This window comes from Heloderma suspectum, chromosome 3 (assembly GCF_057233095.1).
Source record: "Heloderma suspectum isolate Gila_16-S chromosome 3, 16-S_ref, whole genome shotgun sequence".
In the NCBI taxonomy this organism is placed as follows: domain Eukaryota; kingdom Metazoa; phylum Chordata; class Lepidosauria; order Squamata; family Helodermatidae; genus Heloderma; species Heloderma suspectum.
Genome location: NC_139460.1, coordinates 166,666,101 through 166,810,279, shown reverse-complemented (window position 1 = coordinate 166,810,279; position 144,179 = coordinate 166,666,101). Strand labels below are relative to the sequence as shown.

At 45.5% G+C, this 144,179-nt stretch overlaps 2 long non-coding RNA genes across 2 annotated transcripts; one reads left to right on the top strand and one right to left on the bottom strand.

The window, feature by feature from the left end:
• Positions 1 to 30,292: 30,292 nt before the first annotated feature.
• On the bottom strand, positions 30,293 to 59,413 carry LOC146350395 (uncharacterized). Its single transcript, XR_014789273.1, has 4 exons — positions 58,979 to 59,413; positions 37,924 to 38,022; positions 34,171 to 34,367; positions 30,293 to 32,147 (listed from the first exon to the last, which is right to left on the bottom strand). It is a non-coding gene; the product is annotated as an uncharacterized LOC146350395 (long non-coding RNA).
• LOC146350394 (uncharacterized) lies at positions 49,979 to 108,148 on the top strand. The gene is made up of 4 exons (XR_014789274.1): positions 49,979 to 50,108; positions 51,537 to 51,669; positions 105,707 to 105,886; positions 107,321 to 108,148. It is a non-coding gene; the product is annotated as an uncharacterized LOC146350394 (long non-coding RNA).
• Positions 108,149 to 144,179: the final 36,031 nt, after the last annotated feature.

Sequence of the window (144,179 nt, the reverse complement as noted above, 5' to 3'; positions counted from 1 at the left end):
GGAAGCATCTCTTATTTGTTGAGCAACCCCTGCCAAACAAATGACATTCACTCCAACCCCCACACCCACCAGGAAATATGTTCGTGAAGTAGGGATGGCAGAGAATTCTGCCATGGATTTCAGTGCATTCGGCCCTCCGAAATCTGTGGCAGAATGGCCTGCCCCCTAAAACAGTGAAAAATAAGGAATGCAAATGGCGGCCACCATAGCCGCCGCCATTTGTGTATGCTGTTTTTTTTTTCTTGGCTTGCCGTGATAGGTTACGTAAAGACTTACGTAGCCTATCACGGCAAAGACCAGGATGTAAATGGCACCCACAGCAGCTGGTCGAAAGACCAGCTGCCACCGCCACAGGACCCGCCGCCAGACCCGCCGCCGGAGCTACCACCGTCCAGAGCATCTGCCCCAGGTAAGCCTCGTCCCAGGGGGAATTCACAGGGGGTGGGGGGGTGGCAGGCCGTTCCGCCACGGATCCCAGGGGGGCCAAATTCCAGTGAATTCAGTCCCCTGGAATCCATGGTGGAACAGAACAACCTGCCCCACCACCCCGCAAAAGCCCTCTGGAATGGAGCCCACCTGGCGGCGGCTCCGGCTTTGGCTCCAGCGGTGGCTCCAGCGGCGGCGGTGGCGGCGGTGGCTCCAGCGGCCGCCGGGCTGTTGCGGGTGCAAATGGCGTCCTGAGTAGAGGACGCCATTTGCGTCCCTATGGTAGCCCGTGATAGGCTACGTAAATATTTACGTAGCCTATGACAGGTAAAGTGGGGACGCAAATGGCATAGGGGATGCCATTTGCATTCCCGTTTTCTCCGTGATAGGCTACATAAATATTTACGTAGCCTATGACAGCTAAAGCGGGAACGCAAATGGCGTAGGGGATGCCATTTGTGTCCCTGCTTTAGCCGTGTAATATTTATGTAGCCTATCACAGGCTACCATAGGGACGCAAATGGCGTCCCTTACTCAGGATGCCATTTGTGTCCACAGCAGCCTGGCAGCGGCTGGAGGCCCCGCTGCGGGTTGGCCTGGCCGGCGGTTCCGCGGCCTGGCCATGGAGAGGAGCTGGCCGGGCAGGATTCCGGGGGGGAGGAACGGATAGCCTCCCCCCCACCACAGATGTCCCTGGACGAAACCAGGTAAGTGTTTCGTACATCCCTACTATTTGTGGTTCCCTTTTTTTTTCGCTGTAATTGCGTACGTAAATATTTACGTAGGATAAAATGGCGAAAAATAGGGAACACAAATGGCGGCCGCCGTAGCCGCCGCCATTTGTGTACGCCTTTTTTCTTTTGTTTTTTGGGGGGGCATGCCATGATAGGCTACGTAAATACTTACGTAGCCTATCACGGCAGCCTGAAAGGACACAAATGGTGGCGGCTATGGCGGCCGCCATTTGCATCCACAGCAGCCCATCCACGGCCGGAAGTCTGGCTGCGGACGGCCCTGGCTGGCTGCTCCGTGGAGCCGCCGCGGAGCAGAGCCAGCTAGGTAAGATTCCGGGGGGGAGGACCGGATCGCCTCTCCCCCATTGAGGATTCCGGGGGGAGGGATGGAGCACCTCCCCCGCCAGCGGATGTCCTGACCGGAACCAGGTAAGGGATTCGTACATCCCTATCATGAAGCAATTTTTACTGGTGTGGAGCACTCGCTCGTGGAGCCTTGCATAGACCAAATCGCAGCAAAGTTGATTCCTTAAAAAAAAAATAAAAATCCAGTACTGCTCCATTCGCTTCTCCTTCCATTGTCATGGAGACATGGTCCCCGCGTTCTCAGTGGTGGCTGGTGGCTCTGATTTCAGTGGGGCTGTGAATCTACTCTGGGTTTCAGTCAGAACTGGCCAGGACTCTAAAGAAGCTATCCAAGGTGCTGATCATATTTTGGGGATAGGGTTTGGCACCTTGGATAGCTCCTTTAGAGTTTTGGCTGGTTCTGACTGAAACTCAGAATGGATTCATAGCCCCACCAAAATCAGAACCACCAGCCTCCCCTGAGTGTTCTTGAGGCCTCCCTCCTGTCCCCAGGGCATGTGTGTGTGTGTGTGTGTATCAATCACATGTATTCAACAAAAGTTTTGGCCAATGTTTTAAAATCCCAGACCAGTGTCTGCCTGACCAGTGTCTTGTCGAACACAAGACCTGAGCTTTCCTGAAAAAGGAGCTTATTGAGTTTGCCCTTCATGAGTTACCTATAAAACAGCCAGTGTGTGTTTTATCAAATGAATGAGCCACACAAACAGCGGCAGTGGCGAGAATATCCCATTCTGTAGCAAAGGTCTAAGAAACTTTCCTTTATGTTCTGCAGTAGGAGCTGCCAATTGCAAGTTCAGGACATCTTCAAGGTGGAAAGATCAATATCTCTCTCAACAGCTATCCTTCTATTTTTAAAAAGGCAGAAAGCAATCAAACACTGCTATCTTCCCTCTGAAGCTTCCAGCACAATGAATCCAGGAGCTTCAGGTGCTGGGGTTGACTTTGGGTTGCTTTCACTTGGTGTTAACTCTGAGCAAAGCCTGGAGATCACTGACAGCTGTTTCAGAGGATATGGGTTACCATCTGGCAAGTCCTTTTAGGACTTTTAGAAAAAGTTAATAGCATGTGTTGGATCTGAATGTCCGGAGCGCAGGTGTAACCCATGCTTAATAGTATTTTCACAGGCACAGCTAAGGCAGAAGGGGGAGGTGTCATCACAGCATACACAGATTGGAGGTGACAAATCAGGACAGGCAGTGGGCAGCGTATGAAAGCAGCACCCCCCTCCTCTCAGAGCCATGCTTCTCAGACTGAGGAGCCAGACCAGAGCCTGAGGCCTCAGAGGACCAGGTGATACTTTATTGGACCCCTTTGTCACCCAACAATTACTAAGGGTGCAATCCTATGCATGTTTAGACATGCTGGCTGGGGAATGGTGGGAGCTGTAGGACTTTTTTTTCTGTTTAAACATGCATAAGATTGTGCCCCAAGTCACTGTTATTATATTGTAGAACTGTTTTAATGGAATTGTACTATCTCAAATATTCATTGCCCCTGAAGGATTCTAATTCAAAATGTGTTGAGCCCATTTTTTTTTTTATTTTAGTGCTTCTTGGGATTTCATCTCTCCCCCCTTTTTCCAGGCATAGGTTAAGCCGTGGAAGTTATTCTTGTGGTGGGAGACATACCTGGAAATACAGTACCAGAAGTAGGAATGGCAGAGAATTCCGCCACGGATTCCAGTGAGGCCGGATTCTAAAGAACCCCTGGAATCCGTGGCAGAACGGCCTCCTGCCCCCCGCCCCTCCCGCAGAATCCCCCCGGGATGGCACTTACCTGGGGTGGATGTGGTGGATTCGGCAGCAGCGGTGGCTCCGGCGGCTGGTCTCCTGGCCGGCCATGGCTGGCCTGCTGCTGCTGCCATTGCCATCCTTGCAGCCGTAATAGGCTATGTAAGAATTTACGTAGCCTATCATGGCTAACCGCCCCCCCAAAAAAACCCCAGCGTACACAAATGGCAGCAGCTAAATATTTATGTAGGCTAGAATGGCGAAAAATAAAGGAACGCAAATAGCGCCCACTACGCTATTTGCGTTCCCCTTTTTTCGCCGTTTTATCTTATGTAAATATTTAAGTAAGATAAATCGGCAAAAAATAGGGAATGAAAATGGCGACTGCCATAGCCGCCACCATTTGCGTATGCTGGGTTTTTTTGGGGGGGCGTTAGTCGTGATAGGCTACATAAATTCTTACGTAGCCTATCACGGCTGCCTGGCTGGATGCAAATGGCGGCCGCTACAGCGGCTGCCATTTGCATCCACAGCAGCCCCTCCGTGGCTGGAAATCCGACTGCGGATGGCCCTGGCCAGCTGCTCTGTGGCCTGGCCGTGGAGCGGAGCCGGCCATCAAGGATTCCGGGGGGGAGGACCGGATTGCCTCCCCCCCCGAGGATTCCGGGGGGAGGGACGGGGCGCCTCCCCCCCACCGCAAAAGATTCTGCAAAAAGGTAAGTGAGTTACATACATCCCTAATCAGAAGATAGTTGTATTAGTGGTTACCTTCCAACTCCCAGCATGCTTCAGTACAATCAGACTGAATTTAGGGCCTGAGCAGTGTGGCATGGCGGAAGTGCCCATACCAGTTGTTCTACGTGTGGTCCACTGATCTCACATTTGTAATGCACTATGGACTGTAGAAATCACAAAGTTAAAGGAGTACTGAAAGAGGATAAGGAGATTGCGGAGGAGCTGAATGAATTCTTTCTGTCTGGCTTGACTGCAGAAGATGTAGGGCAGATACCTGTGCCTGAACTGATATTTTCAGGATGAGAATTTGTTCAACTGAGGCAAATACTGGTGACAAGAGTTGAGGTTCTATACCTTATTGACAAAATGAAAACAAACATTTCACTGGGTTCAGATGGTACCTATCCAAGAATTCTTAAAGAATTCAAATGTAAAAATGCTGATCATATAACATGTCCATAAGATCAGCCTCTGAACCAAAGCACTGGGCAGTAGCCAATGTAACACCAATGTAAAGGGTGGGGGTGGATCCAGGAAATTATAGGTAGGTCAGTTTATGTATTTATTTATATATATATGTGTATGTGTGTGTGTGTGCGCGTATGTATTCATATTCCAAATAAATTGGTCGAAAGCGTTATTAAAGATAACATTATGAAACATATAGAAGGACAGGTGTTGCTGAAAAGTAAGGTAAAAAACAAAGAAGAGGAGTGTAAACAGTGGAGTCCACCAAGGATCTGTACTGGGACCAGAGGTTTTTAATTTGTTCATAAATGATCTGGAGTTAGGAGTGAACAGTGAGGTGGCCAAGGTTGCTGATGACACAAAATTATTTAGGGTCATTAAAACAAAAAGGGACAGCAAATAGTTCTAAAAGGGTATCTCTAAACTAGGGGAATGGTCATTAAAAATGGCAAATGCAGTTCAATGTAAGCAAGTGTATAGTGATGCATATTGGGGCAAAACAATTGTAACTTTGAATTAGGGATTCACGGAAATCCAGGGGTGAGGGGTGGAGTCTGTGGAGATCCACCCACTTGGCCCCCTGGATGCCAGTCCATGGACCCCTGAGTTTGCCCAACTCTGCTCGTGCTGAGTTGGGCAAGCTTGAGGCACCCCGTTGCCCCGCAAGCCACCATTTAATAGGATGGAATGAACCATCCGATGGCTCACCCTGCACACTGAACAGGATCGGGCAGCCAGCAGGAGTCCGGCAAGTGGGGTGCAATCCCTACTTTGCATATATAGTCAGGGGATCCATGTTAGTAGGACTGACCAAAGTCTGAAGGGGCAGGATTGCAGCTTGAGATTGATAGGCATATGGCCCAGGAACGCCTAATTACTTTGAATGAGTTCAAATCTCCAGGGCCAGATGAACTGCACCCTAGAGTAATAAAGGAACTGGCAGAAGAACTCTCAGAGCCACTGTCTATTCTCTTTGAGCAATCATGGAGGATGGGTGACGTGCCAGATGACTGGAGGAGGGCTAATGCTATCCCTATCTTCAAAAAGGGTCAAAAAGGAGGAACCTGGGAAGTACAGACCAGTCAGTCTGACATCAATCCCTGGGAAATTCAGGAGCAGATGATAAAGCAATCCATCTGTAAGCACCTCGAAAAAAATGCAGTGATTACTCGAAGCCAACATGGATTTGTCAAGAACAAATCCTGCCAGATGAATCTGATCTCATTTTTTGATCAGGTAACCTCCCTTGTGGACTGTGGGAATGCTGTAGACATCATATACCTCGACTTCAGCAAAGCTTTCCACAAAGTGCCCCATGATATCCTGATGAGCAAACTAGCTCAAAGTGGGCTAGATGAAACAACGATCTGGTGGATCCACAGTTGGCTACAGAATCGGACTCAAAGAGTGGTTATCAATGGGACCTTCTCAAACTGGGGAGAGGCAATGAGTGGGGTACCACAGGGCTAGGGATATCAGAGAATTCCACCATGGACTGAAATGGGATCGACTTCCCTTCGGTCCGTGCCACAGAATCCTCTGCGGAATGGCACCATGAGGTCCTGCGGAGCCAGCAGTCATGCGGCTTTTTTTTGTCATCCACAAACAGTCACGAAATTTTCGTAAATAAAAACGCAGTGTAGTATATTCCGATAATAAATATGTATGTTTTTTAAAAAAATGTATTGTGCTCACCGCCTTGTTTGTTTGTGGGTATTCTTTTTAAATTGAACTCCTCTGTCTCCATTTACTTTCAGCCAAAACACTTCCTCTTCCTCCAGGACTGGCACGGTCATTTTAAAAGGTTTTTTCTGTCTTTAAAACAGTGTTGCTTTAAACAAATAGTTTATTGCTCAGGCACACCTAAGACAACCGTCTTTTGGGAAGCTACTCGAAAGAGGAAGTGTTTGGGCTGAAAGTAAACGGTGACGGAGGATTTCAATTTTTAAAAAAATACATACATATTTACGAAAAATAGCGATTCTTGCGGAAGTTATGCAGACTCATGGAGACGGCTGGGCACCGGAATTACGGTTGTTGGTACGGATTTATCTTCATAATTTTCGGAGTGGAAAAAAGAGAGTTTTTTGAATGGTGGAATGGAGCACTGGCTGCAAACTGTGGAAGTCATGCAGCACGGAAGGTACACAATTCATACATCCCTATGCAGGGCTCAGTCCTGGGCCCAGTGCTCTTCAACATTTTTATTAATGACTTGGAGGAGGAGGAGGTGCAGGGAATGCTGATCAGATTTGCAGATGACACAAAATTGGGTGGGATAGCTAATACTTTCGAAGACAGAAACAAAATTCAAAGTGATCTTGATAGGCTGGAGCACTGGGCAGAAAATAACAGCATGACATTTAATAGGGATAAATGCCAAGTTCTCCCCTTAGGAAAACAAAACCAAATGCACAGTTACAAGATGGGCGATACTTGGCTCAACAATACTACAAGCGAGAAGGATCTTGGAATTGTTGTAGATCACAAGCTGAATATGAGCCAACAATGTGATGTAGCTGCAAAAAAGGCAAATGCTATTCTGGGCTGCATTATCAGAAGTATAGATTCCAAATCCCAGGAAGTAATAGTTCCCCACTACTCAGCACTGGTTGGGCCTGTACTGTTCTGGAGTACTCTGTCCAGTTCTGTCCACACTTGAAGAAGGATGAAGACAAACCGGAGAGGGTTCAGAGGAGGGCAACAAAGATGGTCAGGGGACTGGAAACAAAGCCCTATGAGGAGAGACGGAAAGAACTGGGTATGTTTAGCCTTGAGAAGAGAAGACTCAAGACTGAGGGGAGATATGATAGCGCTCTTCAAGTACTTGAAAGGTTGTCACAGAGAGGAAGGCCAGGATCTCTTCTCCATCATCCCAGAGTGCAGGACACGGAATAATAGGCTCAAGTTACAGGAAGCCAGATTCTGGCTGAACATCAGGAAAAACTTCCTAACTGTTAGAGCAATATGACAATGGAACCAATTACCTAGGGATGTAGTGGGCTCTCCCACAGTGGAGGCATTCAAGACGAGGCTGGACAGCCATCTGTCAGGGATGCTCTGACTTGGATTCCTGCATTGGGCAGGGGGGTGGACTCGATGGTCTTGTAGGCCCCTTCCAACCCTACTGTTCTATGATTCTATGACCAGGAAAGAGATCTTCTGGTTGTGGTGGAAAGTTCGATGACATCGACCCAATATATTGCTGCTATGAAAAAGGCAAATCCCTTGTTAGGGATTATTGCACAAGTCTATGGTATGACCACACTTGGAACACCATGCCCAGTCCTGGTCACACACACACCCTGACCCTGTCAAGGAAATATCCTGCTGCTATTGTGCTCAAGTCTTGTTTGCGGGCTTCTGATAGGCATCCATTTGGCCATTGTGGGAACAAAAATACTGTACTAGCTAGGTCTTTGGTCTGATGTTCATCTTAGAGATGTCTGTCATGGGGAAATCTGGCCCTCTTGTTACTCGATGGATTTTGGGCTTGGCTCGCATTTGTGAGCCAAGTTGTGGGCTTCCAGCTAGAACCTGCAGATTTCTGCCTCTGCCCCCTGGTAAAAATAACAACGTGCGTATCTTGTCAATGCTGCCACTGCGATGACTCTCCCTGTCTCCCTGCTGGTGCCAGCACTGGCGGGGAGAGCAGGAGAGTTGCACACGGCAGTGGCGATAGTGGTGGCAGCAGGAAGGGAGGACAGTGCCATGCTCCTCTCCCTCCCTGCCACTCCCATGCTGTCACTGTGCACACCTGTCCTGCTTTCCCTGCTGGGCATCAGTAGGGAAAGCAGGAAAGATACACATAGTGGTGGTGGCAGGAAGGGAGGGAAGTGCCACAACTCCCCTCCCTCCCTGCCGCCACTATCCCCACTGCAGTGCACAACTCTCCTGCCCTCCCTGTAGGCAGCAACAGGGAGAGAGGGAGGGTTGTGTGTGGCAGCAGCCATGGCAGAAGTCTGCGAGTTGGCCTGACTCACTGTCAGGAATGAATCTGAGCGTGTAGAGATGTCTGGCAGCTCAGATTTAGAATCAGAATGGGAACAGCCAGAACAGAAGGAGGCACCTCCCTAGTGAGCCCAGATACAGGAAGACTTTCTTCTGAAGACCTTGAGACACAGATGGCCCAGCCTGAATGGCTCCCCCATTCCTCCACCATGAGAATCTAGATTTTGAAGAAGGGGGAGGAAAGCAAGGGGTGTGACTTGAGGGATGCTAGGGTCTGTCACAGAGCAAAGTGGGAAAAGTTTGAGGCAGGACTCAGACGCTCCGCCAGGGTGGCCACTCATGGAAGCCAACATAGGAGGGAGCCACCCGAAGGGAGGGGCATCCTTGGGAAGCAAGTGTGGCTGAGAAGTTCATGCCCAGACTGCTGGCAACTTCTCTAACTTCCACTTCGTCTCCTTTATTGATATTTGCAGATGTGTGGATTAGCTGGTTCATTGCGGCCTGAGAGTTTCCTAGAATCTGCATGTGTAAAGAAGTGAGTCGTTAACTAATAAGGTAGTGTTAGCCTGAAGCCTTGTTTCCTGGAGTGTGTTGATTGCGGAGGGAGAGGATGAAGGAATGTGACACTCACATAGATTGAGTCGGGCCAGCCCACAGGCTGGCAAGTTGGAGACCGGGGGACTGAGCCGTGGAAAGCTCAGCACATTACACCCCCCAGCTGGAATCCTCTGACATCCTTAGTTCATCTCCATGCTGGAGAGTCTATTGTAGGGATAGGATATCTTTTATGCCCCGAGGGCCTCATTGACCATGGGAAGGAATGTCAGGGGCAGTGTGACAACAGTGGGTGGGGCCAACATCCCTCTCCCTGCCAACACCCCCCGCCACTCTCACAGTCTGACCACTCACACACATACTGGGCAGCAAACCGGGGGAGATAGTAATCTTCTCTTTACCGTGCAGGCCAGCCCAGTGGAATGGCCACCTCAAGGCACTGTCAGTGCCTTGAGGTGATAGCTCTCCACTGAGCTGACTTAATTTGATGGGAAAGGCAGGCGGTGAGCAAAGTCAATTGAGCTGCCACCTGAAGGCGCCAGGTCAGGAGCACCCTGAAGCGGCAGCACGATTAGTAGCTGGCTTTGCTCAGTCCTTGACTTTTCTGGTGGGCATTGTAAGTCCAAAATGTCTTTCTCTTTCATTTTTTTCATTTGTTCTGTATCTGGGCAAGTGATTGGCCTTAATTTAACTTAAGGTGCATAATTTAATTCCAGATGCACAATTAACTCCAGGTGCGTAACTCCTTGATTTACCTTGCTTGAAGAGCTCAAATTAGCATCTGATATTATAAGATATCAGAATCTGATATTCTGACAAAATGAAATAGGAGGCTGCCGCTCTGCCATCTTATTAGGCATTGTGCTCCGAGTTGTGGGGTATTTAAAGCCAGCCCATCACCACGATGAGCATGCATGCGCACAGAGACTAGTCTCAAAACTGAGAGGATCCCAGGGAAGCTACAATTCTATTCTGTAGCATACTTAACATAATGATTAATCCAGCCATGCTTTGTCCAGAAGGTTATAATTCTGAAAATCTTTGTGAGAAGATGATGACTCACACAGATCAATATCTTGGCTCTGTGATTTCTGGTAATGCATTTAGGTAAGCAGTGGAAACCACTGCTCCCTTATTAATGTACAGTATAGCTTCTGAGTTGAAGAAGCAATTGATTTCCCCCCCTGTTTAATGTTTGTGCTGATGCAGCATATATGAAAAGTGCAAATTAATTTTTCCTTTGGGGATGCAGAATGAGATTGGCCAACCTAAGGTCTCCACAACAATGGCCACATCACTCCTGTAATGGTCCTGCTCCAGGAATTTCTCCTGGAGATTTGGCCCCTGAAAGAAAACTATCTGGCCTTCGGTGACCTTACTGGATTTTTTTAAATCAAAAATCAAAATTGATCTTTTTCATCAATTTTTTATTTTTTTTAATTAAACAGATTTCCCACAGTTTCATCCATAAGTAAAAGGATGGCAGGGGAAAACACATTGTTAAGTTGTAAGAGGTAGAGGTGACACTAGAATGTACTTTTGCTAAATTGGTCATCCCTATGCTAGAACACCCTTTCCTGCCATTAAGAATTTGATCCAAAACTGACTAGTGGTGAAGACCATTAATGAAGGCTGACCTAGGACTCATTTGGGTGTTGGCAGTTTCCCCATGAATTAACTTTGTTGGTAATATGATTGTTTTTGTGACATATCATATCACTGAGGTCCAGCTCACACTCCTACCAGATGGTGAGATTGAATTCCTTTGGTGAAGGCAGAAGACCTCTTACCACTTCTATATAATGTAGTGTGGGATGTGGTGACATCCATGTGGAGTCATGATCTATGTGGTTCTTCCCCCTCAAAAATGGGGTGAACAGTTGTGTATAGGGATGCATGATAATTTTGTTCCTGTTCGCAAATAGGGATGTCTGAAAGTCACTTATCTTTCGCTGATTATGTTGATGGTGGTGGTGGGGGGAGGCATTCCATCCCTCCCCCCGGAATCCTCGCTGGGGGGGGAGGTGCTCCGTTCCTTCCCCCCCGGAATCCTCCGTGGCTGGCTGTGCTCTGTGGCAGCTCCGTGAAGCAGCCAGCCAGGCCCAGCCAGGCCAGAGCCGTCCGCAGCCAGATTTCTGGCCGTGGAGGGCTCTCGGTAAAAAACAAAACAAAAAACCGTGTACACAAATGGCGGCGGCTACGGCCATTTGCGTTCCTTATCCGTCTTAATCTACATAAATATTTACGTAGACTATGACGGCGAAAATAAAGGGGAACGCAAATAGCGTAGCAGGCGCTATTTGCATCCCTTTTTGATTCACTGTTTTAGCCTACGTAAAGATTTACGTAGGCTAAAATGGTGAATCAAAAAGGGACGCAAATAGTGCCCGCTACGCTATTTGCGTTCCCCTTTATTTTTGCCATCATATTCTACGTAAATATTTACGTAGATTAAGACGGCAAAAATAAGGAACGCATATGGCGGCGGCCATAGCCGCCGCCATTTGTGTACGTGTTTTTTTTTTTTTTAAACCCACCCAACCATGATAGGCTATGTAAAGATTTATGTAGCCTATCACGTCGTTTTTTTTTTTTTAAAAACCTAGCCATGATAGGCTACGTAAATCTTTACGTAGCCTATCATGTCTTTTTTTTTTTTTACAAGCCTGGAAATGGCGGCGGCGGCAGCCGGTCGGAAGACTAGCCGCCGCCGCCCGGACGATCCGCACCAGGTAAGTCTCGTCCCGGGGGGATCCGCGGGGGGGGGCGGGGGGGGCAGGCCGTTCCGCCATGGAGTTCGGGGGGCAGAATGCACAGGCATTCGGCATCACCGAGATCCGTGGCGGAATTCTCTGACATCCCTATTCGCAAATCATGCAGACATGTCTAATTCACAACTACAAACACGAACAGGAACATAATTCTCAGGAAACATGTGCAAATTCCCAAACTTGCATTCATGTTTGAAACTGCACACTTGCAGAAGTATGCATTTCCAAAATGTGTACTTCTGCACATGCACCAATGTGCATCCCCCCCCCCACATCTGCATTTACAAGATTTAACCTATTGGCAGGGGGGAGGCTTAATTTCAATAGAAAAATATGAACATTTTTTTAAATGCTTTTTTTTCAATTGGGAGAAATGCACACTTTTAAGATGCCCATTTTCCCCAATTGAAAATGCACATTTTTCCTGGTAAAAAAGAGAATGTGAACAAGGCAAACAGAGCTTTGAGAAAGAATCCAAACATCACATGTTTGCCTATTCTTAACTGTGCAGATCAAACTGCTGTCATGTTGCATTAGATCAGGGATAGGCAACCTGGTGCCCTCCAGATGTTTTGAACTTCAACTCCCATAATTCCTAACCATTGATAATGCTGGCTGGGGCTTATGGGAGCTGCAGTCCAAAACGTCTGGAGGGTATGAGGTTGCCTACCCTTGCATTAGATTGCCTACTTCCCACCATGTGAATTGGTTCATCGCCTAATATGCATATTAACTAGGCCCTAATAATAATGTGTTAGCCTACTGATAAGAAAGAGCAACTCAAAAGGGGAAGAGGGAGGAGATCATGAGAGTCAAACTTACACGAACCCAGGCCTGTGTGTGGAGCATCTGCATCACATATTGGTGATAGAAGGGGAGCACGTCCACACCTCCCTTAAAAGAGCTGAATTTCTGCCTGATAAGGATATGAATAAGTTACACGTACTGAGACAGCAACTTGCCACCTTCTGGCAAACCCTCAAAATGTAGATTAAATTTTTTATGATTGCCAAGGAGTTATTTCATTCTTGATATTTATTTTAAGATTAGGAGTACCATCAGCATTATTAGGTCGGCCCCATGATGTCTTTTACCATGACAAGGAATTTTCAACAGATAGACAAAGGGAAAGAGAGAGAGAGCCAAGAGGATAAAAGAGACCAGGGTGAAAAATACACAGTGTTTCAACAACAACAACAACAAAAAGTGCCAATTGCTTCTCTGATTTCATAAACTGGATGTGGGAAAGTGACAGTATGGATCAGACAGCTCAGTAATGTCCATTTCAAGTGATCAGTCTTACAATGTGTTTACTTTATTAGGGATGGATGCAACCTTCCTGAAAGGATGGGTGGATATTATTTCTTGATTATTTATTTGTGTAAAGTACTTTTAGCCTGCTTCTCAGCAAAAAGGTTCCTGGAGTGGCTAACATATGATCAGTAAAATAAGACAGCCCCTGCCTGCAGGCTTGAAATCGAAAAAGACACAATGCAGAAGCAAAAAGGTATGGGGAGGGAAAAACAATCAAGTCTATCAGCAGAGCTGGAAAGGCTCTGCTTCCCCTCTAATCTCCCTCAGTACAGCCTGTTGGAATGGTGGTGGTGGTGGTGACAGTTGAGTGAGGACGTTGTGTCTATATTACTGAAATGCACTATATGTAGATTCACTGATGAAGAGCATCCAGAAACTACAGTTGGTTCAGAATGTGGTGGCAAAGCTGTTAATGGAAGCTGCATGCAGGGAGCATTAGGCTCCCTTACTGAAACAGTGGCACCAGCTTTCAGTTTGTTTTTCAGTTTGTTTTGGGGTCCAATTCAAAGTGCTGGTGATGACCTTTAAAGTAATTCATGGTTTGGGACTGGGATACCTGAAGGACCGCCTACCACTGTAGGAGCCCTGCCCATCTTCCTCAGGGGCCCTCTTGCATGTCCCAACATCTCCAGAAGTATGCTAAGTTGGAGACCAGGGAGATTCCCTTTTCAGTAGCCATTCCCAGGCTCTAGAACTCTCTCCCAAGAGATGCTCATCTTGTTCCTCCACTGTGGAATGCCTTCTGCTGGATGACTGAAACCATTCTGTTCAGGAGGGCTTTGAGGCCATTAATGTTTGCGTGGGGTGAGGTTTATTTTTTAAAATTTCCTGCACAGGTCTGTCTTAATTGGCTCCATTGAATTGTTTATACTCCTGCTAGATGCCCAATTGTTTTAACAGATGCTGTGTGTGTGTGTGTGTGACTGCTTTTAGTAATTTTGTTTTATTATATCTAACTTGTTCTTAGCTGTGTTGAGCTTTTTTTTTCTAATGGGAAGGCAGGAAATAAATAGATAAGGGTGGGTATCAGCTGCTGACATCCTCAGACTGCTGGTGGTGCCCCATGATTCTGGCAGGGCACACTGCTGACACCTGCCCTGAGACTGCCTTTACAAGGAATGGCCTGGCCTGGCAAAGTGGGGCACCTGGTCTAAATTCCCCCAATGCCCCTGATGTAATGTCCCTCTGGGGAATTCTGTGAAATGGAAAGGATGACTACACTAGATGCAGCCATGCAGCACTGATTCTGCCTGCTACTGTTTGCCGCCACTGCCAGGTGAACCCATCGGAGACCACCAATGGAGGACAAGGCTCAATGCTAGAACCACCAGAGAGCACTTTGGCCAGGAGCCCCTCAAACGGGACCAGGCCTAGTTATTTTCTGAATGGCTAGTTTCCATGTTACTTGCATCCTAGACTAATTGTTCCCCACCATAATGCTGACCAGCTTGGTATCACGCAAGGAAGCAGGCAGTTGTTTAATAGACAAAAGCCACCCCATTTTATACAATTGATTTACTTCTGCAACCAGTCATTCCTTTTTTCTCTTTCCAGTCTGCAATAACTGTTCATAAACTTGTTCTTTTAATTGGGATATATCCTTTCTCACAGCTGCAAATAGATGATGATGATGTTTGGGAATAGAAAACCATAGATGTTAGTTACATTTCATCCCTAGTTTGCTGTTATTAACAGTGAAAATGTGATGATGGGGATGGTCTATTTAGAGTCTGTAACAAGAGGTAAAAATTAACAAACTTTACTGTAAATAAATGCAATACTGTAAATGAACGCAAAAGGTAAACCACGTAAAAGTCAGTGGTTGGCAGCACAAACAGTTCTGACATGTTTTTGAAATAAGATCTGAGGATGCAACCCTCAGAAAACTCACCTTAATCCTGTATTATATTAATATTTGTAAACTAGAAAATCCCACTTCTGTGTGCCTTTCTGTCCTCACTTCTCTGAAGAACTGTTTGTTGATTGTAGAATGCCTTGTGAAATATGCATGTGCTTCCAAATGGCTGTTCTTATAGATTATCTCAGTGGATGGCATGGCTTTGAACTAAGAGGATGGAAATCTGAGTGCAGAATGTATGTATTCAAGCACACCAGACTGCCTTAATCTAATAAATCCAAGTGTGGGTGCAAAAATGAACAACAAAACAGGATGAAAAGAAGGAAGATTCCTCGGGTTTTTCTGTAAGGCAGAGTCTGATGTCAGTTTCTTTTTTGATAACATAGAGAGAGAGGGTTGGGCTGGCTTCACTTTAATGCCAGAGCTAGTGTGGTGTAGTGACCAGAATTTTCATCTTGGATTAGGGGGAGCTGGATTCAAATCCACTTCCAAAAGTCAAGAGGGCAACACCAATACAATGTGAGATCAGAAGGCTATGCCAATAGATGAACAAGACTTCTGAAGCAAAGTTCTTCTGTATATTCAAGGACCAGTTTATCATATGGAATACTCAACAGGATTTCCTCTAAAATAATCCTATGTATGCATATGTCTCATTTGAAAGTTGGACCAGTTACTATCTCTTATTCTGAGCTAAGGATGGACGAATCAGTCTATTTGGTTCTGTCAGTTTCACACGTATTCCATCATAAATAAGTTCCATGCAGTTTCTGCATCAGTCTGTGATTTTTTTAAAAGTGCATGAAAATTCACATTTATTTTCATATTCAAATTCCTCTAACATTTTATTTATTTATTTATTTATTTATTTCTATAGGACCCAATAGCTGAAGCTCTCTGGGTGGTTCACAAAAATTACATAACATGCACGTTTTGTACACAGTTTTCATTAATATATCTTTTTGTACTCAACTTCCCCTTATATATGCATTTTTTACCACAATATTTTAGCCCAGATCTGCATTGCAAAATGTGTGCACAATCTAAAGGATAACTGCCTTCTCTGGTCTGCATATTCATCTTAAAAGTGTGAATTAGGTCAGTTTGCTTAAAAATGCAGCCCATACAAAATTCTCCCCCCATCCATGTCCTGAGACAGGTCTACAGAAAACTTGGAAGCTAGATGTTCAGAGTGAAATTCAGCTTACACTGATATACATTCCCCATTCCAAAGTGATATCGCTCGCTACTGGGGATCATAATATCCTTGTCAGGAAACAAAAAAGAGAAAGGTGGACCATAGTTGTAGATACTGTGGCTTGATGCAGACTGCTGGACAAACTGAATGTATATGAAAATGTTTGTCTGTTTCATAGAGGACAGCTAGTCCACAACCCAATTAATCCAAAGTATTTGACCTGAGATGAGTTGCAAATAGGGCCACAGTGATTCCAATGGCCTTAACATGACTTCAGTAGAAGACAAAGCTAATCAACATGACCATGTATGAATTGTCATGTGATGTGAAATGCCTATGACAGATTAGCTATCATATACCAAACTTTGACGACTCTTAGTAAACTAATACCATTCAATGTGGGGCCAGTTCTTTGTCTTTTGGTCTGTCTATCTATATTTATCATAGTCAGCAATTTCTGTCACATGCCCAAGAAACAGAACTCAGGATGGAGCTAGGAGCAGGATTAATTCTTAGTGTTCAGGATCACCAAGGTCAGCAGGAGAGCGGATAAAGTTTAGCTGCTACTCCAGTCATGTACCCCAAGGGAATCCCTTTACTTTCTCCCATATAATATTAATTGCTGTGATTCACTTCTATATGGGGATGTACAAGAATTTTGTTTCAGTTCCAATAACAGCCAAACATGCCCTGCTCGCAGCCCAAAATGTGTACGCGATTGCATTTTTCAGAAAAAGCTCACACATTCTCAAGCTTGTGACCTTTTTTTTTTTTGCAAAATGTGTACTTTTTTAGGGGGGGGGTGGAATATGCAGTTTAAACATGCATTTCCCTGAAAGGACACATTTTTATGCTTTAATCAATGGCGGGGGAAGGCAGGGAAAATGCGCACCTGGGTGCGTACTTCAAAAATGCAAATTTTTCCTGTTAGAAAATGCACACTTTTCCTATTTGAAAAAAACAAAAGGAAAAGATGCTCATGTTCAGAAATGAGGACGAGGTGAACTGAGTACTGAGGGCAAAAACAGAGAACTTCTGTTTTCTATTGAGAACAGAGCTTAAATATCATTCACTCGTCCATCCGTACTTCTATAGGGGAAAGTAAAGAACTGACCTGGGGACTCTGTTGTATGTTTAGTTAGAAGTACGTCCTAGTGAATCCAGTGGAGCTTACTCCCAAGCAAGTCTGTATAAGATTGTAGCCAAAGGTAAGTGGGACAGATACCTAGAAAATCCTTCTGGCATTGGCAAGCACGAGTTACTCTGTACCATTTGTGCCAAAGTACAAAGGGACAGATCTGTCTTGGAAGTACAGCAAGCTTGTGATTTGGCCCCTCTGACCAGAATGTCAAAATGGAACTTGCTCTCCAAATATAGGTTTCCATGTGCAGATGTCCTAAACTATAGAAGGTGGTTTCTCATGTAAGAGAACTGCTGTAGCATAATGGCTAAGGGACTGAAAGTACAAGCATATACATACCTACTCAGAAGTAAACCCCATTTCGTTCAATGGACTTATGCCCAGGTAAGTGTATCTAGAACTGCAGTCTGAGATAAAGATCAGAAAGTTCCATTTGAATCTTGCTTCTGCTGTGAGCTCACTAAGTGGCCTTAGGCGCCCCCTCTCCCTCTCTCCCTCCCTCTCTCTCTCAACCTTACAAGGTTATTGTAACAATTGCAACTAGATAATGTATGTGAAGTGCTTTGTATATTTGAAAGTCTTATACAGATATTTTGTTGTTTTTGTTATGATGATAATGATGATTCCTTTGCCATGTAAACTAAACTTTAAATTTTTCCCCCTCAGCCCATAGCACCATCTTTGATTCTGAATGTGGTGGTTGTTCAGAAAATTCTCAGGAGGATTCCATTCAGAAAGATCTAATGTGCTTTTTATTTATTTTTTTTTAAAAAAACTGTTTACATTCATAAAAATAGATTTGTTGACTGATTTTAATGTTGGGACAAATTTTACACAAAAATATCTGACAACATGCCTACAGGCAAACAGAAAAGGTCTTCATCATTTTTCTCCCTCTCTCATAATATTAGAACCCGGAGTCATCCCATGAAGCTGCTGGTGGGAGATTCAGGACAGATAAAAGGAAATACTTCTTCACACAGCACATAGTTAAACTATGGAATTCGCTACAAGGTGTGGTGATGCCCACCCATTTGGATGGCTTTAAAAGGGGGTTATACAAATTCCTGGAGGAGAAGCTATTAATGGCTACTAATTCTGATGGCTATATGCTACCTCCAGTATCAGAGGCAGTGAGCCTATGCATGCCAGTTGCTGGGGAACATGGGCAGGAGGGTGGTGTTGCACTCATGTCCTGCTTGTGGCTTTCCCATAGACAGCTGGTTGGCCACTGTGTGAACAGAATGCTGGACTAGATGGGCCCTTGGTCTGATCCAGCAGGGCCTCTTCTTATGTTCTTACGTTCATGCAATCTCAAAATTTGACAGTGGCAGTGGTGGTGAAAGATGTCAATATCTTCCAGTTGTAGCCCTCTCATGTTTTCCCACCAATTCTACATATTTTTTTATTTCCCCCTAGGGATGTCAGAGAATTTCTCCACGAATCTCGGGGAGGCCGAATGCCAGTACATTTGGCCACCCGAAATTGGTGGAGAAACGGTCTGCCCCCCGCCCCCCCCCAGGACGGGACTTACCTTGTGCGAATGTCCCTGGTGGCGGCGGCTTCAGCGGCGGTTCAGCAGCGGTTCGGCGGCGGCGGCGGCTGCGGCGGCCGGTCTTCCGACCGGCTGCCACCACTGCCATTTCCAAGTAAAAAAAAAAAAAGTGATAGGCTACGTAAAGATTTACGTAGCCTATCACGGCTAGATTTTTAAAAAACACCATGATACGCTATGTAAATGTTTACGTAGCCTATCACGGCTGAGTGGGAAAAAAAACAAAAACCGCATGTATGCACGTTTTTTTGGGTTTTTTTCACTCAGCCGTGATAGGCTACGTAAACATTTACATAGCCTATCACGGCTGACTGCAGGGACGCAAATGGCGGCGGCTACGGCCGCCACCATTTGTGTCCTGGCAGGACAGGATTCGCGGCCAGAGGGACGGAGCGCCTCCCCCCCAGCCAGAATTTCGGGGGGGGAGGGACAGGGCACCTCCCCCCCACCGCGAATCAACTTTCGGGTTCAGGGAAGTGACCTTCGTACATCCCTATTTCCCCCTGAAATCCTTTAAGGAGGCAAAGATAGAATAGCTGCACAATATCTTTTGACTAGTATCTCTGGGAGCTGGCCATCTGGAAGCACCCTTAAAACTTGGCTGGAATTTTGACCTTAGGGTGCAATCCTATGCATTTTTAAACAGAGAAAATGTCCTACAACTCCCAGCATGCCCTGGCCAGCCACAACATTTGGGGAATGCTGGGAGTTTAGGACTGATTTCAGCCTAAATATGCATAGGATTGCACCCTTAGAAATTAAAAAACCTGCTGCAAATATAGAAAAAGAGAAACAAATAAAGTCTGTAATTTTAGATATTACCAAGGTGACTTTTTGCAATAGGAATCCAAACCTAGTGCCCTTGGGGAAAAATAATACTTCTGAGTGATTCTTTCATTGTATTTGACAGCAGTATTTATATAAGAGCTTTGTTTTCATTTTAGTATAGTGATTTTTTTTTGTACTTATGTGGTATAGTAGATACAGTAGGTACATACTATATATATTACAAAACTAGCTATTGCAGTACTTATTGTTATGATAACTGATTTTCTTTTTTGAGATCCATCTATAAATTCCTGTTGCTTTGGCTGCAGTTCTTACATACATGTGTAAATTCAATTAGAATCGAAGGTAATTATGTGCATGCAACTAGGTAGTAATTGTGTGCATGCAACCCTGTTAAACTGCAAGTCAATTTAAGTCAGTTCATGACCTGGGAACATAACTAATTTAGTATATGGTTGGGTGCTGTATGAATGACTTCGGTTTGAATTAAATAGACCAACAATTTTCAGTACAGCACAAGCTTTTGTAGGTTGCAGCATACCTCCTCAGATGCAAAAGCGGAACGGAACTGGCAGCAAGCATTTATGAGGACGTTAATGCAATGTTTACTCTCAACAATCCTCATTTTAAAGGATGGTAACCTATACTACAAATAGAATGGCAACTATAATGAGAAATGATTCTCTCAGTCTTTATAAAGAGAGATGATGAACCCACAGTTCCTATTGTAAGTCCCGGTTACATGCGGGGTGTTTGCGGGGTGGGGGGCATGGAGACTTGTTCTGCTGCTACCTCGAGCCTACTGGATTTGATTGTTTTGAGAGTGCCCACTCTGAGCAATCTTATGGAGTGTCCAGGAAGATTACAGTGCGCACCCACAAGTGTTATTGCATTTCTGATTTGTACATCACCTGGTTATTATAGGTGTATAATAAATAACACATATTATTGTTGCAGTGTCAGATGCATGAATGGCAAATACTTTTTATGAACCTATATTTCATTGCCTCTGATTCAAAGAAAATTGAGCCATAAAGATCTTTTAGATAGCTTGTGAACCAACGTTTGGGATACAAATGGTGGCTTTATCATCTGTTAAAAAAAGTCATTTAATTCAAATATAATTCAGCAGATATTTGAATTATGCTGGGAGGAAAAGGAGTAGCTGCCCAGGCAAATTAAATATTGTATTATTTATCAGTAGCTAACATTTAGTTTTATTGGCCTTAGTTTATTATGATATATAGCACCAGCTGCTGGAGATATTCCAGCAAGGGATAAAGGACATGATCCAGCTCCTGCCCACCATAGCAGAGGCTTTGTGGACTTAAGTAAATTGGGAGACAGACCTCAGGTTTTGACCTAGAGTTCCATGGTTTTAGCCACTTCCTCAGGATGTCCAGCCAACTGAGTAATTTTCAGGATGGGGAGCCAGAATTAAGGAGGAGAGGCTATTTGTTACTTCCTTTGAGAGCTTCTTCCAACTTTCACCAGATAATCTGGAAACTATAGAGTCAGATAGAAGCACCCACTTGTATCTGCCCAGATCCATTTCTTCAATGCAACACATGCACTCAGGGCTTTACTCTGGCAGGACTTATCTTGGCATGTCAGACCTGACAACACCGGTGTAAATCTGGGCCTGAAATTGCGCCTGAGTGGGTAAAGCTAAGAAAGAAAGAAAGAAAGAAAGAAAGAAAGGAAGGAAGGAAGGAAGGAAGGAAGGAAGGAAAGGCCTCTAACTCAACATTATACCTGAAATTATTTGAACAGTTTATTGATGCACAGTGCTCAATGCAAGAACCAAGAATAATGAAATAACAATAAAACAAAACAGGACCAAAAATGAGCTAAATGTATCATAATCAAATGCCGTCTCAGCGTCTCTCCTAGATTTGTTATGGCTTCATCAGCCACTGGGCCACCAAGACCGCTGCATTTCTCATCAGATGTGTGAATCAGTAAAACTCTAGCTCATGATGATCAGGGTTCTTCAAATTCTACCTTGAAGCTCGTTCTGTCTCGTGTCCTTATCAGATTGTGATTTTGGTTTTTTTCTTTTCACATGAAAATACGTGCATATTTTCGTGTGTATTTTTCCAAATGTATGCATCAATTGTGTGCATTTTTGAAATGTACATATTCTTCTGTCACTGATATATACAAATATGCATATTTGTGAGCATTTGTTGTGAGCATTTTCATGCCCATTTTTCAAGTGTATGCATGTTGCCCCAAACTTTTTTTTTTTGGTTCACAAATCACACTGCGAGCTCAGATGTGTACAGACTTTAACCACAGGTTACGTTTGAGTCTGCATTTGAGTCCAGGAGCTGCAAATACAGGTAAATTTGGATAAAAAACAAGCAGAAATGAATTTCTCATACATTCCTATTCCTAATCCCCTTAATTGTTAGTGTCTCACATATGGAGGTTCTTTGTATGTCATTTTTTTATATATCAGCCATGATCTCATGCACACAGCACGTCACAGTGATCCACAGTCAGCTTCTTTATAAACAAAGTGACTCTAGGGTTTGGTCAGTCCAGTGGTTCTTTGGGCATGGCAGGGCCAGATTAACAGCAAGGAGCACCAGCTTGCGGACTGGATCCTCACAGGTGGGCTGCTCTTTCTTAGATTGTACAGAGGAACTGCACAGTCAAGCTGTCTATATGAAGAGAGGCACTGCCAGCTCTCATCTCTGACTGGTGACCAAGGAGGGGCAAGGAAGCCTTGTTTACTTAATGGGAGATGAGGGTGGTGATGGTGAACAATGAATAGGTTAACAGCATGGCCACAATTATGGCACTGTGCAGCGCTGGTTCTTTGCAACACAGTAGACTGGGCCTCTCCCTATGCTCTGTAAGAAGATGTAGCCTTCTGGTCATTCTTTCTCTTTCGTCTCGGACTAGGGGCAGGGATCCAGTGGTGTCTTCCACTGACAGCTGTGCTTCTACATAAAAGTTACCTTTATGCCTAAAATAAGTAACAGTAACCTCTTCTAAAATACTAGCTCACTTGCTCCTTGCGTTGGACTTTTTTTCGGGGGAGGGGGGTCCTGACAAATGTCCCTGCTAGATATGTGGGCATATTGTGCTAGTGGTATAACACAGTGGGGTGCATATTGATTGATCTATGCTTAGATAAACACAAAGGGTTGGATTCAGACTTATTCAGACTTCGAGAAGATGCACTGGAATCAATGGGACTGAAGTTAGTCATTACTAACTTAAATCTCATTAAGAACATAGGAAGAACCCTGCTGGATCAGATCAAAGGCCTATCTAGTCTAGCATTCTGTTCCCACAGTGGTGAAACAGGTTCCTGGGGGAAGCTCACAAGTAGGACATAAGTGCAATGCCGCACCCTCCCACTTGTGTTCCCCGACATACTGCCTCCAATACTGGAGGTAATATAGAGCCATCATGACTAGTAGCCAGTGATAGCCTCCATAATTTTTTTACCATTCACAACTGTTCAGTAGTCTTGTACTCTGTATGAAGGCTTGTTTTTTGTACATCACCTAGAAATTTCTTTAATGTAAGCGATTCATAAATATCACTAAATAAATAAATAAATAAATAAACTTGGTGGCCATTGCTATATCTTGTGAGAGCAAATTCCATGTTTTAACTATGAGCCGCATGAACAAGGCCTTCCATTTATTTGTCCTGATTTCAGTTGTTCTGCTCTAAGTATGACTACATCTGAATGCAATCCATAGTGTTCAAGTTTAGGATGGTTTGAAAAACAGGGAATTGCTTAGAAAAAGCAGGACCATAAATAACTATAAAGTACAATAATTCATACATTGTTTTGATCTGTTTATGCTATTACATTTACAGTGAATAATGAATCTCTATGTTGATATTGAACTGGCCTGCTTAAAGAAAAAATATATTTTTTTGTAGAGCTGATAGACTGTTTTTTAACATCACAGATATAAACTATGTAGATTATCAGTGAAAAATAAGCAGATGTCCCAAGGGGAATCAGATGTCCCTAAAACACTGAAGCTTAGAACAGGTTCAATAACTTTGAAAGTAACCTCTTAGTTGCCCTTGTATTAAGAAACATGGATTTTGTGTTCCATAGCATGTCAGTGAGACAGCATCAGCTAAAAAGGAAGTCATAAAAGTTTGTGCTGTCCATCAAGGGAAGCATAAAACTCTTTATCATTTTGAAAGCTGGAGAGCCTTGTTTTAATCTCTGTGTGGTGATTTTCAGGAAGTCGGAGACCATTTCGAAAGGGTATGTCTTTTTTCCTTGTGTGCGCCAAATGAATTCTGAAAGTCTTAAAAGAATAATGATATCAAACAAGGAGGGCTGGACATAATTAGTGTCGGCACCATCTTCATGGGGTTGGAGATAAATGATCAACTATTGTATGCACTGTCAGCACTGTCTGTTTGATGGAAAGAGGACCAAATCACGGAAGCTGCAATGTCATTATTAATTCACAACAAGCAATGTAAAGAAAGGGTAAGGTACATCTCTGCACTGCATGCCCAAGGCTAAAGTGTTCTCTGAAAAGACGCAGAACCGTATTGTCAGAGCCAGGCTAGGGCTGTGGGCAGTCAAATCTAAATTTAGACTCTGGAATAGTTAGATGTTTGCCGATGCAGGGTATTTATTGGAACATTGCTGGAACTTGAGCAGAGGGTTTGTGCTAAAACTGACAGGAGTGGAATGTACTGTTCTGTAGACCAGGCAGGGACAGGAGGCCAGGCTCCTAGGAATTATACCAGGGGTGACCAATCCAGAGGTTTCATATTGCTTGCCAATCACAGGGAGTTATATTGCAGGCCCAAGAACTCTGAGGCCTGATACTTCACAGGCCTGGGTAGTTCACCATTCATTCATTTTTATTTATATATACAAACATACATACGTACATAACCAATGTGTCCTTTTTATTCCTCTTAATACCCCTTCCCCTTTCTGGAAAAAGCTCTGCTCTCGGCTCTATCACTAGGAGATAAGCCTCGGACCATGGAGTTCAACATGGTTGTAGAATCCAAACACCTTCTGGCATTCACACAGACATGCACAGAAGCAGGTTCCCACTGGGATTTCCTCCCCCTAAGCAGCATGTTAGGAAGTATGTTAGGATGCATCTGTTCACTTCCTACAAAATAACTTTGAAAGGTGTGATTTGGAGTCAGAAAGCAGTGGGGTGGGGTGGGGTGGGGTGGATACCCTTTCTCAACCTGCCATATGATTTGGATAATTAGCATACAGTTTGCATATTGTGCAAAATATATTCCCCGGATTTGGGGAACTGGGAAGAGCAGAGGGTATTTCCAAGTAGCGCCAGAAAGAGTGAAGCGGCTGGGCCAAACCCGAAAGGACACTCAGCTGTGGATGTGTCTGGCGGTGAAAAGAAAATCCGATGCTGTAAAGAACAATATTGTTTAGGAACCTGGAATGTCAGATCAATGAATCAAGGTAAGCTAGAGGTGGTCAAACATGAGATGGCAAGATTGAACATCGACATCTTGGGAATCAGCGAACTAAAATGGACAGGCATGGGCGAATTTAATTCAGGTGACCATCATATCTACTATTGTGGGCAAGAATCCCTTAGAAGAAATGGAGTAGCGCTCATATTCAACAAAAGGGTGGGAAAAGCAGTACTGGGGTACAATCTTAAAAATGATAGAATGATCTCAGTACGAATCCAAGGCAAACCATTCAACATCACAGTAATTCAAGTCTATGCCCCAACCACTGAGGCTGAAGAAGCTGAGGTTGATCGGTTCTATGAAGACCTACAACACCTTCTAGAACTAACACCAAAAAAAGATGTCCTCTTCATCATAGGGGATTGGAATGCTAAAGTAGGAAGTCAAGAAATCACCGGGATAACAGGCAGGCATGGCCTTGGTGTACAAAATGAAGCAGGACAAAAGCTAATAGAGTTTTGCCAAGAGAACACGCTGATCATAGCAAACACTCTTTTCCAACAGCACAAGAGGCGACTCTACACATGGACGTCACCAGATGGTCAATATTGAAATCAGATTGATTATGTCCTTTGCAGCCAAAGATGGAGAAGCTCCATACAGTCAGTCAAAACAAGACCTGGAGCTGACTGTGGCTCAGATCATGAGCTGCTTCTTGCAAAATTTCGGCTTAAATTGAAGAACGTCGGGAAAACCACTAAACCTTTCAGGTATGACCTAAATCATATCCCTGATGAATATACAGTGGAGGTGAGGAATAGATTTCAGGGATTAGACCTGATAGACAGAGTGCCTGAGGAACTATGGACGGAGGTCTGTAACATTGTTCAGGAGGCAGCAACGAAATCCGTCCCAAAGAAAAAGAAATGCAAGAAAGCCAAGTGGCTGTCTGATGAGGCTTTACAAGTAGCTCACGAAATAAGGGAAGTGAAAAGCAAAGGAGAAAGGGGAAGATATACCCAACTGAATGCAGAGTTCCAGAGAATAGCAAGGAGAGACAAGAAGGCCTTCTTAAATGAACAATGCAAAGAAATCGAGGAAAACAACAGAATGGGAAAGACTAGAGATCTCTTCAAGAAAATTGGATGTCTCAAGGGAACGTTTTGTGCAAAGACGGGCATGATAAAGGACAAAGAAGGCAGGGACCTAACAGAAGCAGATGAGATTAAGAAGAGGTGGCAAGAATACACAGAAGAACTATACAGGAAAGATCTGAATGTCCCTGATAGCCATGATAGTGCGGTCACTGAACTTGAGCCAGACATCCTCGAGAGTGAAGTCAAGTGGGCCTTAGGAAGCATTACTAACAACAAAGCTAGCGGAGATGACAGTATTCCAGCCGAGCTATTTAAAATCCTAGAAGATGATGCTGTTAAAGTGCTGCTTTCAATATGCCAACAAATCTGGAACACTCAACAGTGGCCACAAGACTGGAAAAGGTCAGTTTACATTCCAATTCCAAAGAAGGGCAACGCCAAAGAGTGTTCAAACTACTGCACAATTGCGCTCATTTCACATGCCAGCAAGGTGATGCTCAAAATCCTACAAGCTAGGCTTCAGCAGTATGCGAACCGAGAACTACCAGAAGTACAAGCTGGGTTTTGAAGAGGCAGAGGAACTAGAGATCAAATCGCCAACATTCGCTGCATCATGGAGAAAGGAAGAGAATTCCAGAAAAACGTCTATTTCTGCTTCATTGACTACGCTAAAGCCTTTGATTGTGTGGATCACAACAAACTGTGGCAAATTCTTAAAGTGATGGGAGTACCAGACCACCTTACCTGTCTCCTGAGAAACCTGTACGAGGGTCAAGAAGCAACAGTAAGAACCGGACATGGAACAACCGATTGGTTCAAAATTGGGAAAGGAGTACGACAAGGCTGCATATTGTCACCCTGCTTATTTAACTTATATGCAGAGTACATCATGAGAAATGCCGGGTTGGATGAATCAGAGGTCGGAATTAAGATTGCCGGGAGAATTATCAACAACCTCCGATATGCCGACGATACCACCCTAATGGCAGAAAGCGAAGAGGATCTCAAGAGCCTCTTGTTGAGGGTGAAAGAGGAGAGTGCAAAAGCTGGTTTGAAACTCAACATTAAAAAAACTAAGATCATGTCATCTGGCCCTATCACTTCCTGGCATATAGAAGGGGAAGAAATGGAAGCAGTGACAGATTTTACTTTCTTGGGCTCCAAGATCACCGCAGACGGTGACTGTAGCCATGAAATTAAAAGACGCTTGCTCCTTGGGAGGAAAGCTATGGCAAACCTAGACAGCATAGTAAGAAGCACAGACATCACCTTGCCGACAAAGGTCCGTCTAATCAAAGCTATGGTTTTCCCAGTAGTACTGTATGGCTGTGAGAGCTGGACTATAAGGAAGGCTGAGCGCCGAAGAATTGATGCTTTCGAACTGTGGTGCTGGAGAAGACTCTGACGAGTCCCCTGGACTGCAAGGAGGTCAAATCAGTCCATCCTAAAGGAAATCAACCCTGAGTGCTCATTGGAAGGACAGATAATGAAGCTGAAGCTCCAATATTTTGGCCACCTAATGCGAACAGAAAACTCCCTGGAAAAGACCCTGATGCTGGGAAAGACTGAAGGCAAAAGGAGAAGGGGACAGCAGAGGATGAGATGGCTAGATAGCATCACCAATGCAATGAATATGAACTTGAGCACGCTCCGGGAGAGAGCGCAGGACAGGAAGGCCTGGCGTGCTATGGTCCATGGGGTCACGAAGAGTCGGACACGACTGAACGACTGAACAACAACAAAATATGACAACCTGGGTGGAGGGCACACTTGTGTTACAAGTTTTAAGGGGCCTGGATAAACTATGCTTGGGTCCTGTCCATGTAGGTGGGGTGGGGCTGGGGACAACATGCAGCCTATGGGTCAGGACCATTTGTGTGGGCCCCATGGGTTCCAACTGCTGCCACCCTGCTGCTGCTGAAAGCATCACCCTGAAGCAGCAGGCTTCTGTCAGCCCGCCAAACAGGTCTTTGGCAGGCTGCCGGGAGGCCGTGCCACAGCGGAAGAGGGTGTGTGGAGATGACTTCTTTGTTGAACCCTCCTCCCTACTGCAGCAGTTTTCACAGCAGCTACGATGGGGGAGGCATAGGGATGGCGGAGAATTTCTCCACGAATCTCCAGGAGGCCAAATGCCAACGCATTCGGCCCCCTGAAATTGGTGGTGAAATTCTCTGCTGGCCCCCCGCCCGCCCCGGGATGGGACTTACCTCGTGCGAATGTCCCTCTTGGTGGCGGGTCCCGGCAGCGGTTTGGCAGTGTTTCGGCAGGGGCGGCGGCTGGTCTTCTGACCGGCTGCCGCCGCCACCATTGTAAAATGAAAAAGGAAAGTAAAAAAACAACAACACACACCTGTGATAGGCTACGTGATGATTTACGTAGCCTATCATGGCTAGATTTCCAAAGTCAGCCGTGATAGGCTACGTAAATCGTCACGTAGCCTATCACAGGTGACTTTGAAAAAAAAAAAAAGCGCGTACGCAAATGGCGGCGCCCATGGGGCGCCGCCATTTGCGTTCCTTAGTTTGGCATGTCTAGTCTACGTAAAGATTTATGTAGACTATGGCGAAAATAAGGGAACGCTATTTGCGTTGCCCTTATTTTCGCCGTAGTCTATGTAAATCTTTACATAGACTAGACGTGCCAAACTAAGGAACGCAAATGGCAGCGCCCCATGGGCGCCGCCATTTGCGTACGCGCTTTTTTTTTTTCAAAGTCACCCGTGATAGGCTACGTGACGATTTACATAGCCTATCACGGCTGACTTTGGAAATCTAGCCGTGATAGGCTACGTAAGTCATTACATAGCCTATCACGGGTGTGTGTGTGTGTTTTTTTACTTTACTTTTTTTTTTCACGGCCGGGTAGATGGGGCGCTCCTCCCCGGCCTGAATTTTGGCGGCGAGGGATGGGGCGCCTCCCGCCCGGCCTGAATTTTGGCCGGGCGAGGTGGGGCGCCTCCCCCCCCTCGCCTGAACTTCGGGGGGAGAACCAAAATGCCGCCCCCCCACCGCGAAGCAAGCTGCGGGACAAGGTAAGTCCCTTTCGTCCATCCCTAGGGAGGCAAAGTTAACCGCACCCCCATTGCTGAGATTCTCCAGGGAAAGAGAAACCCGTATTTGAACCCTGTATTTGACAAGAAGTTGTGAAGTGCCCAGAAAGTGTCAGCTAGTGGACGGTATAGAAATATAATCAATCAATCAATCAATCAATCAAGCCATTTATCAAGGAGACATCCCTGCACACACTCTTTCCATGGAAAACCACTGTAATCAGGACAAGGTTCAAACCTCCTCCCCATCTCAGTGGTCTTCAGCAGCATCACTGTGATGGGTGGGAGGTTTTAACCTCCTTCCTATCCCAACGATCTCTAGCAGGATTCGTGTGTGTGTAAGTATGTGTGTGATATGTGTGTATATTTATTTACTATGTTTATATCCCACTTTTCTTCTCTCATGGAGTTCGAGGTGGCTACATGTGGTTCCCAGATGTTCTCCCCTCAAAGCACTGACCAGACCCAAACCTGCTTTGCTTCAGCAAGGTGGCTGCCTCATGTGCCTTCAGACTATGCCCTGCATATGTATGTGTGGTGATGTGTGTGCGTGTGACTCCTAGCCACCCACTCAACACCCAATGTGGCTCTCGACCTGAAGGAAGTTTCCTGTTCCTGATGTAGGGATTCCTCAGCAGTCGACCAGTCCATATAGAAAAGGTTCACTGGAGGCTGAACATTTGAAAGACACTGGTCTAAGTGGGTAGGTTGTCGCTGCCATAAAGCCCCAGGCTTTGAGTTCTGAACTTGCAAGTTCCAATCTTTGAGTTTAATATGTAAATGATTGAGGTGTGTGTGTGTGTGTGTGTGTATCAGTATCTGCTCGGCATCGTATCAGTATTTTACAGGAGTGCCAGGTTTTCATTTGCTTTGTCCTAGGCATTGTTTTTTTTTCTTGTGATAAAAGAAACCTGGAAAGAAAATAGAGAAAGAACATTCCAAAATGAGAAGCTTTCTTTTTTGATCTCCTTTGAGCTTAACAATTGTGTTTTGGCAAGGAGTTTATGATGAGTGATTAATAGGTGCATAATTTACTATCCGGTGAGCGCAAATCATGCAAACAAGATGCTTGTGTGGTCTTCAGTACTGATATTTGGAATGGAATTGAATTATATTACAAAGCTGATAAAGGTCAACTTGAGAAAAAAAGAGATTTAGAAGTAATTTTTTATTTCAGTCAGGTTCCCATACTATCTTTCAAATACACTTTTCACCCCAGGCAACCATCTTATTTCACAGTAACTACTGGATTGACAGGGACAAAACACTTCTTTCTCTAACTTATAGAAAACAACTTAAACAGTGTTTCTGCTTTGTGCTTTTTTATTTTGTGGTTGTGCTTCTGAACAGAGCTAAGATACAGAGTTTGGGCCCTCTTCCTGAAGACCAGACAGCCTTAAAGGAGCAGACCTCTGGCTTGGAGCTGAGCACTTTGTTTCTTATGTGTTGCCTGTGCTGGTTAGCAGGTGTTTTTGGGACACCTCTGCACTAGATGAGGCCAGACCCTCAGGGGAATCTAATTCAGGGGGTGCTGTCTCTGGGGATCTGAGTTTGGTAGGGTGTGGTCACTGTTTTGAGGGCCTCCTAACTAACAAGCCCAGAGCCAAAACAGACATTACTTGAACAGAGAATCTAGAGTGGGGGGTAGGGTGGCTTTAACTCTTTCTCCCTACTCTGGGTCCAGTCCAGATTGCGGGGGGGTGGGGGCATGCCTGCAATTTCTGTTGCAAAATAGTGATCCATAAAGCAAATGGATTATACTATTTTGCAGTAGAAATTGCGGCCATGGGGCCCCAGATCCAGATCAGGCCCATAGCAGGACAGCAGGTGTGGGGGAAAGAAAGGTTAAAGCCCCCCCTACCCCTATGCTAGGGGCCTGATCCAGGGCCCCTGCGCCTACTATAGAGTAAAAACGAAGAAAAGACATAGCTGCTAGCTACATCTTTCAAGTCAAGTCTGTTTTGGCCCCCCGTCTCTGGCTCAGGCTTGGTGTCAGGGCCTGGGTCAGGGCTGAGCACCTCCATGGCTTGTGCTGATGGTCCTTCTGATCTGGCTGGCTCCTCCTCCTTGCTGTGAGATTCCTGGCTACAGTCCTGCTCAAGGTTCAGGTCACTACACATGTAAAACACCACCCTTGGACCTTGCTATCCTGTCCGATCGATGTCTTGCCCTGCTCAGCGAAGGACCTGTTCTCTACTTCATGCTGTCTTTGGATGATAACCTGCCTACCCTGCCTTGAATTACATTACCTAGTTTTGAGTTTGGTTGTTGCTTTTGGAATTTGTCACTTGCCTGCTCTGGACCATGTTACTCACCTCTAGCTCCACTGGATGCACAACCAGCACTCCTCTGTCCCTGGGGATCTGACTGTTGGGGACTGACCCTGGACAGGCTCTGACTAGGGCTTAAGATGGAATTAAACCGGCCACCCGCCACTCTACAATGTCAGTACAACACATGATAGGTATTATTACACAATGCACTTTACCACCACCACCAGTCGCAGCCAATAACATTTTACATTGTTCCTTTTACATCATACTCTTCTAGGATACCCGTGTATCTTATGTTTTTATGGGTCCCTTTACAAACTTAGACAACTTTAGGGAGAAATCCATGATTACTTTTATGTTTACAAAGTCTTCATGCTTCATTCTGTTTCAATTCATTTGACACTTCCAGAAGATTTTTTAATTATTATTTCAGTTTCTGCCAGAGTTATGTTTAATCCATTTGTATATGTGGTAGCATTTGTGGGAATCAATGTATGCTATGAATACGGTCGCAAAATTACATTTATTTTAATTTCCTCATTCTGGTTCTCAGCCATGTGTTCTGGCAAATTCTGCTTTGAAGTGGAGAGGCCATATATTTGGGATGCTTCCAGGCGAGGCTTTTAATGTGCAGTTGCGGTGCCTCGTTTACACAATTTTATGGCAGTTCCAGTTCCTAATCCTCCGATGTTTTCCAACTGTTTCTTCTGTCCCTTTTTATTGCAGAAATACTGTTAAGGTAGGAAAGAAAAGAATAAGAGTGCAATCAGTTTGCAGATGTGGATAGGGAAACCTGTGACTGAGGCACAGTAGAAAGAGTTGTCACTGGAAAAGGTGGATTATGTGTTGGAGATTCCTCTCCTTTCTCTAGTGCTGGAGCCAACTAAGAAGCAGAGGAAATTAAAGCTGGGCACAAATGGCCTCTTGGAACTCTCCAATGTATTTGCAGGCAGAGAAACTGAAGGGGAAATTCCACCAAACTTCTGCAGAGGGAGAATTTATTCTCCAACAGTTTCTCACAGGTAGAGTTCACCATTGGCTGGGGTTGTAGCACAGCTTCTTTTTTCTCTCAAGGGTTTTGGGGGGTTTGTGCTTACAGTGGCAACAACAGCAGGTTGGCCCCCACTTGGCATCCTCCAGAATGCCTGATACCTACCATTGTTAGGGGGCTTTGTGATGGAAGGCAGCCACCACACAAAAAATGGTGAAGAAAATTCAGAGAAAATTCTGAAAAGTGGTCTTTTATCTTTGTGGGGTGAGGGGCACAGGGGTAAGAAAAGAAACATCTCAGAACTTTTCTGAGAGATTTGGGTTCAGCTTTACTTGTCATTCTTCAGTGTTCAGCACCTTCCCCAGAGTCTTCCAAACATTACATTTCTGAGGGGGTGATTGTGGATGCATCTTGTCTCTAAAGGAGATGCTTATAATAGCGCTACTTCCCTGAAAGCCCTGTAGCAGGTGTGCGGGGGCAGTGTTGAGCCCATCTCCAAGGAAGAGGTGGAGCAAATGCTGGGCCAAAATCTGTCCCCCAGTTTCCTGATTTTGTTTCCTTTTCCACATGAAGGAGGCTTGCACTTTTCCGCCTCCTTCTCAGGGCAATTTATAATTTATTTTGAATTTTTTTGGTGGTGTTTTTTAGATTATCTAATCACTGTGAGGTGGCTGAATGTGCCGTGCGTATGTTTTTCCTGTTACGCATCTCCCCATTGCTCTGCAGCCTCGGCACTTCCTGATCTGAAAAGCCCTTTTGGAAGAATTACCTCTTTATGTCCCCTGGGCTTTAATTGAAGTGCAGGAAGCCAAGGAGGCTGCAGACTATTGGAGAGATGATTGTACATCAAAAGACACCTTGGTCACCTCATAAGTAAATTAAGCTGAAGAAACCGGAAACCATTCCATGCGTATTCCTAACCCATGAGTCTCTAAACCCAACCCATGAGTTTAATGTGACTTTCTTTACACAAGGAATTCATTTTCTATCAAATTGAATGAGAATGGTCAGAAAAAAACATGGAAGAAATTTTCAGCACAGCGTTAGTGAAAATCAAGCTAGCACATTTTCTAGCCAGGTTATAAAACCGAATAGATGGGAGATCTGACTGAGATTTGGTTATGTAATTGACTAGACTAGAGATCTGGCATTCTCAGGTGAAATCAATGGGACTTATACCTTGATTGTAACCATGTTTACTCAGACGTAAGCCTAGCTGCAATCCTCTTGCCTTGTGCAGCAGCCACTGTTTTTAAAAAACAACTTCTTTTGGCCCTGCTTCAAAAACTGTTAAAACACACACTCTCACACACAGGTGCTAAGATCGCACCAAGAAGCACCTGATTGAAAATATTCAGAGAAGGGTATGTGTGGTGACAAATGAGGGTTGGGGCTCTGCCACAGCCACTGTGTGGATGGAATGGAATATGGTAGATGCACACACCCCAAAATGTGTAAGTCCCTGGGCGTGTGGATGGTCAACTGCAATTCCAGCTGTAGCTTACCATGGAAGAGCAACGGTTGGTAATGTTAGGAGCTCTCTGTTGTAAAGCAACCATGTTTTCATTTGGGATATTTTGTTTTCAAATTGGGAGAAGTCACATTTAGAGATAGTTTTCTGCATTTCTGTGCTGCAAAGATGACTGCATTCTGTTCTTGAATAAATAAAGCATGACTGTAGATCAACATTTCAGAATTCATACATGGCTAAGGTGATTTATAGGAGAAAATCTGGGCTTAAGGGATGTATGAAAGTCACTTACCTTTCCATGGATTATGTTCATGGTGGGGGGGGAGGCATTTCGTCCCTCCCCCCGGAATCCTCGACCGGGGGGGAGGCGATCCGTTCCTCCCCGCCGGAATCCTCCACGGCCGGCTGTGCTCCGCGGCAGCTCCATGGAGCAGCTGGCCAGGCCCAGGCCAGAGCCGTCCGCAGCCAGATTTCTGTCCGCAGAGGGCTCTGGGTAAAAAAACAAAAACAAAAACAACCTGCGTACGCAAATGGCAGTGGCTATGGCTGCCGCCATTTGCGTTCCTTACTTTTCGCCGTCTTAGTCTACGTAAATATTTACGTAGATTATTACGGTGAAAATAAAGGGGAACGCAAATAGCATAGCGGGCGGTATTTGCATCCCTTTTTGAGTCGCCATTTTAGCCTCCGTAAATATTTATGTAGGCTAAAATGGCAAATCAAAAAGGGACGCAAATAGCGCCCGCTATGCTATTTGCATTCCCCTTTATTTTCGCCGCAATAGTCTACGTAAATATTTACGGAGACTAAGATGGCGAAAAATAAGGAATGCAAATGGCGGCGGCCGCAGCCGCCATTTGTGTACGCATTTTTTTTTTAACCCAGCAGTGATAGGCTACGTAAATCTTTACGTAGCCTATCACGTCTGTGTAAAAAAAAACAACAAAAAAACATGACAAGACTGCAAATGGCAGCGGCGGCAGCTGATCAGAAGACCAGCTGCCGCCACTGCTGCCGCCGGAGCCGCCGCCGGAGTTGCTGCCGGAGCCGCCACCGGACCTGCCGCCGGAGCCGCCGCCGGAGCCGCCGCCGCCCGGAACATCCTCCCCAGGTAAGTCTCGTCCCGGGGGGGATCTGCGAGGGGTGGGTGGGGGGTGGCAGGCCATTCCGCCATGGAGTTCGGGGGGCCGAATGCACTGGCATTCGGCCTAAGGATGTACGAAAGTGACTTACCTGTTCGCGGATTATGTTGATGGTGGGGGGGGGAGGCATTCCGTCCCTCCCCCCGGAATCCTGGCTGGCTGGCTCCGCTCCACAGGGATTCTGCAGAGCCACCAGCTGGCTCTGCCAGCCGCTGGACATCTGGCTGCTGGCTAGCAGGGATGCAAATGGCGGCGGCCATAGCTGCCGCCGTTTGCGTCCCTGCAGTCAGCCATGATAGGCTACGTAAATGTTTACATAGCTTATCACGTCTGACTTAAAAAAACCACCAACAACGTGCGTACGCAAATGGTGGCGGCCACGGCCGCCGCCATTTGCGTTCCTTATTTTGGCACGTCTTAGTCTACGTCAAGATTTACGTAGACTAAGATGGCGAAAATAAGGGGAACGCAAATAGCGTAGCGGACGCTACACTATTTGCGTTCCCCTTAGTTTCGCCATCTTAGTCTACGTAAATCTTGACGTAGACTAAGACATGCCAAAATAAGGACCGCAAATGGTGGTGGCCGTAGCCGCTGCCATTTGCGTACACGCGTGTGTGGTTTTTTTAAAAGTCAGACGTGATAGGCTACGTAAACATTTACGTAGCCTATCACTTTTTAAAAAAAAACCTAGCCGTGATAGGCTACGTAAAGATTTACGTAGCCTATCACGTCTTTTTTTTTTTTTTAAACTGGAAATGGTGGCGGTGGCAGCCGGTCGGAAGACCGCCCGCCGCCGAACCGCCACCGGAGCCACCGCCGGAGCCGCTGCCGGAGCCGCTGCCACCCGGAAGATCCACCCCAGGTAAGTCTCGTCCCAGGGGGGCGGGGGGGCCAGGCCGTTCTGCCACCAATTTCGGGGGGCCGAATGCACTGGCATTCGGCCTCCCCGAGATCCGTGGCGGAATTCTCTGACATCCCTAATTCGGCCCCACCGAGATCCGTGGCGGAATTCTCTGACATCCCTACTTAATACTGACTGAGCAGCATTGGAAATGGTGATGAGCTAGAGAGGACGCAGAGAGGAGCCCTCCTGGCTTTGAATATAAGTCTGGTTACCCTGGAGATCATCTCTCCGTTCCCCTATGCAATTTCACAGAACTTCAAATAATTCAGAGCTGGTTCAGCTTCTAAATGAAAGAGGGGAAAAAATCAGAAGCATGAATGAAGGCAGAAGAAGAGATTATTAAAAAAAAATACAAGGCTGCCGCAGACAGTGGGACTTCAGCATGGAGTTTCCCCCACCCCTGTAATAAAGTCATAAACATCTAAACAGAGTCCTGTCTAGGCATTTCTACTCACACATTCCCCATTGTGGGAGGGGAGACATTAATAATGTGCTCATTGGCCCTGCTCCAACTTTTGTGTCCCCACCTCCCTCTATGCATGTAGGTTCACTGTGTGATTTAGAGCCCTGTGTGATCCCAGGGTCCTAAACTGTACAGGAGCCTATGTGCATGGAGCAGGCTCCCAGTTACAGACCCCCCTCATTGCACTGTGGAAGGCATGATGCAACGAAGGGAGTGAGGCTGATGGGGAAGTCATGACTATGAATGCCTGGAAAAGCCTACAGTGTCATTACATGGAGCATTTCCTCACCTTGGCCAGCTAAGAGGTAATCATCTGGGTAATGAGACCAGAGCACATGTTAAATTAAACTAGACATTACAGAGTGGGAGTGGAAATGGTGCTTCTGTGGCAGCCTAGTTTGTGTGTGTGCGTGACATCCAGTGGAGGCTGGTGGGTCCGATGTCAGTGGGCTGTGAATCCATTCTGGCTTTCAGTCAGAACCAGCTAGAACGCTAAAGGAGCTATGCAGTGTGCTGAACCCTATTCCCAAAATGGGTTCAGTAACTTGGATGGCTCCTTTAGAGTTCTGACTGAAACCCAGAGCAGATTCACAGTGCCACTGACACCGAACCCACCAGCCTCTACTGGTACCATCAAGTTCCAAACTCACTCGGGATAGGGCTCATGGGGAAGGATTTGGACTGTCTCGCATTCCTGATGACTTCACCAGAAGCACAAGAGGACCCACAAGAGGCTCATGGTTGGGCTTGGAAATAACCAAGCTATATTCTGACTTCTCGGGAAAATAGCTCAGCTAGCTAAGCCCAATTATGACTTGAGCCTGGGAGGAGTGGGGATGCAGCGTTGTTCATCCCTAATGTGTGACATCATTACACTCTACAGTGGGTATGTGCCCGTGGGCCCACTCCATGTTCTTGGCTGCTGCTTGGAGGGGGAGTGGGGAGGAGAGTAAAATGACATCATTTTGCTGCAATGCTCCTGACGTTTCTAGGCGAAGTGGAGATATGTGGCTACTTCTTCCCTCAGCTGCCATGTGCTCTCTGTAATATGTAGTTTCAGTCTGATGATGGCTTAGGGACCAAAGAGACCTTGGAATGGTGTGGTGGTGGTGGTGGTGGTGATGATGATGATACAAGGGTCTCCCCAACCCCATTGTCATTCCAAGAGCAAGCAAAGAACCTTTATCCAGGTCGGCCTTTAGCATATAAGCTGATCTGTTGCTGAAGGGTTTTTTTTAACTGGTTGCTGCTGTTAATTTCTTGTACTGTTGTGTTTTTAACTGTGTTGTTAATTTTTTGATTTTTATGTTATGTTTTAATTAAGATTAACTTTTTAATCATGTTCTATTATGAGGTGCACTGAATGCCCTTTTTTGGGTGGAAAGGTGGGCAAACAAACAAACAACCAAAACAAGTCAAGGAAGGCAGTATCTACTCCTCTCTGGCAGCCAGGTAAGGGGAGGGGGTGGCAGATGTGTGAATTAGGTTGCAATCCTATGTACACTTGGTGCTATTGAACATAATGAGACTTACCTCTGAGTAAACATGCATAGGATTCCACTGTAAGTGAATCAAAGGAGGGAGTCTGGGAGCAGTTCTTCCATGAATCTCAATCTGAGACAATGAAGAATCCTGGGAGTGGGGATAATCATAGAATCATAGAGTCAGAAAGGCCCTTGGAGATTATCAATCCCCTGCTCAAAGCAATTTGGAAGCAGTTAAAGCATCCCTAACAGATGGCCATCCAGCTCTGCTGAAATACCTCCAGTGAAGGAATGCCCACCACCTTCTGAACCATTGTCACACTGCTTGTACTGTTCAAAAGTTTCTTCTAATGTTTAGCCCAACTCTGCTTCCCTGCTGGTTCCACCTACAGGTTCTAGTCCAGCCCTCTGGAGCAATGGAGAGTAGGGATGTCAGACGATTCCGCCATGGATCACAGTGAGGCCGAATGCCAGTGCATTCAGCCCTCCAAAATCCGTGGCGGAATGAAGCCCCCCCCCACCCCGCGAAAGGCGTGCAAAATGGAGCACTTACCTGGTGCCATTCATGCTGCTTCCCCATTTTTGCCATGATAGGCTACGTAAATACTTATATAGCCTATCACGGCTAACACAGGGACGCCATTTGCATCCCTGTGGAGGCCATGATAGGCTATGTAAATATTTACATAGCCTATCACGGCAAAAAAACAGGAACGCAAATGGCGGCACCTGTAGCTGCCACTATTTGCATCCGCAGGCTCTGCATGCCTGCGAATGCACACGGCCGGCAGCTCTGCGGAGTTGCCGTGGAGCAGAGCTGACTGGGTTAGGATTTCGGGGGGAGATGCGGAGCGCCTCTCCCCCACCGTGAATCACCCCTTTGAAAAGGTAAGTGACTTTCACACATTCCTAATGGAGAGCAAGTCTCCATCTTCTACTTGGCAGCCCTTCAGAAGCTTAGCCCGGAGGTGAATATTATGAATTACCAACATTTATATTAGTGCTGTGCTGAAAATTTCTCCCACTGCTGGAGAATTTCTCCTCCCCTAGGAGAAATTTGGTGAAATGCGAATTTCTGGCGGCACGGCAGTGTGCTGGCGGGTTCGACGGCAGCTCCGGCGGCACAGTGGCGGATTTGGTGATGGCGGGTGCGGTGGCAGTGGCGGATTTGTCGGCGGGTGTGGCAGTAGCGGTGGTGGCGGTGGATTTGTTGGCGGGTGCGGCGGTGGGGGTGCAGGGCGGTGGTGGCAGGGGCGGCGGAAGGTGCTGTGGCGGGGCGGCGGGTGCAGCGGGGTGGCGGCGGCAGGTGCAGCGGCAGCGGCGGCGGTGGGTGCTGCGGGTAGGGATGTACGAAAGTCCCTTACCTGAACCCGAAGCTTGATTTGCGCTGGGGGGGAGGCGCTCCGTCCCTCCCCCCGAAATTCTGGCTGGGGGGGAGGTGCCCCGTACCTCCACCCCAAAATTCTGGCCGGGGGGGAGGCGCCCTGTCCCTCCCCCCCAAATTCTGGCCGGGGGGGAGGTGCCCCGTCCCTCTGGCCACGAATCCTCCTGTCCTGCCGGGATGCAAAGGGCAGCGGCAGTAGCCGCTGCCGCTTGCATCCCTGCAGTCAGCTGTGATAGGCTACGGCAATGTTTATGTAGCCTATCAGGGCTGAGTGAAAAACACACACAACAAAATGCTATTTGCGTTCCCCTTATTTTCGCCGTAGTCTACGTAAATGTTTACGTAGACTACACATGCCAAAATAAGGAACGCAAATGGCGGCGCCCATTGGTGCCGCCATTTGCGTACACTAGGGAAGGCGGATAATTTCTCCCCGAATCTTCAGGGGGCCAAGCGCCAACGCATTTGGCCCCCCGAAATCGGCGGTGAAATTCTCCGCCCCCCCCGGGATGGGACTTACCTTTGGCGAATGTCCCTCCCGGCGGCAGGTCCTGGCGGCGGTTTGTCAGCCTTTGGTCGGGGGCAGGGGCGGCAGCCGGTCTTCCGACCAGCTGCTGCCACTGCCATTGCAAAGTGTAAAAAAACCCAACAACCCCGTGATAGGCTACGTAACGATTAACGTAGCCCATCACGGCTAGATTTCCAAAGTCAGCTGTGATAGGCTACGTAAATCGTTACGTAGCCTATCACGGGTGACTTTGAAAAAAAAAAAGCGCGTACGCAAATGGCGGCGCTCTATGGGCGCCGCCATTTGCGTTCCTTATTTGGTCCCGGTAGTCTATGTAAATCTTTACGTAGACTACCGGGACCAAATAAGAAACGCAAATGGCGGCACCTATAGAACGCCGCCATTTGCGTACGTACTTTTTTTTTTCCCCAAAGTCACCCATGATAGGCTACGTAACGATTTACATAGCCTATCACAGCTGACTTTGGAAATCTAGCCATGATAGCCTACGTTAATCGTTATGTAGCCTATTACGGTTTTTTTTTGTTTTTTGTTTACACTTTGTTTCGCAGCTGGGGAGATGGGGCGCTTCTCCCCGGCCTGAATTTCGGCCAGGCAAGGCGGGATGGCTCCCCCCCCTCGCCTGAACTTCGGGGGGAGAAGCAAAGCTCCTCCCCCCCACTGCAAAGCACCCCTGCGAAAAGGTAAGTGACTTTCGTACATCCCCAGCATACGCACGGTTTCCCCCCCCCACTCAGCCGTGATAGGCTACGTAAACATTTACGTAGCCTATCACGGTGTTTTTAAAAAATCTAGCCGTGATAGGCTACTTAAATCTTTATGTAGCCTATCACGTTTTTTTTTTTTAACTTGGAAATGGCGGTGGCGGTGGCAGCCGGTCGGAAGACCGGCCGCCGCCGCCGCACCGCCCCCGCATCGCCCCTGGAGCCGCCACCGCCAGGGACATTCACACAAGGTAAGTCCTGTCCCGGGGGTGGGGGTGTGGCAGACCGTTTCTCCACCAATTTCGGGGGGCCAAATGCGCTGGCATTCAGCCTCCCTGAGATTCATGGCGAAATTCTCTGACATCCCTAGCTGCGGGGAGGCGGTGGTGGGTGCGGCGGCGGGTGCGGTGGCGGGTGCGGTGGCGGGTGCGGTGGGGCAGCAGGGCGGTGGGTGCAGCGGGTGCTGTGGCGGGGCGGCGGGTGCGGTGGCGGCGGGTCTCCTGGCCGGCCGCGGCCTGGCACAGCGTACGCAAATGGCGGTGGCTACGGTGGCCGCCATTTGCGTTTGCTATTTTTTGCCATTCTGTCCTACGTAAATATTTACGTAGGCTAGAATGGCGAAAAATAGCGAACGCAAATGGTGGCTGCCGTAGCTGCTGCCATTCGCGTCCCTGCTGCCCAGTGGCCGATGTCCAGCTGCGGGCGGAGCTGGCCGGCAGCTCTGCGGAATCTCCGTGCAGTGGAGCTGGCTGGGCAGGGCTCCGGGGAGAGGGATGGAGCGCCTCCCTCCCCATCGAGGATTCCGGGGGGAGGGACAGAGCGCCTCCCCCCCCGCAAAGCAGATCCACAAAACAGTAAGTGACTTTCGTACGTCCCCAAAAGAAAGTCTGATGCTGTAAAGAACAATATTGTTTAGGAACCTGGAATGTCAGATCAATGAATCAAGGTAAGATGGAGGTGGTCAAACATGAGATGGCAAAATTGAACATTGACATCTTGGGAATCAGTGAACTAAAATGGACAGGCATGGGCGAATTTAATTCAGGTGACCATTATATCTACTTCTGTGGGCAAGAATCCCTTAGAAGAAATGGAGTAGCACTCATAGTCAACAAAAGGGTGGGAAAAGCACTACTGGGGTACAATCTCAAAAACAATAGAATGATCTCAGTACAAATCCAAGGCAAACCATTCAACATCACAGTAATTCAAGTCTGTGCCCCAACCACTGATGCTGAAGAAGCTAAGGTTGATCGGTTCTATACATACAACACCTTCTAGAACTAACACCAAAATAAAGATGTCCTCTTCATCATGGGGGGTTGGAATGCTAAAAGAGGAAGTCAAGAAATCACCGGGATAACAGGCAAGCATGGCCTTGGTGTACAAAATGAAGCAGGACAAAGCCTAATAGAGTTTTGCCAAGAGAACACGCTGATCATAGGAAACACTCTTTTCCAACAGCGCAGGAGGTGACTCTACACATGGACATCACCAGATGGTCATGATTGAGATCAGATTGATTATGTACTTTGAAGCCAAAGATGGAGAAGCTCTATACAGTCAGTAAAAACAAGACCTGGAGCAGACTGTGGCTCAGATCATGAGCTTCTTGTTGCAAAATTTTGGCTTAAATTGAACAACGTAGGGAAAACCACTAAACCATTCAGGTATGACCTAAATCATATCCCTTATAAATATACAGTGGGGGTGATGAATAGATTTAAGGGATTAGACCTGATAGACGGAGTGCCTGAGGAACTATGGACAGAGGTCTGTAACATTGCTCAGGAGGCAGCAACTCAATCCATCCCAAAGAAAAAGAAATGCAAAAAAGCCAAATGGCTGTCTGATGAGGCTTTACAAGTAGCTGAGGAAAGAAGGGAAGCGTAAAACAAGGGAGAAAGGGGAAGATAGTGCAGATTTCCAGAGAACAGCAAGGAGAGACAAGAAGGCCTTCTTAAATGAACAATGCAAAGAAATCGAGGAAAACAATAGAATGGGAAAGACTAGCGATCTTTTCAAGAAAATCGGAGATCTCAAGGGAACATCTTGTGCAAAGATGGGCATGATAAAGGAGAAAGAAGGCAGGGACCTAACAGAAGCAGATGAGATTAAAAAGAAGTGGGAAGAATACACAGAACTATACAGGAAAGTTCTTAATGTCCCTGATAGCTATGATAGTGCGGTCACTGAACTTGAGCCGGACATCCTACAGACTGAAGTCAAGTGGGCCTTAGGAAGCATTAATAACAACAAAGCTAGCGGAGATGACAGTATTCCAGCTGAGCTACTTAAAATCCTAAAAGATGATGCTGTTAAAGTGATGCACTCAATATGCCAACAAATTTGGAACACTCAACAATGGCCACAAGACTGGAAAAGGTCAGTTTACATTCCAATTCCAAAGAAGGGCAATGCTAAAGAGTGTTCAAACTACCCCACAATTGCACTCATTTCACATGCCAGCAAGGTTATGCTCAAAATCCTACAAGCTAGGCTTCAGCAGCATGTGAACCGAGAACTACCGGAAGTACAAGCTGGGTTTCGAAGAGGCAGAGGAACTAGAGATCAAATTGCCAACATTCGCTAGATCATGGAGAAAGCAAGAGAATTCCAGAAAAGTGTCTATTTCTGCTTCATTGACTATGCTAAAGCCTTTGATTGTGTGGATCAAGTCCCCTGAACTGCAAGGAGTTCAAATCAGTCAATCCTAAAGGAAATCAACCCTGAGTGCTCATTGGAAGGACAGATACTGAAGGTGAAGCTCAAATATTTTGGCCACCTAATGCGAAGAGAAAACTCCCTGGAAAAGACCCGATGCTGGGAAATATTGAAGGCAAAAGGAGAAGGGGATAGCAGAGGATGAGGTGGCTAGATAGCATCACCGATGCAATGAAAATGAACTTGAGCACACTCCAGGAGAGAGAGGAGAACAGGAAAGCCTGACGTGCTATGGTCCATGGGGTCATGAAGAGTTGGACACGACTTAACGACTGAGCAACAACAAGGACCAGGTGGCACCTCCTTAGAAGGAATAATTTCATTGTCAGAAATGATGGTCCTCAGGTAAGTGAGAGATCAGGAACAGATATTTCCAAAATAATGCCAGATGATTTCTCTAGGAAATAGGATTACAATTGTAAAAACTGGAAGGATAAGGCACCATTGCCCTACACCTCAACCCATGTTCTCCCAAGAGTCTGGGGCAGGGGAAAGGGAAATGGCATTTGTTCTTGAGGATTTTTCCAATTAGGTTGGAGGCCCTGGGATTTTGCTGCATTTGGCAGCAGTCTGTACTGCCCGTTGGGTTGGACTCATCCTACGTTTGTTATTTTCATTAGCTATCTTGCTGCCATGAGGGGGGAAAATGAATCAATCTTTCCTAGCACTGTGACTTATTGACAAGCAATTTCTTCCCAGGCATCTTATCCATCCTAAGATGCATTTTAGGTGTGAGTTTCCTGCTGTCTTGCCTGATTGCCTGTTACTTTGCTTTACTAATCCAGGAGCCATGAAGAGAAGTGGATAAACTGGCATTCTCTTCCTCTATAGTTTTAACATGTTCCAAAAAGAGGAGGAAGGAATTGCATTGCCCTGAGGGACTAAGAAAGCAAACTCCATCATCAGAGTGTCTATTTACATAACTGTTAGTGCTTTAGATTTTTCAATTTTACCTGATGTTATATAAAATATGTTTGTTTGTTTTTTACTGCCAAGCTAACATGAAATGATAAAGAACTAAAATGCTTCCAAAAAATTAAGCCATTAAATTCCTTGTTGTAGGAACTAAACCCCAAAAGTCAGTGAAGCATTTATTTATTTTGCTTCAGTGATCTGAAACAAACAGACAACAATAGAACTAATCTCTTAACTCATGGGCAGAAATACTGGATCACTATTAAGGTAGGTCTATATTACATAGATGCATATAGTAATTTCAGGAATTTGTATTTAAGCAGAAAAGCATGGAAATTATTAAACTGATGTAACTGGATGGGTCTGCTGCATAATACAGATATGTGTTTAGGATGTTTTCTGCCTTCCATAAAGGCATGTTTTAGTCAAAAAGCCAGGGCCTTCTCTGTGGTGGCCCCCACGCTGTGGAATTCCCTCCCTAGGGAACTCCACTATGCCCCCTCTTTAATGAGCTTCTGCCATGCATTAAAAACATGGTTGTTCAGGCAGGCATTTGGGGTGGGCTAGGGTATTTTTAGAAATATGATGTTTTTAATGTAGAATTTTATTGTTTTAAACTGTTTCTATTATTGTACATCACCCAGAGTGGCTGGGTGACCAGCCAGATGGGCGATTAATAAATTTAACAAACAAACAAACAAATAAAATAAAAGATGATTATGCGATTTTTGCAACTAAGTGCCTTGAATCCCCCACCCCAGTTTTTGGTTGCAATATAGACATGCAGGGAGTAGGATGTGGAAGAGGATTTGCACCTGGAGAACAAGAAATTGGTGATTTGACAAATATGGAGGAAAGGGATTTCCCAGCCTGGCTTAGGACCACATGAGGTGTAAAGTTAATTGTGTGATTGCAATTAAGATGTCTAGGGTGTTTTTCCCCCACATTTAAATAACAGATACAGGAGGGGGATAAGAATTGGGACCTTGGCATGCAGGAAGGGGGGTGTTAACTCTTCCCCCACCTCCATGCCATGGTCCTGATGAAAATGGACACCTGTGCCCTAAACCTTTATTTACCCCAGGAGGGAAGCATTGATTGGCTCCCATGGAGCAGGGTATGTGTGGAGGAAAGAGTTAACACTCCTCCCCATCCACCATGGTCCTGGTCCTGAGCACCTCCATGCCTACCATTTATTTGTGTTTAAATCTAGGCAATTGATTGTAATCATGCAATGAATGTCACATCTAGTTGTTCCCTCTTTTCCCATCTCCCTTTAACTACCCAGTGGTGATGCAGTCCTCTGGATGTATCCAGTGACTGCATGCACTTCTACCACACCTGAAAGTGGATGGGAGATGGATATAGTTGGGAAGGGGCACACTGGGCTGGCAGTAAAAGTGCAACCACACTTGGAATACTGCATACAGTTCTGATCACTGCACCTCAAAAAGGATATTGTAGAGTTGGAAAAGGTGCAGGAAAGGGAAACTCAAATGATGGAAGGGCTGGAGCAACTCACCCTTGGGGAAAGGAAGGTTACAACCTCTGGAACTGTTCAGCTTAGGAAAAAGCGACATGTACAAAACTTTGGTGGATGCGGCGGGGCTCCGGAGGACTCCACAGGGCCCCAAGTGGCCCAAATTGCCCCACAATGGACCCCCCTCAGACCAGAGAGTGGGGGATTCATACATCCCTAGCAGTAGGTCCTGACACAATGCTTGTATGCCAGATTTTAATTTCTTTTAGTGATCAGCATTTCATTTATTATATTTCTGTACCACCCCATAGCCAAAGCTCTCTGGACAGTTCACAAAGATTAAAAAAAACACCATTAAAATACATTATGCAAAGTGCAAAAACATTTACATAAAAACATATAAACAAACAGCTCACACACAGACAACACATATCTTTAAAAAAAAAAAAACAATTACGGTGGTATTCTGGATTCTACATTAGTAGACTATAAAGCTGTGATCTTGTGAAAGTTGCCAAGGTAGCAAAGGAAAAGGGCAACACAGTTCCTGAACATTACTGGTATAGAGAACAGTGACGCTGTGCACTTTACACTACAGAACAGCATTCTCCAATCTAGTGCACTCTAGATGTTTTTGACACCAGTTCCCATCAGTCACAGCACCATGCCCAATGTTCAGGGATCCTGGGATTTGCAGTCCAAAAGACCTGAAGGGCACCAGGTTGGGAAAGACTCCTACAGACAGCTGGAAGAAAAGGTTTTATCCTTTGCTGAGCAAGTGGCTTGGCTTGTTTGTGCAAGTCATATGGCTAGAATACAAATGGGGTGATCATTTTGTGCCCCCCCACCATCCCTTTCCCTCTGGGTCCGCTGATGGTCTTTTCACAAGGGCTGGGGTGCCAAGGCTGAAGTGTGGCTTGCCAGAGCTAATGCCATTTTGGCTGCCGCTTATATCACCCTTATTTGGTGATAGACTTTTACAATAGGATTATTGCATCTGATAGCAGCACAGTGGGATAACACCCTCCCACTTGCCAAGTGTAGAAGCCATTCTGTGTGCACTGTAGCTTTGTAAATATAATATTAGGCTGTGAAATCACCTTACTATTTAGGTTCTCTGTTAAGGAACTCTATCTGAACCCGAGTGAAATTTATTTATTTATTATTTTATTTATTAAATTTCTTAATTGCCCATCTGGCCGGTCACCGTAAATGGACAGGAAGTTCTCCTGTGATACATATTCTGTCTTTCAGCATATAGTCAGATGGAGCATATTTTTATTGCTTTATTTTGAATCTTACTCTGCATAATGGAGAACTCCTCTCCCTAATGATACGGAATAATTTATCCCCTGAGGCCCTTTGTGATCACTTTTGAAAATGTGATCTGGTTAGTTTGGGGGGGGGGATCCCATTGTGTTATAACCAGCCTAATTTTAAATTGCTCCATTAAAAATGTGAATTGCTAGTCAAGAGAAACTTCTGAGAAGCTACGTAAGTAATATGGCCACTTCATTCACATGAAAAGAAAGCATATTTACTGATTAAAATGAAAGTTATAATCAACAAATACTCCATAAAGCTAAGTCAAACAGTGGCATCATATGTATAATAAAAAATGTGATTTTGTGGCCTCTCACTCTTTCTCATGGTCTCTAACATGACCACGAAATAGAATTTACCTTAGGCCATGTGTCTGTGTGTGCAGCGCACAGAGGCACATTGCATAAAGTATGTCCATCAGCAATGCTCCTTCTGTATAGGGCAAGCAAGGAGAAAGCCACTCCTGCCACCTCTCTCGCTACATATGGCAGTGCCAAGGACAATCCACAATGGAAGGTTTTTGAGAGCTATGCAATGGTAATAGCACTTAAAGTGATGCTGATTGTGGGGATTGCCTGCTGGGAGGAGTGGGGCAGAGTTGGAGGTCTCCCCAACGTACCTCCCCAACGTACCCCCTCCAATCATATTGGCAGGCTTTCAGACCATATGCCCCCAAAGAGCATACTCCTGCTGCAATTATTCTCCCATTGTAAACATCTGTTTATGTGCATCATTCTGCAATACCAGAATCATGCCCCCTGAAATTCAGTTGTAATAAGTAACTAGCATAATTTGTAATGCTCTGCTAACAAGGTGGTCAGGCACCCCACCCTAAGCACTGATTTGCTTGCATGGCAAGTCTTAGGAGCGGACTGTCAATTCCTAGAATGCTGTTCTTTGCAATACAAGCAATAGTGTCACGTTTTGGAAGAAAGATAAAAAGTCATTTCATGAACAGCTGAATAAGCAGCACATGCCCTTAACCTAGGAGCCAAATTTGATGCATGCTGAAAAGGTAAACATCTGATGACACATGCTAATTTGAAATACAAATGGATTTCACTGGTGATGTGTTGATTAATGTTAATGAAATAACTCTGCGTTGGAATTCATTTTTAACACAGGGTAGAAACTGATTCTAATATCCTGTATTATAGATTGGAGGTGTTGCTATATGCCTTAAAAGTTCTTTCAACTTGGATCCAACTTGGGGCCAAACTAGACTGGATGTTAATTTCGTGAATGTTGTTAACATGCAGGATTGTTTGTTTTTGTTTTAAATGCAAATAGCCTAAAAATCAGTGGGACCACAGCAGTGGAGTGGAAGAGTTTTAACCGTTTCTCCTGCTGTAGACCCAAAGATAAACACCTGCCAGAAGCTGGTATTTGAATTGGGGAGGAAGTTTCCATTGATGCCAGTGGAACCTTCCCTCCCTATGCAAATAGCAGCTTCAGGGAAACAGTTTTCATTGGGATTATGGTCTGCAAGGGTTGAATTTTTCCTCTCCTCTCTCTGTTGTCCTACTGCTGCTCAGATACTCCTGCAGCTACTATGTACACATGCTACCAATCCTTCACATTAACGGGGTTCACACAATCAATGTCATGTCTAGTTTAAGTCCGCCTGTTAGGGACTCCAGGGAATCACATGCACACAGTGTTAGCTGAGCCCATGGAAACATACTCAGAAGGCATAGAAACACTCCAAACCCTTATCACCTTAACTGTCATGGCTTCACTAGAGAATTTCTGGGAATTATAATGTTGTGATTCCTAGCCCTCCCCCTCACAGAATTATTGTCTCCATGGTTTCCCGAGGAAAGGCAATTAGTTTCTCCCTGGTTCTTTTTGGCTTAATTCTCACTAAGGTGGTAAACCTGAGTCTGGGCCATACCACATCAGATTGAAGATAGGGGCTGCCATTATTAAATGTCCCTGGATAACAAAACAAAACAAAAAACCAACCTTCTATATAGAAACTAGAAATGAGGGAATAGGATTCTAGCCTACCTTTTCTTTGTCATCTGGTTTTCTCTGTGTATGGAGAAACACACCACCCAAACTCTCACTTTTAAATGGTATAGCCCAGACTCAGGTTTACCAAGTCAATGAGACTTAGGACTGAATATTTAGACTGAGATTGGTTTTCATTCTTTCTTGACATAAAGGACAGGCAAATATGAAAATCTTGCCCTGCAAGCACAGGGATTTTGAGTGAAAAGAAGTTTTGTTCAATTTATATCTAAAGATTTCTTAACAATTGTTAATGTGTTCCACATTTCATACCTGGTTTAGTACTGATTAGATGAAAGTTGTAGGGAGGAATATAGCTTGCAGAGCCCATTCCTGTCAGCTCTGTTATTATTTTTAACCCACCCAAGACATAAAAATTGAATGGTGCTCATTAACTTAGCCATTGGCCTTGAACTAAAAGGTGAACTAATTGCAGAGACGTTTCTCCTGGCCTCATTTTGTTTCCTGCACTTTGTATCTTTCGTAGCCCCTTAGCTACAAATAATAAGTGGGTTGAAAGAGAATTGGAAGATATGTAAGATGAATTTTTCACTTCACAACAAAACATTATTTTTTAATTCCTGCTTTTAATGCAAGGAAGTGACTTACCTAATAAATAACACTTGAGACAGACACAAACAACAGCAAGAGAGTATTTTTTAAAAAATAGTGTGTAAAGGATGGGATTTGATTAAAATGATTAGTCTGGACTGGCATAAGGAAAGGTCACGCAAGCAAAATACGCAACCACTAACTCCACAAATACTTTAAGCTTTGCTGCCCCCAAGAGAGTCAACGAGCAAAGACCACTAAAACAGCTTCCAATATATTCCTTCCTACAACTTCCTTCCTCAGAGCACTATGACTGGAGAGCTTTGGTAAAATAATTCCCTGATTGTAAACTAGAGCTGTCAGTCACAAAACTACCCCCCACCCTTCCCCATACCTTATCTTTCTCTCCCCAGCCTGGTGTTATCCTTTTATGGAGAGCTTAGGGGAAGTTCAGAAACATATCAATTTGGCCAGGAAAAGTAAAAACAACAACAACAATCCTTACGAGGCTCCAAAGCAGATCTAAAGCTGCAATACAAATATCTCAAGAGCAGCCACTTTAACTCAGATTCATACTTCATCTGAAGTGAATGCACATCCTGGTGAGAAGGTAAGTAGGCATGAGTCATTCCTGTTGGATCAGGACACATGATACTATGGGGCTATAAATATTCCCATATAAAAATCCTACTAGTCATATGGTATGACCAGTAGAATTTTTATATGGGGTTATTTATATCCCCATAACATTCTGATCCAACAAGAAAACTATGTGCCCACTGCCTAGAAGCAGCTTCCCCATCCAACTTCCTTTGCTGGAAAGAGAATCGTGGAGATGGACTGATGGTAGATGAGCATCTGCCATGCAGCCTATGATCTCTTAGATCAGTGGTGGATATCAGACGCAGGGCCTTTTCACTGGTGGTCCTGCACCTGTGGAATTCCCTACCTGGAAAGATACACATGGTCCCCTTGGGGTTGTATTTTAAGATGACCTTGAAGCCTTTGAAAATGTGAGGATTCATGATACGCTGTTGTCTGCCTTATTTGCTGCTGCTCATTTAACTGGGGGGGGGGGAATTGGTTTATACATTGTTTATATCGTGTTATGTGATTTTATGAACGTTTTGCAAACTGCCCTGAAAGCGATGCCCTGAAGGTGAGTTAGAATCCTTGTAATACATAAATGTAATAAAGAAATGCAATGCACATTTGGATGAGAGACATCCCAGGGTGGACCTCACTTGCACTTGGTATGTGTAAGGGTGGCTTTTTCATCCCTGTGCATGCCCAGCCACCGTCTTGGAGGCTGTAGACATGTTGCTGTGCTCCACAAAGTTCGGATTAAGGCTTCACGTTAAAAATGAGAAATGACCTTTAAATCATAAAATATATATAATTGAAAAATAGTTTATTTTTAAGGGCAGCAAGCATATGGTTTCAAAGATATATAAGAATGCTATTACAATATTAAAGTGAGGCAAAACAAGCAAAAAACAATACGATTCATTGGGCAGAAGGATATTGCCAAACTAATTCCATTTGAAGGATAGAAATATATCCAGTTTTTGTATATGTTGACAATGATGATATAAGATAACTGTCGGAAGGTAACACTTAGATGGCACAGGTCACCAGGAAATCTCAGGATGTGCCTTAAAGTCAGACAGGGGGACTGCTTGAGACTGCCCCCATTCTTTGTACCAACCTCCCCCTTTATAGCATCCTGTCTCCCTTGATGTAGACATTGCAATTTGCTCTGCCCCCTCTGGAAAGCACACCACATAAGATGTCTTCAGTGCTCCTGCTATCCCTTTGCATCTGGTGTCTTCTTGTGCCATCCATTCATGCCAAAATTGCCTGGCTATGGAAAGGTCCTGTAGGTGTAGTTTCCCTCAGCCTTCATGACCTTTCCAATCAACATCCCAGCTTCCCATGACTGAATCTAAGAAATATCATTATAGACATTCATGCTCTCCCTGTATAAATGGTTTGGGGCCTATTATCTCCCTCAGTTATTGTCCATATGCTTTCTCAGGCAGGTCCCCTGTCTCGAGTTGTGCACCTTCTGTTGCACCCCGCTAAGCTCCTTCTGAACAAGATGAGGACATCGTGCTCTAATTCGGATATTAGCTTCCATGTCAGCCACTCTAACGGTTCCCCTGGTGACAGTAAGTTTGAATTTTCAATCAGTTCTCTGGCCTGGTGCTTCAAAATTTGTTTAGATGATTGTTTAGCGCAGGCCTAATGAGTGCAGTCAGGCTTGTAATGGGAAAAAGAGTCTGTTGAGCAGGCAGATCTCATGAGTTGGACGAGATTTTTCTGGCCTTTGGTTAGGCCTCAACAGGTTGGAAAATATTAGCTCTGGCCTGTGGGATGTGTTTTTTTGTTTTTGTTTTTGTTCAGTTCCCTTCCCTTTCACATTCTATTTGGATGCACCATTGTAAAATGAAACATATACCTATAATTTATCCTGCAATAATTTAAAAAAAGCACATGCCATCTGACTGATAGCAAACAATGAAGAGGATCCTCTAGATACTAACAGAGTTGATTTCAAGAATAAGTGACTTCCCTTTAAAATAAAATAAATGGTGTAAAATGTAAGTGCAAAATAATAATAAAATGCATATACAGAATATATTGGTTATGATTAAAATGACATGTCATATTTCTGCATAGTCACTCTGATCCAGCAAGGGAGGTTCACATGTATTAGCAGCCTTCTGGTGTATTGCCGATGCAGATATTCGGGATTATATATGTCCCCATCCACTTTGCAATTCAACTTACCGAAGCACTATTGAATTGGGAGGATGCACCTTTTGATTTGACTAGAAATACTTATCCAGATCCGGGACCACCAGCTGTCAGGTCTAACCAGTACATTTTAGGCTGCACTCCTAAGCACACTTACTAGGGAGCAGGTTCCACTGAACACAGTGGGACCTGGTTCCAAGTAAAAATGCATAAGATTACACTGCTTAACAGATTTAACATAGTACTGATGATAGCATATGATTTGGTACCAGTCTGCATAAGTTTTATTCCAGAATTTGAACAAATGGAACATGTGTTTTTTCTCCTCTTCCTCCTTCTTTGGAGTATCAGTAATTACTATTTTTTTAAAAAATATATATTTATATATATATAATAAACAATAAGAAAAATGTCACAGAAGGGTTTTAACTAAAATAAGAACAAAAGAGGCTTCTTTTACATCCACAACCATATTTATTCCATATAAATACATTTTAAAAAATCAGATATTGCAGCAGTCCTGTGACATTTGCCTGGGTGGTTCAAACAAATCAATAGCAAAATACAGCAATCAGTGAAGCAGACAAACTACCTTTATTGGCAGCCAAAAACAGTTAAGGCCCAACATCCTTCTGTGCTACCTTTCTTGCTGGCCTGTCCTTTTGCATCTCTAAGGGGTTCAGGTGAGCACAGGAGCTGAGGTCCCCTTCATGGAAGGGAGCTCCATCTCTGTTCACTTGTGCAGCCACCAGGCTGGCTCTCTGGACCAGCCCCTGCAACGAGACATTCCATCCTGCCATACCACCTCCAGATCAGTCTATAACCTGCTGGTGCCTCTGACTGACATCATTCTCAAGTGCTGCCAGCTGCTATCAAACCAGGTAGCCTGGAAGCAGTTAAGTGGCCCTATGGCTCCTGCTCGTGGGATCCCAAAATAGATTGAAGGGAGAAAAGAAGGTTGATAAAGCAAAACAGTGTTTGGAGATGAAAGAAAGCATGAATGAAAAAAATAATGGATGGGAATCTTTACCTAATTATTAAAACTAGCCTGACCCAAAATAGAAGACATTATTTTGTTGGAAACAAGGCCTGGTTATGTGAATCAGACCTTAAGCCAGGGTTACTTTGCATGAAGATTTCCCTTGGTTCAATATGTAATGTTCCTGTAACACAACTGAAAAATTAAAGGGATGATGAGAGAAGAGGAGGAATTTTTATAGTGGGCACCTGGCTACAACAGTGAGAGCTGGTGTCCATCCACATCAGCTGAAGGGGCGGGGAAGCTAGGGTCCTGGAGAGCCTGAATTGTCTCTTGAGCTCTTGCTGGGAGATCAGATGGGACTCAGGTATAGATGAAGCTGTTTGAAGAGGGTGAGCTCCAGCTAGAAGCCCTGCAGGAGGCGATGCCTGCAAAATGGATGCACGGATCTGCCAAGGTAAGTCTTGGCAAGGTTCTCCTTTTCCCACCAACAAGCTCATTCCATCCCAGTTTCATGTGAGGCTTTCCCCCACCCACCCACCCACCCACCCAGCAAAGAAATGTGTATATATTTTTGTGTGTGTTTTACCAACGTGTGTATTTTTTAATGCATAAACCCATTGACTAAAGCGTGTTTGTGTGCATTTTAGAAATGTATGCATTTTCAAATACACACATATTGCCAAACACTTTTTTTTTTTTTGCTTTGTGGAATGCACTTGGAAATCACTTATAGATTTCCAACCTCAAATTGTGTTCTGTACCATATTTGGTTCCAGGAGATGCAGATAGGGTAATTTTGCATTAAAATGTGAACCCAACAAATTTCTCACCCATCCTTAGCCTGCAAGCTCTGCTCTCTACTCGATTGCCATACTCCCTACTTGCCAGGGACAGTGGAGAACTAAAACAGGAGAGGCCTGAAACCTCACATGTACACATCCCTATCCAGGAGCTAATTGCCTTCACAGTTTTCATTAGGCAAATTCTAGTGCATCTGGAGAATTTTCAAGATCCTTATTTTATCAGATCCATACATACCCCTTTTCTGATTACAAGGACTGTTGGCAGTCAAAAGATACAACCTTGTAAAGCATACTGAATAAAGTGAGTTATGATCTGACATTGCTTGATTATGGTGAGTATGTGAAGAATAAAAGTTAACATACTGTGAGGGATATTTATTGCCATAAATTTAAAGGAGGGCATACAAAAGAGAAACTTTTTTTAAAAAAAGAAAAAAGACACCTCCATGATAAAATCAGAGCATCATTAGCATCTGCAAATCATATTTCCTGGAAGCCAGAACATTTGGAAAGTTAAAAGACTTCTTGATTAAGAGGTTTCTATATCCATACAATTTCTTCCATGGAAAGACTAATAAAAAAAGCTTAGGACAAAGCAAGTCGAGCAAATTGAGCAGTCTGTTAATTCTCATTTGATCTGATAGTGGAAGTTATGGAGATTAAATGTGTAGCACATTTTTGAAGTATACCTTAAAGTGGCAGGAACAAATTCAAGTTCTTTGAGCTGGCTTGAGTTGCTACCTCTTACCAATGGACAGCAAGAAAGAGCAGCGGTCATTCCTCCTGCTCATTCTGTTCCCAGTCCTTTAATCTCCCTTTTCTCACATCTGCAGTGGCAAACACGTCTCCAGGTGAGCCCCTCAAGGTGGGGGTGGGGGGTGGGGAGCAGATTACAGGATCAGAGAGGGAATGGCAAGAAGAATTACATCTACCTTCCCCCATGTGAAATTGGGAAATGTAAAGATATGTAGCTGGCATAAGAGGTGGAAACTTTAGAGCTGGCCCATGTTCTAAAACAGTCATCACATCCGTATAAAGTCCAAACCCTAACAGTTTAATGGGCACGAGTTTGACTGTCTTACTGGTTCACACATGATACCTGTAATCATCTACACTCTACACTGATTTGTAAATGTGAATGATCCACCTCAGTCCAAATCCCACCAAGGGAACATTCTGTCACCTCAAATGCAATGATTTTCAATAGAAGCCTTTTCCATATTCAGCTTCCAGGCATCAACTAATGAAAAGTCACCTGATGTAGATATCAACAGAAGAAAAATTCAAGGATGATAAGAATCTCAACAACTATGCAATTGATATGATGTTCACCTTAATGCTCTAAGGCAGGAGTCTTCAGTTTCTGTTATAGTAAAGCTATCATAACAAAAATGGAGTAGAATTGTGTTTTTCTCTTGAATGTGACTGTTGAACAAAGTCATCTGCTCTGAAGGAAGCTGGAGGAGATTGCATTAAATCAGCTTGGGCAACCTAGTGCCCTCCAAAAGATTTGGACTGCAATTCCCATCAGCCCTAGCCAGGATAGCCAATGGACTGAGATTATAGGAGTTAGTTCAAATCATCTGGAGGGTACCACATTGTCTACCTCTGCATTAGATCATTAAGTTGTTTACTGTTGTTGACCATCTCCCTGAGGAAAAATGTAAATGTAAAAGACAAATACATTTTTCCTGTGCCCACTGTTTTTGTCTTTTTCATCATTCTGTTGAATGTTGTGACCCCCCCCCCCAGTTTGATTTGATTAAGGCAGGGGAGGGCAACTTGTGGCCCTCCAGATGTTTTGGCCTACAATTCCCATCAACCCTAGACAGGATAGCCAATGGAGAGGAATGATGGAAGCCCTGCATTAAGGGCTACAGTATAGGAGACAGACAGATATGACCCGTGGGACTCAGTCCATGAGACAGTTCTCCATAAGCTCCATTAAAATGAATGGGAGCTGCATAAGAACAGTTCCGAACAAGAGCATAGGAGAAGAACAGCTCATTTGATTGGGTACCAATTAGAGATGTGGGCACCATCTGATTTTCCACCTTGAGCACCAACATATCTGGCCCTTTCCTAGGGTTCTAAAGAGTAAAATCTCACACACTAATCTCTAATAGTGGTCATATTTTAGTGGGTTTCTAAACCCAAATCCTATTTTTAATATCCATAAATGCCCTCATCTCTTGTATGTCTTTTATTGTGAACATGGACTCACATTGACTCTTTCTTTCTTTCTTTCTTTCTTTCAGGCTAACATTTGCTTGCTCCTGATGCCGCTCTAGTGTCAATCATGAAGTCAATGTCACGGCCCCTCACAGTCAATGTCACGGCCCCTCACAGCTGTCTCCCTCTTCGCCCATTCTGGCCCCTTTGGTTTTTTCCTTTGTGTATTTGATTTATTTTATTTGGGCATTCATGCCACTAATGTCCATCTTGTCTACACTGGGCACACTGGTTCTTTTTTAAGAATCTTCTGCCTCTGCCGGGTCTTCTTTTTTTTCTTCTTTCGTCCACGTCTCCTTGGGCCTCTGGGTTGAGGGGGGTGTACTGGCGATAGGCATCTGAAAGACGCTCCAAGTACGCTCTGGGGCCTCGGTGGCACCTTGCAGCACTTTAGACACTTTGGTCATATTAACTGACTTCTTCATACCTGCTTTCATGGCTTTTAACAGCAGGGTTTGATACTGGGTGAGGTGCTCTAGCCCCACTTGTGTTTTGGGATTTCAGCGGGGGGGGGGGGGTTACTTACAAGGAGACTTTATTGGGTAACTTACAGCACGCAGGCGTACTTAATGGTTGGATCAGACAGCTTCTCTGAACCACAAGCTATTGGGCTAAATGGGTTTTTATACCATACATGTTACCCATGAGGCAGCACAACACTAGCAAGCATTTTCAGCATAGGCTAGAAGTGTTTGGTTCTCAGGCACAGCTTCCTGTAAACAACTTCGCTTCCCAAAGTGCTTGATAACACTTTTATTTATTAGTATGGGAAGACAAATTTTTTCTCTTTCTTTTGCTTTCTTTTTCTTTGCTGATCTGCCTGTATTGCAGATCATGTTTCAAACTTTTTACATAAAACTTTCTGCTCCATGCACCAGCCTTGTCTCTTTATTTGTCTTTTTCAAGTTAAACTTACTTACTTAAACCTTTCTGCCTTACACTAGTCCCAATGACACACATTTGGGATAGGGTCTTTTTCTCCTTCTAGTTACATTTTCTTCATTTTAAAGAACTATTACATTATTGTGGCTACTTTACCCCAGGTAATAAGCTCCAGGCACAATCAGCTGCTTTTAATTTACCCTGGGGGCAACTATGGCCACGCTTCTTTTTTATAAATGTTTTTTCTTTGCCTCTTGCCTTTTCTTTTTTTTTTCTCTCTTCTCTATCTGTCTGCTACTTTCTCTATTCCTTCTTTTTTACTTGCTTTTGTCTTTTCTCTACTTGACTTTGTCTTTTCTCCTTGTCATCCATTGGGAACCACACTTAGTATCATTTGGAGTTGCAACTAACACTAATCTGCAAATATCACATATATTTTATGATATTTAAGAAATCATAAAATATACACAACAAACTTTTTCTGCAATTTAATACAGTGAATGGAAAACACTTCTTGCATGGTAAGGCATGATGGAGCAGATCCAGCAATCATACTGGTCTTCTGGCTGAAAGCTCAGGACCCATTAAAATCAAGGAACGGGCATACCCACACACGCAAAGAGTTCTAGGTCACCATTTTTGCATCGGCAACTCTATGCTGCATGAGTTCTGGCAGAAGGAAATCTAAAAGTTATAGATCAAACTCAGCCTGCTGTACACTGAGCTGACTACAAACACAGACACATGGTCCACAGCGATGAGAGTTCAAGTTTATCAAAAGCTTCACAGAACTGTCTATGGCAAGTCTTTGACAATTTAAAATTTCAGTCCATGTGCAGAGTGTCTCTAAAAAGCCCAGATGATGATGGAGGCAAACAGTGAAGGCTCTGGGCAATGAAGATGCGATGTTTCCAGCAAAGGCTCTCCACTTTTGCATCAGTTTAAAAAGGGAAAGTGTGGCCCTACACCCCTTCTGACAGACAAGGGCCTTTAACATTTTAGCAAGGCCTCTGTCTAAACAGAGCGGCACAGCTCAGCTCTCTAGCTATGATGCTTTAACTTGGGCAACTCCTCTGTAAATTTTATTTTACTTCTGTCAGGTTCTCTCACAGACATTTTAAAAACTTACTCTTTTTTTTTTTCTTTTCTAACCTGGTAGACGAAAGCACTGAAACACTGAGTGCCGAAACTCAGGACGCTGGGGGGTGATGGGCATCGCCTTATACTTGCATTTTTCAGGCAGCCATTAATCTTCAGGGAGGCGGTGGGGTGATTTGCAGGACTTCAAAGGCAAGCTTCTCAGTTTGTTTGTATTTGTAAATCCCAAGCTCAAAACAGGGCAACAATTAACTCTTTGCTTTGGCAGGGGCAACAAATAACTTGGGTCAGCTTTCTTCGCTGGGGTCTCAAACAGGAAAACAGTCTTAATTTAAAGTTGTAACATCACTGACAGCGTCAGCTAGCCAGCTACACAGATCTCATTGTTTTTTAAGACAGTTGCTCCAGTATCTTCTTTTCTTCTAAATCAGGTTGGGTCTCCCAGCTTACACAGTTTATTGCAGCTTCCAGGAGCATGGTAGTAGCGTGATTTTGGCTTGGCCAGGAACATGCTGTCTGGTTTCTCGGTCTCTTTAGCACACACACTTAGGCAGTGTAACACTGGACACTCAAATCAGTGAGATTTCTTCATTGCAGGGAATCCCATGGCAAAAGCTTAATGGTTACGCTCTTCAGAAATCATATAGCCGATGGTCAGTAGCTACAGGCTCTATGCAATTCTAACACTTTAGAATTAAAGTGTTCAAAGCTAAACACGGTTACCTTGACAGAGATCTTCAACATGGTCTCTCCGCTTCATTCTGCTTTGGGACATTCTTATGGCACACTTTTCACTCGAAGAGGGGTCTAGCCTCTGCTCCGGGGGCTGATTCTTCACCTTTATTTTCTATTTTGCCTTCATCTTCTGGGTCTTCATTTTCAGTTTCCATTTCTTAGGGATTTCATCTCAATTAGGCGAGGTGATGACGTTGCACAACTCAGAACGTTGTGGGCAATTTTCCTGCCCCCCCTCTCTCGGCGCGCTAGGCTAACAGCTACTTCTTCGGCCTTACACTCTCACGCTCCCACGCTTTGTTAAAAGCCAGACTGTCCTGCAACATTTTTCTAATTAACAGCCTCAGATCTTGTTCTTTTTTTTCCTCTCAGCTCGACCTTGAGCTTTTTGCTGTTTTCTCTTTCTATTCTGAATCTTTTTAAAAAAACCTTTTTCCTTCTTTGTTTGAGATACATCTCAAGGGGGTGCAAGGTTTGCTTCCCCCACCACCCATAGCCTCCCTCTTAAATTGAAGACAGACACAATTAGGGAATGGGAATTGGTCAGTGAGTAAGGGGTCTCACTGGCCGACACAAGAGGATTTTATATACCACACACTTTGCTACTGGCCTGGGCACCTGGACGGTCAACGGTATGCATCAGAAACCGCAGTAGCCACTCACACAATCATCATTCTCTCCACTGCATCCATATGTCCCTGCCACCCACTTTTCCCACTTTTTACCAGAGCGGAAAACGGCTTCCCCAGCTTCCTCAGCTTCCTACTGAGTACTGGCGTGCTGGGTACTGGCGCCCACTCGGGGGTGTGATCAGGCCCCCCTTCTACCCACAAGGAGTAGGTTCTTTTGTATACGTATACCACCAACACTGACCTTCTTCATAAGGCGGGGCCCTCTTTTTTACTGCCCAGTGGCCTTTCTCCCTAAAGGCGGGGCCCTCTTTTTCCCATATACTTGCCTTTCTCCTGAAGGCTTCCAATGTGGGTTTCAACTCAATTGCAGCTGCGATACAGGCAGGGCTCAAGTTCCTTCCTCCGCTTCCCAAGGTTCTCTTGCTGCTCACTACCGTTTGGGCGATCCCGGTGCAGGCTTTCTCCCATTCACTCGACAAAAAGGTCGGTGGCGCCAAGAAAGGGAGGCATGCGCCGAGCTCGTCCTCCTGGTGCGGCGATCAAGAGCAGGCAACTGCCACCTCTCTGTCTCAGAGCCTGCCACATCCGAGTCACGGCACCATTTATGTTGCAGAACTCAGAGTCAGAGAGACCACGGAGTGAAGGAAAAATAGATTCTTTAACGCGCGGGCTTAAGGCTGGAATCATTTCCAAAGAGCCAGAAGCCCCGATTTACATTAGCACATTGGTTTTATAGACATTGTGACACATATGAAACGGCTCCTCCTCCCCCTCCCGCATGGGGTTGCAATCCTCAACATTTCTTCTCTTAGCACTATTGTTTATAATACAAGAACTGGGTTATAGGGTAGCCATGATAAGGAGAGAACAGCAGAGAACAGCAGAGAACAAGATATACAACTGTATGACCTTTGACAAGATAAGGAATTCCTGTGTCTCGTCAGCTTACAACAATATATTCAAGGGAGAAAGAGCTCAGCAAGAACATGAAGCATGAGACTGCATGAGGCTACTTAGTCTGACCCCCAATATGGCTGCTACATCATAAGTGCTATGTAAACAGAAAAAAAATGGTATTGAGTTTCAAAGTTTTTGTTTTTAGTTTTTCCCACCATGAAAGCTTAACACAGAACAATCTTTTTTGTGGGAGTGCCCATAGGGGGTGCCCAGACAGCTGGGTGGGTAGGCAGATAAATGCACCCTCTTCAACATTTCACAGATGAAAATAGGAACACTCTGGTACTTAAAACAAAACAAAGTAAGCTGTGCAGATCCTTAACATTTCCAAAATCTACCATCAAGCAACATCACTTTTTTTAGGACCAGTACAGATGCACAAAATTATGGGCAAGCTTTGGAAATCTCCAGATCTCTTCACCAGGCAAGATGTTACAAAAAGCAGGTTTGGGGCTAGGGAAAGAAGAAAAAATAGGCTGACTTGGTGTTGGAAGTCATGAAGTCTGCATATAGTGAGAGTCTTAAGATGGAGTGCAAGAAGAGGAAGAGACTTAAATGGGTTAGGCTGTACTGGGTGTCATCCAGGTTACACCTAGAATTATTGGGACAAACATGTAGTGGCGGATCCAGTAATTCCTGGGATTTGTCAGCAACTTTATGTGAAACACACAGGTTCTTAGGTAGGCAGAGAACAAAAGTAAAGATAAACAAAGCAGTGTTTTTGGGTGTTGCACTAGGTAAAAAAAAGAAAAAAAACCCATAGAAGCCAAATCGTAATGTTCAGATTCTCACACAGAAGCTTCTTCTCTCCCCACCGCCCGCATTGACAGATTACTGGTGGTTATTCTCTGTCAGTTGTCTTTGCTTCGGAAGCTGCAGCAAGGTGTGCAGTCAACTTACCCTAATGGTTTCCTGTCTTAACAAGTTAAGAAAGTTTAATACCATGTGTGATCTCCCAATGGATGGTGTTGCGTTTGCCATAAAAGAGCTTCAACTCAAACACATTCAGGAATATTTACTATTGGTTGGAGGGAGATAGAAAGGAAAGCAGTGTCCTAGCATTTTATGTTCAAAAAACAAAAGGAAAGATTAACATAATTAATTTTAAGTATGTTTATCCTGCTCCTCAGACAAAAAGGCTCTCTGTCTTATAAGTGTTGAGATGGGTTCAATTCACTTCGCAAGAGCCCTGTTTTGATTCGGTCACCTCCCGAATTTTAGCCTAGAAAGGCAGGTTATACATTTTTATATAGATCAGGTGTGGAAAACTTTTGGGAGGTCCAGGGGCCCTTCCCCCCCCCCATGGGTCACACCTACCCCCTATGGTGCCATATATATGTGTGTATGTGTGCTGTACCATATGTGTATGTGTGCTGTATGTATGTGTTTGTGTGTGTGTGTGTGTATATATATATACACATACACACACACACATATATATATATATATATATATATATATATATATATGGTGTTCTGAGTAGCTACAGAGCGCCAGAAGGGTAAAAAAGGCTTCGAAATAGCTGCTTTGGATGATATTATGTTAAAAAACCCCACAATTTTGAGGGAAGTGGGGGCGACAGTCACCACATGTTGCCCACCCCGATATAGATAAATCAAATAGAAACACCAGTGCATTGTGTATACCCACACTAAAACAATCTCCTCCCAAAAGCCAGCCCTGATTTGGGGGCCCTCCTGTTCATTCTACTCAGTAGGGCCCTGGAGATCTGCCCTGAAGTCCTACCATGATGGCACCACTGCTAAAAGCAAAAATATGATCAGAGACAGTGAATTACCAAGGACAAGGAACCAAAAAAATAGGCACTGTCCCTTGTAAATAAAGACAACTGGAACTTATGTAAATAGGGCAGCTTCTTAGGAAGAATTATGTTCTGATGGGACAAGCTGGGAGCAAAGGAGGAAGAAACAGGGATCTTTTGAAAGCCAGTCTCTACAAGACAATTATTATTACTGTGTGATCTGCGCTGCAGTTTTCTCTCATAATGAGGATTATTTTGTGTGCCTGGAGCTTGTTGCAGGCATGTAATTCATATAAATGGACTTCACTATGGCTTGATCATAACTTAACATATGTTTATGACCCATGTAAAATGGCCCTGGGACTATCTAGGCAAATTAAAGGTGTAATTCTCAGTTACCTTCCCCTTTGGTGAGTCAGAAAACATTTTCAAGGCTAGTATGGCACTGCTCTCAACACAGTAAGCACTTCCTGCTAAAGACCATTATTGTCCAAATATTGTATAAAGCCAATGAGATGGCTTGTAGGAAACAGTTGGAGATTAGACTGTACCAGACAAATGTTGGCAGGCATTCAGCATTCTCAGAGTTTTATTTACATAACATCCATCTGCAGTATCATTCACAATGGTCACCTTAGGATGGAACTATATGTTATGCCTGACATGGGGCTATCACTGAAAATGGCATCCCTGTGTGAAGTCCTCCCCTCCCCTCCCCTCCCCTCCCCCCACATAACATGGACAATCACAAACCCTATGTCCTGATATAAATTAAGTATGGTGTAGAGAAAGTGGATAGAGAGAGATCCTTTTCTACCTCTCTCACAGTGCTAGAACCAGGGCTCATCCAAATGAAGCTGAATAGTAGGAGATTCAAGACAGACAAAAGGAAGTACTTCATGCTGTATCACAAAGCACACAGTTAAGATGTAATGATGGCCACCAATTTATATAGCTTGAAAGGGGATTAGACAAATAAATGGAGGGTTACGTTAGTAGTTAAGATGGCTATAAGTATATGCTATCTCCAGGCAGCAGGCCTCTGAATAGCAGTTCCTGGGAACAGCAGTTGGAGAGGGCTATTGCCCTCATATCTTCCTTTGACATCTGGTTGGCCACTGTGGGAAACAGGAAGCTGGTGTGCAGCTGAGCTGCTTTTCCTGTGCAAATATGGTCCAGAATGTGCTATGTAAATTATGGTATATGATGACATAGCAGAAGAAAAATTCCTCTGCAGCCTTGTAAAACTGTAAGTTAGCCCCCTCCTTCTTCACTCAAAGATTTAGTCTTTCCTTCCTTTGGGGAGGGTTTTTGCCCCTAATCTCCTACCCCAAACTTTGTAAGAGGGGGGATGAATTTTCTGTTCAAGACTACTGCAAAGGAGGCGCAGTTAGCATCATCATCAGATCCTGAGCTAGTAAACGAGACCATCAGTTCCTAGTAAGCCATAACAGGCTGTTTTGGGTAATCCTGTCTTCACTACATCAATGCCTTAGGGCAGTTTCAGCCCTACCATTAGGCAAAGTGAGGTGGTTGCCTCAGGCAACAATTACTGGGAGGCAGGCAGCAGCAAGGTGTCAGAGGAGACAACAGTGTGCCACATGGCCTACCTTGTGACACCTAAATGAGCATGTTACTTTCAGGCATGGTGGAAGATGTTGTCACATTGTCAGTATTGAAGAAAGGTTCAACTGCCTGTCCAGTCAAATTTTTTACTTGGAATGGGAGGGGATATCATCTTATTCTTTGGCTCAGGCAACAACATATATTGAACTCACCCTGCCTCAGGGTGCTTACCAATGTCCAGTATTGGTGGACATTGCTTGCACCTGCTCTGAATCTGCCACTTGGAACCTTTTTACATAGGGAAAACCTTACACCAAATCAAGCCAATTCTTAACCCAACAGAAACAATAGTGCAGGGTAGGCAAATAAAATAAACAAAAACCAACTTCCTTCCTGTGGACAGTATTAGATGGGAACTGAAAATTCCTTCTTTGCCCTACTGGTAATGAATCAATCATGCACTGCTAAAGGTCAGGTGTTTCAACAAGGTGCTGGTACTGTACTCAAGGCAGGGTTGCTTTAAATGGGCTCAACCATGACTACTTCTGATTGGTCATACTGCTAAAGCAAGGCAGCCATACTGCTAAAGCAAGACTGAAGGTCCATCCCTGTCAGGTGAAGGGGACTTTCCCTTTGAGGAGACACTTCTGGCCCCCAGGAGTGTCATTGTCTCAAGCGACAGGCCAGTAGGGTTCCAGCTGAGAAGGAGTGCTCACATGCAAAGAAGGACTTCTTAGTAGAAAGGGACTCCTCATGATTAAGGCTCTGACCAGAGATCTCTAATGTACTGCAGCTGGGCTCTGGGTGGGGCTTAGCAGGCCCTGGTGTTAAAAGCCTTCAGTGTCTGCCTAGCCAGTGCTGGAACAACATCATTCTATCAGCCCCAGTGCCTTGTACTCTGATTTTTTGACCTTGTATGATTGTCCCTCTATGCTACTGACCCTTGGACTCCTTCTTGACTCTGCTTCTGGATTGGGTGACATATCTGACTTCCTAACAGTGTTTTGGCCTCTGCCTGCTAGCTTGACCACTCCTGCCTTAACCTGAACCCACCAGACTGAAACTTGTGTGCTAGAACCTTTGGCTACTTCATTACTGTGCTTCTTGGTTAGCCCCTTCACTCAGAGTCTGCTGCAGCCAATGTAGGACAACAGTTTTCACATTCAAGTGAACTTAACACAGTCACCAAGTTTTGGATTTGGGCATATATTTATCATTCACTTCTGGGTTGTGTCCAATGTTAGCCTTACTTAAAGCAGATCCATTGAAATGAATGGGATTTGTAGGATTAACACTGGACACCACCCTCTGTATTGCTTTTATCACTCTGTTATATTAGTTTTCTTTATTCTGGAAATACAAGTGAACCAAACTATACTGTAGGTGGTGATAGCATCATGCTGGGGGTGTGGGAGTCTCTTCCAGAAGGAAGACTGGAGTGGATGTTCTCCACTCTTTAGGGTCATTGCAGTCAATTGTTCAAGATGGAGTGGCAGTTGTGCCTTCAGTAGGACCTGGAGTCTTGAGTGTAACAGGTAGGAGGTTCTTCTTTAGTGACCAGGCAAGGCCAAGCTCCTAGTATTTATCTTCTTCTGGCCAATCAATGGTCCTCATACTACCTGCCAATCACAACATATTGATATTGTATGCACCAATTTTGTGCTCTCTGGATGTTTTGAATGACACCTCCTATCAGCCTGAGTCTGTGTGGCTGATGGCCAGGGTTGATGGGAGGTGTAGTACAAAACACATGGAGGGCACAAGGATGAAGGAGGCTAGTATATATGTATTTCTTTCTGTGTTTGAGGAGGATGGTGAGGTTTGGAAATACACATTTGTGAATAGTTCACTAGGCTCAGGCTCAGCTCCATCCTTACTCTGGAAGGATCTTAGGAACAAAGGTGTGGTCGTCCCCCCGCCCCCGTGCTTCTGTAGCATAGTTTAGCTTGACAGTCCACATTTTCATTGTTTTGTAATTATACCAGTAAGGACAAATAACTGAACACATCAAGTTAGCAGGGGGAGGCTTGGCACAGTGTTAGCTTTTTGTTCCTTCGGTCCTTTTCCAGGGTTTATTTTATAGCTCTGAAGACAGTCTGTGCTTTTGTTGTTTTCGATAAGATTTAAATATTATTGAAAACCCATTAGTAACAGAGACACTTTTCATCGCTCTAAAAAGTTGGCTGGATTTATGTGGAGCAGGTCCTCAACATGTGACACAGGGACTTCTATCCATTGCATTAGTCATACAATAAGTGCTGTTGAAATTTAGAAATATATTTACAGTGTGCACAGTGAAAATGGTGGCTAGCACAATGGAAGGGAAAAGCTCTTTCAGATGTAGGATATTACCTAAGGAAAAGAAAATATAATGGTAGAATTTATGCCAGGTTTTCCATGAGGCAGAATTTCAAATATCATCTGTTCAAGGTGATTTTACTTCTTTGAGTGCTACCACCATCACTAATACGGACCTTGAATTAAATTAATAGCCTTGGGCTGATGCTGGATGCATACACATTGTGTGGTCACTCGTGTTCACGTAATTGTACTCAGAGGTTCACTTTGAATTTCAGTTCCAATTATTATTGCAGACATTTTATAGGTAACCTAAAAGGTACCTGCTTTTCCATGCATTATTGGAATAACTATGAAGCAGAATTAGGAATGTGCCAGCAGAAGGCTCAAAGGGAAGTCTACACTATGGAAAAACACTAAATGTAGAGGGATAGTTTATAGTATCTCATTATCTTGGTCATCAGCAAGTCCTTGCATATAAACGTTAGGGGAAGAGCCAGCTGGAAGGACTAGGTTTTCCTCCTCCTAGAAGTGGAGCGCCAGCTAACGTAATAAAGTGATCTATTTCAGCAGCTGAGCCATAGGTAAGAAGAGTAAATCAAGCAACCAGTGGCGTGAAGCCCTAAACACCTCTGGAAAGATGGAGAACAGAGGATATAAGGCACTAAAATGCTTTATCTTGCTTGCCACCTAGTATAAATGCTTTGAGTTAGATTTAACACTTTAATATTTATTGGCACGTTAGCACCAGGCTACGAAAAGCATACAAAGCTGTCTGTGGCTACTGTTCTGCTGAGGGGAAAGCCTGCTGGATCTCGTTGGGATTTTCCCCAAAGCAGAGATTAATGCAGAGCTTAAGTATTCCGCTTGGATACTTTCCGGAAGGAACAAAAAGAACATGCGGCCGCTGTTGAAAACGCTAACTCCCAAGAATTCTCCCACCTCCATCATGTCTCCTTCAGCTAACCCTTTGCCCTGACTTCACATGGTGATGTGCATTTCCCCCTCCCAGTGGCAGCCACTGATGTGGAAGAGCATTAACTGAACCACTAGTCCACGAGGTAAAGCCACCAGTTATCATAGTGTGGCAATAGTGTGCCAGTCCATTTCCGGGCCCGATTCAAAGTGCTGGTGTTAACATTCAAAGCCCTTAACGGCTTGGGGCCAGGTTACCTGAAGGATCGCCTCCTCCCATATGTGCCTGCCCGGACCTTAAGATCATCATCAGCGGCCCTTCTCCGTGAGCCCCTGCCAAAGGAAGTGAGGTGGGTGGCTACTAGGAGGAGGGCTTTTTCTGCTGTGGCACCCCGGCTCTGGAATGAGCTCCCCAGTGGGGTTCGCCTGGCACCTACATTGTATTCCTTTCGGCGCCAGGTGAAGACCTTTTTATTTTCCCAGGCATTTTAGCATTTTAGCTTTCTAAATTTTTATCTTTGCTGTTTTAAATCTGTATTTTAAACTCCTGTACTGCTGCTAGGTTTTATTGTGGTTGTATTGTTATATTGTGGTTTTAATGTTCTATATATTTTAAATTGTTTTATTGTGTGTTGTTTGGTTTTAATTTTTGTGAACCGCCCAGAGAGCTTCGGCTATTGGGCGGTATAGAAATAAATAAATAAATAAATAAATAGTGGAGGAGGGGCCTTCCCACCCTTCATTGCTAGGCTGCGGCAGTGGAAGAAGATGGTGCCACAGCATGCACCATGCAAATGCATGGCTGCTGAGCGGACAGACGCCCCAGATGAGATAATTATCCTGCATGTGTGCTGTGTGCTTGTTCAATACTGGCTGCGGTATCTCCATCTCCACCTGTTGTCTCCCAGCAATGAAAGGTATGGTTGGAAAGGCCCTTCCCTCCTCATGGCAGCTGGTGGGCTCATCTGGCACATTGCCTCACCAGCCACCATGGAGGTGGAGAACAGATAGGGAAACGCAAATCATGATGATGTCAGCCCCATGCTCTTGGTAACGTGTAGTTTCATATCTTGCCTAGTAAAATAGCCATTTTAGACATTTTAAAAAAGATTGAATTTTAGTAATTACAGATTATGTTCTGTTGAGAGTAGGGATGGCGGAGAATTTCTCCCCGAAACTTCGGGGGGCTGAGCGCCAACGTGTTCAGCCCCCCGAACAAGTTTCGGGGAGAAATCCTCCGCACCCCCCCCTCGGGACGGGACTTACCTTTTGCGAATGTCCCTCCCGGTGGCTGGTCCGGCCGGCGGTTCAGCGGGTGTTCGAGCGAGGCAGGAGCAGCAGCCGGTCTTTCGACCGGCTGCCGCCGCCGCCATTGTAATGAAAGAAAAAAAAAAAACGCCCCCTGATAGGCTACGTGACGATTCATGTAGCCTATCACGGCTAGATTTGCAAAGTCAGCCGTGATAGGCTACGTGAATCGTCACGTAGCCTATCACGGGTGACTTAAAAAAGAGTGTACGGATAATGGCGGCCCCCATAGGGAGCCGCCATTCCTGTTCCTTATTTGGTGGCTGTAGTCTACGTAAATGTTTACGTAGACTACGGCGAAAATAAGGGCAACGCTACTTGCGCTTTTTTTACGCGCTTTTTTTTTTTTAAAGTCACCCGTGATAGGCTACGTGACGATTCACGTAGCCTATCATGGCTGACTTTGTAGATCTAGCCGTGATAGGCTACGTGAATCGTCACGTAGCCTATCAGGGGGCGTTTTTTTTGTTTTTTTTTTACTTTCGCGTTCGCGGCCGGGCGAGGCGGGAAGCCTCCCCCCCGGCCTGAATTTCGGCCGGGCGAGGCGGGAAGCCTCCCCCCCCGGCCTGAACTTCGCGGGGGGAGCAGCGAAGCGCCTCCCCCCCACTGCGAACGGCCTTCGACGACAGGTAAGTGACTTTCGTCCACCCCTAGTTGAGAGGTGGTGAAGAAGTCGCTTTTTCTAGTGACAAAATGTTGTGGTTTAAGAGCTGGGGAAATGAGATCTCCCCACAGTAGTAGTGGAGATTAATACTGAATTATTATTTTTCCCAGATATGTTCATATGCCTTGATTACATCTAGGTAAATTAAAGTCAGGAAAATAATCCAGCCCACTTTAAGCATTTTAAAGTTCCATCTATTGCAACTGAAGAGTTAAGCAAGTGCTTCAATCTTTGCCGTTGAACTTTGTTTAAATATGACTGAATTTTCCCTGCTCCCCCCACTTTTTAGCACTATACTTGCATGAAGCCGTTAGTATAATATCCGATTTGCATGTACTTAAATGGTGCCAGCCATGCTGCGGGATCAATAGCATTGCTGTGATATCCTGATGCTTCATATAATGGAGGAAGATCATTGTCACCACCTCTTCAACAATTAATGGGATACAAAGATGTCGTATTAAATTATGAGCAGGCAGTTTGCAAACCTTACCTGGAGTCTGTCAGTTGCTCATTTTTAAAATCTAAAGAAGTGAAAGAAAGAGAGCTCGTAATACAAAAACGGAGGGACCTTGCATTGGGGGTGAGCCACTTGTGGCCCTCCAGATGTTTTGGCGTTCAATTCCCATCAGCCCTAATCAGCATAGCCAGTGGTGAGGGATGATGGGAGTTGTAGGCTAAAACAAATTGCCTTTCTGCAGAGAGACCAAAGAGAGGAAGATGCAATATAAGAGATCTAACACGTTGAAGGTTTCAGTGCCAATGGCCCTTGGGAACTTGGTACAGCAGGGTCCTTTCCATAAGACCCTGTTATTGAACTTTGTCAATAAATTTGATAAGTTTTGAAAGAGGCTTGAGTGTGTGTGTGGGGGGGGAGGGGGGGAGTTCCTGCTGAAATTTCATCTGAAGTGAAGTTTGAGCGGGATTCCTACCAGGTAAACCATCAGAGTGTGTCTGAGGGCAGCCGAAATACTTTAATAAGACAAGTGAAATTCTCCATGTTATTATAACATTTGGCAAAAAGTGAAACATGAAGTGGATTTGGGGTCTTCTTTATCACGTTGAAGCAGCTGATGAATTAGGAGGTCTTCTCTCATCCAAACTACTGTAATGCACTCTACATGGGGTTACCATTGAAGATGGTTCAGAAGCTGCAGCTGGTGCAGAACGTGGCAGCTCGCCTGATTAAAGGCAGCCGCCGGCGTGATCACTAGGGATGTACAAAAGTCACTTACCTTTCCATGGATTATGTTGATGGTGGGGGGGAAAGCATTCCGTCCCTCCCTCCCGGAAGCCTCGAGGGGGGGAGGCGCTCCGTTCCTCCCCCCCGGAATCCTCCACGGCTGCCTGTGCTCCACGGCAGCTCCGCGGAGCAGCTGGCCAGGCCCAGCCAGGCCAGAGCCATCTGCAGCCAGATTTCCAGCCACGGAGGGCTCTGGGAAAAACAAACAAACCGCGTATGCAAATGGCGGCGGCTACAGCCGCCGCCATTTGCGTTCCTTATTTTTGGCCATCTTAATCTACGTAAATATTTACGTAGACTATGACGGCGAAAATAAAGGGGAATGCAAATAGCGTAGCGGGCGCTATTTGCATCCCTTTTTGATTCACTGTTTTAGCCTACGTATTTTTTTTTAAACCCAGCCATGATAGGCTACGTAAATCTTTACGTAGCCTATCACGTCGTTGTTGTTGTTTTTTTGTTTTACAAGACTGCAAATGGCGGCAGTGGCAGCCAGTTGGAAGACCAGCCACCGCCGGAGCCGCCCAGAACATCCGCCCCAGGTAAGTCGCGTCCCAGGGGGGATCCGCAGGGGTGGCAGGCCATTCCGCCACAGAGTTTGGGGGGCCGAATGCACTGGCATTCGGCCTCACCAAGATCCGTGGCGGAATTCTCTGACATTCCTAGTGATCACACCACTGCAGTGCTGAAGGAGTTGCACTGGTTACCAGTTGTTTTCCGGGCCAAATTCAAGGTGTTGTTTTTGACCTTTAAAACACTATATGGTTCCGGCCCAGCCTGTCGTAAGGAGCGCCTCCAGCAACAGCAGACAGGCCGCTTAACAAGATCAGCCTCGGATGGCCTTCTCTCTGTCCCATCAGCCAGGACAGCTAGGCTGGTGAGGACAAGGGAGAGGGCCTTCTCTGTGGTGGCCCCCACTCTGTGGAACTCCCTCCCTAGGGAACTCTGCCATGTCCCCTCTTTAATGAGCTTCTGCCACGCATTAAAAATGAGGTTGTTCAGGCAGGCATTTGGGGTGGGTTAGGGTATTTTTAGAAATATGATGTTTTAAAGTAGAATGTTATGGTTTTAAAACTGTTGTATTGTTGTACATTGCCCAGAGTGGCCAGGTGACTGGCCGGATGGGCGATTAAGAAATTCAATACATACATTTTGTTGTTGTTGTTCAGTCGTTAAGTTGTGTCCGACTCTTCGTGACCCCATGGACCATAGCACGCCAGGCCTTCCTGTCCTCGGCTCTCTCCCGGAGCGTGCTCAAGTTCATATTCATTGCATTGGTGATGCTATCTAGCCATCTCATCCTCTGCCGTCCCCTTCTCCTTTTGCCTTCAATCTTTCTCAGCATCAGGGTCTTTTCCAGTGACTTTTCTCTTCACATTAGGTGGCCAAAATATTTGAGCTTCAGCTTCAGTATCTGTCATAAATAGGAGGGAAACAGGAAAAAAAATGGTTCTGATAAGACTCTTGAATGTTTTATTGGGAAGGGGGTGGAGGCTGCATACATCTATTGTTCTGAAGTAAGGATATAAAGACATAAAAAGAGCCATGCTGAATAACAACAAAGGGCTACCTGGTCCAGCATTGTGTGCACACACAGTGATCAGAAATGGGATACTTTATGTGGTACTTTCTATAAAAGTTAGCAAAGAATTGGCTGGCACAAATTGTAACCCATCAAGCTGAACCCTGCCCACCACCCATGTATGGAATTTAGGGATGTGCAAACCCACCACCATCTGGGTTCTCTGGGAGCCTGCCCCGCCCCTGTCCCCACTCACCAGTCCCCAGACCATGCTCAAGCCCCTCCCTCACTTGGCAAGCAGCCCACACTCAGCCCAGCACCACCATGGTCACCAGTTTTTGAAAAATAAAATTGCAATCACAAAAATGTAGATATTTACATATGCATGAAAATGCACATTTTTGCAAATACGTATATTTGCGTATGCATGAAAATGTGCATTTTTTCAAGAATGTGCATTTTCATGGATACACAATTATGCACATTTGCAAAATGCGCATCTCTACATATGCGAATATGTGCATTCACAAAATGTGCATTTTGGGGCATACACAAATATGCACATTTTGCAATCACCATTTTATTTTTCGAAAATGGCAACCATGGAGCTCGACAAGACCACTGGTGTGCATGTGGGCTACTCACCAAGCATGGGCGAGCGAGAGAGGGGATCAGCAAGCAGGGCGTGGGGCTGCGAGCAGCGGGGGTTCCTCCAGATTCCCAGACAGAATTGGGCTCCTGCTCTACCCCTAATGGAATTAAGTCTGCCAGATTCTTGACAACTCCAACAGTTTTTGCTGTCCCAGACAGACAAGATGTAGAACTTTATTAAATGTTGGTGGCCGCCACACATTCAATTCAGTGGTGGCCGGTGACTCCAGTTCCAGAGGGGCTGTGATTCCATTCATTGTTTTAGTTGCCACCAGCCAAAGCTGTAATGGTGTTATCTAAGGTGCTGAAAAGTGCTATCCGGGGTGCTGATCCCCAAAATGGGTTCAGACCTTGGATAGCCCATTAGAGTTTTGGTTGGTGGTAACTAAAACCCTGAATGGAATCACAGCCATTCTGGAACTGGAGTCACCAGCTGCTACTGATTCAGTTGTCGGGTCAGGAATTGTGTACAGGCTTGCTTTGGGAAGACAAACTTGAATTCCTGCTGCACATGATGCTATGAGAAGCTGGTAGGTCTTAGAGCAAAGGAATATCTGGCAGAAGAGGGGGAAAAATGGCTACATTTGGGGGAAAAGTTCTGAAAAAATGCTAAGCTGTTTTCTAGTGCTGGAGTTTTTATCTCCTTCAAGAAATGTTTCATTGTTTGAAATGTCTGCCTACCTCAGGCCTGATGCACTGTGGCATCAGAGATGAAAACCACAAGGAAGAGTGAGTAAAGTGTAATGTGTGAACCAGTCCTGTGAGAGTCAAATGTAAAACTTGGCAAAAAAAAAAAAAAGCTAACATGCTAAGTACCTCCCATACCCAAGGATGTCAATCTGCATCAAATCACAGAATGGAACTAGAAAAGCATTACCGTGACTGTCAGAATCTAAACTCCTTTTGGGCACAATCTTCCTTTTGTTTCAAATGATGCATTTTAGAAATCTCTCGAAATTTGCTTGTTTTCCTAAAGCATTATTAGTATTATTTGGGCAAGAAGCCAAAAGGGTGGCTGAATAAAATTTTCCAGCAGTTGGTGGTTGAGTCAGAGCCCTTCCTAGCTCCTTGTCCTTCCCCATGCCTGCCAAAATCAGACTGAAGTATGCAACACAGTACAGAATACACTGTGCAAATACATTGTATAATTTATACAGACTGCAGAACAGAATCCCATTTTTTTTTCTGATGCAGAAGTTCATTTGTGAAGGTGCAGAATTTTAATTTTTTAGCCTAGAGTGCACATATTCCTTTATATGTTATATATAAATAACTAGGGCTGTGTATCGCTTCGGCCCAAGGCCTGAACCCCAGGTCAAAGCAGGCTGCTTTGGGCCGCTTTGGGCCACTTTGGGCCCCTTCCGAGCTCCCCCCCCCCGGTGCCTCCAGTTCCTTACTTGAGCTGCCTTCTCCGCTGCCACCACCTTCTCCTCACCACTGTGCCACTGCTGCCATCTCCTGAGGTCTGAACGCACTGTGACTCTTCTTTCAGGGAGTTGCCATTTTTAAAAACTTCCAGGAGGTTGCCATTTTAAAAAAGGCGACTCCCTGGAAGAAGACCAGTTGCCGTGTGTGCAGGCCTCAGGAGACGTTTTACTACAACCCTGAGATCTACTGACTGGAGCCTGGCGCAAAAGTCATTCCTGTAGGGTTAAAGAATTCTGAGCCCAGGAATTCGTTTCAAGTATCAGAACTGAATGGAGCTCACCATCCTTCCACACAGAAATCCACTCCTGGTTTTCCCAAGCTTTCATCAGTTTAGCAGTACAATTTTGGGTGGTGGTTGGAAGTCATTTTGTTGCTGTTTAACAGTTGGCAGTCAGAAATCCTTGCTGATCTACTGTAGATAACCCAGTGATCTACCATTTGATCCAGATCTACCTTCTGTCCACCCCTGGTGTAGATTAATTCTCGTCCATAGAAATCACTGGGTTACAAAATTCAGTTTCACTTACAAAATGCAATGACAACTAGCTGGACTAATTCATTATCCTAACTTGGAGCATTATAGATCCTAGAAGTGCCTGAGGTGGGAGGTTGTACAATTGTGCAGAAGTCTACTTGAAAAATACTGCAATACAGATAAATCCCTGAAGCTGCTGCATTTGTCCTTCTGAGAGTCCTTCTCATAATTGCCTCTGGCATGGCAGCCACAGCTGAAGGCTGACATGGATTTCCAGCCATTAGCACACCATGTGGAGATGGCCAAATGCGGGCTGACGGCATGTGCAGCATGCTTAGATTTTTAGCATGCTGTTATGTTCTTTGCATGTGGTTTACTTTTGCACACCGTCTTCCATATGGGGATCTGGCAGGTAACAGCGAGCAATGGCTGACAGCCAGAGGCAGCTGTTATTGCTGCTGCTGGGCTCTGCAATCATGCGTGCGCCTCTGTGCATGTCTGGGGCGGAAATTGCCTTTGTGTGCATAGTTAATAGCGTGCCTGCAGACATATTAAGTGCTCAGCCAATGAGGCCCTCAGAACCATTAAATGATGGGCAACTAAATGCTGAAAGAATTGGTGTGACTCTTCTCTTGCTGTGACTAATAAAAGCTGCAGGTTGTAGTGAAGAAACACATTGTTTTAAAAGGGAGAAAAACAGCAGCAGCACACTGTTCTTATTATGGTGCACACTATATTATAATTTGACTGAGGAGAGGATTTTCACTGAGAAGTGAATCTGGCTCTTTTGTGTAGTCTTTGGGGGGATATTACTGATTTTTTTTTTTAAGTGAGAAATTGAGCCCTCTATTCCACAGGCCTCTGAAAAGCTATTAAAAACAATGGAGGGCTTAACAACAGCAAAATGAGAGATGCATCAATGCCAAAGACATGCCAGTTTTTAACTCTGTGCATAGTTGCCTGGAAAATGGATCCTTCCGGGTTGACTGAAGACTAATAAAGCAACTACAATTAAAGTTGAAAGTCCACCATGACAGCTGTCCTTAACACACCCCATTGTGACCATGTGTAGCAATGATTTTAGACAGTTTTGTGACACTATAAGACTCAACAAGATTTCTGCTTCACAATCTTATCCCCATCTCCCCTCAAAAATCAAGGAACATTTCTGAATTTAAATTAATAAGAGTATGATCCCCCCTGTTCCTCCCCCCTGACATGTGCGAGTCTTTCTCTTTTGGACTGAGCTTAGGCCTAGACAGCTTCGTGACACACAGCCAGCCAAATGTTGCCCACTGGCTCGTGACCTATCAGAACCTTAATACACTTCGATAAATCCACAGTTTTCATGCCTGTCTGGGACAGCAAAAAACAAGGGCAGAGGGGGAGGGAGCAGTTGTCCAACAGTTGGCAGGCTACAGTGTATGGATAGTTGATTTCAATCAGGTGGGTGATTCACAAATTTTGCAGGTCAGGCCCAGCTACCAAATATAAGTGAAAATTTTAAGTGAAAACAAGAAAGCAGGGACACACATGCCAGCAACATCTTCCTTAAAACTTTAGGTCAAAAGTCCACCCCCTGCCCCCCCAACAAAAAAAAAATCTTTCAATCAAATCACAAAGGCCCTGGGAGGAAGCAGGTTGGGGCTGTATCCAATGGGTTCATTTAACTTAACTGCCATTCATTTCAATGGATCTACTTTAAGTAGGACTTACACTGGATACAAGAAAACTCTCTGGAAAAGACCCTGATGCTGAGAAAGACTGAAGGCAAAAGGAGAAGGGGACGGCAGAGGATGAGATGGCTAGATAGCATCACCGATGCAATGAATGTGAACTTGAGCACACTCCGGGAGTGTGTTCATGAATATGAACTTGAGCACACTCCAGTCGGTGGGAGCGCCACCGGAGCTGCTGCTGGAGCCGCCGCCGCCAGGAAGATCCGCCCCAGGTAAGTCCCGTCTGGGGGGAGTGGTGGGGGGGTGGCGGGCCATTCTGCCACTGATTTCGGGGGGGCGAATGCGCTGGCATTTGGCCTCCCCAAGATCTGTAGTGGAAGTTTCGTACTCTCCCGGAGTGTGCTCAAATTCATATTCATTGCATCAGTGATGCTATCTAGCCATCTCATCCTCTGCTGTCCCCTTCTCCTTTTGCCTTCAATTTTTCCCAGCATCAGGGTCTTTTCCAGGGAGTTTTCTCTTCACATTAGGTGGCCAAAATATTTGAGCTTCAGCTTCAGTATCTGTCCTTCCAATGAGCAGTCAGGGTTCCTTTAGGATGGACTGATTTGACCTCCTGGCAGTCCAGGGGACTCGTAAGAGTCTTCTCCAGCACCACAGTTTGAAAGCATCAGTTCTTCGGCGCTCAGCCTTCCTTATAGTCCAGCTCTCACAGCCATACATTGCTACTGTGAAAACTATAGCTTCGATTATACGAACCTTTGTTGGGAAGGTGATGTCTCTGCTTCTTACTATGCTGTGTAGGTTTGCCATAGCTTTCCTCCCAAGGAGCTAGCATCTTTTAATTTCGTGGCTACAGTCACCGTCTGCGGTGATCTTGGAGCCCAAGAAAATAAAAGCTGTCACTTCTTCCATTTCTTCCCCTTCTATACGCCAGGAAGTGATGGGGCCAGATGCCATGATCCTACTATTAGGGATGGACGAAAGTCCCTTACCTGATCCCGACGCTTGCTTTGCGGTAGGGGGGAGGCGCTCCGTCCCTCCCCCAAAAATTCTGGGCGAGGGGGAGGCGCCCCATCCCTCCCCGCCAAAATTCTGGCCAGGGGGGAGGCACCCCGTCCCTCCAGCTGTGAACCTCGTCTCCTACCGGGACGCATTTTCATCCCTGCAGTCAGCCGTGATAGGCTACGTAAATTTTTACGTAGCCTATCACGGCTGACTTTGAAAAAAAAAAAACCGCGTACGCAAATGGCGGCGCCCATGGGCGCCGCCATTTGCGTTCCTTATTTGGCACGTGTAGTCTACGTAAACAGTTTCGTAGACTATGGCAAAAATAAGGGCAACGCTTGTTTTTTTTCCAAAGTCAGCCGTGATAGGCTGTGTAAACATTTATGTAGCCTATCACGGTGTTTTTTTAAAATCTAGCCGTGATAGGCTACGTAAAGATTTACATAGCCTATCACGTTTTGTTTTACTTGGAAATGGCGGTGGCTGCAGCCGGTTGGAAGACTGGCCGCCGCCACTGCCGCCGCCGAACCGCCACCAGAGCTGCCGCCGCCAGGGACATTCGACCAAGGTAAGTCCCGTCCCGGGGGGGGGCAGGGGGGTGGAAGACCGTTTCTCCACCAATTTCGGGGGGCCGAATGCGCTGGCATTCAGCCTCCCCGAGATTCGTGGAGAAATTCTCTGACATCCCTACCTACTATTCTATGATTCTATGATAAGGCTATCTCATGTTGGTCCAAGGCAATACAGGACCAGGACAATGTGGAACATCATTGCTGGTCCCAGGCACTCCATCCTCCCAATCTGGATTTGGGACTGAAAGACCCAGGAAAAGTGTGGGTGCATGGAGGGTAGGGGTGTATGAAACTTCACTTACCTGGCTCTGCCAGTTTCCACGGGGGGGGAGGCACTCTGTACCTCCCCCCTGGAACCCTGGCCGGCCGGCTCCGCTCCGTGGGGATTCCATGGAGCCGCCGGCTGGCCGGCTCCACCAACAGCTGGATATCCGGCCGCTGGCTAACAGGGACACAAACGGCGGTGGTTTAACCCACGTCTGTTTTTTTTAAAAAAAAAAGTGTATGCAAATGGCGGCGGCTACGGCCGCCGCCATTTGCATTCCTTATTTTTGGCCGTCTTAGTCTACGCAAATATTTATGTAGATGAAGACGAAGACAAGAAAGGGGCACGCAAATAGCGTAGCGGACGCTATTTGCGTTCCCCTTTATTTTCACCGTCTTAGTCTACATAAATATTTAAGTAGACTAAGACGGCGAAAATAAGGGGGAACACAAATAGCGTCCGTTATTTGCGTTCCCCCTTATTTTCGCTTAGTCTTCGTAAATATTTACGTAGACTAAGATGGCCAAAAATAAGGAACGCAAATGGCGGCGGCTGTAGCCGCCACCATTTACGTACGCATTTTTTTTTAACCCAGACATGATAGGCGACGTAAGTCTTTATGTAGCCTACCACGAATGGGGGGGGGGAAACAGACTGCAAATGGTGGCGGTGGTGGCAGCCGGTCAGTAGACCAGCTGCCGCTGCTGCTGAAGCCACCGCTGGAGCTGCCGCCGTCCGGAACATCCACCCCAGGTAAGTGTCAACCTGGGGGGGATCCGCGAGGTGGTGGGGTGGTGGCAGGCTGTTCTGCCACGGAGTTTGGGGGGCAGAATGCACTGGCATTCGGCCTAGGGATGGACGAAAGTCACTTTCCTTTTGACGAAATGAGGAGGCGCCCCGTTCCTCCCCCCAAAATTCTGGCCAGGGGGGAGGCGCCCCATCCCTTCCCCCTTAATTCTGGCCAGGGGGGAGGCGTCCTGTCCCTCCTTTCCCCCTGAAATTGTGGCCGGGGGGGAGGCACCCCGTCCCTCCGCCACAAATCCTGGCAGGCCAGGTCTGCAAATGGTGGCGGCCATAGCCGCCACCGTTTGCGTCCTTGCAGTCAGTCGTGATAGGCTACATAAATGTTTACGTAGCCTAGGGATGTACGAAAGTCCCTTACCTTTGACGAAAGTTGATTCGCGGTGGGGGGGAGGCGCTCCGTCCCTCCCCCCAAAATTCTGGCCAGGGGGGAGGCGCCCCGTCTCTTCCCCCTGAAATTTTGGCTGGGGGGGAGGCGCCCCTTCTCCCCCCGAAATTCTGGCCGGGGGGAGGCGCCCCGTTCCTCCCGCCGCGAATTCCGTTCTGCCGGGACTGCAAATGGCGGTGGCTGTAGCCGCCGCCGTTTGCGTACCTGCAGTCAGCCATGATAGGCTATGTAAATGTTTACGTAGCCTATCATGGCTGAGTGGGAAAAAAAACAACCCGTGCATATGCAAATGGCGGCGCCCATGGGCGCCGCCATTTGCGTTCCTTATTTTGGCATGTGTAGTCTACGTAAACATTTACGTAGACGACGAAAATAAGGGGAATGCAAATAGCGTAGACGCTACACTATTTGCGTTCCCCTTATTTTCGCCGTAGTCTATGTAAATGTTTACGTAGACTACACGTGCCAAAATAAGGAACACAAATGTTCCATTTGCATACACACAGTTTTTTTTTCCTTCACTCAGCCGTGATAGGCTACATAAACATTTACGTAGCCTATCACGGTATTTTTTAAAAATCTAGCCATGATAGGCTATGTAAATGTTTACGTAGCCTATCACGTTTTTTTTTTTTTTACTGGAAATGGTGGCGGCGGCAGCCGGTCGGAACTGCAGCCGCCGCCACCGAACCGCTGCTGGAGCCGCCACCGCCAGGGACATTCGCACAAGCTAAGTCCCGTCCCGGGGGGGGGGGCAGACCGTTTTGCCACTGATTTCGGGGGCCGAATGTGCTGGCATTCGGCCTCCCTGAGATTCGTGGCGAAATTCTCTGACATCCCTAATGGAGGGTAAGTTGTCAGCAAGCACAATTTGTGACATTGCACAACATCATGACTGATCATGGGGCATATCCGATAAGGCATCAGCCTTAGCTTTGAATTTCCTGGTTTTGTGGCGTTTGGACTAGGGATGTACAAAAGTCACTTACCTTTTTGTGGAATTGATTCGCGGTGGGGGGAAGGCGATCCTGTCCTCCCCCCAAGAATCCTGCCCGGCTGGCTTTGCTCCATGGCAGGTCCACAGAGCAGCCCTCCAGGGCCATCCACAGCCGGATTTCCGGCCGCAGCCGGGCTGCTGTGGATGCAAATGGCGGCCGTCGTAGCGGCCGCCATTTGCGTCCAGCCAGGCTGCCGTGATAGGCTACGTAAGTATTTACGTAGCCTATCACAGCTGGGCAAAAAACCCAACAACAGCATACGCAAATGGCGATGGCTACGGTGGCTGCCATTTGCGTTCCCTATTTCTCGCTGTTTTATCCTACATAAATATTTACGTAGGCTATTACGGCAAAAAAAAAGGGGAACATAAATAGCGTAGTGGGAGCTATTTGCATTTCTTTTTTTTGCCGTAATAGCTTATGTAAATATTCACATAGGCTAAAACGTCGAGAAATAGGGAACGCAAATGGCGGCCACTGTAGCTTCTGCCATTTGCGTACGCCGCATTTTTTTTTTTGGCTTGGCTTGCTGTGATAGGCTATGTACATGCTTGGGCGCCGCCATTTGTGTTCCTTATTTTGGCATGTGTAGTCTACGTAAACATTTATGTAGACTACGGCGAAAATAAGGGGAACGCAAATAGCGTTCCCCTTATTTTCGCCATAGACTACGTAAATACTTACGTAGCCTATCACGGCAAAGACCAGGATGCAAATGGCGGCCCTGGCAGCCGGTTGAAAGACCAGCTGCTGCCACCGCCAGAGCTGCCACCAGAGCCACCGCCATCTGGAACATCCGCGCCAGGTAAGCTTTGTCCTGGGGTGAATCCACGGGGGGGGGGTGGCGGGCCGTTCCACCACAGATTTCGGGGGGCCAAATGCCAGTGCATTCGGCCTCACTGAATTCCGTGGCAGAATTCTCCACCATCCGTAGTTTGGGCCAATGTGAGATACCCATATCATCTGGTCTTTAACCCAGCAGGTTTTCTGATGATTGAATTGTCTATATGGATGGGCAGCAGATATCCATAGTTTCAGATAGGAGTCTTTCCCAGCCCAACTTGGAAATGCTGGGGATTGAACCTGGGAACTTTTGCATGCGCTTGTGCTCCATTACTGACCTTACACCTTTCTCCTTCCTGGAACCTTGGGAACTGACAACAGACAGATAGATAGAGGAGAGGTTTTCCTCCAATTTATTACAGGTTTGTCTAAAGTCTCTGTGCCCCATTTTTACAGTTTTTCCTGTAGGTCCCTTGGTAATTTTACTATATTGTTGTTGCACTTGAAACAAAGTCATTTTGTCCTGATGTTCACACTATAGCTCTGCTGCTAAAATATAGTCACCCCGAGGGCTTCCCATTCACAAGCTAGTAATTTTACTCTTTCTATTCAGGCCTCTTGTGAACTGAATAGATATTATTGTTTCAGATACTCTTGCTGCTAGATACATGATATTGTCCTTGAAATCATGAATGGCTTTTTCTATAGGACATGATTTTCAGAAATATAGTCTTCCATAGCTGGTATTTCATGGAATTATATTAGAACTCCTGAAGTATCTAGCAGCAAATACCACATATATTAATTTAAGGAGTATCTGGAAGTACTGAATATATTAATTTTATCTTATCACATATTACCTTGAGTTATGCATAAAATTAATGAATATATAATCTCAATAGTGAAGTATTTTTAGATAGCATGAATATTGGGGGATATGGAAAGATGTTGCTCAGACAAAATGAACCTTAACTAACCTTTATCCTGAACATTTCCCTGTGCATTCGGCACTGCATTTTATTCCTGAACATGCTCACCAGGACAGCAGGCATGTTTTGTGTATTCTTATGTAAATAACTGCTGTGAGCATCACACTATCCATGGTAATAATTAATTCTCTATAGAACAAGAGACACTGGGTCATTCAAGGAAATTGACAGTAGACTCAGGACTATGAAACATGAAATGCTACTTCATATAACATAACATGAGACTCATTATCATGAGAAGGTGGTGCCTTTAGTTGACTTTTAAGGGGAATGTATGGACAATGGATCTATTAGTAGCTGTTTTGAGGTGTCATTTTTGTTGCTGCATATTACCTGTGTGATACTGAACCAACAAAGCTATATGCACATTACCTGGTGGTTTCTTTAATATTTCTACCATAATCGCCCTTTTCAGTTGGAATTTTAAAATCTAATTGGAAAGTGGGTCCCATCCTAAGCACATGACACACATACCAGATAAACTTGCACTCATTGATTTTTTCCCTCTTATTCTCATCGTGGCCACCTGAAAGTCAATCATGGTCAACAGTTCAAGAAACTGTACTTTAAAATATACTGTGTATGCTTTGTCGAGTGACATAACATGTGCAGGATCCTGCAGCATGGATCAGGATATATATTTTAGTCTTTTTCTATATTATAAGGTAGATTAATCATTTCATACATAGCTAGTTCAGTGGTTTTCAACACTGTCTGTTGAGCACAGAATGAAGGTTGATGTTATGCTATACCAGTTAACAGATAGAAAATGCTTCTTAAAAGTTTTCCAGTCTATTGTGCTGTTTTAGATTGATTTTCAAATGCCTTTGGTGCTATCTGGCACCCTGGCTACATTATTGAAATCAAAACATCTAGTTACATAGCTATGTAAAATTGGATGCAGAGTTGCTGTTGATTTGATCAGTGTTGTAAGAGAAGGAAACACACACCCGGGAAACCTGGAAGCCAATTTCTGAGGTTAAATCAGCAACCCGTGTGAGCTCCAGTTTTTTGAGGGCCCTTCAGCAAGGCACTCTCAAAGGGCCCCCTCCCTCAGTGACTCTACCTTCTCCCTGCCATTGTCACCAGCTGCTATTGCTCCTCATCCTCTCTCTCATCATTGTGACAATTTGCTTTTTCTTGACAGGCAGAGATCCAGTGAGCAAGTCTGCTCCTCCTCCTTCCCACCGCCAACATTATCTGGGGCAGACTGGGAGGCAATGGGGAAAAGGGGGTGCAACTCCAGAGGGCTCTTATCAGTGGGCCCCTGCTGGGGTGTGGGTTCTCAGCTGGTGCCCAACCATGCCTTCCTAGGGATGTACAAAACACCTACCTGGTTCCGCGCTGGGGCATCCGCGGTGGAGGGGAGGCACTCCATCCCTCCCTCTGGAATCCTCCCTGGCTGGCTCCGCACTGTGGCAGGTCTGCGGAGCTGCTGGCCGGGGCCAGCCACAGCCGGAGTTCCGGCTGCGACTGGGCTGCTGTGGCCGCAAATGGCGGCCGTCGTAGAGGCCACCATTTGCTTCCTTCCAGGCTGCCATGGTAGGCTACATAAGTATTTACATAGCCTATCACAGCAAAGAGCAGGGGCGCAAACAGCATAGCCGGTTGTGCCCCTGCTCTTTGCCGTGATAGGCTACGTAAGTATTTACATAGCCTATCACGGTAAAGGCAGCTACGCAAACGGCCATTTGTGCCCCTGCTCTTTGCTGTGATAGGCTACGTAAATACTTAAGTAGCCTATGACGGCAGCCTGGAAGGATGCAAATGGTGGCCGCTACAATGGCCGCCATTTGCGGCCGTAAGCTGGCTGAGAGACCAGCCACCGCTGCCACTGCCGCTGCTGCCACCGCCAGAGCCACCTCCACCTCCACCCCAGGTAAGCTTTGTCCTGGGGGGATTCTGCGGGGTGGCGGGGGGTGGGAGGCTGTTCTGCCACGGGTTTTGGGGGGCCGAATGCCAGTGCATTTGGCCTCACTGAAATCCGTGGCGGAATTCTCCGCCATCCCTAGCCTTCCCTTGACACTGGTCCTGACTGGAACCCACCTAATGGAAATGACATGCCATAACAACATTTATATGGTACTTTCAGAGTGTTCCATTGCAGTCCTTGCAACTTGGAAAGGCAGAGCAGTATTATTAGCCCTATATTGCAGATTTGGGGCTGAGGCTATGAAAGAGGGGTTTGCCTAAGGCCACCCAGTGACTGTGAGTTCATGCCAGACAGAAGATTTGAAACAGCGACTTCCTAGTTCATAGCTCAGTTGCTTTGCCCGCCCTGTCCCAACCTGGTGCCCTCCAGCAAATGTTTTGGACTACAGCTCCCAGCATTCATGACCATTGGCCATGCTGGCTGGGGCTGATGGGAGTTGAAATCCAAAACAGCTAGAGGGCTCCAGGTCAGGGAAGGTTGCCTTAGCCACTATGCTGCCTCTTGTCTATCTGCCAATCACTCACCAGCTTCTCTCAATAAATGACTAGGGATGTCAGAGAATTCCGCCATGGATCTCAGGGAGGCCAAATGCCAGCGCATTCAGCCCCCCGAAATTGGTGGCGGAATGGTCTGCCCCCCCTGCACCCCCAGGACGAGACTTACCTGGGGCGGATCTTCCTGGCGGCTGCGGCGGTAGCTGTGGCGGCGGTTTGGTGGTGGCGGCGGCGGCCAGTCTTCCGACCGGCTGCCACCGCTGCCATTTCCAGTTAAAAAAACAAACAAACAAAAAAAGTGATAGGCTACGTAAAGATTTACGTAGCCTATCACGGCTAGATTTTAAAAAAACACCCTGATAGGCTATGTAAATCTTTACGTAGCCTATCACGGCTGACTTAAAAAAACAAAACAAAACATGCGCGTACGCAAATGGTGGCGCCCATGGGCGCCGCTATTTGCATTCCTTATTTTGGCACGTCTTAGTCTACGTAAACATTTATGTAGACTAAGACGACGAAAATAAGGGGAACGCAAATAGCGTAGACACAAATAGTTGGACTAATTCATTGCTATAACTTGGAACATTATAGATTATAGAATTGGCGTAGATGTCTACGCTATTTGCATTCCCCTTATTTTCGTCGTCTTAGTCTACGTAAATGTTTACGTAGACTAAGACGTGCCAAAATAAGGAAGGCAAATGGAGGCACCCATGGGCGCCGCCATTTGCATATGCACGTTTTTTGTTTTTTGTTTACTCAGCCATGATAGGCTACGTAAACATTTACGTAGCCTGTCACGGCTGACTGCAGGGATGTAAACAGCGGCGGCTACGGCCGCCACCATTTGCGTCCCTGCTAGCCAGTGGCCAGATGTCCGGCGGCTGGCGGAGTCGGCCAGCGGCTCCGCAGAATCGCTGCGGAGCACAGCCGGTCGGCCAGGATTCCGGGGTGGGGGGAGGAACGGAGCGCCTCCCCCCCAACCATAAACATACTTTGCAAAAGGTAAGTACCTTTCGTACATCCCTATAAATGACCCAGTGATCTACCATTACATCCAGATCTACCTTCTGCGTCTGCCCAGCCATGGTGTAGATTAGGGTTGGCGGAGAATTTCTCCCTGAAACTTCGGGGGCCGAGCGCCAACATGTTCGGCCCCCCGAAATAGTTTCGGGGAGAAATTCTCCGCCCCCCACCCCCCGCACCCCCCGGGATGGGACTTACCTTTCCCGAATGTCCCTCCCGGCGGCGGGTCCGGCGGCGGTTCATCAGGTCTTCGTCAGGGGCGGGGGCGGCAGCCGGTCTTTCGACCGGCTGCCGCCACCGCCATTCCAATAAAAGTAAAAAAAAAAAAACGCCCCCGTGATAGGCTACGTGACGATTAATGTAGCCTATCACGGCTAGATTTGCAAAGTCAGCCGTGATAGGCTACGTAAATCATCACGTAGCCTATCACGGGTGACTTAAAAAAAAAAAAAGTGCATACGGCTAATGGCGGCCCCCATAGGGAGCTGCCATTCACATTCCTTATTTGGTCGCTGTAGTCTACATAAAGATTACGTAGACTACGGCGACCAAATAAGGAACGCGAATGGCGGCTCCCTATGGGGGCCGCCATTTGCGTACGCACTTTTTTTTTTTTTAAGCCACCCGTGATAGGCTACGTGATGACTTACGTAGCCTATCATGGCTGACTTTGCAGATCTAGCCGTGATAGGCTACGTTAATTGTCACGTAGCCTATCAGGGGGCGTTTTTTTAAAAAAACTTTTTATTTCGCGGCCGGGCGAGGCAAGGCGCCTCCTCCCTGGCCTGAATTTCGGCCGGGCGAGGCGGGAAGCCTCCCCCCCGGCCTGAACTTCGGGGGGAGAGCAGCGAAGCGCCTCCCCCCCACCGCGAAAAGCTGCGAGACCAGGTAAGTGGCTTTCGTGCACTCCTAGTGTAGATTAATTCCCTTCCACTGAAACCAGTGGGTTACAAAATTCAGTTTCACTTACACAATGCAATGACAAATAGTTGGACTAATTCATTGCTATAACTTGGAACATTATAGATTATAGAATTGGCTGAGGTGGGAGGTTGTATAACTGTGCAGAATTCTACTCGAAAAACACTGCAAAACAGATATATCCCTGAAAAGCTGTTGCATTTGTAGTTCTGGAGGTTGATTCTCATAATTGCCTCTAGCATGACAGCCATGGCCAACATAGATTTCCAGCCACCACTCCATGTGGAGATGGCCACATGGATTGTAGAATGGCCTCTAAATGCCATTTTTAAAGTACTGGTTTGCTTTCTAGGTTGTCAATAGGTTACATCCCCTATTTTCTCTTGGGAGGGAGAGAATGAAAAAGAGTGACCTTGTGACTGAATCTCCTGCAAGTCAACTATTACTGTACTTATCCAGTCATTTACTCTGATTTCTCTGGAGAGAGAAAACACAGTTCATAAGCACTCTTCACCTTTCTGCTTCTTTGAGCTTGTTTAATATACTTCTTCCAACTCATTTGCCAAGTATTTTCCTATTTATAGTGAGATGATACATTTAAGTATTTCAAGAAAGACCTTGTTTCATTTTATGAAGGTACAATCTATAAAGGGCTGCAGCACGTATTTCTGAAAGATACTCAGTTTCTCTGGGGAAGATTTTGCCTGAGTTCCCAAGTGGTTCTCTCTGAGAAGCTATGGGGGATAGGAAGAACTCTAAATAGTTTAGTCTGCCCCACAATCTTGGTTCCAATATGACCATTAGTGTTTTAGGAATTACCATCACTCCACTTACAGAATTATAGGCTAGGGATGCTTGAGGATTTCATTCAGTCCACATTTTAAACAAACTGACCTAATTTGCACTTTCTGGATTTACAGCCAATCAGAATACAGCTATCCTTGACTACGGATGGACAAAAGTCACTTACCTGATCCCGAAGCTTGCTTCGCGGTGGGGGGAGGCGCTCCGTCCCTCCTCCCGAAATTCTGGCTGGGGGGGAGGCGCCATTTGCATTCCTTATTTTGGCATGGGTAGTCTACGTAAATATTTACGTAGACTATGGCGAAAATAAGGGCAACGCTATTTGCGTTGCCCTTATTTTTGCCGTAGTCTACATAAATGTTCACATAGACTACCCACGCCAAAATAAGGAACGCAAATGGCGGTGCCCATGGGTGCCGCCATTTGCGTACATGCTTTTTTTTTTTTCCAAAGTCAGCCGTGATAGGCTACGTAACATTTACGTAGCCTATCACAGTGTTTTTTGAGAATCTAGCCGTGACAGGCTACGTAAACCTTTACGTAGCCTATCACGTTTGTTCGTTTGTTTGTTTTTTACTTGGAAATGGCGGCGGCGGCAGCCGGTTGGAAGACTAGCCGCCGCACCGCCGCTGGGAGCCGCCGCCGCCAGGGAGATTCACTCAAGGTAAGTCCCATCCCGGGGGGCGGGGTGGCAGGGCAGACTGTTTCTCCACCAATTTCGGGGGGTCGAATGCATTGGCATTCGACCTCCCAGAGATTCGTGGAGAAATTCTCTGACATCCCTATACCTTGGCTTTTTGCAGTTCCCTGAATTTTGAAATACAGTTCTTGTCTCAAAAAAATGAACAAGATATGTATACAAATGCATATTTTAGGATAAAATATGTATTTCAGAGTTAAAAACGTAAGACATCCATATTATGTAAAAAAGGGGGTTTAAAAGTGAATTTTCATGCATTTCTTTAAACTAAAAATTGCAGATTGATGCGGAAATTAGACTTATAAATGGATGTATGTGAAAATCACACAGTTTGGGAATGGATTGATTTGCCCATCCTTACGGTAGGTTGTTTCACATATCACACAGCAACAATCTGAGTTTGTTAGTGGGGCCCAAGTTAAACATTCCTCACCTTTGGAAAACCCAGCTACCATTTGTTTTCTGAAATCAGAAAACAAGCAAGTTGTAGGGGGGAAATGAGGATGGTAGGAGGATGCCTGACCCTTCCTATCATCTGCCATGTGTGTGCTTTTGTTTTGTCTGGAAGCCTGGCTAGGGAAAAAGGAGCGGAGGGACGAGGAGTTTTACAGGAAAAAGCAATGGTCTCTTCTCGAAGGAGAAGCCCTGAGAAATGCCAGATGAAAGCATATTTCAGAATCTCTTGCAAATCTTAAAAAGAGAGAGTTTCCTATGCAATTGAAATGGCCTTCTAGGATTCCAGTGCCCTGATGCATGTTCAGGGGTGGGCAGGTTGTGGCCTTCCAGCTGTTGTTAGAGTGCAACACCCATCATGCTTCACCATTGGCTATGTTGGCTAGGGCTGATAAGAGTTGCAGTCCAACACCTGGAGGGCCATAAGTTGCCCAGCCCTGATCTAGATCGACATAATTTGGTGACTCATGAAGCTGAGCACAGCACAACAGCTTCACACGGAGTCCCATACTAGGGATGTATGAACATCACTTACCATTTCGCGGATCTGCTTCGCGGTGTGGGGGGGAGGCACTCCGTCCCTCCCCCTGGAGTCCTGCCCGGCTGGCTCCACTCCACGGGGATTCCACAGAGCCGCTGGCCGGCTCCGCCCGCAGCCAGATGTCCAGCCGCTGGGCAGCAGGAACGCAAATGGCAGCGTCCCTGTACTTAACTGTGATAGGCTACATAAATATTTATGTAGTTTATCACAGCAAAGTAAAAAATAAAAGTGTACACAAATGGCGGCGGCTACGGCGGCCATTTGCGTTTGCTATTTTTCGCTGTTCTAGCCTACGTAAATATTTATGTAGGCTAGAACGGCGAAAAATAGTGAATGCAAATGGCGGCTGCTGTAGCTGCTGGCATTTGCATATGCTGCGCCCAGCCGCGGCTGGCCAGGAGACCAGCCGCTGCCGAATCCGCTGCCACTGCACCTGCCACTGCTGCCCCCGCCGCCACCACCGCACCTGCCGCTGCTGCCCCCGCCGCCACCGCCACACCCGCTGCCACCACCGGAACCACCACCGCCACCGAATCCTCCACATCTGCCCCAGGTAAGTGCCGGCCTGGGGGATTCTGGGGGGGGGCAGGGGGGAGGAGGCCGTTCTGCCACGGATTCTGGGGGGGCAGGGGGGAGGAGGCCATTCTGCCACGGATTCTGGGGGGGCGGATTCTACAGAATCTGGCCTCACTGGAATCCGTGGCAGAATTCTCCACCATCCCTATCCCCTACAGGGTTTTGATAATGGCATGATGGAGACTGAAATACAGGTTATTGCCAAACACCTGCCTGACTATGATATATAGCTGGTGAGGTCAGTATAGTCAGCCTGGTGATGCAGCACTAATCCCTAAGTGATGCAGTAGTACTAATCTCTCTTTTTGTCTGCTTCCAATATCAAAATTTTCCCAAGAAACAAAACTGTAAAAGGAAAGTTCTGATTCTGTGTTGTTGTGCAATTCATCCTATTGCTTCAGATTAGAAATTATAGCCTCCAGGTACTTGAAAACATTGCAGAAGTAAATGTAGATTCCCAGAATAGCATTTGGAAGCATGCTTTCCTAGCTCTTTTCTTGAATTGCTTAAATCACTTTGATGAGAAAATTATCACCTATTGCTACATAGTCCTGTTCACCTAGCATAACTCAAACAGAATGTGAGAACTACAGGAGGAAAAGAATTTGATTGTAGCCCTTAGTGTTTTATCAGACATCCAGACTCAAAATAAAAGTTTTATTGATTGTTATAGGCCATTTGCTGAAAGTGGTAAAAGCTGTATATGCCAAAGTGAAGAAATAAAAAAAACCCTGTTTTGCTAGATATGGTATTGATCAAAATAAGTTATGACAATTCACTTTCGGTAAGGAAATGTTTGCTTGCAAGTTGTTTTGAAAAATAACATGTACATCTCAGAGTGTGAAAGGATTTTGTGATAGTGATGAATCCACTGGTAATGATTAGTTGAATTCCCTGTGTGTTATATAAGGGGTAGTCCAGGCATAGGGGTTTTCCATCTGCCATTGGCTGAGGGGCTCTAATCCTAGGGGGGCAGGGTAGATATCATTGCCTATGGATAGAAGTAGCGACTGAGGAAAGAAAGAGGCTCAGACAGCCTTAGGAGCCACAGGACAAAGAAAAAGAGGCATGGAGAAGGGAGATAACAAATGAAAGAGGGGACAGGGAAGGACCATAGGGAAAAGTCTGGGAACAACAGAAGAAAAACTGAAGGAAAGAAGATGCAGCCAGAAAAAGTTCCACTCATGCATGCTTGCTGTTTTCTGGAGGAAGGAGTTGCAGTACAGTCTAGAATTGCTAATAAGGACATTTTACCCCTACAATTAAGTTGTAGTACATTTTTGGGTTTCTCTTCACCTACAGAATGCTAAAGAGAGCCCCAAAGTTGGATAGGACTGGCATCATTTTTCAGGGGAGTTTCCAGTATCCCTGTTGTTGTTGTTCAGTCGTTAAGTCATGTCCGACTCTTCTTGACCCCATGGACCATAGCATGCCAGGCCTTCCTGTCCCCCGCTCTCTCCCGGAGTGTGCTCAAATTCATATTCATTGCATCAGTGATGCTATCTAGCCATCTCATCCTCTGCCGTCCCCTTCTCCTTTTGCCTTCAGTCTTTCCCAGCAGCAGGGTCTTTTCCAGGGAGTTTTCTCTTCGCATTAGGTGGCCAAAATATTTGAGCTTCAGCTTCAGTATCTGTCCTTCCAATGAGCACTCAGGGTTGATTTCCTTTAGGATGGACTGATTTGACCTCCTTGCAGTCCAGGGGACTCGTAAGAGTCTTCTCCAGCACCACAGTTCGAAGGCATCAATTCTTCGGCACTCAGCCTTCCTTAGTCCAGCTCTCACAGCCATATGTTGCTACTGGGAAAACCATAGCTTTGATTAGATGGACCTTTGTTGGCAAGGTGATGTCTCTGCTTCTTACTATGCTGTCTAGGTTGGCCATAGCTTTCCTCCCAAGGAGCAAGCGTCTTTTAAATTCGTGGCTACAGTCACTGTCTGCGGTGATCTGGGAGCCCAAGAAAATAAAATCTGTCACTGCTGCCATTTCTTCCCCTTCTATATGCGAGGAAGGGATGGGGCCAGATGCCATGATCTTAGTTTTGTTCATGTTGAGTTTCAAACCAGCTTTTGCACTCTCCTCTTTCACCCTCAACAAGAGGCTCTTAGATCCTCTTTGCTTTCTGCCATTAGGGTGGAATCGTCTGCGTATCTGAGGTTGTTGATAATTCTCCCGGCAATCTTAATTCTGACCTGTGATTCATACAACCCGGTGTTTCTCATGATGTACTCTGCATATAAATTAAATAAGCAGGGCGACAATATACAGCCTTGTCATACTCCTTTCCCAATTTTGAACCAATCGGTTGATCCATGTCTGGTTCTTACTGTTGCTTCTTGGCCCTCGTACAGGTTTCTCAGGAGACAGGTAAGGTGGTCTGGTACCCCCATCTCTTTAAGAATTTGCCAGAGTTTGTTGTGATCCACACAATCAAAGGCTTTAGCATAGTCAATGAAGCAGAAATAGATGTTGTTCTGTAATTCTCTTCCTTTCTCCATGATCCAGCGAATGTTGGCGATTTGATCTCTAGTTCCTCTGCCTCTTCGAAACCCAGCTTGTACTTCTGGTAGTTCTCGGTTCACATGCTGCTGAAGCCTAGCTTGTAGGATTTTGAGCATAACCTTGCTGGCATGTGAAATGAGCGCAATTTTACGGTAGTTTGAACACTCTTTGGCATTGCCCTTCTTTGGGATTGGAATGTAAACTGACCTTTTCCAGTCTTGTGGCCACTGTTGAGTGTTCCAAATTTGTTGCCATATTAAGTGCAGCACTTTAACAGCATCATCTTTTAGGATTTTAAATAGCTCAGCTGGAATACTATCATCTCCACTAGCTTTGTTGTTAGTAATGCTTCCTAAGGCCCACTTGACTTCACTCTCGAGGATGTCCGGCTCAAGTTCAGTGACCACACTATCATGGCTATGAGAGATATTAAGATCTTTCCTGTATTGTTCTTCTGTGTATTCTTTCCACCTCTTCTTAATCTCATCTGCTTCTGTTAGGTCCCTGCCTTCTTTCTCCTTTATCATGACCATCTTTGCACAGAAGGTTCCCTCTATATCTCCGGTTTTCTTGAAAAGATCTCTAGGCTTTCCCATTCTGTTGTTTTCCTTGATTTCTTTGCATTGTTCATTTAAGAAGGCCTTCTTGTCTCTCCTTGCTATTCTCTGGAACTCTGCATTCAGGTGGATATATCTTCCCCTTTCTCCCTTGCTTTTCGCTTGCCTTCTTTCCTCAGCTACTTGTAAAGCCTCATGAGACAGCCACTTGGCTTTCTTGCATTTCTTTTTCTTGGGGATGGATTTCGTTGCTGCCTCCTGAACAATGTTACAGACCTCCGTCCATAGTTCCTCAGGCACTCTGTCTATCAGGTCTAATCCCTTAAAGCTATTCCTCACCTCCACTGTATATTCATAAGGGATATGATTTAGGTCATACCTGAATGGTTTAGTGGTTTTCCCTACATTCTTCAATTTAAGACAAAATTTTGCAAGAAGCAGCTCATGATCTGAGCCACAGTCAGCTCCAGGTCTTGTTTTTACTGACTGTATGGAGCTTCTCCATCTTTGGCTGCAAAGTACATAATCAATCTGATTTCGATATTGACCATCTGATGATGTCCATGTGTAGAGTCGCCTCTTGTGCTGTTGGAAAAGAGTGTTTGCTATGATCAGCATGTTCTCTTGGCAAAAGTCTATTAGCCTTTGTCCTGCTTCATTTTGTACACCAAGGCCATGCTTGCCTGTTATCCTGGTGATTTCTTGACTCCCTACTTTAGCATTCCAATCTAGGGGTGGACGAAAGTCCCTTACCTGTCGTCGAAGGACGTTCGCAGTGGGGGGGAGGCGCTTCGCTGCTCTCCCCGTGAAGTTCAGGCTGGGGGGGGGAGGCTTCCCGCCTCGCCCCGGCCACGAACACGAAGGTTTTTTTTTTTTTAAAAAAAACGCCCCCTGATAGGCTACATGACGATTCACGTAGCCTATCATGGCTAGATCTGCAAAGTCAGCCATGATAGGCTACATCAATCGTCACGTAGCCTATCACGGGTGACTTAAAAAAAAAAAGCGCATACGCTAATGGCGGCCCCCATAGGGAGCTGCCATTCCCGTTCCTTATTTGGTCGCTGTAGTCTACGTAAATGTTTACGTAGACTACGGCGAAAATAAGGGCAACGCAAATAGCGTTGCCCTTATTTTCGCAGTAGTCTACGTAAACATTTACGTAGACTACAGTGACCAAATAAGGAACGGGAATGGCGGCTCCCTATGGGGGCCGCCATTATCCGTACATGTTTTTTTTTTTTTAAAGTCACCTGTGATAAGCTACGTGACGATTGATGTAGCCTATCACGGCTGACTTTGCAAATCGTCACGTAGCCTATCAGGGGGCATTTTTTTTTTCTTTGATTGCAATGGCGGCGGCGGCAGCCGGTCGAAAGACCGGCTGCCGCTCCCGCCCCACTCGAACACCCGCCGAACCGCCGGACGGACCCGCCACCGGGAGGGACATTCGGTGAAGGTAAGTCCCGTCCCGGGGGGGGGTTCGGAGGATTTCTCCCCGAAACTTGTTCGGGGGGCCGAACACGTGGGCGCTTGGCCCCCCGAAGTTTTGGGGAGAAATTCTCTGCCATCCCTATTCCAATCCCCTATGATGAAGAGGACATCTTTATTTGGTGTTAGTTCTAGAAGGTGTTGTAGGTCTTCATAGAACTGATCAACCTCAGCTTCTTCAGCCTCAGTGGTTGGGGCATACACTTGAATTACTGTGATGCTGAATGGTTTGCCTTGGATTCATACTGAGATCATTCTATTGTTTTTGAGATTGTACCCCAGTACTGCTTTTCCCACCCTTTTGTTGACTATGAGTGCTATTCCATTTCTTCTAAGGGATTCTTGCCCACAGTAGTAGATATAATGGTCACCTGAATTAAATTCACCCATGCTTGTCCATTTTAGTTTGCTGATTCCCAAGATGTCGATGTTCATTCTTGCCATCTCATGTTTGACCACCTCCAGCTTACCTTGATTCATTGATCTGACATTCCAGGTTCCTAAACAATATTGTTCTTTACAGCATCGGACTTTCTTTTCACCACCAGACACATCCAGAGCTGAGTGTCCTTTCGGCTTTGGCCCAGCCACTTCACTCTTTCTGGCGCTACTTGGAAATTCCCTCTGCTCTTCCCCAGTAGTATATTGGACACCTTCCAACCTGAGGGGCTCATCTTCCGGGGTCATATCTTTTAGCCTTGTGATACATTCCATGGGGTTTTCTTGGCAAGAATACTGGAGTGGGTTGCCATTTCCTTCTCCAGGGCACCACATTTTGTCAGAACTCTCCGCCATGACCTGTCCGTCTTGGGTGGCCCTGCACAGCGTAGCTTATGGCTTCACTGAGTTACACAAGCCCCTTCACCACAACAAGACAGTGATCCATGAAGGGGTCCAGTATCCCTAGATTGTTACTAAAAAGGTAAAGGTGTCCCCAGCCAGTCGTGTCTGACTCTAAGGGTTGGGGCTCATCTCCATTTCTAAACCGAAGAGCCAGAGCTGTCCGAAGACGCTTCCGTGGTCATGTGGCTGGCATGACTGAACACCGAGTTGCACGGAACGCTGTTACCTTTCCCGCTGAAGCGGGAGACAAAACTAGATTGTTACTAGTTTTCATCTAAAGTGAAATTTGAAAAAAAATGGGGATTCCTTAAATGAAACATTACATGAGGAATATTGAGGGAGGCCAAACCAGTTTTGATTAAAGTAGCAAAGTTTCTCAGGGGGTAGGGATGGGGATAGGTTACAAACATGCCTAGATTGCCACTGGATTTCACCTGAAGCAAAATTCAAAGCAAATGTTATTGTAGGGATGGGTAGATTTATCCGTTTTGCTTTCTCCAGCATTCATTTTTTTAAAGTCCAAAGTTCCTTCTCTCCCGAATATGAAGAATATTTTGTGAATCTTGGCAAATTATTATCAAAAGTGAACTAAAACAAAATTCTCACCTATCTACACCACCAAATTCAATAGGCACAGCTATTCCCACCATGGAAAGGTTCATGATGTATCTGCCTGCCATATAGCAGTTAAAGATGAAGAACCTTGTCCAAAAGAAAAAGAAAAAACATGGCAACGCCTAATTAAACACTAACATGGTTAAATTCACAGGGATTCAAATCTAGGCTTTTAATCTAGGCTTTAAGAGAAAGCACTGAAAGCCCTGGTCCTAGATGGACAAATCTGTTGGTTTCAGTTTATTCCACATGCCAATATTTTTAATCTCTTCATTTTGTCCCAAATATGGAGAATGTTGTGAATTATCAAAACCAAACTGAAACAAAATTCCTAAACTGGCATTACAGTGAATTTAGTGTTGCTGTACTGGAATGTTATAACAGACTATGCTTATTTTTTGAGTTGGAAGGCTGAGGCTTCTCGTAAAGGCACTATAGTTATCATTTGGAAGTAGGGATGGTTAGATTCCCTACCTGCTGGTCTGGGCGGTAATCTGCCCACAGGGGGAGGGGATCCCTCCCTCCCCCTGGAATCCTCAGGAGCCGGCTCTGCTCCGCGATGATCCCATGGAGCCGGCTGCCGGCTTCACATCGCTGGCGATATGGCCAGCCGCCATTCCTGTGCCGTATCGCTGGCTGAGTGAGGGCTAACTCACTAACTCACTAACACTAACTGAGTGAGGGCTAACGTAGTGGACGCCATTTGTGACTATAAAGCTGTTAGATTAACCTAAATGCAGCCCCACTGAGGCCGGATTCCAAAGAATCTGGCCTCCGGAGTCCGTGGCGGAATTCTCCACCATCCCTATTTGGAAGAAACTGACTTGAGAATTATAGCCTTCATTCTTAGTGCCTGTCAGATCTTCTGTTTCAGTAGAGAAAGCCATCTTTTTTCAACCATTCTCATTCAATTTGATAGAAGAGAAACTGCTTCCGAAAATAAATTCAATGGTGAAGACATTTTGTAGAAATCCTCATGGTTTGGGTTTGGGTTTCTTGGGCTCACTTAGGAGATGGCCAAGGAGTGAGCACAAGTGTCCTGTTTTTCACTGTACAATCATCTCTCTGGCCACCTGTACCCTTCTCAGCTTCCTACACTTCAATTAAAGCCCAGTTTAAGGCACCATGAGATAATTTCTCTCATAGGGCTGTTTCAGATCAGGATGTGAAAGCAGCCTGGGAGGGTAGCTGTGATTAGGTAAGTTCAAAAACACCACACAAATACATTATAAAACATCCTGAATGAGTCAGAACAACAGAAGCCCCTTTCATGACAGGAGAAAACTTTCAGGAAATTGGAGGACAGATTTTGGCAGAGCACCAACTCCACCTCATCCCTGGAGCTAGACACAAGACTGCCCCCACCTGCATTTTGCAAACTGGGGACAGCCTGCCAAGACAGTTGATGCTGTTGTAGCATGAAACCCTTACCAAAAAAGAAAGAAGCTGTGCTACAAGCCCTGCCAATGGGGACCTTTGCCTGGGAGAAACTGTTGAAGAATTTCTCCTCCCTCTGGAGAATTTGGGTGAAATTGTCTCCCAAATTTCTCTGCCCACAAGTAAGGTGGAGAATTTCAAGAGGCCATTTGTGCACAGCTCTAGCAATAATGTGCACCCTCCCACCTTAGTGCGTGTAGCAGATAAGTCGGCTGTACCATATTACATGAGATCTGTAACCTGTCTATCTTTCCCCCAGCTTGAATGAGAGGGAACAGACTGTGTTCCCTCTCTCGGGTACAGATAAATGTGATAGTTCCAATTTTACATGCTACATGTGGGAAGTGGGACAGGGTTAAAAATGTATGAACCAGTGACTCACTCCCACTCTTGATCACTGCTATGAAAAACATGGGGTTGGCTTGGACATGTCAAGTTCTACCCTTTCACAATGTCTAATAAGTTAGCTGCATCCTGATGTCCTTATTTTTAGAAGAGTTAGGGCCAAAGGCCCTCTTCCAAAAATAATATATAATTTAGCTTTTCTTATGCTAAATTACCCAGAAAACCCAGAAAGCTTCAAGACAAAACAAGGATGCAGTGTAACCTGTGTGTGTGCACGCGCATGTGTGTGTATAAGAGAGAGACAGAGTGAGGGAAAGAGACAAGACAGATCTACTAGCTGGTACATGTTCTTTTTCTTCAAGTTAATCTGTGAATCCTAGCTTTCAAAGCCCTATTGTATAATACCAATTAGATAGCAATTTTTATTGAAACTGAATAAATGTAAGAGCATTAGGCAGAAGAATTATGTTTTTGTATTATCAGAAAGGAAAGACTGTAATGCTGTGTAATAATAAAAAAGATGTTATATATCATATTGTAAGCCTCCCGTAACATACATTCCGTGTGCGGCAAATCCTTCTCAGACGCTGGGAGAATTAACAGGCTCAGCGAGCACGTATAAGGTAGATCTGCAGTTAAGGATGGAAGAGCTTGTTCTCAGAGAAATTGGGAACATATTTCACTGAAGCGAAGCCACACACTATGGAGTAGATGCAAAGTGTTGATACACAGATAATTTTGTGCAGTATCTTGACTGTATCTGTCATCAGGAGGCAGTAACGTCCATTGTGTACCAGAAGGGTTTTTGTTGTTGCTGTTTGTTTTGCTTACTAGCTTCTTTGGTCTTTTCTAGGTGGTATACCTAGGTGGCATAAAGCCCATACAGGCAACCAATCTACCTTGGGGTAACCACTCTCCCCGCCCAATAATTTGATTGTCTGGATGGTTAAAGAGAGCAATTTACCACACATTTGTACCTGATATGTGGCAAAAGTCTGCTTTCGCTTCGCAAGGTGATACAGATGACCGAGCTTTTCTAGAAGGTGGGGAGGCATCTGTTCACCTTTATGGGCTCTCAGACTGCCAAGTAATGAGGAGAATTTTACCATGCCTGTGGTGAAATGTGCTGCAGAAAGTTCAGGACAATAGTGATCCACAGGTGGAACCATGGGCGTTTCAATCCTGTGATGCTTTTAAATTGTTTCAAACAATTCCATTGTTTGTCTCCCAAATACCTTAGGGTGTGGGTTCACCAGCAAATAGATAAATAGCCTTACAATGCTAATGATGGGGCTGGGGGAAGAATTTGGAGGGAAGAATGGACAGGTGAGAGGAGATGGTTAATCCTAACGATGTTGGAAAAAATCAGTAACGGATTCAAATGCATTCGGATTTCTATGGATACAACCTGCAGATTTTGCAACAGCCCAGCTCTTCTGAGTCACATTTTTGCAGACCATTTTTTTTTTACTTTGTTTGGGGGGGGGGGGTCACAAAAGCACAGTAGTGCAAATGCGCAGTTGCTCAAGTGTACATTAACATCAGTGTACGTTAGTGCAAATGCACATTTGCAAATATGAACAAAATTCTTTTACGTCCCTAAAAAAAAAAAAATCCAGTTGACCTCCCTCTCTGCCCATGGAGGGGGAGGTTTGTTGGATCCTATAAATCCTGGGGAAATCCTCCATATGTGCCAATTGCACTCTGATTGTTTTAGCTTTGGGGAGACTAGTTTTTACATCATTTTTAGCTATTGTAAGCTAATGCAAGAACAGGGAGAGGTGGGACATACATGCTTTAAATGTATCAATGTTTTGTAATAAGCATCGAAGACACTGTGCACTCACCAACAGCTTGGCTCCAGCTGAAAGTGTGTACACCCTCCCTTCTAGCATAAAATCAGTGAGACCTGACAGCTGTCCCCTGGGTTGCTCCAAAAAGCTCTGGATCTTATTAAGGCTGTTCGTGGAATTATTACAGGAAAATTCTGTTTTGTTTTGTTTTTAATCTTCTTTTTGCAATTGTAAATTGTAATTGCAGGTTGCTGTGAGCCTAAGGGATAGGCTGGGCAAACCAGGAACGCTCACACAAATAACATTTTCCAACTTTGCATCTATTTGTCATCATGACCTTGAGTTTTGAATCTGAACAAAGTGGGTATTTCGGTTGACAGCACTGTATTCCAAATGATTTGTATTTCATTACATTTACCAGACAACTGTGACCATGGATGCCAGTAAGCAAGCTAAAACAACAATGTTCTAAACCATAAGAACCACAGTCCCGGGAGACAAATCATTAAAATAAACCTTTCAAGTTAGAATATTTTCCTGGCAGTTTTACTTTCCTCTTTAATATTGTAAGCGAGACCACTGAGATGCTGTTCTCTTGGTTGCTGTGCAAAAATAAATGACTGAGTATGAGATAGGGATGGGTGGATTCCCTACCTTCCGGTCCATAGGGAATCTGCCCGGGGAAGGGGGAGGCGATCCGCTCCTCCCCCCCGGAATCCTCCGGAGCCGGCTCCTCTCTACGGTGATTCCGCAGAGCCACACATCAGCTCTGTATCACTTGCCTGGCATGTTGGAGAAGCAGGTGGGCAGTTGTTGTGGAAGCTGGACGTTGCTGGCCACTCCCCCTGTACCAGGTGCTTTTCCGGTTTACACCTAAAGAGTTTGCACTGCAATTGTGTAGGAAGCCAGAAACTTAAAAAAAAAGTGGGGGGGGGAGGAAGGATGACATCAGGAAAAACATGAGTGCAACAGTTTGGTCAGAATGTCAGGATGAAATGAGTGAATGAATGGTGACAGTCCCTGACGAAAGAAGCTGGTGTGGAAGTATCCAAGCGATATGAGCATGACATGACTGGCTATTTCCAGGGCTGGCCCAAGACATTTTGCTGCCTGAGGCAGAGCAGCAAATGCCCTCACCCATCCCACCAACATCAAAGTGCATAGTATGCAAGGCCAATTAAGTTAGCAGAGGCAGAAAATCCCACAAGTGTCTCTCCTCCTCCTTGACAGCAAAAATAATAAATTAAATAACTAACAATTTGCTACTCCTTTCATGACACCCAAATCAGCTACCTGAGGTGGCCATCTCACTCTGCTTAATGGTAGGCCTGCCCCTGAACTATAACAGTACAGCAATGAACAGAAGTGATGCTAATAATATGTTGAATAAAAGAAGTGAGGTGTTTGTGCCTGTACAAGAGAGGACTGAATGGAAATAAATTAAGATGTTTGTGTAAGTTTGTCTCATAGCTAGGGATGGCAGAGAATTTTGCCTTTTGCCCATCTGCCCTGATGTTTTTGATGTTTTAAGGTCATCAGTTTTCAAGGACAATTTTATGTTGATAGACCTCTCCCTATGGGGTACTCTATTTCCTTTGCTACATTTGAGAAATTCAGTTCATTTTTGGAGTGGGCCCTTAGAGATAGGACAGGATTCCAGAATACGGTACCTTACCTGGATAATTTTTGTTTGCCAACCCCTGGGATTCTACCCAGTGTGTCTATTTAATGCAGGAGTTTTCTGCCTTGGCAGAGGAACTGGGCATTCCTTTGGCCACAGAGAAAACTGAGGGTCCCTTATCTGTCATTATGTTTCTTGGGATTGAGTTGGATTCCATAGATCAATCTTGAAGGCTCCCCTACGATAAGCTCTCGGCCTTGCGGGAAAGGATCTCTGTGGTGTTGAGAGCTAAGAAGGTGACACTTCATACCTTACAGGAAGTTGTTGGACATCTTAATTTCATTTGCTGGGTGGTGACATCTGGTAGGGCATTCCTGAGGCGCCTGTGTGGTGCAGGGCCTACGGTGTCCTCACCACCGTGTCAGAGTATCTGCTGCTATGAAGGCAGACCTGCAGGTATGGCTGCACTTCCTAGACAAATGTAATGGCATTTCTTTCTGGAGGCGTGAGCTTTTATTGGAAGCTGAACTTCAGATACACTCTGATGTGTCGGGTGCCTTTGGTTTCGGAGTCATCTTCCAGGATCGATAGTGCGCCGGGCCATGGCTGGAGGACTGGTTAGCTGCCAGTGTAGGTTGGGATCTTACCTTTTTAGAATTCTTTACCATTTACGTAGAAGCACATTTGTGGGCCAAGCAACTGTCCAACTCTGTAGTGCACTTTTGGTGTGACAACCAGGCCACGGTTCAGGGGATTAATTCCCTGTCACCCCGTATTCCTAGAGTAATGGTTTTGGTTAGGGCATTCACTTTGCAATACCTCCGGTTTAATACCTGTTCCAGGCCTGACATATCCCTGGCTTGGATAACACCATTGCTGATGCTTTGTCACGTAACCAGGTACAGAGGTTTTGGGACCTTGCTCCCTGGGCGCAGGATCTGCTGGAGACTATGCCAGCTGAGCTTTGGGAGACTGGCAGGAAGTGGCCTAGTGGACAATGCTGCATAGCACCTAACACAAGGGCTTCTTACTTCAAGGCAGGTAGGGAGTTCTTTGTTTTCAGGGATTCCTTGCAGCTGCTGCAGGTTTGGCCCATTCCGGTAGAGCACCTGTTGCAATTCTCCATTCACGCTCGGCAGAGAGGCCTTTCAGCTCGGACTATTGGCAGAAAACATTCCGCTCTAGCCCTTTGGTCCAAGCTGAAGGGGGTGCCTGATAACTCTGTTGACTTTAGGGTGAGGAGAACTCTTCAGGGTTGGGCACGGATGTCTCCTGCAATACCTGACACTCAGCTTCCTTTGATGCCACATATATTGCTGGGATTGTGTCAGGGCCCAGCTTCAGTACTGCAGTGGGCCTTGTAGGCTATAGCCAGGATTTGAATAGAGGTAGCCTGGAAGGGCTTGGGCCTTTTCAGTTTCTGGAGTGTCAGAGTCTGTGTGAGCTTATCCCTGTCAGTGTTATTAGAGCAGAGCCAGGGGGAGTCACCCAACTCCCTGTCCACCTGCTGGTCTGGCCTTGGCAGGCAGGGAGGCTGGTAGATGTCCGTGAGAACCTGACAGAGGTGGGGTGGGGTTTGCAGAAGGGTTGCCCCAGTTGAAGCGTCACTGCTGGAGGGCTGAGCAGTGCCTCCCTGTTCAGACAGGGGGCTTACTGAACGGCTAAAGGCCCATGTCTGTCAAGGGATCTGGAGGGGGTGACCTACAGTCACACCTTCCCTTTTAAGCTCATGCAAAGGCCTTTTTTAGGAACATATTGTCTTCATTGCCTGAAGCCTTCTCTGTTTGGATCCATCATTGTCTGGGCTTTTGGAGGCACTCTGCACATGGACTGGAACTTTGTATTGTTAAGGACATGCCATGAAAAGTACTGTGAGGTTTTTCATAGACTTGAATTCTCATTGCTGTGGATTGTGTGTCTGAGTTTGTTGTCAGCTCAGTGTACGGCACGCTGGGTTTGATCTACGACTTTTGGACTTCCCTCTGCCAGAACTCATGCAGCGTGGAGTTGCCAATGCAAAAGTGGTGGCCTGGAACTCCTTGTGTGTGCGTGGGTATGCCCTTCCCCTGATCTTGGTGGGCCTTGACCATGTAGCCTGGAGTTATCAACGATTCAAAGTTCAACTCTCTATGGGTGTGGGTTGTTAGGCCTTTCAAGAAGTTATCCCCTGATTGCCTGATGGGTTCATTCCAGGAATCATTCCCTTTCTATGTCTGGGGTTGGAAACCTGTGAAAGGATTGTCTGGGTTAGGTACCCAGGAATCCAGAGCCCTTCCCTTGTGTTCAGAATCATGGAGATGGCAACAGAGAAACCATGTTGAGGATCTCAGTCACAGTAGTAGTGTTTAGTTTTGGACTGTTCTGGAATTACATAGAGCCTATAGCTACTGACCATCAGCTATATGATTTCTGAAGAGTGTAACCATTAAGGTTTTGCCATGGGATTCCCTGCAATAAAGAAATCTCACTGGTTTGGATGTCCAGTGTCAGATTGCCTGAGTGTGTATGCTGGGGGTATCAGGATACCTGACAGACTGAAGGGACAGTGGTCATCTTTATGTCACTCTCAGTACGAGGCTACCCTTTTCCATACTGCAGTTTTGCTGGCATTTTTTGGAGCATTTTGGATTTCAGAATTGGTTGTGGCTGCCAAGGGCGATCTGTCTGGGTGAGCATTACAAAGTAAGGATATTCAGTTTTCACTATTGGTTGAGCGCATCCGTTTGCGGAGGTCTAAGACCAATCAGTGTGGGAGAGGACTGCAGGTGTCTCTTTTCCCTGCCACTTGGGTAGGGATGGTGGAGAATTCCACCACGGATTTCAGTGAGGACATATGCACTGGCATTTGGCCCCCCTAAACCTGTGGCGGAGCAGCCTCCCACTCCCCGCCACCCCACGGAATCCCCCCGGGACAAAGCTTACCTGGGGTGGATGCGGCTCCAGCGGCGGCTCCGGTGGCGGCGGTGGCGGCTGGTCTCTCTGCCATCATAGCAGCCGCCATTTGCATCCTGCCAGGCTGCCGTGATAGGCTACGTAAGTATTTACGTAAGTATTTATTATAGGCTACACCATTTGCGTGGCTGCCTTTACCATGATAGGCTACGTAAATATTTACGTAGCTTATCACGGCAGCCTGGCAGGACGCAAATGGCGGCTGCTACGATGGCCGCCATTTGCGGCCACAGCAGCCCGGCTGTGGCCGGAACTCCAGCTGTGGATGGCCCTGGCTGGCGGCTCCGTGGAGCCGCTGTGCAGCGGAGCCGGTCAGGGAGGATTCCGGGGGGGAGGGACAGAGCGCCTCTGCCCCACTGCAGATGCCCCTGCGCAGAGCCAGGTAAGGGATTCGTACATCCCTACACTTGGGAAGAGTTATGCCCGGTGGAGGCTCTGGGGACATTCCTCAATGTTTGAGGGGACTGGCATGGCCCCCTTTTCTGTCATAGCGACTCTGCCCCCCTGACCAAATACCAGTTCTGGATTGTCACGAAGCTGGCCTTGAAGGGTCCTGGTTTAGGTGCAGTTGGTGGGTAGGTGGCACTCCAAAGCCTATAGAGCCTATGTGAGGCTGCTACCTGGGCACTAGTTATTATGCTGCTGTTCTCAAATGTTCAGTTTTGTTTCCTAGATCGCTGGAATGCTCAGGGGCCAGTGCAAGTGCTTATTTGTGGGCACAGCATGGTTTTCTAGGCTGCATGGAGGGCCTCCCAGTCAAGCTGTGGATCCCAGCTCAGACTCAGCCAGTATGCCAACATTCAGTGGTTGGGCAGATGTGGCATGCATTGCCTACAATGTTCCAGCATGGTCTGGTTTGTGTTCCCCCGCAGGTTGTGCTGTTACACCTCAGGGGGAATGATTTGGGCTTTCTGAAAGGCAAGGCCCTCATTTTGCAGGGTTTGGCCAAGTTTCAAGTTATCTGGCATCGTTGGCCGGGAGTTTCCTTTCTGTGGTCATGTTTATTGCCCAGAGTGGTATGGCATGATGGCTTGGATCTTCGGGTCCTGGATAAGGCCCACAGGAAAGTGAATAGGGAGATAAGTAACACCTTATTCAGTCAGGGGGATGGGATAGTTAAGCAACCCGATATTTCTTATGGGTGGAGGGAGCTATATAGGCAAGATGGGGTCCACTTATCTGACAAGGGCAATTATTTGTTTTTGGCCGATCTGCGAAATGGATTGCTTGAATGGCTTCAGCGCAGGTGGGGGGAGAACAGCTAAGCAGAGGCTTTCCACCCTCCTGTGGTGGGTATGTGCAGGTACCTTGGTGGGTTTTAGGGTTGGTAAGCATTCGGAGGTACTGTACTGGTAAGGCCTGGGGTTTCCAACTAAGGGTTTTGCAGCCCCAGTTAGGAGATAGGGATTACCTCTGAGGCCAATTCCTCTCATCCACTATGAGTTTTGTGGCTTGAGGGGAGATGACAGGGGAATTTGACTTTAAAAGGTGCAAAGGGATAAAGACTTCTTTCACATCTAATCTATAATGGATTTGCCAAATCCTATGGCTTCTGAAGGTGCAGATGGCAGGGAAGCATTTCCACTGTGGGCATTGGCAGTAGGAGAAATAGTCATGGTGTGCATCAGCTGTCATGGGTAGCCCATGTGGCCCTGTGAACCGCCCTCACATGTTGTTTCAATGCATGTGGGAATTTTGTGAAGCTTCCTGGTGATATCACTCTAAGCTCTGCTTTATAGGAAATTGAAATGTGAAGTGTTAAACCATCATAGCCACTCCCCCACCACCCATAGGGTGTCAGGCATTCTTGTCACCATTCACACTTCCTCACAATACACATCCAACAGGATGAAATGTGGAGAGGATTTGAGAGGTGTCTGGTGGGGAGATATATTCCACAAAGGGAATTTCCACACATGTGTTCACTCTCTCGCACACACATACCTCACAAATGTTTGAGGACATGGGCTCTTCCCAAATGACACTGTACAGCTAGTTGACCAACATTTTAAAATATAGCTACTTCAGTCACAGATGCATATTTCATACTGTTTAACTTTATTTTATCTGTATGCCGCCCTGAGATCTTAATGATACAGGGCAGGATATAAATGTTTTATATAATAATAATAATAATAATAATAAATATGGTGTTTTAATAATATTCTGTATTATCTGTATTATCATCAAATGTCTTCTTTCACAGAATGTTCTCAAGACCTCATACACAATCACAATGTACAGAAGCAATAAACAGGAGCAGCAACAGAAGCAACAACAACAAAAGCCTACCCTACCCCGATGGAGAACATCTTCTTGCTTACTTGCACAATTAGCAGCAATTGAATTTTTGAACCTGAATGTTTTGTTGTATGCAGTCAGCCATGTAAGCATTTCTGATGTGACACTGGGGAGGTGATAGATGATTCGAGGCTGACACAATGCATACTGCTGCATATGTTTTGCCTTTCAGAAGCCTAAGATTCTGGAGACATTCTTTTTGTTTCTGGAAATTGTGAGAAAGTTTTGGTGTTCCATCTTCTCTCCAAATTTCTAAAATGCCAAATGGGCTTCTCAGCTCAACGTTTTGTTGGGTTTGTATTTCAGATAGAAAGCTAGTGTTCCGGGGGGGGAGGGGGGAATCAATTTTTGGGAGGCACCTTAACCAATTTCCCAAAATTCTGGCACCTTTATCAGTGCTGGTTTGGCACCATGCTTCTCATCACAGCACTTCAGTGCTTGCCGCAAAGAAAGTACATTTCCCAGCATACTGTGCACTGTTGTTCCTGAGATCTAATCTTCTGTCTCATGATGTTGTGCCTTGTGAGACCTGGGACTGTAGTATGTCTATCACTGCCTTCATTAATTAAATATGTCCAGGTGCATAGTATCAGCCAGTCACATTCACCATGTGTTACACTTACACAGTGAAATGGTTCCATAACTTTACAAGGGGATTGTGGTGGTGTCATCCCATAATGAAAGAGCAGCATGTCTGCAAATAACCATTTAAATTTCATTGAACTGAATGACAGAGATGGGAGAAAAATCAATGACACTTTTCACTAAGGGGGTCTAAATAAACCAGTCCAGAAAAGGCAGCTTTGACACAGCTTTAGTTTTAAACACCCCAATCTATTGCATTTGAATGAGCAATTCTGACTTCTGAGTAGTGTGTGGCAGAGCTTTTTGACTGGAATTCCTTGGAGTTTGTCCCTCAGTGAACAAACCTCTAAATGAGAACACAAAATGCTAGGTCAGCTGCAGTTGTGAATTTGATTAAGTTGTGTTGGAAACCACAGCACAAAATAAAATAAAAATATCAGCAATTCTCTGCAGCTGCTGTGTGATTTGGAATGATCCAAAGCTGGTTTGCTTGAATGCTGTAGTAACTATGGGAGGCCTGTAACAACTTGACACCTATCAAGCTGAATGAGTTTTGGTCCATCTGAGGATCAATAACATTCATTTTGCTGCCTGCTTAGGATGGCAAAAGCAGGGTAATTTTAAAACACCTGGGAGGCCACCATACATATGGTTGTTGGGCTGTGTTTTGATCGCTGGGTCACATGTTATGCAGGCCTGAAAGGGTGTGTATGTGGCATATATTTCATAGTGCAAAGCTCCATCTGGGCAATAGCTCCTGGGTCTCCAGACTTCCTTTATCCATGATACAAAGTCATCTGGGGTTTCATCACGCGGAGCTTTTATCCTGCGATTGAAATTGCTCCTTCACGGAAGTTTGCGGGCTCTTTACGTGATGCCGTGACCCTGCCGTGACCCTGCTGCACTAAATGCTCTTTGTTCCATTTTCAAACAGATCGCAGACGATGAGCTATCAAATTACCTTGTTGTGTTCTGCTTCAGCTTCCTCCATGAAAAGAGTTAAAGCGGCAACAAGAGGAGCGAGATCAGTGAAAGAGAATGGAAGACTCAGATACGGGGAGAAGGGGGTGGGTGGGGAGGAAGCGCATGTAAAGGGAGTCAGTGGTGAACCTGCATTTAGAACGGAAGCAGAAAGCCCCATTTTAAATGCAGGATTTTAGGCTGGTGTAGAGATGCCCACGGAGAGGATTCACTTCAACATTACCACCTTGAGGCTGATATCTGGGCTGTGTGCTGTTGCTGATTTCTGCCTTGGGCTGCCTGTGCTTGGCTCCTTCTCAAATGTGGGGCCCTCTGATGGCCTTGCACATGTGGAGCTACAGTCCTATTTCAAGCTGTATCCAGTAACATCCACTGTCTGCCTAGCATTTCCCACGCTGTGTTTGTGTCTTTCATATTTAAGATATGTTCTGTATTTAAATGGCATCTAACAAAGTGGACAGTGCCCACAAAAAGAATATGCCAAAATAAATGTGTTAGTCTTTAAGCTCCCACAAGATTCTTTGCTGTTTTTGCTGCAACAGACTTAGGGCCGATCTACATTGCACCCGCCATCTCAATGAACTCGGTGTCCTGTTGGATTAGACGCTCTCGCATTAAAAAGTGATTATTCACACTCACCCATTTTCCCCGTTGCAGTGCTTCATCAAATGTGCAAACTCGGTTCACACTCGAGCGCTGTGCTGTTTTCCTGCTGTTTTCCTGCGCGTGCTTGTCTGCTCTCGGATGCTAAGCGGGGTCGGCCCCCGTCAGTAGTTGGATGGGTGACCGCCTGGGAATCAGGCTTCCTGCATTGATCAGGGGGTTGTTGTATCCCTTCAAATGAGACTAAATTTTACCCCCTCCTATCCCCCGCTCCGGACGTTTTTTTTTTAAATTAAGGCATTATCCTCGCAGAATCAGGGCTTCTCCACAATGTTTTTTTTTCTAATTCAGGCATGATCTTCGAAGATTTGAAATAGTGAAACTTCACAACTTCAAAACTTTGAAGATCATGCCTGAATTAGAAAAAAAAAACATCGCGGAGAAGCCCCGATTCTGCGAGGATAACGCCTTAATTAAAAAAAACCAAACATCTGGAGCGGGGGATAGGAGGGGGTAAAACTTAATCTCATTTGAAGGGATAGAATAACCCCCTGCTCAGTGCAGAAGCCTTATTCCCAGGCAGTCGCCCATCCAACTACTGACTAGGGCCAGCCCCACTTAGCTTCTGAGATCAGACAAGCGCACGCACATTCAGCCCTTTGCTTGTTGCTGAGGAAATGGGGGCTGCTGAGGAAGCTATGTGATCAGTAGCCGGAAGAAGACATGGGGCCGTCGAGAGCTGTGATTGGACAGGAGGGAAATACAAACACCGCTGTATATGGACAGGTGGGGGAGGGGACTAAGACTGGATACGGTAGCGAAGGTGGAAAATCAGAGCACGTTAAGGGGAAATACCGGGATATTAGGGTATTGAAAGCGGGAGCACGGAAGTGGGAAATTCCGGTTCCAATTCGAGGCGGGTACTGCGTAGTGTGAAAGGCGGGCTGTGAAACCTCATTGGAAGTGAAAAAAGGTGGTAAGTGTAGATCCAGCCTTACTTGGCTACCCCTCTGGAAATTATTGACATTTGTGTCTTGGGGTGTGCAGGCATGGGTATCAACTTACATTCCTGTGGTGTGGTGTCTTGCCAGGTTACTCAAAAAGTTTGGAAAAATGACAAGAGTGCAAATAGGGGCTGGATCCCCCCCCCACACACACACACATGCTGCCGCAGACAACAAATCCTGTTGCGCTTTCTTAGTGGGAGGAAGCAGCTAAGCAAGGCACTGTCTTGGCAGCTTGTTTTGTATTGCTTGGCTTTCTTGTAGTTATGTTTGAGGTGGTTCTCTTCATCAGCAAAGTGCTAAGATGAAAAGTGTGGAATCTAGAGCCTGTCTGCATATCACACTGACTGACACCCTATTTCCCCATTCCGAAACATGGAAGATGATTGCTCTAATCTCAGACATTTTGAGACTGGCTATGATTAGGGATGTTGGAGAATTCCGCCACGGACTCCAGTAAGGCCAGATTCTTTAGAATCTGCCCCCCCCGGAGTCCGTGGCGGAATGGAGCATTCCCCCCCGCCACCCTGTGGAATCCCCCAGGGTCAGAACCTACCTGGCGGTGGCTCCGATAGCTCCGGGTGGTCTTCTGGCTGCTGCTGGACTGCGGCCGCAAATGGCGGCCACTATGCTGGCTGCCATTTGCATCGTTGCAGAGGCCGTGATAGGCTACCTAAGTATCTACGTAGCCTATCATGGCAAAAGGCAGGGACGCAAATGGCATAGCAGCCACCATTTACGTTCTTGCCTATTGCCATAATAGGCTACATAAATATATACGTAGCCTATCACGGCCTCTGCAAGGACGCAAATGGTGGCCGCTACGGCAGCTGCCATTTGCAGCCAGCGCAGTCCAGCAGCGGATGGAAGTCCGGCTGCGGGCAGCCCCGGCCAGCGGCTCTGCGGAGTCACCATGGAGTGGAGTTGGCCAGGGAGGATTGCAGGGGGAGAGACAGAGTACCTCCCCCCCCACCGTGGATGCCCCCACCCGGAATGAGGTAAGGGATTCGTACATCCCTAGCTATGATTATGCACTGGTGCGAAGTACTCTCAGCAATCAGGAATTATTGCTTCACATTTCCAGGACTATGGCTATGACATTGAAAACATATTGTAATACTAAGGTCTGGTGGGCCCTGACTTCAAATATGTCCATGAAACTGATAATTAGTTCTTTAAATTTTAGAGAAACAAGTACCTTGAGAAGTTGAATGGTATTTTGAACCCCCCAAATTTCATGCAACCAGGAGCTAGTAATCTCCAACATTTCCCTGCTCTATACTGCCCCCCCCAAACAAGGATAGGCAGTGTTGTACATGCATTGTGAGGCAATGGAAACACCTAGTAACTGACTACTACACTAGGTAACAGATATACTCCATCATTTGGGACTATGGTTCCATGGGCTTTACATGAATGTCACATTTATTTATTTTTTATTATTTTTTATTATTAAATTTATTAATCACCCATCTGGCTGGTCACCCAGCCACTCTGGGTGATGTACAGCATATAATGAAACAGTTTAAAACAATAAAATTCTACAATAAAAACGTTTTCTAAAATATCCTAACCCACCCCAAATGCCTGCCTGAACAACCACGTTTTTAATGCACGGCAGAAGCTCATTAAAGAGGGGGCATGGCAGAGTTCCCTAGGGAGGGAGTTCCACAAAGTGGGAGCCACCACAGAATCTGATGTGGGGGCCACCACATTGTTGTGAGATCCAAAGAGCTTCTTTTGACATCGGGTACAACACCTAGTTTTATTGTTGCTGGTTTAAATGTGTAACATCTCTCTAAACTGTTAGTGTTTTCTTTGGTTGTTGCTTTTAGAAAGTTATAGTTGCACTTTTTATTTATTATATTACATGGTATTATGATTATTCTGTATACCACTGTGTGTTAATAGAAGGATATAAATAAATTAATATACATCTTTTAATTTATATTATAATTATAAACTCAAGGTATAACCAGTGGGATCCCATTAATCTTTCCAGGGATTTCATCTTCCAATATCACAATTTACTTTTACAACTACTCTCACCTTCAAAAGTGTCTTGCTATTCATAATGGGCATGGGGCGGGGGTGGGGGGGATTGCTGTTTGACAAACACATCTACAGAGCCCATTTGGGCACCTGAAACTCATTTGACAATTTCTTGGATCCTCCTGACTACCATTCATATTCTGAAGTCTCACTGTTGTCTATGCTATCTCTGTTCCTTTTCTCTTTGTGTTTGTCTGTTGCTTGCCCCAATCATTCTTTCCAAACTGACTAGGGATGTACGAAAGTCACTTACCTTTTCAAAGGGTGACATTCGTGGGGGGGGGAGGCGCTCCGTCCCTCCCCCCAAAATTCTGGCCGGGGGGGAGGCGCTCCGTCCCTCCCCCTTGAATCCTGGCTGGCTGGCTCCGCTCCACAGGGATTCTGCAGAGCCGCCAGCCGGCTCTGCCAGCGGCCGGACATCCGGCTGCTGGCTAGCAGGGAAGCAAATGGCGGCAGCCGTAGCCGCCGCCGTTTGCGTCCCTGCAGTCAGCCGTGATAGGCTACGTAAATGTTTACGTAGCCTATCATGGCTGATTTAAAAGAAAAAAAAATGCTCGTACGCAAATGGCGGCGCCCATGGGTGCCGCCATTTGCGTTCCTTATTTTGGCACGTCTTAGTCTACATAAACATTTACGTAGACTAAGACGGCGAAAATAAGGGGAACGCAAATAGCGTAGTCTACGCTATTTGCGTTCCCCTTATTTTCGCCGTCTTAGTCTACGTAAATGTTTACGTGGACTAAGATGTGCCAAAATAAGGAACGCAAATGGCAGTGCCCATGGGCACTGCCATTTGCATACGCATGTTTTTTTTTCCTTTTAAATCAGCCGTGATAGGCTATGTAAACATTTACGTAGCCTATCACGGTGTTTTTAAAAAATCTAGCTGTGATAGGCTACGCAAATCTTTACGTAGCCTATCACTTTTTTTTTTTTTACTGGAAATGGCGGTGGCAGCAGCCGGTCTTCCGACCGGCTGCTGCCGCCGCTGCCACCTCACCGCCGCTGCACCACCGCCGGAGCCACCGCTGCCGCCAGGAAGATCTGCCCAAGGTAAGTCCCGTCCCGGGCGGGGTGGGGGGGCAGACCGTTCCACCACTGATTTCAGCCTCTTCGAGATCCGTGGCGGAATTCTCTGACATCCCTAAAACTGACATATCATCAGGAGTAGAATTTCTAGGAAAGGAACCAGAAATTGTTTTGCAGTACATTGGACACGTAGTTCTAACCTCTTCCTTACTGTTATTACCCTCCCCCCCCCCGGACATTTGTTATTTTTTTCAGTATGGCAGAAAATACCAAATTGAGTCTTCTGATGATAATGCAAATGGAAGGTTTCATGACTCCAGTATCAAAATAAATCTTTGATCATAAAATGCAAAGTGCTACTGGACAACAGCTCAGTTTTTCCTGCCATCCATCTAATCCCTACCTTCATTGTCCTGCATCTATTGTTGGCAATTTTTCTTCACTGTACAATTTGCATGGCAATTTTTGGCAATGTTTGAGAAAGAATAAAAAATCAATATGACACCAGCTTGTACTTCAAGAATCATTCATTGTTATCTGTTTTAATTAGGTCTCCACACCCATAATTTCCTTCCCAAAATCACAAGAATAGAAAATTAGCACCATGTTATTGCTGTTGATGAGAGCAAACACCTAGCCCAGAGACTCTCTGACAAAAGTTATGTCTATTTGATTATATTTAATAAATTCACACCCTGCCTTTCCACTGAAACAGTGCTCATGGCAGCTGACAGTAACAATTTTGTGGAGCATAATGAAACAAAACAGGTGTCCAGTGTATTATCTCCTAAATTAGACATAGAACCCTACCAACAATTATGCTTCAAAATGTAGCTCTATTGTATAGCTCAATTAAGTGTTCAAATGTGCATTACAATATATTATCAGTTGTCCAACTTTTTTTCAGACCTCGTCAGGATGATTGCAGCAAAGAACCACTGAGATATTGTGTTAACCATATGTGCCTGTTGTTCTCCCCTGCCCCCCGAGTCATAACCTTGCTATGAGGCAAGGTGAAGTGGTTCACTTCAGATGGCATATTATGAAGGAACCAGCCCCTTTCCCCCAGGACCCCAAACTAGGGATGGCGAAGAATTCCGCCACGGATTCCAGTAAGGCCAGATTCTTTAGAATCCAGCCCCCCAGAATCCATGGCAGAACGGCCTCCTGGCCCCCTGCCCCCCCCCCGCAGAATCCCCCAGGACGGCACTTACCTGGGGTGGATGCGGCGGATTTGGCGGCGGTGGCAGTTCCGGTGGCGGCGGCTCTGGCAACTGGTCTCCTGGCCGGCCATGGCAGGGCTGCTGCTGCTGCCATTGCCATCCTTGCAGCCATGATAGGCTATGTAAGAATTTATGTAGCCTATCATGGCTAACCTAAAAAACAAACAAACAACGCAGCGTACGCAAATGGTGGCGGCTACGGCGGCTGCCATTTGCATTCCCTATTTTTTGCCGATTTATCTTACGTAAATATTTATGTAAGATAAAACGGTGAAAAATAAAGGAACGCAAATAGCATCCACAATGCTATTTGTGTTCCCCCTTTTTTTTAGCCGTTTTATCTTATGTAAATATTTACGTAAGATAGATCGGCGAAAAGTAGGGAACGCAAATGGTGGCCGCCATAGCCGCCACCATTTGCGTACGCTGCGGTTTTTTTTTTTTTTTTGAGGTTAGCCGTGATAGGCTACGTAAATTCTTACATAGCCTATCCCGGCTGTCTGGCTGGACACAAATGGCGGCCGCTATGGCGGCCGCCATTTGTGTCTGCACCAGGCCGTCTGCGGCCGGAAATCTGGCTGAGCACGGCCCTGGCTGGCTGCTCTGCGGCCTGGCCGCGGAGCAGAGCTGGCTGTCGGGGATTCCCTGGGGGAGGAGCGGATGGCCTCCACCCCTTTGAGGATTCTGGGGGGAGGGATGGAGCACTTCCCCCCACCATGAAAGATTCCGCGAAAAGGTAAGTGAGTTTGTATGTCCCTACCCCAAACTGCCCTGTTCCCTACAAGCCAGTCTGCTGGCTGGTGACTACACACCCAAGTGTTGCACAAAGGGCTTCATCACATGGCGCTTTTCTCCTGTGACTGAGATTGCTTCTTCACGGTAGTGGGGGCTCTTTACATGACACCATGATCATTCAATGCATCTCCTACACTAAATGCCCTTTGTTCCGTTTTAAATTGATCACAGATAATGAGCTACCAAATTACCCCAGTGTGTTCCGCTTCAGTTTCCTCCGTCAAAAGAGTTAAAGCGGCTAGAAGAGTGAGATCAATGGAAGACTCAGATATGGGGAGAAGGGTGTGTGTGAAAGGAAGCACATGTAAAGGGAGTCAGTGGTGATCCTGCATTTGAAATGGAAGCAGAAAACCCTGTTTTAAATGCAAGATTTTAGGCTGGTGTAGAAATGCCCAAAACCACTAGGGAGAAGGCAGGCAGAGGCAGCAGCAGGTAGTTCATTTGCTAGCAGGATTCTTTTCCTCCTTCCCTTTCCTGCCCTCTTGATTGTTTTTTCTCCTTCCTTTCCATCCTTCTGCTTCCTTCACACTCCATGTCTTGGGAATTCCCTGCTCCAAAGCAGGTATAGCCAGTGAGAGTGGCGTAGTGTGTGTGTGTGTGTGTGTGTGTGTGTGTATACTCACACACACACACTTGAAGGCAGAATGGATATGCAGAGCAAATCTGTGTAGCTCTACTAAGAAGTAATTCAATGGGAGTTCAATGGGGATTACTCTTAGGTAAGTGTGAATAGAATTACAGCTGGGTGGGGTGGGGTGGGGTGGCAGGGGAGGGGTCGATTTAATATGAATTTGAAAAGACTTTTACCTAACTGGATCTTATTAACTCATTTTCTAACCTTTTAAATGGAGTATTAATTATGTTTGGGGATTGAATGCCTGTATCTTGATTAACAAAGAGATTGATTTGGCATATTTAGGATGATAGCTTTTCAATTTCATTGATTGACTTTTCTTACATTAACAACTGGTCTTTTTCACTTTCCTTGGAACTGGACTACTAATTAGAGTTTTTCTTAACTTAGTAACTTGGACCAATTCTCTCCTCCCCCCTCCCTTTTGGAATTATTTTTTAATCTATGTTTAAGAGTTATATCTCTCTGCATATTGATTAGGGTATAAATTTTTGGGAGTCATTGGTAATTCTGATTAGTTAACTAAATTGTGAGTTGCCTATTTTCATATGATATTTTGCTGGAATATTTGTTGCCTGATATGTCCCTAAATGACCCTTCTGATCAAATCCATCAATGTCTCAGTTGTATCTTTCTGTGCATGGATTTTCTCTGTCTTTATAACTCAGGGGTGAAGAATATAAAACCCCTATGGGCTGAATTGCTCTATAGTGCATCCACCAGAGGCCAGATGACGGCAGATGGTGAACCATCACATCCTGAAGCTCCTCCCTCAAAGCCCCACCCACTACTCCATGGATCCACCCCTTCCCCCTGAAGTGCCCCACCCCACATCTGCTTATCTGTTATGCACAATGGTAAATATTTGGCTGAGCTGAATTTTTGTAGGTTTTGATTTTCATGTTAAAGTCTGTGTTTTCAACCCAGGTGAGTCTTTGGTTGAATGAGCATGCAAATTACCTTAAAATCTATCAGGCTTTCACTATTCCTCCCACCCCCACCTCTGCCCAGTCCTGAACACCCTGCCATGCTCAGAGAGACCTATGAAAAACTAGTGGTGGCCAGGCCAATTATGTCTATTTCTGGTGCATGCCATTTTCACATGTTTTTACCCATCATTCCATTCCATTCTGTTTATGCATTAATATGCAGATTTTTTAAAAAAAAAATCCTCTCAAAATACATCACACAGCACCATCTATGTAAATGGATATTTACAGTAACACATAGACAAAAATAGAAAGGTCCCTGCAAATGAATGTTCCTAATCCATCTTTTTAGAAATCACAGATTTTGTAAGTATAATAAATTATACACAGAAAACAAAATTTATGCCATTTGCATGGCTTATTTTCTTTGGCATGAATATATGAAACCAAGCCAGGACTTGTAGTTCTACTTTGGTTTTTGCAGTATGACCCTAGATATATTCTTTGCATCTCATTTCTGTGATATATAGCTAGAAACACTTGGGTCTTCATATTTAAGAAACTGTTAGATTCCTCACCAGAGACAGATTCTATGAATAGCCATGACTGAAATAGTATAGATTTCTTCTAGAGCTGCCATCTGTAATAATTTTAATCAACAGTTTTATTGACTAAACCTTTGGGTTGCAATCCTATATATACTGACTTGGGAGTAAGTTTTATTGAACTTAATGTGGCTTACCACTGAGTAGATATGTATAGGATTGCACTCTTAGTTACTTAAAAGGAGGAAATACCATTGATTTCTAGTATGTCTTATGACTGTAATCCTAAATGTATTACTCAGAAATAAATTATGTTGAAACCAATAGGACATTTTCTTCCAGTTAAATGAATTTGATTCAGGTGTTAGGCAAGCATATCACACTCTTCCTTATCATCCATACAGTCTTTAGGAGTGAAGTTAGATGTAACATTTTCAGTGTGATGGAAGTGATTTGAATTATGGTCACTGCATAATCTGAAGTCCTCTTTGGATGTTATTTGGACATTTGTGTGCCACATGTTCCCAACCTCCACATGTTTAATACAATGCCTGTAAGAGTCCCACACAAACAACTGTAAGCTTTGAGGAATCTCTCCATGTTATAAGAACCCTTGCTTTTTCATTGTTCCTGATCATGTGGCAAAAACCCTCCATTTTTACAGTTGTACACTCAGTAGAGTTTGAATGTTCATGATCCCTTCACAGTCCATACCCCCTGTGTTCAGACTGTGTCCGAAAAAGGTTCATGGCATATTTTTTTTCAGAGCAGAGAATGTGTGTGCAGAAAGCCACATCAATCACACTAGAGGATAGATGTTTTTTCTGTACCCTGTAAATGGTACACCTGTCTTCACTCGGAGTGATCTAAATGGGGTGATAATGTCTTCAGATCAAACTTTGGTCTCCCTTCCTTACCTCATTCAGCTTTGAAAGGTTTTCTTTACACAGTGATAGTGGTGGATTTCAAACACAGTGCTTGAAAAATGTCTCAGAATGAATTCTTGCATGTCATCAGAGTGGCTCATGATAACATAATTTTATTTATTATTTTTTAATTTATTTTATTTACAATATTTATATACCACTCCACATCAAAGGATTTCGGAGCGGTGAACAGCAAAAATGAAAGAATAAAACACCATGTTAGAACAGTTAAAACATCTTTTAAAAGACAAGTCACAATCAGGCTGAATTTAATAAACTGTGGTTGGTCACTCGGGGAAGGCCTCTTGAAATAACAATGTCTTCAGGAGGCACCGGAAGGAACACAATGTTGGTGCCTGCCTGACCTCCAAAGGCAGGGAGTTCCACAGCAAGGGGGGCCACCACACTGAAGGCAGCATTTTGTCTCCATCTTTTCTAATGCTAGCTTTAACAATAAGCATTCCCATGATAAATGAACGTATATTTTGCAGAACGAATACCATAGTGGCAAAATTCTATTCACTGAAGTTGTAAGCTTCTTAAAAATGCATGCTTTTTAAATCCAGTGTCTTTAGCAGAGATTAACTGAACTCCTAGTGGGAATCACATTAAAAATACTTCCTTATGCTCCCAATTAATGGAAAAAGAGCTGTATCATGTTTTTAGCCTAAGACTCCAAAGGGATTACTTCAGAGGTATTTATCATCTTGAATGCACTTATTGCCTGTCTAAAATTACTTTTATAATCATATTATCTATTCATTTGAACCAGCAATCCTGATCTAAAAGACAAAAACCACTTAAATAACCCCAGGAGCCAAGAGCAGTGTGATTACACACTATTACAGAATTCTGTAAATGTGTACCTACATCTCCAAACCTCACAGCTGAAGTCTAAGGGGAAAAGGGGTGGCGGTGGGGAGAGTATAGAGCTTTCTGAAGGCAAAAGAATTAATATTGCTCTCTAGATCAGTAACTTACCAAGTGCTCACACATGTAACATTTTGTTCAGAGTTTTTGACAGAATTGGGAGATAACAGTCTTCTAAAAAACCCAAACAAACATAAAACATCAATATAATTTATTTTAATGAAATAATGATATTATAGCTGTTAAGTAAGGAAATGTCCTGATCTCTAGGCTTTTGTTTAGCTGATGTTTACTCCATGAATATAGATGGCTAGAAGATGCTTTCATAAATGAGCATTATGACTTCGATGGTTACTAGTTACTCAGAAGTCATCCTTCCCTTTACCCCAGTATAGAGTTGGAGATAACTCATTTTAATGTAGTCAGAACTGGGCTAGTCTGATTCCATATAAGGTGGCCTCATATGATGCAAGGCATTTGCTTGCTCCATTATTCTATTCATGTATATTTGTAACTAAATATATATTCTTAGTTACAATTTTGATATTCTCAGTCTATCAGGTTGTGAAAAGTTCCAGTGAAGAATGGAGGGTTCTAGCAGACCATTTATATTTTATGCCCTGCAGCGAGTGATGGGGCTGGACTACAAGCCCCATCACTGCCTGCAATAAATGTTGTTTGGTGTGCCACTCATTTCCTGCTATCAAGGGCTTATAGTTCAGCCCATGATCTCCTAACAGTAGCAATGTGCAAATCAGCAAAACTTGAGCTCAGCAAAGTTCTCCATATTCCATCTCAAAGCTTGTTCCAACCTGAATCTGTATCAGATTGTGAGCTTTAGGGGTTTTTTTTCTGCATGAAAATCCATGTGTATTTTCATGCGTATTTCCCCAAATGTATCATCAATTGTGCGCATCTTTGAAATGTACACTTTCCTCTCCCATTGACTAAAGCATATTTTTTTCAAAAGTACACATTTTTAGTGCAAATTTTTCAAATGTATGCATGCTGCCGAACATATTGTCTGAATGGGGGGTGTCTGCGAATGACATTGCAAGCTCAGAAATGTACAGACTTCAACTGCAGATTGTGTCCAAGTCCGTGTTCAGTCCAGAAGGTACGAACTGCGTAAACTCTGATAAAAAATGAACTGAAATGAATTTCTCATACATACCTAGCAGGAAAAGAAAAATGCTGTTGGGGATCAAGAGCCCATCCTACTTGCAGGGCTGTAAAAGGAAGAGATTTAACTAAAACTCTTTTTTTCCCTGATAGCCCTAAAGCTATTTGGAGTGATTTTGTAGGCAGGATAGGAATTTAGGACTGAGTATAAACCCAAAATGACAAGCACTTGCATCAGCCTTTCTAGCTTTGTAATTTCAGTAAGAGTTTAAAATAAAAAGGAGAGATACCACTAATAACCACAAGAAATGTTATCAGGCCCCAAATTATCTTTTTGCTTTTTACATCTCTGGTAGGGATGTTAGAGAAATCCACCATGGATTCAAATGAGGCCGGATCCCAAAGATCTCAGGAATCTGCGGCAGATCGGCCCCACTTACTTCCTCTCCTGGAGGATTCTGTGCGGGACGGCACAGCTGCCTCTGCACTGATCGCCATTAAAAAAAAAAAGGCAATCGGCAGGATGGCCCCATAGACTTATACGCAAAATAGAGCCGTGAATCTTGCGTATAAGTCTATGTGTCCATAGACTTATATGCAAGATTCACGGCTCTATTTTGCATATAAGTCTATGGGCACATCCTGCCAATTGCTTTTTTTTTGGAATGGCGATCGGCTCTGGTTGCAGGTAAGCGGTGGCCCTCGGCTCTGCAGAATCCTGCGGAATCCACTTCATGAGGATTCCTGGGGGGAGGAATGGATCGCCTCCGCTCCCGCGGATTCCCCACCGGAACGGACAGTGGGGAACCCATACATCCCTACATCTCTGGTGACACATCATCCATTTTGCTGTTACATCCATTAGCAAAGCTTTTGCAGCCAAAATATTATTACTTTTCTCCTCCACCATGTCTGTTTATTCATAGATTTTCAGTTATGATATAGAAGCAGAAAATACTTTGAAATGCATTGTATATGTCTAGGTATCTAAATATTGGATATGTGTAGACATTCTTTTAAAGAAATGTATGGATATTCATTCTTGTTATAGTGTCAAAATATGCTCTGATCGTTTGCAAAATACTTTCAGATTTGAGCTGCTTTAAACAGAGCTGCCTATTTTTATTCAAATATTTTCTGTGAAAATATGGCACTTTTATGGATCAGGAATTGTCTACCCAAACCCACCTGAATCAGTACTGAAGAAGAAAAAAAGGGTGTGTGCGTGTGACCATTCGCAGTTGCTATTATTTTTGTGCCATTTTCTCCCAGAACTTCTTTATAACATAGAATCATAGAATAGTAGGGTTGGAAGGGGCCTACACAAGGCCATCGAGTCCAACCCCCTGCTCAATGCAGGAATCCAAGTCAGAGCATCCCTGACAAATGGCTGTCCAGCCTCGTCTTGAAGGCCTCCAGTGTGGGAGAGCCCACCACCTTCCCAGGTAATTGGTGCCATTGTCGTATTGCTCTTACAGTCAGGAAGTTTTTCCTGATGCTCAGCCAGAATCTGGCTTCCTGTCACTAGAGCCCATGATTCCATGTCCTGCAATCTGGGATGATCGAGAAGAGATCCTGGCCTTCCTCTCTGTGACAACCTTTCAAGTACTTGAAGAGTGCTATCATATCTCCCCTCAGTCGTCTCTTCTCAAGGCTAACCATGCCCAGTTCTTTCAGTCTCACTTCATAGGGCTTTGTTTCCAGTCCCCTGATCATGATCTAAGCCAATTGGGAATCATGTTGTGCATGTGATTTGGCTACATATGATGTCACTAAGGGACAAGAAAAACAGGAAGCCTCAAAGATGTATTTAAAATTGTTTATTTAGGTCCAACACATTTTGAATTGAAGGATTCTTCTTAGGGTCAACTGTAAATGAATAAATATTTGGCTTATCAGTGTAAACTCCGCTACTATATCACATTTTATAGTATTTTGCCAAGAAAGAATAATACAGCAAAATCTAAAAATAGGACTCACAAACAGCAAGGAAAAATATAATATTTTTATCTCTTTAAGAACAACAACTTGGAGTGTGACATAAAATATATCAATGTAGTTATACTGACAGTATAACTAGAATATAAATAAATATGGTATGGTTAACCAAAAGGGATTTAACCAGTCCATTTAAATTATATCAGAAAATATGTAACACACTGTTCCAAAAACATGTTATTACTTGAAACAGTATGCTCATTGAAACATAGATTATGAACAATAAAAACTTCCTCCCTTATAATCTTAAGTATTTATACCTATACTTTACTTTATATGTTTTATAAGACATGTTTTTATGGTTTATAGAAACTGGTCTTGCCGGAACTGGTTTCAATAACACTAAAGTATGTTATCTGCTAAAGTAGACTGTAAAACAAAGGCCAGAGGAAGCTTATACAGCCCTGAATGGAGAATCAAATAGAACTTAGGCCTGGAATGCCTAATAAGGAGGACAGAACACAGGTGTTGTTCTAAAGGGGTGGAAATACTTGACTGAGGGGAGACAAACTTTTCACTGCCCTCATTCAAAATAGGTAGGAGGGAATATATGTCCACTGCTAAGAGAAACATGTCGACGCCCTCTGACTTGCTATACTGCACTGGTGTCTGCAAGCACACAGTATAGCAAGGCGGGGAACATCAACCTGGGGGCTGTCTCCACCAGCGATTTCCTCTGAGCTGGCTATGTGTTGAGGTTGTTAGGGATACATGACGTTGTGGCCATCCAGCAGCCACCCCGGAGCTTATCTGGACAGGGGCGAATGCTCCTTCCTTGTTCTCCTCAATCTCTCAGTGGCTTTTGATACCATTGACCACGGTATCCTCCTGGACCGCCTGGAGGGGTTGGGCATTGGAGACACCGTATTATGGTGGTTCCGCTCCTTCCTCTCTGGCAGCTACCAGAGGGTAGCACTGGGTGAGGAGGTTTTGGACCCATGGCTGCTCACTTGTGAGGTGCCACAGGGTTCCATCCTCTCCCCGATGCTGTTTAACATCGATGTGAAGCCGCTGGGGGCTATCATCAGGAGGTTTGGGGTGTGGTGTCATCAATATGCAGATGACACACAGCTCTACCTCTTGTTTAAATCTTCACCAAGGTTGGCTGTAGAATCCCTGTCCAAATGTCTGGAGATGGTGAGTGGCTGGATCGGGAGGAATAAGCTGAAGCTGAACCCTGACAGGACCGAGGTACTTTTGATGGGAGACAAGAGAAGGTTGGGGGATGCTGACCTGGTGTTGAATGGGGTATGGCTACCCTTGAAAGACCAGGTCTGCAACATTGGGGGTCATTTAAACTCCCAGCTGTCCATGGAGGCTCAGGTGTCAGCTGTGAGCTGTACCAACTCCATCTGATATGGCGGCTGTGCCCCTTCCTTCCCGACCATCTGCTCCCATCAGTAGTACATGCCCTGGTCTCCTCTCATTTAGACTACTGTAACGCGCTCTACCCTTGAAGATGGTTCGGAAGCTGCAACTGGTACAGAACACGGTGGCTTTCCTGATTAAAGGCAGCCGTCGGCAAGATCACATCATTCCACTGCTGAAGGAGTTGCACTGGTTACCAGTTGTTTTCCAGGCCAAATTCAAGTAGGGATGGCAGAGAATTCTGCCACGGATTTCAGTGAGGCCGAATGCACTGGCATTCGGCCCCCCAAAATCTCTGGCGGAACAGCTCGCCCCCTGCCCCCCCCCGCAGATTCCCCCCGCGGATTCCCCCCGGGACGAGGCTTACGTGGGATGGATGTTCCAGATGGTGGTGGCTCCAGCGGCAGGTCCGGCGGCGGCGGATGGTCTTTCGACCGGCTGCCGCAGCTGCCATTGTCGTCCTGGTCTTTGCCGTGATAGGCTACGTAAGTATTTATGTAGCCCATCACGGCAAGCCAATAAAAATTTTAAAAAGGCGTACACAAATGGCAGTGGCTACGGCGGCCGCCATTTGCGTTCCCTATTTTTCGCCAATTTATCTGAAGTAAATATTTACGTAAGATAAAACGGCGAAAAAAAGGGGAATGCAAATAGCTTAGTGGGCGCTATTTGTGTTCCCTGTTTTTCACCGTTTTATCTTACGTAAATATTTACGTAGGCTAGAACGGCGAAAAATAAAGGAATGCAAATTGCACCCACTATGCTATTTGCGTTCCTTTTTTTTTGCTGTTTTATCTTATGTAAATAAGTATCTTTATTTATGTAAATATTTACATAAGATAAATCGGCAAAAAATAGGAAACGCAAATGGTGGCCGCCATATCCACTGCCATTTGCGTACGCCATTTTTTTTTTTCTTCCAGAAGAAAGTTGCCCAGCGGCTGGATTTCCAGTTGCGGGCAGCTCCGGCCAGCGGCTCTGCGGAATCTCTGCAGAGTGGAGCCAGCTGGAGAAGGATTTCGGAGGGAGGTGCAGTGCGCCTCCCCCCTACTGCAAATTGCCTCGTCGAAAAGGTAAGTGACTTTCCTACATCCCTAAATTCAAGGTGTTGGTTTTGACCTTTAAACCCTATACGGTTCCAGCCCAGCCTACCTCAAGGAGCACCTCCAGAAACACCAGACAGACCGCTTAACAAGATCAGCCTTGGATGGCCTTCTCTCTGTCCCATCAGCCAGGACAGCTAGGCTGGTGAGGACGAGCGAGAGGGCCTTCTCTGTGGTGGCCCCCACTCTGTGGAACTCCCTCCCTAGGTAACTCTGCAATGCCCCCTCTTTAATGAGCTTCTGCCATGCATTAAAAACATGGTTGTTCAGGCAGGCATTTGGGGTGGGTTAGGGTATTTTTAGAAATGTGATGTTTTTAATGTACTAGTATTTTATTGTTTTAAATTGTTCTTGTTGTACATCGCCCAGAGTGGCTGGGTGACCACCCAGATGGGTGATTAATAAAATAAATAAATAAATAAATAAATAAATAAATATCAGGGAAAAACTGGATTTTCCTGAGACTGCTTAAAGTCCAGTTCTTTTCCTCAAGTTGGGTTCTCCCCGGTATAGTTGCTGTGTGTCCCAACCCCTTCATTGACTTTGGGTATGCTAGCCCTGCCCTGGGTGTGCCTTTCACCATGAACCTGGTCAAGGGGTGTTTCCTGTGTGTTTCCCGTCCCTGCACAAACCAATTAGTTTCTACTCAGAAGTAACTCCCATTGTGCTCAATGAGGCTTGGGGCCTGAATGCTCACATCAGAATTTATAGAGATCCCGCTCAACTGAAATGGCACAGTTTAAAGCACATTCCCTAAATGTTCTAAAGCGCCATCTCAAGGCTCCTATGCTCCGTTGTTTGGTTTATTGTCTTAGGAAGTAACTGCTTCACAGCTTTGTTATAGAGATCCTGCACAGTATCAGTCTGGTTAGAAAGGGGGCTGGTTTCCCATGCCTGTGTTCTCCCCCACTTTCCCAGGACAAGCATACATGTGTCTACTCAGAAGTAACACTCACTGTGCTCAATGAGGCTTGCTCCTGAAATGCAGGTGCATCTGGACCATCAGGGGAAAGGAGAAAGGAGGGGAGAGGGGGGGAAAACCTCTCTTACTGGTTGAGCAACCCCTGCCAGTCAGATGATTTTCACTCCAACCCCCACCCCCACCAGGAAATATGTTCTGAGAAGTGATTTTTACTGGTGCGGAGCACTCCCTTGTAGAGCCCTGCAAGTGCAGCAAAGCTGATTCCTTTAAAAAAAAATCCGGTACTCCTCCATTTGCTTCTCCTTGCGTTGTTGCGGAGATATGGTCCTGGTTTCCTGGAAAAGTGATGGTTCCTGCACCACACACCCACAAAGCATCCTCTTCCTGAATGGGAGAGGAGAAAAGAGGGCATAAATCCAGAGCAACATGCACTGCTTTGCCACTGTATTGCAGTTGCAGTGTAGCATTGCAAAATGGAGCATAAGCCCAGTTGCTTTGGCAACAGACACACCCTTACCATTAACATTGTGTGTCCCTCTGAGCCTGTCAAAAAAGAGGAGGCTGCTCTTTGAAGAGCACGAAATGTTCATAAAAAGACAGTCCTCTATTTTGGCTCAGCTCTAGTTTTAAACAGCTTTTTCTTTTAATATTTTGCCCTAGCTTATACAATAATTTCTAGCATTTGTGTACCAGTCTAAATGATTACTGAGTTCCTGAATGCTATACATATTTTTCAGTACATACACTAAAACTATTTATTATTATTATTATTATTATTATTAATTAAGCAAAAATCCATGTCCAAATGCATCTAGAAAGAGACCTATGGATGTGGAAAAAGACTTCTGTGTGTGGATCCCCATCTGGGTGTTGAACTCTATTTTCATTTGGGCATGGAGAATTATGCAGTTCTTCCCTGAATTGAGGAGCCAGGCCAACAAGTGATTAGCCCTCCTACAAAATCACTCTTTTTCCATCTGTGCCAAACAGACAATTTCCAGCCATTAGCAGTGTTTTTCTCATTTTATACAAGTTGAAAATCACTGAGATAACTTCACCGGGGTGGGGTTCCACTTGAGTGAGGCTGAAATTTCATAAGAACATAATAATTGCTTTCATGGATTGGGTCAAAGTCCATTCAACATTTTCCAGAGAGGACAGCCACAGTGCTGACCTTCCCATGCTACTTGTCCCCAGATCTTTTATTTGCAGGCATACTGACTGTGTGCTAGGGCTGATCTGAAACATATCAAGAAACAATTTTCTGAGAAAATATCTGAGTTTTTTTTTTCTTTTCTGACTCCCCTAGCAAAAGAAGGATGTGTTACATAATTTTCTCTGAATATTCTCCACCATATTTTTGTGTGACAGCTGCCCCTGCAGTGCTCTGGAATGATGCTGTGCTAGGTCCAGAGCATTGCAGAAGACGTAAAATGGTGGCCAAGTTGCCAACACAGTTGCTGCTGCCACCACTTGCAATAGCAACAACATAAAAATCTAGGAAAATATAAAAGCTGTGCTACTGCTAGGGATGGGCGGATCACTTACCCTGTTCAGGGTGGGGGGTTCGCAGGGAGGGGGAGGCAATCCGTTCCTCCCCGTGGAATCTGTCCAGGCTGGCTCCGCTCCACCTTGATCCTACGCTGGCAAATGTTGATATAGCCGGCAGCCATTGCTATGCTGTATCGCTGTAAGTCAGGCTCCAGACGCAAATGGCGTGGTGGGCGCCATTTGCAGCTGTAAAGCTGGTAGATTAGACTAAATGCAGCCATTTACGGCATCCAATACGCCATTTGCGTCCCTGTTCATGCGATAGGCTACGCAGATATTTGTGAAGCCTATCACGTCTAAAAACAGGGACACAAATGGCGTAGTGCATTAGACTAAATGCAGCTGTAAATGGCTGCATTTAGGCTAATCTACCAGCTTTACGGCCGCAAATGGCGCTCACTATGCAATTTGCATCCATAGCCTGACTTACAGCGATACGGCATGGCAAGGGCTGCTGGCCATATTGACATTTGCCAGGGACGCGACCGGCTCCACAGGGTCAAGTCAGTGATGGATCCAACCCAGAAGGATTCCGCGCAGAGGTGGAGGTGAGTGCTCCAGCCTCATTGGGGTCCGGGGCGGATTTCTCCCCAATCCCTAGCTACTGCTACTGGTGTGCCCTCACCTTGAAGAAACTGTTGGAAAATCTCTCCTCCCACTGGAAAAATCCATTGTCTTCTCAATTTCTTTGCCCACAGATAGAATGGAGAATTTCAAGAGACCATTCTAAAGCTCCATTTAACCTTAATAGCTATGTCAGATCAATAATGATGAGTTTGTATAATTCTTCTTTTTTAAAGCCACCTGAGTTAGGGACCATTTCCACATCCTGTGGCAGTATATTCTCCACATTAATTACAATTTGTGTGAGCTAGTATGTCCTTAAGTAACTAAGGGTTCAATTAGGGATGTACGAAAATTCCGCCATGGATCTCGGGGAGGCCGAATGCCAGCGCATTCAGCCCCCCGAAATTGGTGGCGGAACGGCCCGCCCCCCGCCCCCCCCGGGACGAGACGTACCTTGGGCGGATCTTCCTGGCGGCGGCGGCTGCGGCAGTGGCTGCGGCGGCTGGGTGGTGGCGGGGCGGCGGCGGTGGCAGCTGCGGTGGCCGGTCTTCCGACCGGCTGCCGCCACCGCCATTTCCAGTTTAAAAGCAAACAAACAAAAAAACATGATAGGCTACGTAAAGATTTACGTAGCCTATCACGGCTAGGTTTTTTTAAAAAAACGTGATAGGCTACATAAATGTTTACGTAGCCTATCATGTCTGACTTTTTAAAAAACAAACAAACGCGCGTATGCAAATGGTGGAGGCCGTGGCCGCCGCCATTTGCGTACGTGCGTTTTGTTTTGTTTTTTAAGTCAGCCGTGATAGGCTATGTAAACATTTACGTAGCCTATCACGGCTGACTGCAGGGACGCAAATGGCGGTGGCTACGGCCGCCGCCATTTGCGTCCCTGCTAGCCAGTGGCCGGATGTCCGGCTGCTGGAGGAGCTGGCCGGCGGTGCCACAGAATCCCTGTGGAGCACAGCCGGATGGCCAGGATTCCGAAAGGGGGAGGAACGGAGCACCTCCCCCCCCGGCGAGGATTCTGGGGGGAGGGACGGAATGCCTTCCCCCCAACTATAAACAGAATCCGTGAAAGGTAAGTGCCTTTCGTACATCCCTAGGCTCAATCCTATCTAGATAGGCAGCCGCCTCCGAACTCGGAGGCAACCACCTATCCAAAGCAAGGCAGGAGAAGCACCGGGGGATTGTTCCTTCCACACCTCTCCTGCCTTGCTTTTTTCTGCTAGACAGCCAATTCCAGCTGTCTAGTTGTGGGGGGGGGGGAGGAGGCTGCTGTATGGCACATCGGATGTGTCATAGATGCAGATCCGCTGTCCCCACCCAGGAACGCACCCAGCCCCACCCCTTTTCAGCCGCTCCGCACTCCTCTTCCGAGTGTGGAGGATGGGGCTTCTCTGCATTGTCTCCAAGGCAGCGCGGATGTGGGGGGAGGTCGATTTTCCAGGAACTAACGTCGGAGTGTGGGGTCCAAGGTTGGTTCCTGGAAAACAGCATATCCTATGGCTGTCTAGCCACTGTCTAGTGGCCATGGGATTGCTCCCTAATTGAATTTAAGTGTTTGGATTATCACTTTTGAATCTTGGACAAGTCCCACAGTTTCCATAGTTCTGTATCCTCCAGGTGCAGGTGTGAGTGATGACATCTGTCAGTAGATTGAAACCAGTAGATTGAACCCAATAGATTAACTATAGAATCTTATTGTGTGCATGTATTAATCACAGTGGTATAGCTCATACTGTTAACATGAACTGGCAATTGCCTGGTAGGCAAATGGGAAATAATTCTTGATTATATAAAATGATATGAAATGAAGATACCCGTGTTCTCCACATGTGTTCTGTGGTGGGGCATATTTACTTGACATGTAATTGTTGCTCAGGGACTTGAAATTGTGTCATGAGAACACTCAGTATGTGGGAAACTGAATTCCAATCCTTTAATGTATGGACTGTGATGCCCATTTGCTGCTGGCAAATGTACTGCATTGGCTTTATAAAAGTCTAAATGAATGCATAAATATCAATGGCTATTAGACAGAATGCCCAGGGCACCCATCCTAATAATTCTAGTGTGCCTGATGGAGCTTTGGGTTGGACTGAGAAAACAAAGCAATCTATATTGAAACAAAGATGTTATGAGGTCACCAGCTGCCCATCAGGAGAAGATAAATACATATTTTGAGCTGCCAAGCGCTGAAACATCATGAAATCAGTGAAGGGTAATATTATGGTTCCATTCCTAATGAACTACTCCTGTGTTTGGTGCAATATGGCTAAGCTGCCAATGTGCCATAAAACCTCTAATCTGCCTTCCTGTCTGAGAGGTAGCCAAAGGCAAAGCTATACATCTTGGGATAGTCATGTCTAACACTTGTGTGCCTCTTCAAATTGGCATTGTGTATATGTGTGTTTTCTCCTCTGTACCAAGACCACTGGGTACATGATGAATTTAATGTGATAACTGATGTGATGATACCATCATTAAAGTTATTATTGGGACACAGTGGCTGCTGATTTTGAAGTCTCTGACACTTCACAGTTATCTGCCAGCTTTCCAACTTGCTATGTTCTCAGTGCTGGGTTGGAACATCACTTTGCAGGAAAGTATGTTGCTTTCATGCAGTGTCAGGTTTCATTCCTGGGATGTCCAATTAAAAGATCTTAGGTAGGGATGTCAGAGGAATCCATCTGAAGGGTGATGTTTGCCAAAAACCCAGCATGCGGATTTCCCTTTTCCCCTTTCCCCCCTTTTCTTTCCTGTATAGAGCTGGGACGGGCAGTTGGGGGAGAGACATGGTGGCAGCTGCAGAGCAGTGGGGGATCAGGTTGCTGGAAGATGGAGGGCTGGAAGATGTTGCAGAGTCGGACTCAGTGGTGGGTGGGAGAAGCAGCAGGGGGTGGGTGGGAGGGACATGTGGTGGAGGAGACAGCCCAGGTTGTTCGGAGACATGGCATGTGGGGGGGGAGATATAGCGAGGGAGGAAGAGAGTAGATATGATGAGGCCAGCAATGTCAGGGGCGGGCAGATGTGGCAGAGGCTTTTCCCGAAGTCTGGGAACTTTTCCATTCTTTAAATCTTTTCATAAATGATTTGCACAAATGATTTGCACAAATCATGACCATAATTTGCATACTTTGTGCAAATTACAGCTATAATTTGCAGAAATGGCTTTTTATGGGGGAAAAAAAAAAATTCCAGGATTTGGGGAACAAACCCTTGGCTTGCAAAGGCAAGCCAAGTTGGGGATGCCATGTGAATCCATCGGGCCCCAAAAGGGCTGGATTTACCTGTGACAGACATCCCTAATCTTAGGCTACAGAGGTAGGAAAGGCCTTTTCCCTAAATATCCTGGTCACTGCCAATTGGAATAGAGAATACTGAGCTAGATGGATCAAAAGCAGACAGATCCATATGTTCTCAGTAGAGCAGCGGTCCCCAACCTTTTTGGGACCAGGGACTGGTCCATGGAAGACATCTTTTCCATGGACCGGAGGGAGGATGGGACTGGGCCGCAGTAGGGGTGTGGGAACGCCTCTTACCTTGGGTCCGTGAGGGGGGCAATCCGTCTGTTGCCCCCTGGAATCCTCATCGGCCCTGGACTCTCCTCGGAGCTGCTGGCTGGCTCCGGAAGGGGGAGGACCTCCAGCCGCTGGGACGCCCTGTTTTTTGTAGTAATAGGCTATTACTGCAAAGAACAGGCTCTGGCCAGGGGCGGACTTCTGGCTGCTGGGACGCAAATGGTGTCCGCGTAGTGGATGCCATTTACATCCCTGTTCTTTGCAGTAATAGGCTATTACTGCAAAGAACAGGGACGGAGCCGGCCAGCAGCTCTGTGGACTCGCCGCTAGGGATGTCGGAGAATTCTGCCACAGATCTCGGTGAGGCCGAATGCCAGTGCATTTGGCCCCCAAAACCTGTGGCGGAACGGCCTGCCACCGCCCGCCCTTCCGCAGATCCCCCCCAGGATGAGACTTACCTGGGGCGGATGTTCCGGGCGGCTGCAGCAGCAGCGGCGGCTGGTCTTCCAACTGGCTGCCGCCACCGTCATTTGCAGTCTGGTCATCCTGTTTTTTTTTTTTTTTTACAGAGACGTGATAGGCTAATTAAAGACTTATGTAGCCTATCACATCCCGGTATAAAACAAAACAAAACATGGCATATGCAAATGGAGGCGGCTACGGCTGCCGCCATTTGCGTTCCTTATTTTTCGCCATCTTAGTCTACGTAAATATTTATGTAGACTATTAAGGCGAAAATAAAGGGGAACGCAAATAGCGTAGTGGGTGCTATTTGCATCCCTTTTTGATTCACCATTTTAGCCTACGTAAATATTTATTATTTTATAAATAATATACGTAAATATTACATAAATATTTTCACCGTCTTAGTCTACATAAATGTTTACATAGGCTAAAACGGCGAATCAAAAAGGGACACAAATAGCACCCACTACGCTATTTGCGTTCCCCTTTATTTTTCCCGTAAGAGTCTACGTAAATATTTACGTAGACTAAGATGGTGAAAAATAAGGAACACAAATGGCTGCGGCCATAGCTGCCGCCATTTGCGTACATGTTTTTGTTTTTGTTTTTACCCAGAGCCCTCCGCAGCCGGAAATCCGGCTGTGGACGGCCCTGGCCTGGGCCTGGCTGGCTGCTCCATGGAGCCGCTGCGGAGCACAGCCGGCCATCGAGGATTCCGGGGGGGGACTGGATCGCCTCCCCCCCATTGAGGATTCTGGGGGGAGGGATGGAACGCCTCCCCCCCACCATGAACATAATCCGCGGAAAGGTAAGTGACTTTCATACATCCCTACTTGCCACAGAGCGGAACCGGCCAGGGCCAACGAGGATTCCTGGGTGGGGGGAGGGAACAGATCGCCTCCTCTCCCTCTGCAGACCCAAGGTAAGAGGGGATTCCCACACCTCTACTGTGGTCCGGTCACTTCTCAGTTAGTAGAATGTGGTTTCCCTTCTCTTCTCAGCAGCGCAAAGCACTTTGTAGCTCTGGGGCCCTCTCTCTTTCTTCATACTCTCCTGCAGGCTCAGAAGCAATATGTGTGTCAGGAAGTGAACACATGGAGGGGCTTTTTTGGTCGGCATCTAGGGTGCAGGGCTAGCCTAAGCAATGTGCACATTAGCCATTTCCCCTGGCTGACTCATGGTCAATGTTAGTCTGAAGGGGGCCTACACCCATACAGATGCTTGCACAGAGATAGGGTTCTCTGGTCAATCTCAGTTCCTGTGTCCGTGGAGGGACCCATACCTGTGTGCATCCATACACACGCAGCCCCCCTTCTGATTGATGCTGATCATAGTTGGTGCACAACATAGCTGGTACACAACAGCATCTAGAGGTCAGAGCTAGCCCACATCTTCTTAAGAGCCCCTTCAAGCACCAGGTACCAAACACCTTTTGCATCACAAAAAAGTACAGGTACTATCACGGAATTGGTTGCCAGCTCCCTCTGAGTCCAGCCCAGTTTCAAACTAACTTTCCTCTGCACAATCCATGATGGTGTGGAGGAACTGGACAGTGTGCAAACCAGACAAAGTAATCTTCATAACGACACACAAGTCTTCATTGAATGATCAGGCTTCTACATGGAAAAAGTTTGCAAAGAGCTGGCAATTTTCATCTTATTTCTTTTCATCCTTTTCTTTGCAGATTAACACTGTGAACACAGAGTTGTTAAAAAAAATAAAAAAATAAAACCCCTGCAGTGAGCTAGAAATAAAAATAGAATGGATTTCATGAAAGGTTGTCTGAGTTAGCTGCAAGGTGGGAGTAATTTGTGTTGTGTTTCCTCTCTGGCAAAAATATGCAGGATAACCAAGGTGGCCTCTGCTAGCTCAGAATTGCAGAATGCTGTCTCTTTGCATTTTGGATGATCTACCTAGTGACCTGTGGGTGATTGGACATTTTGCCCCTAACAGAAACTGGCATGAGCATTGCAGCTCTACATGACAGTGAGTATCTAGAGAATATTCCTAGTGACATGGTGCTTTTGCAGTCACAGTGAATGATACAAGAGAATGCAAGTGTGAGAATACCTAATGATGTGTGAGGTGTTAACTTGAGCTTTGTCAGCTTCAATTTCCTATTAGTCTAGCCTAAGGAGCGAATATTAATTTGTGGGTTAAAGCTAGGGATGGGTGAGAAATTTGTTTCAGTTTGTTTTTGACTAGAATATATCCAATACACACCTCCTGGAACTGAACACAGACCTGAATGCAATCTGTGTACAACCTAGACTCTGTACATTTCTGAGCTTGTGATGTGATTCGTGCAACAACAAAAACTTGAAAAATGCATACTTTTGAAACATGCGGATGAAGAAATGCATACATTTAAAAATGTGCACAAATGATGTGGACAATTGGAAAAATGTGCACAAAAATATACACAAATTTTCATGGAACCCACCACCTCCCACCTCACACTCCAGTATATGATATTGGTGGATACTGGATCAGTTATAATTACCACCCCCCACCCGGCATCTGACATGATATAGCTAAAGCTATAGGGAAGGGGAGAGAAAAGAGGCAGTGATATTTGGAGTAGTATAGCAAGGCTTTAGGCCTGCATTGCCCAAAGGCTGATGTGATATGCTATTTGGCACTGAGGGAGGTCTTATGAGACTTTCAATGAGAGGCAGGAACTGGGCCTATACTAGCCTGGCTCCTACCTTGCCTGAGCTTCAGTCAGGGCATTCAGGCAACATAACCCACTCATTTGGAAAATGGAGCACAGTGGACTATGACTGCTTTCTCTTTAGATGGGGAGGGGGCTGTTAACGTTATCCCCTTCCCAGGGTGTTCATTCTCCTGGAAGGGCTTTAATTGTACTGTTTTTAACTGGCTGATATTTTGGCTGTTTGGCTAATTTCTTGGTTTGTTCTTTCACCACAGCATTTGGTGGGAGGACCAGTATGGACATAGAAAGATACTGATGGCAGGGGGAGTATGGGAAAGTGCCAGGAAGAGCTATTTTGGCTGAGATGGGAGATGGTGGGACCTTCACAGCCCATGAATGGGACTGCTGACTATGATAACAAAGAGGAGTTTGTAGGCTGTTATAATGCAGAGGCTCCTGCATTCCCAATTCTCTCACAGTGAGTAATTTATTAGGTGGAACTCCTGTTAAAGAGAGCAACTGTGTTTTTATTTATTTATTTATTTTTGCCAGGGAGACAACTCAGCGGCTGTCCATACCAGTCTTTCTGGGCAGCTCAAAAGAAAGGGTTATAATCACCCTCTCCAGAGTGTTCTTCATAGCTAGCTTGTTATTGGCCTATTCCTTCAATAATATTATGGCCTGTTTAATACCAGCTATTAGTATTCGACTTTTTATTTCCTTCCTCCTGTAAACATCAAGAGTGTGCTTACTGCTTATAAGTTGTTATTAGTCTATTGATCAGCAAAAGTTTTTCTAACACTCTGGGGAGAAATAAGAACATTATAATAGTAACATAGATCACAGGATTGCATACTTTGGAATGTACCTCTTCCCACTGGGGGTGGAAGGAGATATGCTTTAGGGAGTGGAAGTTCAAAGTCTTGAATAGAATACTAGGTAGCACCGCATTAACATTTATTTATATCTCTTATAGTTGCAGAGAACGCATTGAACATGTTAGTAGGACTAAGTACAGCAAGAAATGGAAACTGTTTTATCTCTCAGCATAGCTGAAGCAACTTGGCCATGGAAGCTCACTGGGTGACTTTGGGCCAGTCACAGACTCTCAGCCCAACCTACCTCACAGGGTTGTTGTGAGGATAAAATGGAGAGGAGGAGGATTATGTATGCCGCCTTGGGTTTCTTAAAGAGGAAAAATAGCGGGATATAAATGTAATAAATAAACTTAAGCAAGTTATGAGGGTAATTGTGGGCTCACCAGTATATGTTTTAAAACATTCTGGACAATTGGGAAGAACTTTCAGAGTATTATTGAAAAGTTCTTTTGCTTCTTAGGCAAAGCAAGTTTGAAACCAGAGGAGGAATGTCCTTTTGTTTTTGGTCTCTAGTTATCTTTATGCCCCAAGAGTGACATTTTGAAGGCACTGATATACTAGTTATGGTGATGTATTTCAGATCCTCGGATGGGATTTTGAAATTGTTATGGGTTTCTTTTAATGCCTGAGAATGGACACCTATATGAGGTTTCTTTTTGGTAGATGACTATATGTTTTTCTGTTTTGTTTCTCTTGTATGATATGTTATGGAGCCACAGTGCAGTACTGGAGAGCAAATGTATGGGTCTGGGAGTGGGAGCAGAAATCACTATTGTAGATAGCATTTTTGATTATTGCTTTAAGTTTATATAATTAACAGAGATGCTGCTTGAAGCTGGCTAGGCTTGAGCCCAGATATGAATTTCTGGGACTCATAATGTTCACCTTAGAGAAAATGTGAGCATTACGATGCCCCTGAATTGTTCTCTTTATTGGCTTAAAATCTCCCTCCTTCCTCCTCATGGGGTGAGTGCTGCTGCCATTGCTGTTGCCACCACCCCAAACACCAGTACGTGCGAAACAAAGGAAAGGTAGGGGGCTTATTTGGAGGGGCAGGGGAGGCCCAGTTTGGTTTGGCTGAGAACGGAGCTGAGTCATTTCCTGACTTTTTAGGAAATGACTTATTTCTGAACCAATCTGATGAGATGCTCCCCACCAATAAGTATTTGCCTGTTTGGAATGTTTTAGCCCATCAAACTCCTGAAGATGCAGGACACACAACACAAAAAACATTTTTAAAACTAATAAGAAACACTTAAGCATAAGAACTAAAGACAGCCACTAGAAGAACATCGCGCTCGTGCCTGGACACACAGTGCTTGTAGGGAGGTTCACATGGTCTCCTCACAAGAATGCATGAGGGCGGTTGCAGGGCTGTGCAAGTAGCTCCCCATTGGGGATACTTGTGGTGGAAACTTCTGCTGTCTGTGCACTCAGTATGGCAAGGGATCTACACAAGTATCAATGCACACCTGTAGAGCTCTGCAGATCCATTCTGATCTGAATGAGATCCATTCTACAGGCCATTCTCCACCTCTATGATATATGTGAGCAAATCTTTCAGAAGCCCACTTCCTGTAACTCATTCCTGAAACTGGCTCTCTCTTTCTCTCTCTCTCTCCCTCAGTGTTTGCTTCTCTCAGTCATCCATGTTCTAGGCAGTGTGGTAGTGGGAATGAAAGTTGCTTGATGCATCAGCCTGATTCTAACTCAGAGAGCAGACTTTCTGGAAGCTGAACTACATGAGAAGGTAGTTTTTTGAACTCACATATAAACAACAATGATAAACCCTTGATCTATGAGGCACCAAACTTTAATTTCCAGGCTCCACTCCTTGAATCTCAGGGTATGACCCACAGGGGACCTGCCAACTCTATGTATGGTTAATGATAGGCAAACATACCCCAATAGAAATTTGGAAATGCTGCTGAGTGATTTAGTTCTTCTCCACTTCGTCTTCCTCACAGAAGTGTTTGTGATCATTCCAGTGCTGAGCTTTCAGTGCATGAATTGGATCTGTAAAAATATATATTTATATGTATTTTCTTCATCAGTGTAGCCTAAGAGCACCATGAGAGAATGTGTTTAGATGCTTATGTTTGTTTGGTGCTTTTTTGCGGGGGGGGGGGCAGCTGTAACCAAAAGGTAGGGATGTCAGAGAATTCCGCCACGGATCTCGGTGAGGCCAAATGCCAGTGCATTTGGCCCCCCAAAATCTGTGGCAGAACAGCCTGACACCCCCCGCCTGCCCATGGATCCCCCCGGGATAAGACTTACCTGGGGCGGATCTTCCAGGTGGCGGCGGCTCCGGCGGTGGATCCGGTGGCGGCTCCGGCAAATGCAGCGGCAGCGGCCCGTCTTCTGACCGGCTGCTGCCGCTGCCATTTCCAAGCTTGTGGGGGGGGGAAAGACCTGATAGGCTATGTAAATCTTTACGTAGCCTATCATGGTTGGGGGTGGGTTTAAAAAAACACACACGCTACGGCCGCCACCATTTGCGTTCCTTCTTTTTGGCCATCTTAATCTATGTAAATATTTATGTAGACTATGACGGCGAAAATCAAGGGGAACATAAATAGCGTAGCGGGCGCTATTTGCATCCCTTTTTCATTCACCGTAAATCTTTATGTAGGCTAAAACGGGGAATCAAAAGGGGATGCAAATGGCACCTACTACGATATTTGCGTTCCCCTTGATTTTCGCCATCATAGTCTACGTAAAGATTTACATCGATTAAGACGGTAAAAAGAAGGAATGCAAATGGCAGCGGCCGTAGCTGCTGCCATTTGCGTACATGTGTTTTTTGTTGTTGTTGTTTTTTACCCAGAGCCCTTCACGGCCGGAAATCCGGCTGCGGACGGCTTTGGCCTGGCCGGGCCGGGCCTGGCCGGCTGCTCCGCGGAGCCGCCGCGGAGCACAGCCGGCCATTCAAGGATTCTGGGGGGAGAAATGGAGTGCCTCCCCCCCGCCAGGATTCCAGGGGGAGGGATGGAACGCCTCCCCCCACCATCAACATAATCCGGGAAAGGTAAGTCACTTTCATACAACCCTACCAAAATGTCTTAACAGTGGAGAGTGTCCACCACCAAAGTCAAATTTCCCTCATTGTCCACAACATTCATTGTAACATACGTGTGTGTGTGTGTGTGTGTGTGTGTGTATGCAGGAGAGAGGGATGATTGTTATTCCAAACAAAGTAGTGGTATGTGGGCATATCTACAAGTGCACAGACAAATGTGTGGTATAATTAGGGATGTATGAAAGGCACTTACCTTTCGCGGATTATGTTTATGGTTGGGAGGGAGGCGTTCCGTCCCCCCCCCCGGAATCCTAGCCGACCGGCTGTGCTCTGCAGGGATTCTGCGGAGCCGCTGGCCAGCTCCGCCAGCAGCCGTACATCCGGCCACTGGCTAGCAGGGACGCCAATTGCGGTGGCTGTAGCCGCTGCCATTTGCGTCCGTGCAGTCAGCCGTGATAGGCTACATAAATGTTTATGTAGCCTATCATGGCTGTCTTAAAAAAACCCCAAAAACGCGCGTACGCAAATGGCGGTGGCCATGGGCGCCGCCATTTGCATTCCTTAATTTGCGTTTCATATTTTGGCACGTCTTAGTCTACGTAAACATTTACGTAGACTAAGACGGCGAAAATAAGGGGAACGCAAATAGCATAGCGGACGCTATGCTATTTGTGTTCCCCTTATTTTCACCTTCTTAATCTACGTAAATGTTTACGTAGACTAAGACGTGCCAAAATAAGGAACGCAAATGGCAGCGGCCATGGCCACCGCCATTTGCGTACGAGCATGTTTTTTTTTTTAAGTCAGCCGTGATAGGCTACGTAAACATTTACGTAGCCTATCACGGTTTTTTTTTAAAAAAGCTAGCCGTGATAGGCTATGTAAATCTTTATGTAGCCTATCACTTTTTTTTTTAAACTGGAAATGGTGGCGGTGGAAGCCGGTCGGAAGGCCAGTCATTGCAGCCGCTGCCACTGAACCGCCGCCGGAGCTGCCACTGCCAGGAAGATCTGCCCAAGGTAAGTCTCATCCCGGGGGAGGTGGGGGGGCAGGCCGTTCCGCCACCGATTTCGGGGTGCCAAATGTGCTGGCTTTCGGCCTCCCTGAGATCCGTGGCAGAATTTTCGTACATCTCTAGGTATACTGTTTCGTCTTGCCAAATGTGTTAACGGCTATTTACCTAATACATAAACCTAGCGAATGTGATTAACACTGATTAGCTCTGATTAATTTCAGCAAGCAGAGAGCACTAATACACATGCATAAGATTGCTTGAACAAATATTAGAAAGCAAACATGTTTATTTAGAGACATTTGCTGCCTTTTAAGGCTGAAACTCCTCGTAAGCTCAATTAAAATGTTAAGGAGGTAGCATTGAGTACAGACCACACAAACTTGAAAAAACATAAAGAATATACATGATTAAAAATACATTTTTTGATGGAGCTATGGCATGCACATATCTTTTTAAGAATAAGGTTGAAATGAAGGCTGAAAGTCTATCAACAACAGTGGCAAAACCATCAGCACTATTGATTTGAAGACGACTGTCTGACTCCCATCTGATAATTGTTGGAATGTTTAACTTTGAAAGGATTACTATTATGAGCAAACTTGTCTTTCTTTAATCTGTACTGTATAAAAATAAAATAAAAAATGCATGGCTCACAAGGCATGGCAAGACTGATTGATGCAAATTTTGTTCTGCCAAATGCTTTATCAGCTGTGTCTCTCTTCTAAAACATTGCCCAACAAATATGATTGATACTGCATATAACTTACGGCACCATGGTAAAAGCAGTGTTGATGAAAAGTAAGATTTTATTTGATTAAACAAACCAAAGGCACAATCCTATGCATGTTTAGAAATAGACAGAAAAAAAAAGTTTACACCCCCCAGCAGGGAGTTGTAGGATGTTTTTCTGCCTAAATGTGCATAGGATTTCACCCTAAGTGTAGGTCATAATTTGGGGCACAAATATTGGAGTCCAAACTGGACTAACTGTACAGTCAATATATATCTAGGGTTGAGTCAAAATGCACCCCCCACACACACACACACACACCCATTTGCTGATGGTGAAATAGAGAAACATTTCAGTGATTTTTGCAGGGGTTGGATAAATGCGCCCCTGCCTTGGCCATGGTTGCTTCTTTAGGTGACAACCAGTTGGTGACCACAATCCCCCCCCCATAATGTGACATGTGTAGCATCATCATGCAGCATTGTTCATACATGCATTATGTGGCAGATGGCAGATGCCAGCTGGGAACCACCTAGAAAAGACCTGCTGTCACTGCTGCTGCAAAAGGTGTGGTGATGGAAGGGCAAAGGAAGAAAGGGATGAGTCGATTTTGACCACCTTTTGCTGCTCACTGCCCCCAAAATATGCTTTCAGTTCCCAGGACAATGTGTAGGCATCCTCCATGCAACTATGGGAGAGTCACCCTTGCTCTTGGTACTCTGGCCCCAGTTTTGCCTGGTGAGTATTGAGGGTCAGGAATGTGCTTTTTTGGTAATGCTTCTGGGATTTCCTCTTGTCTGTCAACTGTCAGCTGGGCTTCATCAGGAAAGATGCCCGTAAGAATGCAGAGTGTAAAAGAGTCAATGCTGGATGTGGTGTCCCCACTCCAAATGGCATTGTGTGGTGGAGGCACTGAATAGGGTTGGGTTAGTTTTCAAAGCATTCAGCCCCATCTCCTGGCACAGTGATTGTGCCCTGTTGGTAACACCTGGCACATAGTTTGAGACACACTATTCTAAACGGTACAAATACTCTGTAGAGGTGGGGACTCAAGATTGCTGGGAAAGTCCCAGACAAAAAGAGAAAGATCAGGGAGGATGCAGTAGATGTGCCACAAAAATAATGAATGAATTGTATTTTTTTCTTCCCATCATCCAGTTTGACTATATAATTTCCTAACTGGAATGGTCCCTTTTTTACTCTGTGTGATTGTGTGCTGCACTGATAATGCTGGGTGTTCAGAAATTTGTTCATGCTGTGTTCTGGAGCTGAACCTCCATGAATTAGAAAAGAATGCCTCATTAGGACAGTGTTCAGATTTTGAGAGTATATTAAATGTGGTGAGAGGTACATCACAATAGAACAATTAATGACTTACATGCTCATACTTCGCTAGATGTGGAAAACACCTGAAGAGTAACCAAGTGTACAGTTAAGTGCCCTAGAGTGTACAGCAGGGGTAGGGAACATCTGACAGTTTGAAAAAGCATCCAGGTTTTTCTGGATCCAGGCGGCAGCAGGCCCGGCAGCAGGCGGCAGCAGGCCCGGCAGCAGCAGGCCCGCCTCTTCCCCGGGGGTGGTGGTAGCCTCTCCTGCAGGCCCTGGCTTTCCCAGGCCACCTCAGCCAGCCAGGTTATGTAGCCCCTCCAGGGAGGGGCAGGTGGAGCAGCACAGCTGGCTGGGTACCTGGGGGCATGGTCCTGCAGGGACTGGCAGTCTGCCAGGCAGAAGTCTACAGGGAAGGCCTGGTGGTGGTAGTGGCGGCGGTGGCGGCGGCGGCAGCAGCAGCAGGCCCAGCAGCAACAGGCACGCCTCTTCCCCAGTGGTGGTGATGGTGGTGGCCTCTCCTGCAGGCCCTGGCTCTCCGTATGATTTTGTGTCCGTATGAATGCATTTCATTGACATAAGGAGTATACTAGAGCTAAAAACCTGACATCTGCCCCAGCTGGGGCTGCAGTTGGCTTTTGCTTTTGCATGTGGCCTCAGAGAGAGGCAGGTATGCCAGGCCAATGTGTGGAAATGCACATTGTGTTGCCATGGTGGGGTGGGGCAGGCCTGCTGCCGCCTGGATCCAGAAAAACCTGGATGCTTTTTCATTGACTATTTAACATTGACTATTTAAGCTACACCATCTCTCCTCTGGCACAGTTGCTATTTTGTTCATACCTTCCGTGGATAAGATTTAGTACAGTCTGATTGCAAATGGGCATGAATATATATATATATATATACACACACACACACACACACACACACACACACAAACATACAGAGTGGCCCAAAAGTAGGTATACAGTATAGTTTATTTGCATTTTATTACGTTATTACATTTACATTTGTTTAACACTGTTTAATCTTGTAAGTGCTCGAAATGTATTCTGTCAACGTTGCAACATTCCTCGAACCTGTCCAGAACACTGTGACGACACAGTATGACACAAATTCCAGTCCACATCAATGTCCATAAATGCTTCCGAGATGAACTCTTTTAATTCATCCACTGTCTGGGGATTCCTCTCAAAAACCGTATTCTTTACTTTGTTGTTGTTTATTCGCTTCTGACTCTTCGTGACTTCATGGACCAGCCCACGCCAGAGCTTACTGTCAGCCATCGCCACCCCCAGTAGTATTCTTTACTACGCCCCCCCAAAAGAAGTCCATTGGTGTTAAGTCGGGTGAACGTGGTGGCCATTCAATGCTGCCTAGGGTTGGACGAAAGGGACTTACATTGTCCTGCAGCTTGCTTCGCGGTGGGGGGGAAGCGCTTCGGTTCTCCCCCCGAAGTTCAGGCGAGGGAGGGAGGTGTCCTGCCTCACCCGGCCGAAATTCAGGCCGGGAAGGAGCGCCCTGTCCCCCCGGCCGTGAAAAAAAAAAGTAAAACACACACACACACCCATGATAGGCTACATAACGATTTGCATAGCCTATCACGGCTAGATCTCCAAAGTCAGCCGTGATAGGCTACGTAAATCATCACGTAGCCTATCACAGGTGACTTTTGGGGGGGAAAAAAAGCGTGTACGCAAATGGCGGCGCCCCATGGGCGCCGCCATTTGTGTTCCTTATTTTGGCACGTCTAGTCTACGTAAAGATTTACATAGACTACGGTGAAAATAAGGGCAACGCAAATAGCGTTCCCTTATTTTTGCCGTAGTCTACGTAAATCTTTACATAGACTAGACATGCCAAAATAAGGAACGCAAATGCGTACGCGCTTTTTTTCCCCCCCAAAGTCACCCGTGATAGGATACGTGACCATTTACGTAGCCTATCACGGCTAATTTTGGAAATCTAGCCGTGATAGGCTACGTAAATCGTCACGTAGCCTATCATAGGTGTGTGTGTGTGTGTTTTTACTGTACTTTTTATTTTGTAATGGCAGCGGCAGCAGCCAGTTGGGAGACCGACTGCCGCCCCCGCCCCCGCCGAGAGGGACATTCGCCGAAGGTAAGTCCCATCCCGGGGGGGGCCCGGGGGGCCGGCAGAGAATTTCCCCAACACTTTCGGGGGGCCGAATGTGTCGGCACTCGGCCTCCCAAAGATTCGTGGAGAAATTCTCCGCCATCCCTGATGCTGCCATGTTGTCTGATCCAATGCTGTGGGAAGGTGTTGTCAAGATAGTCCCATACTGCAAAAGCATAATGAGGAGGTGCCCCATCTTGTTGGAAGAGCAGTTCGGCGAAGTTAGCCCTGGTTCTGAGTTGTGGCACTACCACGTCACATAACATGTTTAGGTAATTGTTAGTATCCACAGTTGTATCGAAGAAAACCGGTCCTGTCACCCCACACTGTGATGCTTGGCTGGTTCAGTTGAGATGTGATAGTCAAATGAAGATTTTCATCTGCCCAATACACACAGTTATGCCTGGTCACGTGGCCTGACAACTTGAAAGAAGTCTCATATGACCAGATGATCTTATCAAGAAGGTTTGGTTCATTAGAGATTTGGTTACACATCATCTCACAGAATTGCAACCAACGTTCTGGGTCATCCTCCAAAAGACCATGTAACAGTCTTGGATGGTATGGCTTCAATTTCAGTTTACACATTCAGCATTGCAAGGACATTCTAGATATGGATAGCTGCTTAGACGCATGTCATGTGGACTTTTTTCGGACTGTTCATAAATGTCAGAGCGACTCTCATCTCATTTTCCTCTGTCATAGATGTCCTGGGACGTCCAGATTTTGGTGCATTAGCCACTGCACTTTTGCTTCAAACTGATCTCTAAGACGATAAATTGTCAGACTTGTTGGTGGAGGAGTGTCAGATGCTTCTTGCCACGCTGTGCACACCTGCTTAGCATTTTCAGTCTTCCAGTACTGCTTTAGAACCCACTTTCTTTGTTCTTGACTCAAGTTTGCTGCCATCATTCACAATATCAGTAAAAAAAACAAAACTAAAAAACTAAAAAACTAAACACTGTATACCTACTTAAGGGCCTCACTCCCCTCACTCTCTACACTTAACTGATTTAACTGTCACTCCCTGTCACTCACTCTTCCCAACTGTCATTCTGACTCCACCCACACATCTTCTACACACACATTCTCTCCCCTTCCCATCAACATTCTAAACAACTGTATACCTACTTTTGGGTCACCTGGTGTGTGTGTCCGGTGTGTGTGTGTGTGTGTGTGCATTGCCCAAACCCTAATTGGTCAGAGGCATCTAGGTTTTTCTAGAGATGTATGAGAAATTTATTTCAGTTCAGGCTTGACCAGAATTTACCCAGTATGCATCTCCTGGAAACAAATAAGGACCCTAACATGAACATGTGGTCAAAGTCCATACATTTCTGTGCTTGTAGTGCAGAACAAAAAGTGCATTTGAAAAATGTGCATACTTGAAAAATGCACATGAAAAATGTGTGCTTTGGGGAAATGTGTACACATATGCTTTAATCAATAGAAGAAAATTGTGTGCACCTCAAAAATGTGTGCAATTGATGTGTACATTTTGGAAAATGTGCACAAACAATTACACAAAATTCTGAGTGAAAGTTAAAAATGCATAACTTGCAACCTTATACAGATAAGAATTGGAGTGTATTTTGAGGATGAATTCACAGAACCCTGAGTATTAATTTGTACCTCCCTGGTTTTTTCATCTACTCTGCACTAAATCTCCCAGGGTAATGGGCTTGTACCATAGGCAGTGGTGCTTTTAAATAGGTAAAGATCTGGTCACAACTTTGGGGTGTGGGGGTAGGCCACACAGAGATGAGTTATTGGTGAGGCCCTGAAGGCACCACGAAGGTGGTAAGGAATTCCCATGACTTGC